Raw genomic sequence first — 143,403 nt, 5'->3', positions numbered from 1 at the left:
CTAGCAGGCCCCTGGCTGCTCGCTGTGCTTGTGAGGTCACAACACTCCTACAGCCTGACAGTCCAGTGGCAGACCCACAGCTGCTGGCTTTGCTTGTCAGGTCACAGCAGCCTCAGTGTCTTATAGGGCAGTGGCAGGCCCCTGGCTGCTGGTTGTGCTTGTGAGGTCACAGCAGTCCTACAGCCTGACAGTCCAGTGGCAGACCCACAGCTGCTGGCTTTGCTTGTGAGGTCACAGCAGCCTCAGTGTCTTATAGGGCAGTGGCAGGCCCCTGGCTGCTGGCTGTGCTTGTAAGGTCAAATCAGCCTCCGTGCCCTTTCTGGCAGTGTCAGCCCCGTGACAGTGCACTCTGCTTGTGAGGTCAGAGACTCATCGGGCAGTGGAAGGCCAATGGCTGCTGGCTGTGCTTGTGAGGTCACAGCAGCCTCCTTTTCCTGTAGGCCAGAGGGAGGCCAATGGCTGCTTGGTGTGCTGGTTAGGTCAAAGCAGCCTCAGTGCCTGTTTGGACAGTGGCAGGCCCATAGCTGCTGGCTGTGCTTGTCAGGTCACAGCAGTCCTATTTCCTGATAGGCCCGTGGCAGGCCTCTGTCTGCTGGCTGCCTTTTGAGGTCACATTTGTCTCTGTACCTTATAGGGCAATGGCAGGCCTCTTGCTCCTCGCTGTATTTGTGAGGTCACTGCAGCCTCAGTGCTTCACAGGCCAATGGCAGGCCCCTGGCTGCTGGCTGTGCTTGTGAGGTCACAGCAGCCTCCGTGCCCTTTATGGCAGTGGCAGGCCCGTGACAGTGTGCTGTGCTTGTGAATAATTTGTAGTACAGAGGATCTGACAATGAAGGATAATCCTCTTTTGAGAATCTGAAGGGCTATAAAGCCCTGCTCTCTCTTGGCATGGCTCAGGCAACAGTTTGTGGTGTTTTAGGGGCGGCACTAATTGCTGCCCGGTGGGGGAGGCAAGGTGATAAAAAGACCATTGAGTCCTTGGGAGAACACATAAGAAACTCCCAGAGTCGAGCCAAAGAGACAATCGAGTTCTTGCAAGACTCCCGGAGTCGAGCCAAAGAGACAGTTGAGTCTTTGCAAGAACAGGTAAGAAACTTGCAAAGTCAACTCACTGCGGAGCGCAACCATACTCAGCGGCTTCACATAATCTTATTGGACTCACTAGACCGAGAGAGAATCCTGCGGTCTGAATTGGAAGAAAACAGGCGGGGGGTTGATGATAGTGAACCGGGATTCTCGAATTTGGCCGAACTAGACGGAAAACAGGCATCTGATCTAAAATCCATATATCCAATTAAAGAATTAGAAGACAGCAGGAACTCCTTTTATCCTGGAGATGGGAATGTAGTAATGAGACCCTTGATTAAAACGGAAACCACTGACAATGGTCAGGGGGGTATTCAACGACGTACCACGCGTATGATCCCCTATTCCCCTCAGGACTTGGCTAAAATACAGGAAAAATACTCCCGGGGCTCCCGGGAAACTGAAACTGAGTATGTGTGGAGAGTCTCCCTCACCGGGGGGGGGATCGCATTCTGCTGAGCGAAGATGAAGCTAGAGGATATTGGGGACCCAGAGTCTTTCTAACCACAAATGATAACAGGGAACCATGGTCCTTGACCCAGAGGGTAGCCTACTGGGCAGGAGGATTAGACCAATGGAAAGAGGAGACCCTTTTTCTATTAAAACACCCACAGCGGGCCACATTCTGGAAAGCGTGCAGAAAACTGCTTGCCTCCAATTGATGCATGACCGTTTGCTGCTTCCGCAGCAGCCCTCCCCCATGCAGTGTGTGGCAGACCCCGAGAGGTCACATCCTCTGATCAGGGGACTTCCTGATGCTTTAAAACTATATGCTGTTCAGCTGCAAGACCGATTACGAACTCCCCGACCGAGACGAAGGGGAGGCCCCCCCAACATGACTTGGGGGGAGGTGGCACAGGAGCTAATTAATTACGGAAGGCGTATGGGATTCACTGGCCAGGGGGAAACAAAGCATAAAGCAGAAATAAGAAGAGTTGAGGAAAGTGGGAGGCAATATAAATCACTGCAACACCCACATCCTGGGAAACCGGTACGGGTGTTGGATAGCAGGAGACAATTATTATGGGCAGAAGGCATTTCAAAGGGAATTCCCAGAGAAGTCATGGATAGGTTACCAACTCCCAACCTGGAAGGTTTGGTAAGAAGTTGGGACAGGATAAGGGGAACCCCATCTTCCTCAAACCCCAAAGTTCCTCCTCCCTTATCCCAAGACCCCGTCTGCACCCCAGGACTCTTAAAACGAAGCCTGAGACCGCACAATCCCGGATGGGCGCGACGAATATCTGATGCAGTAACTAAAGTCAATGGACGATGGGGAGTAAATGGCTGCCCCAGACTCGCTGCTTTTTGCCCTAATCCTCCATCCCTCTTACCTGGGACTGGGGAGAATAAGAAACCGAGGAATCCCTTGTATTACCCGGGACAACCGGTTCTAGTGGACTTACCCACTGTGGGACAAATACCTCTAGTACTAAAAGCTTCAAAAAATCTGTATGCATGGGTAGCTACTGATGCCCATGGGAAAGATCATAGAATCCATGCCAGGTGGATCCTCCCTTCCTTTTAGGTCAACAATGTAAAAGGAAGAGGGCACTGGGGAAGAAGACTTGTCTTATGTTGAGCTTGAGTGTCCTCAACGATACTACCTGTGGTAGTTATAACAGTTATTTTTATCATTTTTTGTAATTGTGTGCTGCGATCATAATTAGCTTTATTGTTGAAAACACAACAGCCAAGAATAGCATTCTTAACCTGTGTTGGAAAGATACTTCTTGTCTTAATGTGCTTACATGTGCTATGGCAAACCTACCACCAGAATACACTTCTGGGGCTTGGTATTGTACCGGCCAAATAGGTGATGGGGCAACCACCTTCTTCAGCCCTCTGGGCAACAGAGATGCAACTTACTTTCAATTCCCACCAGGGATAAACGGGCCATTTGCTCAGGGCATTGGAGCTAAGAAGGGGCATTACTGGATATGCAGGCACACAGCATATACATTTTTACCCACGGGGTGGTTGGGAATTTGTTATATAGGGATTATCAGACCTTTGTTTTTCCTTTTGCCAGAAACAAGTGGACCTCGGTTAGGCATAAAGGTATATGATAACCTTGGAGACAGAAGTGTTGCCTGTAAGACGCGATCCATTAAGGGAAATTTGGGCGGGACGCAAAAATGGGGAAATAATCAGACTACAAGCGGCTCTAGAAATTATTACCAACAAAACCGCTGACACGATAGATCTTCTAACTTGGCAATCCCAACAGATGCGCACGGCAATCCTTCAGCACCACATGGTTTTTAGATTACCTGTTAGCTGAAGAGGGAGAAGTGTGTGGGAAATTAAATATTCCTAACTGTTGTTTGGAAATAGATGATGTAGGCGAAGTAGTTCTCCAGTTAACCAAAGATATCAGAAAAATAGCCCACGTCCTCGTCCAAACCTGGAATGGCTGGAGTGGCGATTTGTAGTCCTGGTTACTGGGGGCACCGTGGGTGAAACAGTTAATATTGTATTTGTTAGGTGCAGTTGCCGCCTTAATGTTCTTGTATAATTCCTTGCTTTGTTCAATTAATCGGACATGTTGTGTCAAATATGCAATTTGTTCCTACCACCTTGCCGGACGGCATAAAGAAAATCCGTGCCATCCATTGGCCGTGGCCAACCACAGTACCCATCATTTCCCAGTTTCTCCTGAAGGAGGAAATTGCATATTGACATCCACAGCGCATTTGCCAGCTGTTTTATGCCTATTGTAACAATCCTACCTCCTTAACTCAGTTTTGATGTCTGTTTTGTAAAGTTAACTGTTGTTGAAGTTGTTAAAGAATAAGCTTGCATTGAGCAAGACCTCTGTTTAATCACTGTTAAGCACTTTATTTTTTACCCAAACCCATGTTGTTCCCACGACTTCCCCCCCGTCCCTAATTCTCTCTCCTTTCCTTCCTTCCTTGCTTGCTTTCTTTCTCTCTCTCTCTCTCCTGCTGCCAAGCTGCAATGTTGAGACACGGGGTGGTGTAGAGGACCGGTACTAAATGCGGTTTTGTCTTGACATTGCTGCTGCTGCTGCAAAGCTGCCGCTGCCAAGGTGTGTCGGGCAATGCCGCGCTGGCGCCCCCGGGAGCCGTCTGCGAAGTAAACAACCTCGTGCACCTGCACGGGGTAAAAAGGGTGCGAAAAGGGCAGAAGGGCGTCTCTAGGGCACGAACCGCACGTACTCATTTGCCATCTGCGCATGAGCAGGAGACCCCCAGATACCCCAGCCCATTTCTGGAAGGTTCCGAGAGGGCGGACTGCGCATGACGGTTAATCTGCATGGGAAGCGAGGAAGCACCTCCCAGAGGCCGGGCAAGAACCTATAAAAACTGCAGACTGTGTGAATGGGGGGGCTTGCTTGCGACGACTGAAGAACTCGAGCAGAGTCAGCGGAACCAGACGGGAGCTTCCCCCCTCTGCCCCCCCGCCCCGCCGCAAGGACTCCCAAAAGAAGAGGACCAACGGGACGCCGCTGGATCCACGGGTGGTGATATCTTTCTCTCTCTCTCTTCCCCTTTTCCTCTCTTTTTCCCTAAACGTGTGACGCGGGACATGTCTCGTTAGTTGATTCCATTTTGCCTTAATAAATCTTAAACTGGTTGGCTGGTGTCGTTTTCACCTTAATTGAGTGCAAGGGCATCACGAACTTGGTCGTTGGTCCTAAGGGGAGGGAGGTCGTCCTGAACGACTCCTTTCGGGCCGCGACACGTGTCTGATAGGTCACTGGCAGGCCCATAGCTGCTGGCTGTGCTTGTGAGGTCACAGCAGTCCTATAGCCTGATAGGCCAGTGGGATGGCTCCTGGCTGTTGGCTGTCCTTGTGAGGTCATAGCAGCATCAGTGCCTCATAGGCCAAAGGGAGTCCCCTGGCTGCTGGCTTTGCTTGTGAGGTCACAGCAGCCTCAGTGTCTCATAGGGCAGTGGCAGGCCCCTGGCTGCTGGTTGTGCTTGTGAGGCCATGTTTGTCTCCGTGCTTCACAGTTCAGTGGCAGGCCCACAGCTGCTGCCTGTGCTTGTGAAGGCACAGGAGTCCTAGTTCCTCATACACCAGGGGCAGGCCCATGGCTGCTGGCTGTGCTTGTGAGGTCACAGCAGTATGAGTGCCTGATAGCCAGTGCGAGGTCCATAGCTGCTGGTTGTGCTTGTGAGGTCAGAGAAGCCTCAGTGCCTGATAGGCCAGTGGCAGGCCCATAGCTGCTGGCTGTGCTTGTGAGGTCACAGCAGTCCTATTTCCTGATAGGCCAGTGGGAGGCCCCGTCTGCTGGCTGCCTTTTGAGGTCACATTTGTCTCTGTACCTTATAGGGCAATGGCAGGCCTCTGGCTCCTCGCTGTGCTTGTGAGGTCACAGCAGCCTCAGTGCCCTATAGGCCAGTGGCAGGCCCATAGCTGCTGGCTGTGCTTGTCAGGTCACAGCAGTCCTATTGCCTGACAGGCCAGTGGCAGACCCACAGCTGCTGGCTTTGCTTGTGACGTCACAGCAGCCTCCATGCCCTTTATGGCAGTGGCAGGCCCGCGACAGTGTGCTGTGCTTGTGAGGTCAGATCAGTGTCAGCGCCTCATCGGGCAGTGGAAGGCCAATGGCTGCTGGCTGTGTTTGTGAGGTCACATCAGCCTCCGTTCCCTATAGGCCAGTGGCAGGCCCTTCACTGCTGGCTGTGCTTGTGAGCTCACAGCAGTGTCAGCGCCTCATCAGGCAGTGGAAGGCCCCTGGCTGCTGGCTGTGCTTGTGAGCTCACAGCAGTGTCAGTGCCTCATCAGGCAGTGGAAGGCCCCTGGCTGCTGGCTGTGCTTGTGAGCTCACAGCAGTCCTATTGCCTGATAGGTCTGTGGCAGGCCAATGGCTGCTGGCTGTGCTTGTGAGGTCACAGCAGTCTGAGTGACTGATAGGCCAGTGGCAGGCCTCTGGGTGCTGGCTGATTTTGTGAGGTCACAGCAGCCTCAGTGCCTCATATGCCAGTGCGATGCCCTGGCTGCTGGCTGCTGGCTGTGCTTGTGAGGTCACAGCAGTCCTGTTGCCTGATAGGCCAGTGGCAGGCCCATGGCTGCTGGCTGCGTTTTGAGGTCACCTTTGTCTTAGTGCCTCATTGGCCAGTGGGATGCCCATGGCTGCTGGCTGTACTTGTGATGTCACGGAAGTACCAGTGCCTGATAGGGCAGTGACAGCTCCATGCCTGCTGGCTGCGTTATGAGGTCACGTTTGTCTCGGGGCCTCATAGGGCAGTTGGATGCCCATGCCTGCTGGCCGTGCTTGTGAGGTCACAGCAGTCCTGTTGCCTGATAGGCCAGTTCAAGGCCAATGACTGCTGGCTGTGCTTGTGAGGTCAGAGAAGCCTCAGTGCCCTATAGGCCAGTGGGAGGCCCATAGCTGCTGGCTGTGCTTGTGAGGTCACAGCAGCCTCAGTGCCCTATAGGGCAGTTTCAGGCCCATACATGCTGGCTGTGCTTGTGAGGTCACAGCAGCCTCAGTGCTTCACAGGCCAATGGCAGGCCCCTGGCTGCTGGCTGTGCTTGTGAGGTCACAGCAGCCTCCGTGCCCTTTATGGCAGTGGCAGGCCCGTGACAGTGTGCTGTGCTTGTGAATAATTTGTAGTACAGAGGATCCGACAATGAAGGATAATCCTCTTTTTGCGAATCTGAAGGGCTATAAAGCCCTGCTCTCTCTTGGCATGGCTCGGGCAACAGTTTGTGGTGTTTTAGGGGCGGCACTAATTGCTGCCCGGTGGGGGAGGCAAGGTGATAAAAAGACCATTGAGTCCTTGGGAGAACACATAAGAAACTCCCAGAGTCGAGCCAAAGAGACAATCGAGTTCTTGCAAGACTCCCGGAGTCGAGCCAAAGAGACAGTTGAGTCTTTGCAAGAACAGGTAAGAAACTTGCAAAGTCAACTCACTGCGGAGCGCAACCATACTCAGCGGCTTCACATAATCTTATCAGACTCACTAGACCGAGAGAGAATCCTGCGGTCTGAATTGGAAGAAAACAGGCGGGGGGTTAATGATAGTGAACCGGGATTCTCGAATTTGGCCGAACTAGACGGAAAACAGGCATCTGATCTAAAATCCATATATCCAATTAAAGAATTAGAAGACAGCAGGAACTGCTTTTATCCTGGAGATGGGAATGTAGTAATGAGACCCTTGATTAAAACGGAAACCACTGATAATGGTCAGGGGGGTATTCAACGACGTACCACGCGTATTATCCCCTATTCCCCTCAGGACTTGGCTAAAATACAGGAAAAATACTCCCGGGGCTCCCGGGAAACTGAAACTGAGTATGTGTGGAGAGTCTCCCTCACCGGGGGGGATCGCATTCTGCTGAGCGAAGATGAAGCTAGAGGATATTGGGGACCCAGAGTCTTTCTAACCACAAATGATAACAGGGAACCATGGTCCTTGACCCAGAGGGTAGCCTACTGGGCAGGAGGATTAGACCCAATGGAAAGAGGAGACCCTTTTTCTATTAAAACACCCACAGCGGGCCACATTCTGGAAAGCGTGCAGAAAACTGCTTGCCTCCAATTGATGCATGACCGTTTGCTGCTTCCGCAGCAGCCCTCCCCCATGCAGTGTGTGGCAGACCCCGAGAGGTTACATCCTCTGATCAGGGGACTTCCTGATGCTGTTCAGCTGCAAGACCGATTACGAACTCCCCGACTGAGACGAAGGGGAGGCCCCCCTGACATGACTTGGGGGGAGGTGGCACAGGAGCTAATTAATTACGGAAGGCGTATGGGATTCACTGGCCAGGGGGAAACAAAGCATAAAGCAGAAATAAGAAGAGTTGAGGAAAGTGGGAGGCAATATAAATCACTGCAACACCCACATCCTGGGAAACCGGTACGGGTGTTGGATAGCAGGAGACAATTATTATGGGCAGAAGGCATTTCAAAGGGAATTCCCAGAGAAGTCATGGATAGGTTACCAACTCCCAACCTGGAAGGTTTGGTAAGAAGTTGGGACAGGATAAGGGGAACCCCATCTTCCTCAAACCCCAAAGTTCCTCCTCCCTTATCCCAAGACCCCGTCTGCACCCCAGGACTCTTAAAACGAACCCTGAGACCGCACAATCCCGGATGGGCGTGACGAATATCTGATGCAGTAACTAAAGTCAATGGACGATGGGGAGTAAATGGCTGCCCCAGACTCGCTGCTTTTTGCCCTAATCCTCCATCCCTCTTACCTGGGACTGGGGAGAATAAGAAACCGAGGAATCCCTTGTATTACCCGGGACAACCGGTTCTAGTGGACTTACCCACTGTGGGACAAATACCTCTAGTACTAAAAGCTTCAAAAAATCTGTATGCATGGGTAGCTACTGATGCCCATGGGAAAGATCATAGAATCCATGCCAGGTGGATCCTCCCTTCCTTTTAGGTCAACAATGTAAAAGGAAGAGGGCACTGGGGAAGAAGACTTGTCTTATGTTGAGCTTGAGTGTCCTCAACGATACTACCTGTGGTAGTTATAACAGTTATTTTTATCATTTTTTGTAATTGTGTGCTGCGATCATAATTAGCTTTATTGTTGAAAACACAACAGCCAAGAATGGCATTCTTAACTTGTGTTGGAAAGATACTTCTTGTCTTAATGTGCTTACATGTGCTATGGCAAACCTACCACCAGAATACACTTCTGGGGCTTGGTATTGTACCGGCCGAATAGGTGATGGGGCAACCACCTTCTTCAGCCCTCTGGGCAACAGAGGTGCAACTTACTTTCAATTCCCACCAGGGATAAACGGGCCATTTGCTCAGGGCATTGGAGCTAAGAAGGGGCATTACTGGATATGCAGGCACACAGCATATACATTTTTACCCACGGGGTGGTTGGGAATTTGTTATATAGGGATTATCAGACCTTTGTTTTTCCTTTTGCCAGAAACAAGTGGACCTCGGTTAGGCATAAAGGTATATGATAACCTTGGAGACAGAAGTGTTGCCTGTAAGACGCGATCCATTAAGGGAAATTTGGGCGGGACGCAAAAATGGGGAAATAATCAGACTACAAGCGGCTCTAGAAATTATTACCAACAAAACCGCTGACACGCTAGATCTTCTAACTTGGCAATCCCAACAGATGCGCACGGCAATCCTTCAGCACCACATGGTTTTTAGATTACCTGTTAGCTGAAGAGGGAGAAGTGTGTGGGAAATTAAATATTCCTAACTGTTGTTTGGAAATAGATGATGTAGGCGAAGTAGTTCTCCAGTTAACCAAAGATATCAGAAAAATAGCCCACGTCCTCGTCCAAACCTGGAATGGCTGGAGTGGCGATTTGTAGTCCTGGTTACTGGGGGCACCGTGGGTGAAACAGTTAATATTGTATTTGTTAGGTGCAGTTGCCGCCTTAATGTTCTTGTATAATTCCTTGCTTTGTTCAATTAATCGGACATGTTGTGTCAAATATGCAATTTGTTCCTACCACCTTGCCGGACGGCATAAAGAAAATCCGTGCCATCCATTGGCCGTGGCCAACCACAGTACCCATCATTTCCCAGTTTCTCCTGAAGGAGGAAATTGCATATTGACATCCACAGCGCATTTGCCAGCTGTTTTATGCCTATTGTAACAATCCTACCTCCTTAACTCAGTTTTGATGTCTGTTTTGTAAAGTTAACTGTTGTTGAAGTTGTTAAAGAATAAGCTTGCATTGAGCAAGACCTCTGTTTAATCACTGTTAAGCACTTTATTTTTTACCCAAACCCATGTTGTTCCCACGACTTCCCCCCCGTCCCTAATTCTCTCTCCTTTCCTTCCTTCCTTGCTTGCTTTCTTTCTCTCTCTCTCTCTCTCCTGCTGCCAAGCTGCAATGTTGAGACACGGGGTGGTGTAGAGGACCGGTACTAAATGCGGTTTTGTCTTGACATTGCTGCTGCTGCTGCAAAGCTGCCGCTGCCAAGGTGTGTCGGGCAATGCCGCGCTGGCGCCCCCGGGAGCCGTCTGCGAAGTAAACAACCTCGTGCACCTGCACGGGGTAAAAAGGGTGCGAAAAGGGCAGAAGGGCGTCTCTAGGGCACGAACCGCACGTACTCATTTGCCATCTGCGCATGAGCAGGAGACCCCCAGATACCCCAGCCCATTTCTGGAAGGTTCCGAGAGGGCGGACTGCGCATGACGGTTAATCTGCATGGGAAGCGAGGAAGCACCTCCCAGAGGCCGGGCAAGAACCTATAAAAACTGCAGACTGTGTGAATGGGGGGGCTTGCTTGCGACGACTGAAGAACTCGAGCAGAGTCAGCGGAACCAGACGGGAGCTTCCCCCCTCTGCCCCCCCGCCCCGCCGCAAGGACTCCCAAAAGAAGAGGACCAACGGGACGCCGCTGGATCCACGGGTGGTGATATCTTTCTCTCTCTCTCTTCCCCTTTTCCTCTCTTTTTCCCTAAACGTGTGACGCGGGACATGTCTCGTTAGTTGATTCCATTTTGCCTTAATAAATCTTAAACTGGTTGGCTGGTGTCGTTTTCACCTTAATTGAGTGCAAGGGCATCACGAACTTGGTCGTTGGTCCTAAGGGGAGGGAGGTCGTCCTGAACGACTCCTTTCGGGCCGCGACACATGTCTGATAGGTCACTGGCAGGCCCATAGCTGCTGGCTGTGCTTGTGAGGTCACAGCAGTCCTATAGCCTGATAGGCCAGTGGGATGGCTCCTGGCTGTTGGCTGTCCTTGTGAGGTCATAGCAGCATCAGTGCCTCATAGGCCAAAGGGAGTCCCCTGGCTGCTGGCTTTGCTTGTGAGGTCACAGCAGCCTCAGTGTCTCATAGGGCAGTGGCAGGCCCCTGGCTGCTGGTTGTGCTTGTGAGGCCATGTTTGTCTCCGTGCTTCACAGTTCAGTGGCAGGCCCACAGCTGCTGCCTGTGCTTGTGAAGGCACAGGAGTCCTAGTTCCTCATACACCAGGGGCAGGCCCATGGCTGCTGGCTGTGCTTGTGAGGTCACAGCAGTATGAGTGCCTGATAGCCAGTGCGAGGTCCATAGCTGCTGGTTGTGCTTGTGAGGTCAGAGAAGCCTCAGTGCCTGATAGGCCAGTGGCAGGCCCATAGCTGCTGGCTGTGCTTGTGAGGTCACAGCAGTCCTATTTCCTGATAGGCCCGTGGGAGGCCCCGTCTGCTGGCTGCCTTTTGAGGTCACATTTGTCTCTGTACCTTATAGGGCAATGGCAGGCCTCTGGCTCCTCGCTGTGCTTGTGAGGTCACAGCAGCCTCAGTGCCCTATAGGCCAGTGGCAGGCCCATAGCTGCTGGCTGTGCTTGTCAGGTCACAGCAGTCCTATTGCCTGACAGGCCAGTGGCAGACCCACAGCTGCTGGCTTTGCTTGTGACGTCACAGCAGCCTCCATGCCCTTTATGGCAGTGGCAGGCCCGCGACAGTGTGCTGTGCTTGTGAGGTCAGATCAGTGTCAGCGCCTCATCGGGCAGTGGAAGGCCAATGGCTGCTGGCTGTGTTTGTGAGGTCACATCAGCCTCCGTTCCCTATAGGCCAGTGGCAGGCCCTTCACTGCTGGCTGTGCTTGTGAGCTCACAGCAGTGTCAGCGCCTCATCAGGCAGTGGAAGGCCCCTGGCTGCTGGCTGTGCTTGTGAGCTCACAGCAGTGTCAGTGCCTCATCAGGCAGTGGAAGGCCCCTGGCTGCTGGCTGTGCTTGTGAGCTCACAGCAGTCCTATTGCCTGATAGGTCTGTGGCAGGCCAATGGCTGCTGGCTGTGCTTGTGAGGTCACAGCAGTCTGAGTGACTGATAGGCCAGTGGCAGGCCTCTGGGTGCTGGCTGATTTTGTGAGGTCACAGCAGCCTCAGTGCCTCATATGCCAGTGCGATGCCCTGGCTGCTGGCTGCTGGCTGTGCTTGTGAGGTCACAGCAGTCCTGTTGCCTGATAGGCCAGTGGCAGGCCCATGGCTGCTGGCTGCGTTTTGAGGTCACCTTTGTCTTAGTGCCTCATTGGCCAGTGGGATGCCCATGGCTGCTGGCTGTACTTGTGATGTCACGGAAGTACCAGTGCCTGATAGGGCAGTGACAGCTCCATGCCTGCTGGCTGCGTTATGAGGTCACGTTTGTCTCGGGGCCTCATAGGGCAGTTGGATGCCCATGCCTGCTGGCCATGCTTGTGAGGTCACAGCAGTCCTGTTGCCTGATAGGCCAGTTCAAGGCCAATGACTGCTGGGTGGGCTTGTGAGGTCAGAGAAGCCTCAGTGCCCTATAGGCCAGTGGGAGGCCCATAGCTGCTGGCTGTGCTTGTGAGGTCACAGCAGCCTCAGTGCCCTATAGGGCAGTTTCAGGCCCATACATGCTGGCTGTGCTTGTGAGGTCACGGCAGCCTGAGTGCTTCACAGGCCAATGGCAGGCCCCTGGCTGCTGGCTGTGCTTGTGAGGTCACAGCAGCCTCCGTGCCCTTTATGGCAGTGGCAGGCCCGTGACAGTGTGCTGTGCTTGTGAATAATTTGTAGTACAGAGGATCCGACAATGAAGGATAATCCTCTTTTTGCGAATCTGAAGGGCTATAAAGCCCTGCTCTCTCTTGGCATGGCTTGGGCAACAGTTTGTGGTGTTTTAGGGGCGGCACTAATTGCTGCCCGGTGGGGGAGGCAAGGTGATAAAAAGACCATTGAGTCCTTGGGAGAACACATAAGAAACTCCCAGAGTCGAGCCAAAGAGACAATCGAGTTCTTGCAAGACTCCCGGAGTCGAGCCAAAGAGACAGTTGAGTCTTTGCAAGAACAGGTAAGAAACTTGCAAAGTCAACTCACTGCGGAGCGCAACCATACTCAGCGGCTTCACATAATCTTATCAGACTCACTAGACCGAGAGAGAATCCTGCGGTCTGAATTGGAAGAAAACAGGCGGGGGGTTAATGATAGTGAACCGGGATTCTCGAATTTGGCCGAACTAGACGGAAAACAGGCATCTGATCTAAAATCCATATATCCAATTAAAGAATTAGAAGACAGCAGGAACTCCTTTTATCCTGGAGATGGGAATGTAGTAATGAGACCCTTGATTAAAACGGAAACCACTGATAATGGTCAGGGGGGTATTCAACGACGTACCACGCGTATTATCCCCTATTCCCCTCAGGACTTGGCTAAAATACAGGAAAAATACTCCCGGGGCTCCCGGGAAACTGAAACTGAGTATGTGTGGAGAGTCTCCCTCACCGGGGGGGATCGCATTCTGCTGAGCGAAGATGAAGCTAGAGGATATTGGGGACCCAGAGTCTTTCTAACCACAAATGATAACAGGGAACCATGGTCCTTGACCCAGAGGGTAGCCTACTGGGCAGGAGGATTAGACCCAATGGAAAGAGGAGACCCTTTTTCTATTAAAACACCCACAGCGGGCCACATTCTGGAAAGCGTGCAGAAAACTGCTTGCCTCCAATTGATGCATGACCGTTTGCTGCTTCCGCAGCAGCCCTCCCCCATGCAGTGTGTGGCAGACCCCGAGAGGTTACATCCTCTGATCAGGGGACTTCCTGATGCTGTTCAGCTGCAAGACCGATTACGAACTCCCCGACTGAGACGAAGGGGAGGCCCCCCCGACATGACTTGGGGGGAGGTGGCACAGGAGCTAATTAATTACGGAAGGCGTATGGGATTCACTGGCCAGGGGGAAACAAAGCATAAAGCAGAAATAAGAAGAGTTGAGGAAAGTGGGAGGCAATATAAATCACTGCAACACCTACATCCTGGGAAACCGGTACGGGTGTTGGATAGCAGGAGACAATTATTATGGGCAGAAGGCATTTCAAAGGGAATTCCCAGAGAAGTCATGGATAGGTTACCAACTCCCAACCTGGAAGGTTTGGTAAGAAGTTGGGACAGGATAAGGGGAACCCCATCTTCCTCAAACCCCAAAGTTCCTCCTCCCTTATCCCAAGACCCCGTCTGCACCCCAGGACTCTTAAAACGAACCCTGAGACCGCACAATCCCGGATGGGCGTGACGAATATCTGATGCAGTAACTAAAGTCAATGGACGATGGGGAGTAAATGGCTGCCCCAGACTCGCTGCTTTTTGCCCTAATCCTCCATCCCTCTTACCTGGGACTGGGGAGAATAAGAAACCGAGGAATCCCTTGTATTACCCGGGACAACCGGTTCTAGTGGACTTACCCACTGTGGGACAAATACCTCTAGTACTAAAAGCTTCAAAAAATCTGTATGCATGGGTAGCTACTGATGCCCATGGGAAAGATCATAGAATCCATGCCAGGTGGATCCTCCCTTCCTTTTAGGTCAACAATGTAAAAGGAAGAGGGCACTGGGGAAGCAGACTTGTCTTATGTTGAGCTTGAGTGTCCTCAACGATACTACCTGTGGTAGTTATAACAGTTATTTTTATCATTTTTTGTAATTGTGTGCTGCGATCATAATTAGCTTTATTGTTGAAAACACAACAGCCAAGAATGGCATTCTTAACTTGTGTTGGAAAGATACTTCTTGTCTTAATGTGCTTACATGTGCTATGGCAAACCTACCACCAGAATACACTTCTGGGGCTTGGTATTGTACCGGCCGAATAGGTGATGGGGCAACCACCTTCTTCAGCCCTCTGGGCAACAGAGGTGCAACTTACTTTCAATTCCCACCAGGGATAAACGGGCCATTTGCTCAGGGCATTGGAGCTAAGAAGGGGCATTACTGGATATGCAGGCACACAGCATATACATTTTTACCCACGGGGTGGTTGGGAATTTGTTATATAGGGATTATCAGACCTTTGTTTTTCCTTTTGCCAGAAACAAGTGGACCTCGGTTAGGCATAAAGGTATATGATAACCTTGGAGACAGAAGTGTTGCCTGTAAGACGCGATCCATTAAGGGAAATTTGGGCGGGACGCAAAAATGGGGAAATAATCAGACTACAAGCGGCTCTAGAAATTATTACCAACAAAACCGCTGACACGATAGATCTTCTAACTTGGCAATCCCAACAGATGCGCACGGCAATCCTTCAGCACCACATGGTTTTTAGATTACCTGTTAGCTGAAGAGGGAGAAGTGTGTGGGAAATTAAATATTCCTAACTGTTGTTTGGAAATAGATGATGTAGGCGAAGTAGTTCTCCAGTTAACCAAAGATATCAGAAAAATAGCCCACGTCCTCGTCCAAACCTGGAATGGCTGGAGTGGCGATTTGTAGTCCTGGTTACTGGGGGCACCGTGGGTGAAACAGTTAATATTGTATTTGTTAGGTGCAGTTGCCGCCTTAATGTTCTTGTATAATTCCTTGCTTTGTTCAATTAATCGGACATGTTGTGTCAAATATGCAATTTGTTCCTACCACCTTGCCGGACGGCATAAAGAAAATCCGTGCCATCCATTGGCCGTGGCCAACCACAGTACCCATCATTTCCCAGTTTCTCCTGAAGGAGGAAATTGCATATTGACATCCACAGCGCATTTGCCAGCTGTTTTATGCCTATTGTAACAATCCCACCTCATTAACTCAGTTTTGATGTCTGTTTTGTAAAGTTAAATGTTGTTGAAGTTGTTAAAGAATAAGCTTGCATTGAGCAAGACCTCTGTTTAATCACTGTTAAGCACTTTATTTTTTACCCAAACCCATGTTGTTCCCACGACTCCCCCCCCGTCCCTAATTCTCTCTCCTTTCCTTCCTTGCTTGCTTGCTTGCTTTCTCTCTCTCTCTCTCCTGCTGCCAAGCTGCAATGTTGAGACACGGGGTGGTGTAGAGGACCGGTACTAAATGCGGTTTTGTCTTGACATTGCTGCTGCTGCTGCAAAGCTGCCGCTGCCAAGGTGTGTCGGGCAATGCCGCGCTGGCGCCCCCGGGAGCCGTCTGCGAAGTAAACAACCTCGTGCACCTGCACGGGGTAAAAAGGGTGCGAAAAGGGCAGAAGGGCGTCTCTAGGGCACGAACCGCACGTACTCATTTGCCATCTGCGCATGAGCAGGAGACCCCCAGATACCCCAGCCCATTTCTGGAAGGTTCCGAGAGGGCGGACTGCGCATGACGGTTAATCTGCATGGGAAGCGAGGAAGCACCTCCCAGAGGCCGGGCAAGAACCTATAAAAACTGCAGACTGTGTGAATGGGGGGGCTTGCTTGCGACGACTGAAGAACTCGAGCAGAGTCAGCGGAACCAGACGGGAGCTTCCCCCCTCTGCCCCCCCGCCCCGCCGCAAGGACTCCCAAAAGAAGAGGACCAACGGGACGCCGCTGGATCCACGGGTGGTGATATCTTTCTCTCTCTCTCTTCCCCTTTTCCTCTCTTTTTCCCTAAACGTGTGACGCGGGACATGTCTCGTTAGTTGATTCCATTTTGCCTTAATAAATCTTAAACTGGTTGGCTGGTGTCGTTTTCACCTTAATTGAGTGCAAGGGCATCACGAACTTGGTCGTTGGTCCTAAGGGGAGGGAGGTCGTCCTGAACGACTCCTTTCGGGCCGCGACACATGTCTGATAGGTCACTGGCAGGCCCATAGCTGCTGGCTGTGCTTGTGAGGTCACAGCAGTCCTATAGCCTGATAGGCCAGTGGGATGGCTCCTGGCTGTTGGCTGTCCTTGTGAGGTCATAGCAGCATCAGTGCCTCATAGGCCAAAGGGAGTCCCCTGGCTGCTGGCTTTGCTTGTGAGGTCACAGCAGCCTCAGTGTCTCATAGGGCAGTGGCAGGCCCCTGGCTGCTGGTTGTGCTTGTGAGGCCATGTTTGTCTCCGTGCTTCACAGTTCAGTGGCAGGCCCACAGCTGCTGCCTGTGCTTGTGAAGGCACAGGAGTCCTAGTTCCTCATACACCAGGGGCAGGCCCATGGCTGCTGGCTGTGCTTGTGAGGTCACAGCAGTATGAGTGCCTGATAGCCAGTGCGAGGTCCATAGCTGCTGGTTGTGCTTGTGAGGTCAGAGAAGCCTCAGTGCCTGATAGGCCAGTGGCAGGCCCATAGCTGCTGGCTGTGCTTGTGAGGTCACAGCAGTCCTATTTCCTGATAGGCCCGTGGGAGGCCCCGTCTGCTGGCTGCCTTTTGAGGTCACATTTGTCTCTGTACCTTATAGGGCAATGGCAGGCCTCTGGCTCCTCGCTGTGCTTGTGAGGTCACAGCAGCCTCAGTGCCCTATAGGCCAGTGGCAGGCCCATAGCTGCTGGCTGTGCTTGTCAGGTCACAGCAGTCCTATTGCCTGACAGGCCAGTGGCAGACCCACAGCTGCTGGCTTTGCTTGTGACGTCACAGCAGCCTCCATGCCCTTTATGGCAGTGGCAGGCCCGCGACAGTGTGCTGTGCTTGTGAGGTCAGATCAGTGTCAGCGCCTCATCGGGCAGTGGAAGGCCAATGGCTGCTGGCTGTGTTTGTGAGGTCACATCAGCCTCCGTTCCCTATAGGCCAGTGGCAGGCCCTTCACTGCTGGCTGTGCTTGTGAGCTCACAGCAGTGTCAGCGCCTCATCAGGCAGTGGAAGGCCCCTGGCTGCTGGCTGTGCTTGTGAGCTCACAGCAGTGTCAGTGCCTCATCAGGCAGTGGAAGGCCCCTGGCTGCTGGCTGTGCTTGTGAGCTCACAGCAGTCCTATTGCCTGATAGGTCTGTGGCAGGCCAATGGCTGCTGGCTGTGCTTGTGAGGTCACAGCAGTCTGAGTGACTGATAGGCCAGTGGCAGGCCTCTGGGTGCTGGCTGATTTTGTGAGGTCACAGCAGCCTCAGTGCCTCATATGCCAGTGCGATGCCCTGGCTGCTGGCTGCTGGCTGTGCTTGTGAGGTCACAGCAGTCCTGTTGCCTGATAGGCCAGTGGCAGGCCCATGGCTGCTGGCTGCGTTTTGAGGTCACCTTTGTCTTAGTGCCTCATTGGCCAGTGGGATGCCCATGGCTGCTGGCTGTACTTGTGATGTCACGGAAGTACCAGTGCCTGATAGGGCAGTGACAGCTCCATGCCTGCTGGCTGCGTTATGAGGTCACGTTTGTCTCGGGGCCTCATAGGGCAGTTGGATGCCCATGCCTGCTGGCCATGCTTGTGAGGTCACAGCAGTCCTGTTGCCTGATAGGCCAGTTCAAGGCCAATGACTGCTGGGTGGGCTTGTGAGGTCAGAGAAGCCTCAGTGCCCTATAGGCCAGTGGGAGGCCCATAGCTGCTGGCTGTGCTTGTGAGGTCACAGCAGCCTCAGTGCCCTATAGGGCAGTTTCAGGCCCATACATGCTGGCTGTGCTTGTGAGGTCACGGCAGCCTGAGTGCTTCACAGGCCAATGGCAGGCCCCTGGCTGCTGGCTGTGCTTGTGAGGTCACAGCAGCCTCCGTGCCCTTTATGGCAGTGGCAGGCCCGTGACAGTGTGCTGTGCTTGTGAATAATTTGTAGTACAGAGGATCCGACAATGAAGGATAATCCTCTTTTTGCGAATCTGAAGGGCTATAAAGCCCTGCTCTCTCTTGGCATGGCTTGGGCAACAGTTTGTGGTGTTTTAGGGGCGGCACTAATTGCTGCCCGGTGGGGGAGGCAAGGTGATAAAAAGACCATTGAGTCCTTGGGAGAACACATAAGAAACTCCCAGAGTCGAGCCAAAGAGACAATCGAGTTCTTGCAAGACTCCCGGAGTCGAGCCAAAGAGACAGTTGAGTCTTTGCAAGAACAGGTAAGAAACTTGCAAAGTCAACTCACTGCGGAGCGCAACCATACTCAGCGGCTTCACATAATCTTATCAGACTCACTAGACCGAGAGAGAATCCTGCGGTCTGAATTGGAAGAAAACAGGCGGGGGGTTAATGATAGTGAACCGGGATTCTCGAATTTGGCCGAACTAGACGGAAAACAGGCATCTGATCTAAAATCCATATATCCAATTAAAGAATTAGAAGACAGCAGGAACTCCTTTTATCCTGGAGATGGGAATGTAGTAATGAGACCCTTGATTAAAACGGAAACCACTGATAATGGTCAGGGGGGTATTCAACGACGTACCACGCGTATTATCCCCTATTCCCCTCAGGACTTGGCTAAAATACAGGAAAAATACTCCCGGGGCTCCCGGGAAACTGAAACTGAGTATGTGTGGAGAGTCTCCCTCACCGGGGGGGATCGCATTCTGCTGAGCGAAGATGAAGCTAGAGGATATTGGGGACCCAGAGTCTTTCTAACCACAAATGATAACAGGGAACCATGGTCCTTGACCCAGAGGGTAGCCTACTGGGCAGGAGGATTAGACCCAATGGAAAGAGGAGACCCTTTTTCTATTAAAACACCCACAGCGGGCCACATTCTGGAAAGCGTGCAGAAAACTGCTTGCCTCCAATTGATGCATGACCGTTTGCTGCTTCCGCAGCAGCCCTCCCCCATGCAGTGTGTGGCAGACCCCGAGAGGTTACATCCTCTGATCAGGGGACTTCCTGATGCTGTTCAGCTGCAAGACCGATTACGAACTCCCCGACTGAGACGAAGGGGAGGCCCCCCCGACATGACTTGGGGGGAGGTGGCACAGGAGCTAATTAATTACGGAAGGCGTATGGGATTCACTGGCCAGGGGGAAACAAAGCATAAAGCAGAAATAAGAAGAGTTGAGGAAAGTGGGAGGCAATATAAATCACTGCAACACCCACATCCTGGGAAACCGGTACGGGTGTTGGATAGCAGGAGACAATTATTATGGGCAGAAGGCATTTCAAAGGGAATTCCCAGAGAAGTCATGGATAGGTTACCAACTCCCAACCTGGAAGGTTTGGTAAGAAGTTGGGACAGGATAAGGGGAACCCCATCTTCCTCAAACCCCAAAGTTCCTCCTCCCTTATCCCAAGACCCCGTCTGCACCCCAGGACTCTTAAAACGAACCCTGAGACCGCACAATCCCGGATGGGCGTGACGAATATCTGATGCAGTAACTAAAGTCAATGGACGATGGGGAGTAAATGGCTGCCCCAGACTCGCTGCTTTTTGCCCTAATCCTCCATCCCTCTTACCTGGGACTGGGGAGAATAAGAAACCGAGGAATCCCTTGTATTACCCGGGACAACCGGTTCTAGTGGACTTACCCACTGTGGGACAAATACCTCTAGTACTAAAAGCTTCAAAAAATCTGTATGCATGGGTAGCTACTGATGCCCATGGGAAAGATCATAGAATCCATGCCAGGTGGATCCTCCCTTCCTTTTAGGTCAACAATGTAAAAGGAAGAGGGCACTGGGGAAGAAGACTTGTCTTATGTTGAGCTTGAGTGTCCTCAACGATACTACCTGTGGTAGTTATAACAGTTATTTTTATCATTTTTTGTAATTGTGTGCTGCGATCATAATTAGCTTTATTGTTGAAAACACAACAGCCAAGAATGGCATTCTTAACTTGTGTTGGAAAGATACTTCTTGTCTTAATGTGCTTACATGTGCTATGGCAAACCTACCACCAGAATACACTTCTGGGGCTTGGTATTGTACCGGCCGAATAGGTGATGGGGCAACCACCTTCTTCAGCCCTCTGGGCAACAGAGGTGCAACTTACTTTCAATTCCCACCAGGGATAAACGGGCCATTTGCTCAGGGCATTGGAGCTAAGAAGGGGCATTACTGGATATGCAGGCACACAGCATATACATTTTTACCCACGGGGTGGTTGGGAATTTGTTATATAGGGATTATCAGACCTTTGTTTTTCCTTTTGCCAGAAACAAGTGGACCTCGGTTAGGCATAAAGGTATATGATAACCTTGGAGACAGAAGTGTTGCCTGTAAGACGCGATCCATTAAGGGAAATTTGGGCGGGACGCAAAAATGGGGAAATAATCAGACTACAAGCGGCTCTAGAAATTATTACCAACAAAACCGCTGACACCATAGATCTTCTAACTTGGCAATCCCAACAGATGCGCACGGCAATCCTTCAGCACCACATGGTTTTTAGATTACCTGTTAGCTGAAGAGGGAGAAGTGTGTGGGAAATTAAATATTCCTAACTGTTGTTTGGAAATAGATGATGTAGGCGAAGTAGTTCTCCAGTTAACCAAAGATATCAGAAAAATAGCCCACGTCCTCGTCCAAACCTGGAATGGCTGGAGTGGCGATTTGTAGTCCTGGTTACTGGGGGCACCGTGGGTGAAACAGTTAATATTGTATTTGTTAGGTGCAGTTGCCGCCTTAATGTTCTTGTATAATTCCTTGCTTTGTTCAATTAATCGGACATGTTGTGTCAAATATGCAATTTGTTCCTACCACCTTGCCGGACGGCATAAAGAAAATCCGTGCCATCCATTGGCCGTGGCCAACCACAGTATCCATCATTTCCCAGTTTCTCCTGAAGGAGGAAATTGCATATTGACATCCACAGCGCATTTGCCAGCTGTTTTATGCCTATTGTAACAATCCCACCTCATTAACTCAGTTTTGATGTCTGTTTTGTAAAGTTAAATGTTGTTGAAGTTGTTAAAGAATAAGCTTGCATTGAGCAAGACCTCTGTTTAATCACTGTTAAGCACTTTATTTTTTACCCAAACCCATGTTGTTCCCACGACTTCCCCCCCGTCCCTAATTCTCTCTCCTTTCCTTCCTTCCTTGCTTGCTTTCTTTCTCTCTCTCTCTCTCCTGCTGCCAAGCTGCAATGTTGAGACACGGGGTGGTGTAGAGGACCGGTACTAAATGCGGTTTTGTCTTGACATTGCTGCTGCTGCTGCAAAGCTGCCGCTGCCAAGGTGTGTCGGGCAATGCCGCGCTGGCGCCCCCGGGAGCCGTCTGCGAAGTAAACAACCTCGTGCACCTGCACGGGGTAAAAAGGGTGCGAAAAGGGCAGAAGGGCGTCTCTAGGGCACGAACCGCACGTACTCATTTGCCATCTGCGCATGAGCAGGAGACCCCCAGATACCCCAGCCCATTTCTGGAAGGTTCCGAGAGGGCGGACTGCGCATGACGGTTAATCTGCATGGGAAGCGAGGAAGCACCTCCCAGAGGCCGGGCAAGAACCTATAAAAACTGCAGACTGTGTGAATGGGGGGGCTTGCTTGCGACGACTGAAGAACTCGAGCAGAGTCAGCGGAACCAGACGGGAGCTTCCCCCCTCTGCCCCCCCCGCCCCGCCGCAAGGACTCCCAAAAGAAGAGGACCAACGGGACGTCGCTGGATCCACGGGTGGTGATATCTTTCTCTCTCTCTCTTCCCCTTTTCCTCTCTTTTTCCCTAAACGTGTGACGCGGGACATGTCTCGTTAGTTGATTCCATTTTGCCTTAATAAATCTTAAACTGGTTGGCTGGTGTCGTTTTCACCTTAATTGAGTGCAAGGGCATCACGAACTTGGTCGTTGGTCCTAAGGGGAGGGAGGTCGTCCTGAACGACTCCTTTCGGGCCGCGACACGTGTCTGATAGGTCACTGGCAGGCCCATAGCTGCTGGCTGTGCTTGTGAGGTCACAGCAGTCCTACAGCCTGATAGGCCAGTGGGATGGCTCCTGGCTGTTGGCTGTCCTTGTGAGGTCATAGCAGCATCAGTGCCTCATAGGCCAAAGGGAGTCCCCTGGCTGCTGGCTTTGCTTGTGAGGTCACAGCAGCCTCAGTGTCTCATAGGGCAGTGGCAGGCCCCTGGCTGCTGGTTGTGCTTGTGAGGCCATGTTTGTCTCCGTGCTTCACAGTTCAGTGGCAGGCCCACAGCTGCTGCCTGTGCTTGTGAAGGCACAGGAGTCCTAGCTCCTCATACACCAGGGGCAGGCCCATGGCTGCTGGCTGTGCTTGTGAGGTCACAGCAGTCCTATTTCCTGATAGGCCCGTGGGAGGCCCCGTCTGCTGGCTGCCTTTTGAGGTCACATTTGTCTCTGTACCTTATAGGGCAATGGCAGGCCTCTGGCTCCTCGCTGTGCTTGTGAGGTCACAGCAGCCTCAGTGCCCTATAGGCCAGTGGCAGGCCCATAGCTGCTGGCTGTGCTTGTCAGGTCACAGCAGTCCTATTGCCTGACAGGCCAGTGGCAGACCCACAGCTGCTGGCTTTGCTTGTGACGTCACAGCAGCCTCCATGCCCTTTATGGCAGTGGCAGGCCCGCGACAGTGTGCTGTGCTTGTGAGGTCAGATCAGTGTCAGCGCCTCATCGGGCAGTGGAAGGCCAATGGCTGCTGGCTGTGTTTGTGAGGTCACATCAGCCTCCGTTCCCTATAGGCCAGTGGCAGGCCCTTCACTGCTGGCTGTGCTTGTGAGCTCACAGCAGTGTCAGCGCCTCATCAGGCAGTGGAAGGCCCCTGGCTGCTGGCTGTGCTTGTGAGCTCACAGCAGTGTCAGTGCCTCATCAGGCAGTGGAAGGCCCCTGGCTGCTGGCTGTGCTTGTGAGCTCACAGCAGTCCTATTGCCTGATAGGTCTGTGGCAGGCCAATGGCTGCTGGCTGTGCTTGTGAGGTCACAGCAGTCTGAGTGACTGATAGGCCAGTGGCAGGCCTCTGGGTGCTGGCTGATTTTGTGAGGTCACAGCAGCCTCAGTGCCTCATATGCCAGTGCGATGCCCTGGCTGCTGGCTGCTGGCTGTGCTTGTGAGGTCACAGCAGTCCTGTTGCCTGATAGGCCAGTGGCAGGCCCATGGCTGCTGGCTGCGTTTTGAGGTCACCTTTGTCTTAGTGCCTCATTGGCCAGTGGGATGCCCATGGCTGCTGGCTGTACTTGTGATGTCACGGAAGTACCAGTGCCTGATAGGGCAGTGACAGCTCCATGCCTGCTGGCTGCGTTATGAGGTCACGTTTGTCTCGGGGCCTCATAGGGCAGTTGGATGCCCATGCCTGCTGGCCGTGCTTGTGAGGTCACAGCAGTCCTGTTGCCTGATAGGCCAGTTCAAGGCCAATGACTGCTGGCTGTGCTTGTGAGGTCACAGCAGCCTCAGTGCCCTATAGGCCAGTGGGAGGCCCATAGCTGCTGGCTGTGCTTGTGAGGTCACAGCAGCCTCAGTGCCCTATAGGGCAGTTTCAGGCCCATACATGCTGGCTGTGCTTGTGAGGTCACGGCAGCCTGAGTGCTTCACAGGCCAATGGCAGGCCCCTGGCTGCTGGCTGTGCTTGTGAGGTCACAGCAGCCTCCGTGCCCTTTATGGCAGTGGCAGGCCCGTGACAGTGTGCTGTGCTTGTGAATAATTTGTAGTACAGAGGATCCGACAATGAAGGATAATCCTCTTTTTGCGAATCTGAAGGGCTATAAAGCCCTGCTCTCTCTTGGCATGGCTCGGGCAACAGTTTGTGGTGTTTTAGGGGCGGCACTAATTGCTGCCCGGTGGGGGAGGCAAGGTGATAAAAAGACCATTGAGTCCTTGGGAGAACACATAAGAAACTCCCAGAGTCGAGCCAAAGAGACAATCGAGTTCTTGCAAGACTCCCGGAGTCGAGCCAAAGAGACAGTTGAGTCTTTGCAAGAACAGGTAAGAAACTTGCAAAGTCAACTCACTGCGGAGCGCAACCATACTCAGCGGCTTCACATAATCTTATCAGACTCACTAGACCGAGAGAGAATCCTGCGGTCTGAATTGGAAGAAAACAGGCGGGGGGTTAATGATAGTGAACCGGGATTCTCGAATTTGGCCGAACTAGACGGAAAACAGGCATCTGATCTAAAATCCATATATCCAATTAAAGAATTAGAAGACAGCAGGAACTCCTTTTATCCTGGAGATGGGAATGTAGTAATGAGACCCTTGATTAAAACGGAAACCACTGATAATGGTCAGGGGGGTATTCAACGACGTACCACGCGTATTATCCCCTATTCCCCTCAGGACTTGGCTAAAATACAGGAAAAATACTCCCGGGGCTCCCGGGAAACTGAAACTGAGTATGTGTGGAGAGTCTCCCTCACCGGGGGGGATCGCATTCTGCTGAGCGAAGATGAAGCTAGAGGATATTGGGGACCCAGAGTCTTTCTAACCACAAATGATAACAGGGAACCATGGTCCTTGACCCAGAGGGTAGCCTACTGGGCAGGAGGATTAGACCCAATGGAAAGAGGAGACCCTTTTTCTATTAAAACACCCACAGCGGGCCACATTCTGGAAAGCGTGCAGAAAACTGCTTGCCTCCAATTGATGCATGACCGTTTGCTGCTTCCGCAGCAGCCCTCCCCCATGCAGTGTGTGGCAGACCCCGAGAGGTCACATCCTCTGATCAGGGGACTTCCTGATGCTGTTCAGCTGCAAGACCGATTACGAACTCCCCGACTGAGACGAAGGGGAGGCCCCCCCGACATGACTTGGGGGGAGGTGGCACAGGAGCTAATTAATTACGGAAGGCGTATGGGATTCACTGGCCAGGGGGAAACAAAGCATAAAGCAGAAATAAGAAGAGTTGAGGAAAGTGGGAGGCAATATAAATCACTGCAACACCCACATCCTGGGAAACCGGTACGGGTGTTGGATAGCAGGAGACAATTATTATGGGCAGAAGGCATTTCAAAGGGAATTCCCAGAGAAGTCATGGATAGGTTACCAACTCCCAACCTGGAAGGTTTGGTAAGAAGTTGGGACAGGAAAAGGGGAACCCCATCTTCCTCAAACCCCAAAGTTCCTCCTCCCTTATCCCAAGACCCCGTCTGCACCCCAGGACTCTTAAAACGAACCCTGAGACCGCACAATCCCGGATGGGCGTGACGAATATCTGATGCAGTAACTAAAGTCAATGGACGATGGGGAGTAAATGGCTGCCCCAGACTCGCTGCTTTTTGCCCTAATCCTCCATCCCTCTTACCTGGGACTGGGGAGAATAAGAAACCGAGGAATCCCTTGTATTACCCGGGACAACCGGTTCTAGTGGACTTACCCACTGTGGGACAAATACCTCTAGTACTAAAAGCTTCAAAAAATCTGTATGCATGGGTAGCTACTGATGCCCATGGGAAAGATCATAGAATCCATGCCAGGTGGATCCTCCCTTCCTTTTAGGTCAACAATGTAAAAGGAAGAGGGCACTGGGGAAGAAGACTTGTCTTATGTTGAGCTTGAGTGTCCTCAACGATACTACCTGTGGTAGTTATAACAGTTATTTTTATCATTTTTTGTAATTGTGTGCTGCGATCATAATTAGCTTTATTGTTGAAAACACAACAGCCAAGAATGGCATTCTTAACCTGTGTTGGAAAGATACTTCTTGTCTTAATGTGCTTATATGTGCTATGGCAAACCTACCACCAGAATACACTTCTGGGGCTTGGTATTGTACCGGCCGAATAGGTGATGGGGCAACCACCTTCTTCAGCCCTCTGGGCAACAGAGGTGCAACTTACTTTCAATTCCCACCAGGGATAAACGGGCCATTTGCTCAGGGCATTGGAGCTAAGAAGGGGCATTACTGGATATGCAGGCACACAGCATATACATTTTTACCCACGGGGTGGTTGGGAATTTGTTATATAGGGATTATCAGACCTTTGTTTTTCCTTTTGCCAGAAACAAGTGGACCTCGGTTAGGCATAAAGGTATATGATAACCTTGGAGACAGAAGTGTTGCCTGTAAGACGCGATCCATTAAGGGAAATTTGGGCGGGACGCAAAAATGGGGAAATAATCAGACTACAAGCGGCTCTAGAAATTATTACCAACAAAACCGCTGACACCATAGATCTTCTAACTTGGCAATCCCAACAGATGCGCACGGCAATCCTTCAGCACCACATGGTTTTTAGATTACCTGTTAGCTGAAGAGGGAGAAGTGTGTGGGAAATTAAATATTCCTAACTGTTGTTTGGAAATAGATGATGTAGGCGAAGTAGTTCTCCAGTTAACCAAAGATATCAGAAAAATAGCCCACGTCCTCGTCCAAACCTGGAATGGCTGGAGTGGCGATTTGTAGTCCTGGTTACTGGGGGCACCGTGGGTGAAACAGTTAATATTGTATTTGTTAGGTGCAGTTGCCGCCTTAATGTTCTTGTATAATTCCTTGCTTTGTTCAATTAATCGGACATGTTGTGTCAAATATGCAACTTGTTCCTACCACCTTGCCGGACGGCATAAAGAAAATCCGTGCCATCCATTGGCCGTGGCCAACCACAGTACCCATCATTTCCCAGTTTCTCCTGAAGGAGGAAATTGCATATTGACATCCACAGCGCATTTGCCAGCTGTTTTATGCCTATTGTAACAATCCTACCTCATTAACTCAGTTTTGATGTCTGTTTTGTAAAGTTAACTGTTGTTGAAGTTGTTAAAGAATAAGCTTGCATTGAGCAAGACCTCTGTTTAATCACTGTTAAGCACTTTATTTTTTACCCAAACCCATGTTGTTCCCACGACTTCCCCCCCGTCCCTAATTCTCTCTCCTTTCCTTCCTTGCTTGCTTGCTTTCTTTCTCTCTCTCTCTCTCCTGCTGCCAAGCTGCAATGTTGAGACACGGGGTGGTGTAGAGGACCGGTACTAAATGCGGTTTTGTCTTGACATTGCTGCTGCTGCTGCAAAGCTGCCGCTGCCAAGGTGTGTCGGGCAATGCCGCGCTGGCGCCCCCGGGAGCCGTCTGCGAAGTAAACAACCTCGTGCACCTGCACGGGGTAAAAAGGGTGCGAAAAGGGCAGAAGGGCGTCTCTAGGGCACGAACCGCACGTACTCATTTGCCATCTGCGCATGAGCAGGAGACCCCCAGATACCCCAGCCCATTTCTGGAAGGTTCCGAGAGGGCGGACTGCGCATGACGGTTAATCTGCATGGGAAGCGAGGAAGCACCTCCCAGAGGCCGGGCAAGAACCTATAAAAACTGCAGACTGTGTGAATGGGGGGGCTTGCTTGCGACGACTGAAGAACTCGAGCAGAGTCAGCGGAACCAGACGGGAGCTTCCCCCCTCTGCCCCCCCGCCCCGCCGCAAGGACTCCCAAAAGAAGAGGACCAACGGGACGCCGCTGGATCCACGGGTGGTGATATCTTTCTCTCTCTCTCTTCCCCTTTTCCTCTCTTTTTCCCTAAACGTGTGACGCGGGACATGTCTCGTTAGTTGATTCCATTTTGCCTTAATAAATCTTAAACTGGTTGGCTGGTGTCGTTTTCACCTTAATTGAGTGCAAGGGCATCACGAACTTGGTCGTTGGTCCTAAGGGGAGGGAGGTCGTCCTGAACGACTCCTTTCGGGCCGCGACACGTGTCTGATAGGTCACTGGCAGGCCCATAGCTGCTGGCTGTGCTTGTGAGGTCACAGCAGTCCTATAGCCTGATAGGCCAGTGGGATGGCTCCTGGCTGTTGGCTGTCCTTGTGAGGTCATAGCAGCATCAGTGCCTCATAGGCCAAAGGGAGTCCCCTGGCTGCTGGCTTTGCTTGTGAGGTCACAGCAGCCTCAGTGTCTCATAGGGCAGTGGCAGGCCCCTGGCTGCTGGTTGTGCTTGTGAGGCCATGTTTGTCTCCGTGCTTCACAGTTCAGTGGCAGGCCCACAGCTGCTGCCTGTGCTTGTGAAGGCACAGGAGTCCTAGTTCCTCATACACCAGGGGCAGGCCCATGGCTGCTGGCTGTGCTTGTGAGGTCACAGCAGTATGAGTGCCTGATAGCCAGTGCGAGGTCCATAGCTGCTGGTTGTGCTTGTGAGGTCAGAGAAGCCTCAGTGCCTGATAGGCCAGTGGCAGGCCCATAGCTGCTGGCTGTGCTTGTGAGGTCACAGCAGTCCTATTTCCTGATAGGCCCGTGGGAGGCCCCGTCTGCTGGCTGCCTTTTGAGGTCACATTTGTCTCTGTACCTTATAGGGCAATGGCAGGCCTCTGGCTCCTCGCTGTGCTTGTGAGGTCACAGCAGCCTCAGTGCCCTATAGGCCAGTGGCAGGCCCATAGCTGCTGGCTGTGCTTGTCAGGTCACAGCAGTCCTATTGCCTGACAGGCCAGTGGCAGACCCACAGCTGCTGGCTTTGCTTGTGACGTCACAGCAGCCTCCATGCCCTTTATGGCAGTGGCAGGCCCGCGACAGTGTGCTGTGCTTGTGAGGTCAGATCAGTGTCAGCGCCTCATCGGGCAGTGGAAGGCCAATGGCTGCTGGCTGTGTTTGTGAGGTCACATCAGCCTCCGTTCCCTATAGGCCAGTGGCAGGCCCTTCACTGCTGGCTGTGCTTGTGAGCTCACAGCAGTGTCAGCGCCTCATCAGGCAGTGGAAGGCCCCTGGCTGCTGGCTGTGCTTGTGAGCTCACAGCAGTGTCAGTGCCTCATCAGGCAGTGGAAGGCCCCTGGCTGCTGGCTGTGCTTGTGAGCTCACAGCAGTCCTATTGCCTGATAGGTCTGTGGCAGGCCAATGGCTGCTGGCTGTGCTTGTGAGGTCACAGCAGTCTGAGTGACTGATAGGCCAGTGGCAGGCCTCTGGGTGCTGGCTGATTTTGTGAGGTCACAGCAGCCTCAGTGCCTCATATGCCAGTGCGATGCCCTGGCTGCTGGCTGCTGGCTGTGCTTGTGAGGTCACAGCAGTCCTGTTGCCTGATAGGCCAGTGGCAGGCCCATGGCTGCTGGCTGCGTTTTGAGGTCACCTTTGTCTTAGTGCCTCATTGGCCAGTGGGATGCCCATGGCTGCTGGCTGTACTTGTGATGTCACGGAAGTACCAGTGCCTGATAGGGCAGTGACAGCTCCATGCCTGCTGGCTGCGTTATGAGGTCACGTTTGTCTCGGGGCCTCATAGGGCAGTTGGATGCCCATGCCTGCTGGCTGTGCTTGTGAGGTCACAGCAGTCCTGTTGCCTGATAGGCCAGTTCAAGGCCAATGACTGCTGGGTGGGCTTGTGAGGTCAGAGAAGCCTCAGTGCCCTATAGGCCAGTGGGAGGCCCATAGCTGCTGGCTGTGCTTGTGAGGTCACAGCAGCCTCAGTGCCCTATAGGGCAGTTTCAGGCCCATACATGCTGGCTGTGCTTGTGAGGTCACGGCAGCCTGAGTGCTTCACAGGCCAATGGCAGGCCCCTGGCTGCTGGCTGTGCTTGTGAGGTCACAGCAGCCTCCGTGCCCTTTATGGCAGTGGCAGGCCCGTGACAGTGTGCTGTGCTTGTGAATAATTTGTAGTACAGAGGATCCGACAATGAAGGATAATCCTCTTTTTGCGAATCTGAAGGGCTATAAAGCCCTGCTCTCTCTTGGCATGGCTCGGGCAACAGTTTGTGGTGTTTTAGGGGCGGCACTAATTGCTGCCCGGTGGGGGAGGCAAGGTGATAAAAAGACCATTGAGTCCTTGGGAGAACACATAAGAAACTCCCAGAGTCGAGCCAAAGAGACAATCGAGTTCTTGCAAGACTCCCGGAGTCGAGCCAAAGAGACAGTTGAGTCTTTGCAAGAACAGGTAAGAAACTTGCAAAGTCAACTCACTGCGGAGCGCAACCATACTCAGCGGCTTCACATAATCTTATCAGACTCACTAGACCGAGAGAGAATCCTGCGGTCTGAATTGGAAGAAAACAGGCGGGGGGTTAATGATAGTGAACCGGGATTCTCGAATTTGGCCGAACTAGACGGAAAACAGGCATCTGATCTAAAATCCATATATCCAATTAAAGAATTAGAAGACAGCAGGAACTGCTTTTATCCTGGAGATGGGAATGTAGTAATGAGACCCTTGATTAAAACGGAAACCACTGATAATGGTCAGGGGGGTATTCAACGACGTACCACGCGTATTATCCCCTATTCCCCTCAGGACTTGGCTAAAATACAGGAAAAATACTCCCGGGGCTCCCGGGAAACTGAAACTGAGTATGTGTGGAGAGTCTCCCTCACCGGGGGGGATCGCATTCTGCTGAGCGAAGATGAAGCTAGAGGATATTGGGGACCCAGAGTCTTTCTAACCACAAATGATAACAGGGAACCATGGTCCTTGACCCAGAGGGTAGCCTACTGGGCAGGAGGATTAGACCCAATGGAAAGAGGAGACCCTTTTTCTATTAAAACACCCACAGCGGGCCACATTCTGGAAAGCGTGCAGAAAACTGCTTGCCTCCAATTGATGCATGACCGTTTGCTGCTTCCGCAGCAGCCCTCCCCCATGCAGTGTGTGGCAGACCCCGAGAGGTTACATCCTCTGATCAGGGGACTTCCTGATGCTGTTCAGCTGCAAGACCGATTACGAACTCCCCGACTGAGACGAAGGGGAGGCCCCCCTGACATGACTTGGGGGGAGGTGGCACAGGAGCTAATTAATTACGGAAGGCGTATGGGATTCACTGGCCAGGGGGAAACAAAGCATAAAGCAGAAATAAGAAGAGTTGAGGAAAGTGGGAGGCAATATAAATCACTGCAACACCCACATCCTGGGAAACCGGTACGGGTGTTGGATAGCAGGAGACAATTATTATGGGCAGAAGGCATTTCAAAGGGAATTCCCAGAGAAGTCATGGATAGGTTACCAACTCCCAACCTGGAAGGTTTGGTAAGAAGTTGGGACAGGATAAGGGGAACCCCATCTTCCTCAAACGCCAAAGTTCCTCCTCCCTTATCCCAAGACCCCGTCTGCACCCCAGGACTCTTAAAACGAACCCTGAGACCGCACAATCCCGGATGGGCGTGACGAATATCTGATGCAGTAACTAAAGTCAATGGACGATGGGGAGTAAATGGCTGCCCCAGACTCGCTGCTTTTTGCCCTAATCCTCCATCCCTCTTACCTGGGACTGGGGAGAATAAGAAACCGAGGAATCCCTTGTATTACCCGGGACAACCGGTTCTAGTGGACTTACCCACTGTGGGACAAATACCTCTAGTACTAAAAGCTTCAAAAAATCTGTATGCATGGGTAGCTACTGATGCCCATGGGAAAGATCATAGAATCCATGCCAGGTGGATCCTCCCTTCCTTTTAGGTCAACAATGTAAAAGGAAGAGGGCACTGGGGAAGAAGACTTGTCTTATGTTGAGCTTGAGTGTCCTCAACGATACTACCTGTGGTAGTTATAACAGTTATTTTTATCATTTTTTGTAATTGTGTGCTGCGATCATAATTAGCTTTATTGTTGAAAACACAACAGCCAAGAATGGCATTCTTAACTTGTGTTGGAAAGATACTTCTTGTCTTAATGTGCTTACATGTGCTATGGCAAACCTACCACCAGAATACACTTCTGGGGCTTGGTATTGTACCGGCCGAATAGGTGATGGGGCAACCACCTTCTTCAGCCCTCTGGGCAACAGAGGTGCAACTTACTTTCAATTCCCACCAGGGATAAACGGGCCATTTGCTCAGGGCATTGGAGCTAAGAAGGGGCATTACTGGATATGCAGGCACACAGCATATACATTTTTACCCACGGGGTGGTTGGGAATTTGTTATATAGGGATTATCAGACCTTTGTTTTTCCTTTTGCCAGAAACAAGTGGACCTCGGTTAGGCATAAAGGTATATGATAACCTTGGAGACAGAAGTGTTGCCTGTAAGACGCGATCCATTAAGGGAAATTTGGGCGGGACGCAAAAATGGGGAAATAATCAGACTACAAGCGGCTCTAGAAATTATTACCAACAAAACCGCTGACACGATAGATCTTCTAACTTGGCAATCCCAACAGATGCGCACGGCAATCCTTCAGCACCACATGGTTTTTAGATTACCTGTTAGCTGAAGAGGGAGAAGTGTGTGGGAAATTAAATATTCCTAACTGTTGTTTGGAAATAGATGATGTAGGCGAAGTAGTTCTCCAGTTAACCAAAGATATCAGAAAAATAGCCCACGTCCTCGTCCAAACCTGGAATGGCTGGAGTGGCGATTTGTAGTCCTGGTTACTGGGGGCACCGTGGGTGAAACAGTTAATATTGTATTTGTTAGGTGCAGTTGCCGCCTTAATGTTCTTGTATAATTCCTTGCTTTGTTCAATTAATCGGACATGTTGTGTCAAATATGCAATTTGTTCCTACCACCTTGCCGGACGGCATAAAGAAAATCCGTGCCATCCATTGGCCGTGGCCAACCACAGTACCCATCATTTCCCAGTTTCTCCTGAAGGAGGAAATTGCATATTGACATCCACAGCGCATTTGCCAGCTGTTTTATGCCTATTGTAACAATCCCACCTCATTAACTCAGTTTTGATGTCTGTTTTGTAAAGTTAAATGTTGTTGAAGTTGTTAAAGAATAAGCTTGCATTGAGCAAGACCTCTGTTTAATCACTGTTAAGCACTTTATTTTTTACCCAAACCCATGTTGTTCCCACGACTCCCCCCCCGTCCCTAATTCTCTCTCCTTTCCTTCCTTGCTTGCTTGCTTTCTTTCTCTCTCTCTCTCTCCTGCTGCCAAGCTGCAATGTTGAGACACGGGGTGGTGTAGAGGACCGGTACTAAATGCGGTTTTGTCTTGACATTGCTGCTGCTGCTGCAAAGCTGCCGCTGCCAAGGTGTGTCGGGCAATGCCGCGCTGGCGCCCCCGGGAGCCGTCTGCGAAGTAAACAACCTCGTGCACCTGCACGGGGTAAAAAGGGTGCGAAAAGGGCAGAAGGGCGTCTCTAGGGCACGAACCGCACGTACTCATTTGCCATCTGCGCATGAGCAGGAGACCCCCAGATACCCCAGCCCATTTCTGGAAGGTTCCGAGAGGGCGGACTGCGCATGACGGTTAATCTGCATGGGAAGCGAGGAAGCACCTCCCAGAGGCCGGGCAAGAACCTATAAAAACTGCAGACTGTGTGAATGGGGGGGCTTGCTTGCGACGACTGAAGAACTCGAGCAGAGTCAGCGGAACCAGACGGGAGCTTCCCCCCTCTGCCCCCCCGCCCCGCCGCAAGGACTCCCAAAAGAAGAGGACCAACGGGACGCCGCTGGATCCACGGGTGGTGATATCTTTCTCTCTCTCTCTTCCCCTTTTCCTCTCTTTTTCCCTAAACGTGTGACGCGGGACATGTCTCGTTAGTTGATTCCATTTTGCCTTAATAAATCTTAAAACTGGTTGGCTGGTGTCGTTTTCACCTTAATTGAGTGCAAGGGCATCACGAACTTGGTCGTTGGTCCTAAGGGGAGGGAGGTCGTCCTGAACGACTCCTTTCGGGCCGCGACACGTGTCTGATAGGTCACTGGCAGGCCCATAGCTGCTGGCTGTGCTTGTGAGGTCACAGCAGTCCTACAGCCTGATAGGCCAGTGGGATGGCTCCTGGCTGTTGGCTGTCCTTGTGAGGTCATAGCAGCATCAGTGCCTCATAGGCCAAAGGGAGTCCCCTGGCTGCTGGCTTTGCTTGTGAGGTCACAGCAGCCTCAGTGTCTCATAGGGCAGTGGCAGGCCCCTGGCTGCTGGTTGTGCTTGTGAGGCCATGTTTGTCTCCGTGCTTCACAGTTCAGTGGCAGGCCCACAGCTGCTGCCTGTGCTTGTGAAGGCACAGGAGTCCTAGTTCCTCATACACCAGGGGCAGGCCCATGGCTGCTGGCTGTGCTTGTGAGGTCACAGCAGTCCTATTTCCTGATAGGCCCGTGGGAGGCCCCGTCTGCTGGCTGCCTTTTGAGGTCACATTTGTCTCTGTACCTTATAGGGCAATGGCAGGCCTCTGGCTCCTCGCTGTGCTTGTGAGGTCACAGCAGCCTCAGTGCCCTATAGGCCAGTGGCAGGCCCATAGCTGCTGGCTGTGCTTGTCAGGTCACAGCAGTCCTATTGCCTGACAGGCCAGTGGCAGACCCACAGCTGCTGGCTTTGCTTGTGACGTCACAGCAGCCTCCATGCCCTTTATGGCAGTGGCAGGCCCGCGACAGTGTGCTGTGCTTGTGAGGTCAGATCAGTGTCAGCGCCTCATCGGGCAGTGGAAGGCCAATGGCTGCTGGCTGTGTTTGTGAGGTCACATCAGCCTCCGTTCCCTATAGGCCAGTGGCAGGCCCTTCACTGCTGGCTGTGCTTGTGAGCTCACAGCAGTGTCAGTGCCTCATCAGGCAGTGGAAGGCCCCTGGCTGCTGGCTGTGCTTGTGAGCTCACAGCAGTCCTATTGCCTGATAGGTCTGTGGCAGGCCAATGGCTGCTGGCTGTGCTTGTGAGGTCACAGCAGTCTGAGTGACTGATAGGCCAGTGGCAGGCCTCTGGGTGCTGGCTGATTTTGTGAGGTCACAGCAGCCTCAGTGCCTCATATGCCAGTGCGATGCCCTGGCTGCTGGCTGCTGGCTGTGCTTGTGAGGTCACAGCAGTCCTGTTGCCTGATAGGCCAGTGGCAGGCCCATGGCTGCTGGCTGCGTTTTGAGGTCACCTTTGTCTTAGTGCCTCATTGGCCAGTGGGATGCCCATGGCTGCTGGCTGTACTTGTGATGTCACGGAAGTACCAGTGCCTGATAGGGCAGTGACAGCTCCATGCCTGCTGGCTGCGTTATGAGGTCACGTTTGTCTCGGGGCCTCATAGGGCAGTTGGATGCCCATGCCTGCTGGCCATGCTTGTGAGGTCACAGCAGTCCTGTTGCCTGATAGGCCAGTTCAAGGCCAATGACTGCTGGGTGGGCTTGTGAGGTCAGAGAAGCCTCAGTGCCCTATAGGCCAGTGGGAGGCCCATAGCTGCTGGCTGTGCTTGTGAGGTCACAGCAGCCTCAGTGCCCTATAGGGCAGTTTCAGGCCCATACATGCTGGCTGTGCTTGTGAGGTCACGGCAGCCTGAGTGCTTCACAGGCCAATGGCAGGCCCCTGGCTGCTGGCTGTGCTTGTGAGGTCACAGCAGCCTCCGTGCCCTTTATGGCAGTGGCAGGCCCGTGACAGTGTGCTGTGCTTGTGAATAATTTGTAGTACAGAGGATCCGACAATGAAGGATAATCCTCTTTTTGCGAATCTGAAGGGCTATAAAGCCCTGCTCTCTCTTGGCATGGCTCGGGCAACAGTTTGTGGTGTTTTAGGGGCGGCACTAATTGCTGCCCGGTGGGGGAGGCAAGGTGATAAAAAGACCATTGAGTCCTTGGGAGAACACATAAGAAACTCCCAGAGTCGAGCCAAAGAGACAATCGAGTTCTTGCAAGACTCCCGGAGTCGAGCCAAAGAGACAGTTGAGTCTTTGCAAGAACAGGTAAGAAACTTGCAAAGTCAACTCACTGCGGAGCGCAACCATACTCAGCGGCTTCACATAATCTTATCAGACTCACTAGACCGAGAGAGAATCCTGCGGTCTGAATTGGAAGAAAACAGGCGGGGGGTTAATGATAGTGAACCGGGATTCTCGAATTTGGCCGAACTAGACGGAAAACAGGCATCTGATCTAAAATCCATATATCCAATTAAAGAATTAGAAGACAGCAGGAACTGCTTTTATCCTGGAGATGGGAATGTAGTAATGAGACCCTTGATTAAAACGGAAACCACTGATAATGGTCAGGGGGGTATTCAACGACGTACCACGCGTATTATCCCCTATTCCCCTCAGGACTTGGCTAAAATACAGGAAAAATACTCCCGGGGCTCCCGGGAAACTGAAACTGAGTATGTGTGGAGAGTCTCCCTCACCGGGGGGGATCGCATTCTGCTGAGCGAAGATGAAGCTAGAGGATATTGGGGACCCAGAGTCTTTCTAACCACAAATGATAACAGGGAACCATGGTCCTTGACCCAGAGGGTAGCCTACTGGGCAGGAGGATTAGACCCAATGGAAAGAGGAGACCCTTTTTCTATTAAAACACCCACAGCGGGCCACATTCTGGAAAGCGTGCAGAAAACTGCTTGCCTCCAATTGATGCATGACCGTTTGCTGCTTCCGCAGCAGCCCTCCCCCATGCAGTGTGTGGCAGACCCCGAGAGGTTACATCCTCTGATCAGGGGACTTCCTGATGCTGTTCAGCTGCAAGACCGATTACGAACTCCCCGACTGAGACGAAGGGGAGGCCCCCCCGACATGACTTGGGGGGAGGTGGCACAGGAGCTAATTAATTACGGAAGGCGTATGGGATTCACTGGCCAGGGGGAAACAAAGCATAAAGCAGAAATAAGAAGAGTTGAGGAAAGTGGGAGGCAATATAAATCACTGCAACACCCACATCCTGGGAAACCGGTACGGGTGTTGGATAGCAGGAGACAATTATTATGGGCAGAAGGCATTTCAAAGGGAATTCCCAGAGAAGTCATGGATAGGTTACCAACTCCCAACCTGGAAGGTTTGGTAAGAAGTTGGGACAGGATAAGGGGAACCCCATCTTCCTCAAACGCCAAAGTTCCTCCTCCCTTATCCCAAGACACCGTCTGCACCCCAGGACTCTTAAAACGAACCCTGAGACCGCACAATCCCGCATGGGCGCGACGAATATCTGATGCAGTAACTAAAGTCAATGGACGATGGGGAGTAAATGGCTGCCCCAGACTCGCTGCTTTTTGCCCTAATCCTCCATCCCTCTTACCTGGGACTGGGGAGAATAAGAAACCGAGGAATCCCTTGTATTACCCAGGACAACCGGTTCTAGTGGACTTACCCACTGTGGGACAAATACCTCTAGTACTAAAAGCTTCAAAAAATCTGTATGCATGGGTAGCTACTGATGCCCATGGGAAAGATCATAGAATCCATGCCAGGTGGATCCTCCCTTCCTTTTAGGTCAACAATGTAAAAGGAAGAGGGCACTGGGGAAGAAGACTTGTCTTATGTTGAGCTTGAGTGTCCTCAACGATACTACCTGTGGTAGTTATAACAGTTATTTTTATCATTTTTTGTAATTGTGTGCTGCGATCATAATTAGCTTTATTGTTGAAAACACAACAGCCAAGAATGGCATTCTTAACTTGTGTTGGAAAGATACTTCTTGTCTTAATGTGCTTACATGTGCTATGGCAAACCTACCACCAGAATACACTTCTGGGGCTTGGTATTGTACCGGCCGAATAGGTGATGGGGCAACCACCTTCTTCAGCCCTCTGGGCAACAGAGGTGCAACTTACTTTCAATTCCCACCAGGGATAAACGGGCCATTTGCTCAGGGCATTGGAGCTAAGAAGGGGCATTACTGGATATGCAGGCACACAGCATATACATTTTTACCCACGGGGTGGTTGGGAATTTGTTATATAGGGATTATCAGACCTTTGTTTTTCCTTTTGCCAGAAACAAGTGGACCTCGGTTAGGCATAAAGGTATATGATAACCTTGGAGACAGAAGTGTTGCCTGTAAGACGCGATCCATTAAGGGAAATTTGGGCGGGACGCAAAAATGGGGAAATAATCAGACTACAAGCGGCTCTAGAAATTATTACCAACAAAACCGCTGACACCATAGATCTTCTAACTTGGCAATCCCAACAGATGCGCACGGCAATCCTTCAGCACCACATGGTTTTTAGATTACCTGTTAGCTGAAGAGGGAGAAGTGTGTGGGAAATTAAATATTCCTAACTGTTGTTTGGAAATAGATGATGTAGGCGAAGTAGTTCTCCAGTTAACCAAAGATATCAGAAAAATAGCCCACGTCCTCGTCCAAACCTGGAATGGCTGGAGTGGCGATTTGTAGTCCTGGTTACTGGGGGCACCGTGGGTGAAACAGTTAATATTGTATTTGTTAGGTGCAGTTGCCGCCTTAATGTTCTTGTATAATTCCTTGCTTTGTTCAATTAATCGGACATGTTGTGTCAAATATGCAATTTGTTCCTACCACCTTGCCGGACGGCATAAAGAAAATCCGTGCCATCCATTGGCCGTGGCCAACCACAGTACCCATCATTTCCCAGTTTCTCCTGAAGGAGGAAATTGCATATTGACATCCACAGCGCATTTGCCAGCTGTTTTATGCCTATTGTAACAATCCTACCTCATTAACTCAGTTTTGATGTCTGTTTTGTAAAGTTAACTGTTGTTGAAGTTGTTAAAGAATAAGCTTGCATTGAGCAAGACCTCTGTTTAATCACTGTTAAGCACTTTATTTTTTACCCAAACCCATGTTGTTCCCACGACTTCCCCCCCGTCCCTAATTCTCTCTCCTTTCCTTCCTTGCTTGCTTGCTTGCTTTCTCTCTCTCTCTCTCCTGCTGCCAAGCTGCAATGTTGAGACACGGGGTGGTGTAGAGGACCGGTACTAAATGCGGTTTTGTCTTGACATTGCTGCTGCTGCTGCAAAGCTGCCGCTGCCAAGGTGTGTCGGGCAATGCCGCGCTGGCGCCCCCGGGAGCCGTCTGCGAAGTAAACAACCTCGTGCACCTGCACGGGGTAAAAAGGGTGCGAAAAGGGCAGAAGGGCGTCTCTAGGGCACGAACCGCACGTACTCATTTGCCATCTGCGCATGAGCAGGAGACCCCCAGATACCCCAGCCCATTTCTGGAAGGTTCCGAGAGGGCGGACTGCGCATGACGGTTAATCTGCATGGGAAGCGAGGAAGCACCTCCCAGAGGCCGGGCAAGAACCTATAAAAACTGCAGACTGTGTGAATGGGGGGGCTTGCTTGCGACGACTGAAGAACTCGAGCAGAGTCAGCGGAACCAGACGGGAGCTTCCCCCCTCTGCCCCCCCGCCCCGCCGCAAGGACTCCCAAAAGAAGAGGACCAACGGGACGCCGCTGGATCCACGGGTGGTGATATCTTTCTCTCTCTCTCTTCCCCTTTTCCTCTCTTTTTCCCTAAACGTGTGACGCGGGACATGTCTCGTTAGTTGATTCCATTTTGCCTTAATAAATCTTAAACTGGTTGGCTGGTGTCGTTTTCACCTTAATTGAGTGCAAGGGCATCACGAACTTGGTCGTTGGTCCTAAGGGGAGGGAGGTCGTCCTGAACGACTCCTTTCGGGCCGCGACACGTGTCTGATAGGTCACTGGCAGGCCCATAGCTGCTGGCTGTGCTTGTGAGGTCACAGCAGTCCTACAGCCTGATAGGCCAGTGGCAGACCCACAGCTGCTGGCTTTGCTTGTGAGGTCACAGCAGCCTCAGTGTCTTATAGGGCAGTGGCAGGCCAAGGGCTGCTGGCTGTGCTTGTGAGGTCACAGCAGCCTCAGTGCTTCACAGGCCAGTGGCAGGCACGTGGCTGCTGGCTGTGCTTTTCAGGTTACAGAAGCTTCAGTGCCAGGTATGCCAGTTCGAGGCCAATGACTGCTGGGTGGGCTTGTGAGGTCAGAGAAGCCTCAGTGCCCTATAGGGCAGTGGCAGGCCCATAGCTGCTCACTGGGCTTCTGAGGTCACAGCAGCCTCCATGCCCTTTAGGGCAGTGGCAGGCCCCTGACTATTTACTGTGCTTCTGAGTTGACAGCAGCGTCAGCGCCTCATCAGGCAGTTGGAGGCCAATGGCTGCTGGCTGTGCTTGTGAGGTCACAGCAGCCTCAGTGCCTGACAGGCCCATGGGAGGCCAATGTCTGCTTGGTGTGCTTTTGAGGTCACAGCAGCCTCCGTGCCTCCTAGGCCAGTGGCAGGCCCGAAGCTGCTGGCTGTGCTTGTAACGTCACAGCAGTCCTATTTCCTGATAGGCTTGTGGCAGGCCTCTGTCTGCTGGCTGCCTTTTGAGGTCACATTTGTCTCTGTACCTTACAGGGCAGTGGGAGGCCTCTGGCTCCTCGCTGTGCTTGTGAGGTCCCATCAGCCTCCTTTTCCTGTAGGCCAGAGGGAGGCCAATGGCTGCTTGGTGTGCTGGTGAGGTCAGAGCAAACTCAGTGCCTGTTTGGACAGTGGCAGGCCAATGGCTGCTGGCTGTGCTTGTGAGGTCACAGCAGCCTCCGTTCCCTATAGGCCAGTGGCAGGCCCATAGCTGCTGGCTGTGCTTGTGAGGTCACAGCAGTCCTAGTTCCTGATAGGGCCGTGGAAGGCCCCTGTGTGCTGGATGCCTTTTGAGGTCACATTTGTCTCTGTACCTTATAGGGCAGTGGGAGGCCCCTGGCTACTCGCTGTGCTTGTGAGGTCACATCAGCCTCCTTTTCTTGTAGGCCAGTGGCAGACCAATTGCTGCTGGCTGTGCTTGTCAGGTCACAACACTCCTACAGCCTGATTGGCCAGCAGCAGGCCCCTGGCTGCTGGCTGTGCTTGTGAGGTCACAGCAGCCTCAGTGCCTCATAGCACAGTGGCAGGCCCATAGCTGCTGGCTGTGCTTGTGAGGTCACAGCAGCCTCAGTGCCCTATAGGGCAGTGGCAGGCCCTTGGCTGCTGCCTGGGCTCGTGAGGTCACAGCAGCCTCCGTTCCCTTTAGGCCAGTGGCAGGCCCCTGGCTACTGGCTGTGCTTGTCAGGTCACAGCAGTCCTATTGCCTGATAGGCAAGTGGCAGACCCACAGCTGCTGGCTTTGCTTGTGAGGTCACAGCAGCCTCAGTGTCTTATAGGGCAGTGGCAGGCCCCTGTCTGCTGTCTGTGCTTGTGAGGTCACAGCAGCCTCAGTGCTTCACAGGCCAGTGGCAGGCCCATAGCTGCTGGCTGTGCTTGTCAGGTCACAGCAGTCCTATTGCCTGATAGGCAAGTGGCAGACCCACAGCTGCTGGCTTTGCTTGTGAGGTCACAGCAGCCTCAGTGTCTTATAGGGCAGTGGCAGGCCCCTGTCTGCTGTCTGTGCTCGTGAGGTCACAGCAGCCTCAGTGCTTCACAGGCCAATGGCAGGCCCCTGTCTGCTGCCTGTGCTTGTGAGGTGACAGCAGCCTCCGTGCCCTTTATGGCAGTGGCAGGCCCGTGACAGTGTGCTGTGCTTGTGAGGTCAGAGCAGTGTCAGCGCCTCATCAGGCAGTGGCAGGCCCCTGGCTGCTGGCTGTGTGTTGTGAGGTCACAGCAGCCTCCATGCCTCCTAGGCCAGTGACAGACCCACAGCTCAGTGCTCCTGAGGCCAGTGGCAGGCTCTTGGCTGCTGGCTGTGCTTGTGAGGTCACAGCACCCTCAGTGCCTCATAGGGCAGTGGCAGGCTCATGGCTGCTGGCTGTGCTTGTGAGGTCACAGCAGCCTCAGTGCCTCCGAGGCCAGCGGCAGGCTCATGGCTGTTGGATGTGCTTGTGAGGTCACAGCAGCCTCATTGCCTCAGAGGCCAGTGGCAGGCTCATGGCTGCTGGCTGTGCTTGTGAGGTCACAGCAGCCTCCGTGCCTCCTAGGCCAGTGGCAGGCTCATGGCTGCTGGCTGTGCTTGTGAGGTCAAATCAGCCTCAGTGCCTCCTAGGCCAGTGGCAGGCCCTTCACTGCTGGCTGTACTTGTGATGTCACGGAAGTACCAGTGCCTGATAGGTCAGTGACAGCTCCATGCCTGCTGGCTGCGTTATGAGGTCACGTTTGTCTCGGGGCCTCATAGGGCAGTTGGATGCCCATGCCTGCTGGCCGTGCTTGTCAGGTCACAGCAGTCCTATTCCTGATAGGCCAGTTCAAGGCCAATGACTGCTGTGAGGTCAGAGAAGCCTCAGTGCCCTATAGGCCAGTGGCAGGCCCATAGCTGCTGGCTGTGCTTGTGAGGTCACAGCAGCCTCAGTGCCCTATAGGGCAGTTTCAGGCCCATACATGCTGGCTGTGCTTGTGAGGTCACAGCAGCCTCAGTGCTTCACAGGCCAATGGCAGGCCCCTGGCTGCTGGCTGTGCTTGTGAGGTCACAGCAGCCTCCGTGCCCTTTATGGCAGTGGCAGGCCCGTGACAGTGTGCTGTGCTTGTGAATAATTTGTAGTACAGAGGATCCGACAATGAAGGATAATCCTCTTTTTGCGAATCTGAAGGGCTATAAAGCCCTGCTCTCTCTTGGCATGGCTCGGGCAACAGTTTGTGGTGTTTTAGGGGCGGCACTAATTGCTGCCCGGTGGGGGAGGCAAGGTGATAAAAAGACCATTGAGTCCTTGGGAGAACACATAAGAAACTCCCAGAGTCGAGCCAAAGAGACAATCGAGTTCTTGCAAGACTCCCGGAGTCGAGCCAAAGAGACAGTTGAGTCTTTGCAAGAACAGGTAAGAAACCTGCAAAGTCAACTCACTGCGGAGCGCAACCATACTCAGCGGCTTCACATAATCTTATCAGACTCACTAGACCGAGAGAGAATCCTGCGGTCTGAATTGGAAGAAAACAGGCGGGGGGTTAATGATAGTGAACCGGGATTCTCGAATTTGGCCGAACTAGACGGAAAACAGGCATCTGATCTAAAATCCATATATCCAATTAAAGAATTAGAAGACAGCAGGAACTCCTTTTATCCTGGAGATGGGAATGTAGTAATGAGACCCTTGATTAAAACGGAAACCACTGATAATGGTCAGGGGGGTATTCAACGACGTACCACGCGTATTATCCCCTATTCCCCTCAGGACTTGGCTAAAATACAGGAAAAATACTCCCGGGGCTCCCGGGAAACTGAAACTGAGTATGTGTGGAGAGTCTCCCTCACCGGGGGGGATCGCATTCTGCTGAGCGAAGATGAAGCTAGAGGATATTGGGGACCCAGAGTCTTTCTAACCACAAATGATAACAGGGAACCATGGTCCTTGACCCAGAGGGTAGCCTACTGGGCAGGAGGATTAGACCCAATGGAAAGAGGAGACCCTTTTTCTATTAAAACACCCACAGCGGGCCACATTCTGGAAAGCGTGCAGAAAACTGCTTGCCTCCAATTGATGCATGACCGTTTGCTGCTTCCGCAGCAGCCCTCCCCCATGCAGTGTGTGGCAGACCCCGAGAGGTTACATCCTCTGATCAGGGGACTTCCTGATGCTGTTCAGCTGCAAGACCGATTACGAACTCCCCGACTGAGACGAAGGGGAGGCCCCCCCGACATGACTTGGGGGGAGGTGGCACAGGAGCTAATTAATTACGGAAGGCGTATGGGATTCACTGGCCAGGGGGAAACAAAGCATAAAGCAGAAATAAGAAGAGTTGAGGAAAGTGGGAGGCAATATAAATCCCTGCAACACCCACATCCTGGGAAACCGGTACGGGTGTTGGATAGCAGGAGACAATTATTATGGGCAGAAGGCATTTCAAAGGGAATTCCCAGAGAAGTCATGGATAGGTTACCAACTCCCAACCTGGAAGGTTTGGTAAGAAGTTGGGACAGGATAAGGGGAACCCCATCTTCCTCAAACCCCAAAGTTCCTCCTCCCTTATCCCAAGACCCCGTCTGCACCCCAGGACTCTTAAAACGAACCCTGAGACCGCACAATCCCGGATGGGCGCGACGAATATCTGATGCAGTAACTAAAGTCAATGGACGATGGGGAGTAAATGGCTGCCCCAGACTCGCTGCTTTTTGCCCTAATCCTCCATCCCTCTTACCTGGGACTGGGGAGAATAAGAAACCGAGGAATCCCTTGTATTACCCGGGACAACCGGTTCTAGTGGACTTACCCACTGTGGGACAAATACCTCTAGTACTAAAAGCTTCAAAAAATCTGTATGCATGGGTAGCTACTGATGCCCATGGGAAAGATCATAGAATCCATGCCAGGTGGATCCTCCCTTCCTTTTAGGTCAACAATGTAAAAGGAAGAGGGCACTGGGGAAGAAGACTTGTCTTATGTTGAGCTTGAGTGTCCTCAACGATGCTACCTGTGGTAGTTATAACAGTTATTTTTATCATTTTTTGTAATTGTGTGCTGCGATCATAATTAGCTTTATTGTTGAAAACACAACAGCCAAGAATGGCATTCTTAACCTGTGTTGGAAAGATACTTCTTGTCTTAATGTGCTTACATGTGCTATGGCAAACCTACCACCAGAATACACTTCTGGGGCTTGGTATTGTACCGGCCGAATAGGTGATGGGGCAACCACCTTCTTCAGCCCTCTGGGCAACAGAGGTGCAACTTACTTTCAATTCCCACCAGGGATAAACGGGCCATTTGCTCAGGGCATTGGAGCTAAGAAGGGGCATTACTGGATATGCAGGCACACAGCATATACATTTTTACCCACGGGGTGGTTGGGAATTTGTTATATAGGGATTATCAGACCTTTGTTTTTCCTTTTGCCAGAAACAAGTGGACCTCGGTTAGGCATAAAGGTATATGATAACCTTGGAGACAGAAGTGTTGCCTGTAAGACGCGATCCATTAAGGGAAATTTGGGCGGGACGCAAAAATGGGGAAATAATCAGACTACAAGCGGCTCTAGAAATTATTACCAACAAAACCGCTGACACCATAGATCTTCTAACTTGGCAATCCCAACAGATGCGCACGGCAATCCTTCAGCACCACATGGTTTTTAGATTACCTGTTAGCTGAAGAGGGAGAAGTGTGTGGGAAATTAAATATTCCTAACTGTTGTTTGGAAATAGATGATGTAGGCGAAGTAGTTCTCCAGTTAACCAAAGATATCAGAAAAATAGCCCACGTCCTCGTCCAAACCTGGAATGGCTGGAGTGGCGATTTGTAGTCCTGGTTACTGGGGGCACCGTGGGTGAAACAGTTAATATTGTATTTGTTAGGTGCAGTTGCCGCCTTAATGTTCTTGTATAATTCCTTGCTTTGTTCAATTAATCGGACATGTTGTGTCAAATATGCAACTTGTTCCTACCACCTTGCCGGACGGCATAAAGAAAATCCGTGCCATCCATTGGCCGTGGCCAACCACAGTACCCATCATTTCCCAGTTTCTCCTGAAGGAGGAAATTGCATATTGACATCCACAGCGCATTTGCCAGCTGTTTTATGCCTATTGTAACAATCCTACCTCATTAACTCAGTTTTGATGTCTGTTTTGTAAAGTTAACTGTTGTTGAAGTTGTTAAAGAATAAGCTTGCATTGAGCAAGACCTCTGTTTAATCACTGTTAAGCACTTTATTTTTTACCCAAACCCATGTTGTTCCCACGACTTCCCCCCCGTCCCTAATTCTCTCTCCTTTCCTTCCTTGCTTGCTTGCTTTCTTTCTCTCTCTCTCTCTCCTGCTGCCAAGCTGCAATGTTGAGACACGGGGTGGTGTAGAGGACCGGTACTAAATGCGGTTTTGTCTTGACATTGCTGCTGCTGCTGCAAAGCTGCCGCTGCCAAGGTGTGTCGGGCAATGCCGCGCTGGCGCCCCCGGGAGCCGTCTGCGAAGTAAACAACCTCGTGCACCTGCACGGGGTAAAAAGGGTGCGAAAAGGGCAGAAGGGCGTCTCTAGGGCACGAACCGCACGTACTCATTTGCCATCTGCGCATGAGCAGGAGACCCCCAGATACCCCAGCCCATTTCTGGAAGGTTCCGAGAGGGCGGACTGCGCATGACGGTTAATCTGCATGGGAAGCGAGGAAGCACCTCCCAGAGGCCGGGCAAGAACCTATAAAAACTGCAGACTGTGTGAATGGGGGGGCTTGCTTGCGACGACTGAAGAACTCGAGCAGAGTCAGCGGAACCAGACGGGAGCTTCCCCCCTCTGCCCCCCCGCCCCGCCGCAAGGACTCCCAAAAGAAGAGGACCAACGGGACGCCGCTGGATCCACGGGTGGTGATATCTTTCTCTCTCTCTCTTCCCCTTTTCCTCTCTTTTTCCCTAAACGTGTGACGTGGGACATGTCTCGTTAGTTGATTCCATTTTGCCTTAATAAATCTTAAACTGGTTGGCTGGTGTCGTTTTCACCTTAATTGAGTGCAAGGGCATCACGAACTTGGTCGTTGGTCCTAAGGGGAGGGAGGTCGTCCTGAACGACTCCTTTCGGGCCGCGACACGTGTCTGATAGGTCACTGGCAGGCCCATAGCTGCTGGCTGTGCTTGTGAGGTCACAGCAGTCCTACAGCCTGATAGGCCAGTGGCAGACCCACAGCTGCTGGCTTTGCTTGTGAGGTCACAGCAGCCTCAGTGTCTTATAGGGCAGTGGCAGGCCCCTGTCTGCTGGCTGTGCTTGTGAGGTCACAGCAGCCTCAGTGCTTCACAGGCCAGTGGCAGGCACGTGGCTGCTGGCTGTGCTTTTCAGGTTACAGAAGCTTCAGTGCCAGGTATGCCAGTTCGAGGCCAATGACTGCTGGGTGGGCTTGTGAGGTCAGAGAAGCCTCAGTGCCCTATAGGGCAGTGGCAGGCCCATAGCTGCTCACTGGGCTTCTGAGGTCACAGCAGCCTCCATGCCCTTTAGGGCAGTGGCAGGCCCCTGACTATTTACTGTGCTTCTGAGTTGACAGCAGCGTCAGCGCCTCATCAGGCAGTTGGAGGCCAATGGCTGCTGGCTGTGCTTGTGAGGTCACAGCAGCCTCAGTGCCTGACAGGCCCATGGGAGGCCAATGTCTGCTTGGTGTGCTTTTGAGGTCACAGCAGCCTCCGTGCCTCCTAGGCCAGTGGCAGGCCCGAAGCTGCTGGCTGTGCTTGTAACGTCACAGCAGTCCTATTTCCTGATAGGCTTGTGGCAGGCCTCTGTCTGCTGGCTGCCTTTTGAGGTCACATTTGTCTCTGTACCTTACAGGGCAGTGGGAGGCCTCTGGCTCCTCGCTGTGCTTGTGAGGTCCCATCAGCCTCCTTTTCCTGTAGGCCAGAGGGAGGCCAATGGCTGCTTGGTGTGCTGGTGAGGTCAGAGCAAACTCAGTGCCTGTTTGGACAGTGGCAGGCCAATGGCTGCTGGCTGTGCTTGTGAGGTCACAGCAGCCTCCGTTCCCTATAGGCCAGTGGCAGGCCCATAGCTGCTGGCTGTGCTTGTGAGGTCACAGCAGTCCTAGTTCCTGATAGGGCCGTGGAAGGCCCCTGTGTGCTGGATGCCTTTTGAGGTCACATTTGTCTCTGTACCTTATAGGGCAGTGGGAGGCCCCTGGCTACTCGCTGTGCTTGTGAGGTCACATCAGCCTCCTTTTCTTGTAGGCCAGTGGCAGACCAATTGCTGCTGGCTGTGCTTGTCAGGTCACAACACTCCTACAGCCTGATTGGCCAGCAGCAGGCCCCTGGCTGCTGGCTGTGCTTGTGAGGTCACAGCAGCCTCAGTGCCTCATAGCACAGTGGCAGGCCCATAGCTGCTGGCTGTGCTTGTGAGGTCACAGCAGCCTCAGTGCCCTATAGGGCAGTGGCAGGCCCTTGGCTGCTGCCTGGGCTCGTGAGGTCACAGCAGCCTCCGTTCCCTTTAGGCCAGTGGCAGGCCCCTGGCTACTGGCTGTGCTTGTCAGGTCACAGCAGTCCTATTGCCTGATAGGCAAGTGGCAGACCCACAGCTGCTGGCTTTGCTTGTGAGGTCACAGCAGCCTCAGTGTCTTATAGGGCAGTGGCAGGCCCCTGTCTGCTGTCTGTGCTTGTGAGGTCACAGCAGCCTCAGTGCTTCACAGGCCAGTGGCAGGCCCATAGCTGCTGGCTGTGCTTGTCAGGTCACAGCAGTCCTATTGCCTGATAGGCAAGTGGCAGACCCACAGCTGCTGGCTTTGCTTGTGAGGTCACAGCAGCCTCAGTGTCTTATAGGGCAGTGGCAGGCCCCTGTCTGCTGTCTGTGCTCGTGAGGTCACAGCAGCCTCAGTGCTTCACAGGCCAATGGCAGGCCCCTGTCTGCTGCCTGTGCTTGTGAGGTGACAGCAGCCTCCGTGCCCTTTATGGCAGTGGCAGGCCCGTGACAGTGTGCTGTGCTTGTGAGGTCAGAGCAGTGTCAGCGCCTCATCAGGCAGTGGCAGGCCCCTGGCTGCTGGCTGTGTGTTGTGAGGTCACAGCAGCCTCCATGCCTCCTAGGCCAGTGACAGACCCACAGCTCAGTGCTCCTGAGGCCAGTTGTAGGCTCTTGGCTGCTGGCTGTGCTGGTGAGGTCACAGCAGCCTCAGTGCCTCATAGGCCAGTGTCAGGCTCATGACTGCTTTCTGTGCTTGTGAGGTCACAGCAGCCTCCGTGCCTCAAAGGCCAGTGGCAGGCTCATGGCTGCTTTCTGTGCTTGTGAGGTCACAGCAGCCTCAGTGCTTCTCAGGGCAGTGGCAGGCTCCTGGCTGCTGGCTGTGCTTGTCAGGTGACAGCAGCCTGAGTGCCTCCTAGGCCAGTGGCATGCTCCTGGCTGCTCCTGTGCTTGTGAGGTCATAGCAGCCTCCATGCCTCCTTGGCCACTGGCTAGCTCATGGCTGCTGGCGGTGCTTGTGAGGTCACAGCAGCCTCAGGGCCTCATAGGTTAGGGGCAGGCGCCCCCTTCTGTTTGTGCTTGTGAGGTCACAGCAGCCTCCGTGCCTCCTAGGCCAGTGACAGACCCACAGCTGCTGGCTGTGCTTGTGACGTCACAGCAGTCCTATTGCCTGATAGGTCAGTGGCAGGCCAATGGCTGCTGGCTGTCCTGTTGACGTCACAGCAGTCTGAGTGACTGATAGGCCAGTGGCAGGCCTCTGGGTGCTGGCTGTTTTTGTGACGTCACAGCAGCCTCAGTGCCTCATAGGCCAGTGGTATGCCCTGGCTGCTGGCTGCTGGCTGTGCTTGTGAGGTCATAGCAGGTCTGTTGCCTGATAGGCCACTGGCACGCCTCTGTCTGCTAGCTGCATTTTGAGGTCACCTTTGTCATAGTGCCTCACTGGGCAGTGAGAGCTCCATGCCTGCTGGCTGCGTTATGAGGTCACGTTTGTCTTGGGGCCTCATAGGGCAGTTGGATGCCCATGCCTGCTGGCTGTGCTTGTGAGGTACAGCAGACTTATTGCCTGATAGGTTAGTGGCAGGCCCTTGGCTGCTTGGTGTGCTTGTGAGGTCACAGCAGCCTCAGTGCCTGATAGGCCGGTGGGAGGCCAATGGCTGCTTGGTGTGCTTTTGAGGTCACAGCAGCCTCCGTGCCTCCTAGGCCAGTGGAGGCCCGTAGCTGCTGGCTGTGCTTGTAAGGTCACAGCAGTCCTATTTCCTGATAGGCCTGTGGCAGGCCTCTGTCTGCTGGCTGCCTTTTGAGGTCATATTTGTCTCTGTATCTTATAGGGCAGTGGCAGGATCCTGGCTGCTGGCTGTGCTTGTGAGGTCACAGCAGCCTCAGTGCCTCCGAGGCCAGTGGCAGGCTCATGGTTGCTGGCTGTGCTGGTGAGGTCACAGCAGCCTCAGTGCCTCCTAGGCCAGTGGCAGGCTCCTGGCTGCTGGCTGTGTTTGTGAGGTCACAGCAGCCTCCATGTCTCATAGGGCAGTGTCAGGCTCATGGTTGCTGGCTGTGCTTGTGAGGTCACAGCAGCCTGAGTGCCTCCTAGGTCACTGGCTAGCTCATGGCTGCTGGCGGTGCTTGTGAGGTCACAGCAGCCTCAGTGCCCCTGAGGCCAGTTGTAGGCTCCTAGCTGCTGGCTGTGCTTGTGAGGTCACAGCAGCCTCAGTGCCTCCTAGGCCAGTGTCAGGCTCATGACTGCTTTCTGTGCTTGTGAGGTCACAGCAGCCTCCGTGCCTCAAAGGCCAGTGGCAGGCTCCTGGCTGGTGGCTGTGCTTGTCAGGTGACAGCAGCCTGAGTGCCTCCTAGGCCAGTGGCATGCTCCTGGCTGCTCCTGTGCTTGTGAGGTCACAGCAGCCTCCATGCCTCCTTGGCCACTGGCTAGCTCATGGCTGCTGGCGGTGCTTGTGAGGTCACAGCAACCTCAGTGCCTCCTAAGCCAGTGGCAGGCCCCTGACTGCTGGCTGTGCTGGTGAGGTCACAGCAGCCTCAGCGCCTCCAAGGCCAGTGGCAGGCTCTTGGCTGCTGGCTGTGCTTGTGAGGTCACAGCACCATCAGTGCCCCATAGGGCAGTGGCAGGCTCATGGCTGCTGGCTGGGCTTGTGAGGTCACAGCAGCCTCAGGGCCTCATAGGTTAGGGGCAAGCGCCCCCTTCTGTTTGTGTTTGTGAGGTCACAGCAGCCTCCGTGCCTCGTAGGCCAGTGGCAGTCCCCTGGCTGCTGGTTGTGCTTTTGAGGTCACAGCAGCCTCAGTGCCTCCTATGGCAGTGGCAGGCTCATGGCTGCTGGCTGTGCTGGTGAGGTCACAGCAGCCTCAGTGCCTCATAAGTTAGTCTACAGCGCCTCCTGCTGGCTGTGCTTGTGAGGTCACAGCAGCCTCAGTGCCTCCGAGGCCAGTGTCAGGCTCATGGCTGCTGGCTGAGCTTGGGAGGTCACAGCAGTCTGAGTGCCTCCTAGGCCAGTAGCAGGCTCCTGGCTGCTGGCTGTGCTTGTGAGGTCACAGCAGCCTCAGTGCCTCCCAGGCCAGTGTCAGGCTCATGGCTGCTGGCTGAGCTTGGGAGGTCACAGCAGTCTGAGTGCCTGCTAGGCCAGTGGCAGGCTCATGGATGTTGGATGTGCTTGTGAGCTCACAGCAGCCTCAGTACCTCCTAGGCCAGTCGCAGGCTCCTGGCTGCTGGCTGTGCTTGTGAGGTCACAGCAGCCTCAGTGCCTCCTATGGCAGTGGCAGGCTCATGGCTGCTGGTTGTGCTGGTGAGGTCACAGCAGCCTCAGTGCCTCATAAGTTAGTCTACAGCGCCTCCTGCTGGCTGTGCTTGTGAGGTCACAGCAGCCTCAGTGCCTCTGAGGCCAGTGGCAGGCTCATGGCTGCTGGCTGAGCTTGTGAGGTCACAGCAACCTCAGTGCCTCATAAGCCGCTGGCAGTCCCCTGACTGCTGGCTGTGCTTGTGAGGTCACAGCAGCCTCAGTGCTTCCTAGGCCAGTAGCAGGCTCCTGGCTGCTGGCTGTGCTTGTGAGGTCACAGCAGCCTGAGTGCCTCCTAGGCCAGTAGAAGGCTCCTGGCTGCTGGCTGTGCTTGTGAGGTGACAGCAGCCTCAGTGCCTCCTAGGCCAGTGGCAGGCTCCTGGCTGCTGGCTGTGCTTGTGAGGTCACAGCAGCCTCAGTGCCTCCTAGGCCAGTGGCAGGCTCATGGATGTTGGATGTGCTTGTGAGGTCACAGCAGCCTCAGTGCCTCCTAGGCCAGTAGCAGGCTCATGGCTGCTGGCTGATTTTGTGAGGTCACAGCAGCCTCATTGCCTCCAAGGCCAGCGGCAGGCTCATGGCTGTTGGATGTGCTTGTGAGGTCACAGCAGCCTCATTGCCTCCGAGGCCAGCGGCAGGCTCCTGGCTGCTGGCTGTGCTTGTGAGGTCACAGCAGCCTCAGTGCCTCCTAGGCCAGTGGCAGGCTCATGGCTGCTGGCTGTGCTTGTGAGGTCACAGTAGCCTGAGTGCCTCCTAGGCCGGTAGCAGGCTCACAGCTGCTGGCTGTGCTTGTGAGGTCACAGCAGCCTCAGTGCCTCCTAGGCCAGTGGCAGGCTCCTGACTGCTGGCTGTGCTTGTGACGTCACAGCAGCCTGAGTGCCTCCTAGGCCAGTGGCAGGCTCCTGGCTGCTGGCTGTGACTGTGAGGTCACAGCAGCCTCACTGCCTCCTAGGCCAGTGGCAGGCTCCTGGCTACTGGCTGTGCTTGTGAGGTCACAGCAGCCTCAGTGCCTCCTAGGCCAGTAGCAGGCTCATGGCTGCTGGCTGTGCTTGGGAGGTCACAGCAGCCTCAGTGCCTCCTAGGCCAGCGGCAGGCTCATGGCTGCTGGCTGTGCTTGTGAGGTCACAGCAGCCTCATTGCCTCCGAGGCCAGTGGCAGGCTCATGGCTGCTGGCTGTGCTTGTGAGGTCACAGCAGCCTCCGTGCCTCCTAGGCCAGTGGCAGGCTCATGGCTGCTGGCTGTGCTTGTGAGGTCACAGCAGCCTCAGTGCCTCCTAGGCCAGTGGCAGGCTCCTGGCTGCTGGCTGTGCTTGTGAGGTCACAGCAGCCTCAGTGCCTCCTAGGCCAGTGGCAGGCCCTTCACTGCTGGCTGTGCTTGTGAGCTCACAGCAGTGTCAGCGCCTCATCAGGCAGTGGAAGGCCCCTGGCTGCTGGCTGTGCTTGTGAGCTCACAGCAGTCCTATTGCCTGATAGGTCTGTGGCAGGCCAATGGCTGCTGGCTGTGCTTGTGAGGTCACAGCAGTCTGAGTGACTGATAGGCCAGTGGCAGGCCTCTGGGTGCTGGCTGATTTTGTGAGGTCACAGCAGCCTCAGTGCCTCATATGCCAGTGCGATGCCCTGGCTGCTGGCTGCTGGCTGTGCTTGTGAGGTCACAGCAGTCCTGTTGCCTGATAGGCCAGTGGCAGGCCCATGGCTGCTGGCTGCGTTTTGAGGTCACCTTTGTCTTAGTGCCTCATTGGCCAGTGGGATGCCCATGGCTGCTGGCTGTACTTGTGATGTCACGGAAGTACCAGTGCCTGATAGGGCAGTGACAGCTCCATGCCTGCTGGCTGCGTTATGAGGTCACGTTTGTCTCGGGGCCTCATAGGGCAGTTGGATGCCCATGCCTGCTGGCCGTGCTTGTCAGGTCACAGCAGTCCTATTCCTGATAGGCCAGTTCAAGGCCAATGACTGCTGTGAGGTCACAGCAGCCTCAGTGCCCTATAGGCCAGTGGCAGGCCCATAGCTGCTGGCTGTGCTTGTGAGGTCACAGCAGCCTCAGTGCCCTTTATGGCAGTGGCAGGCCCATGACAGTGTGCTGTGCTTGTGAATAATTTGTAGTACAGAGGATCCGACAATGAAGGATAATCCTCTTTTTGCGAATCTGAAGGGCTATAAAGCCCTGCTCTCTCTTGGCATGGCTCAGGCAACAGTTTGTGGTGTTTTAGGGGCGGCACTAATTGCTGCCCGGTGGGGGAGGCAAGGTGATAAAAAGACCATTGAGTCCTTGGGAGAACACATAAGAAACTCCCAGAGTCGAGCCAAAGAGACAATCGAGTTCTTGCAAGACTCCCGGAGTCGAGCCAAAGAGACAGTTGAGTCTTTGCAAGAACAGGTAAGAAACTTGCAAAGTCAACTCACTGCGGAGCGCAACCATACTCAGCGGCTTCACATAATCTTATCAGACTCACTAGACCGAGAGAGAATCCTGCGGTCTGAATTGGAAGAAAACAGGCGGGGGGTTAATGATAGTGAACCGGGATTCTCGAATTTGGCCGAACTAGACGGAAAACAGGCATCTGATCTAAAATCCATATATCCAATTAAAGAATTAGAAGACAGCAGGAACTCCTTTTATCCTGGAGATGGGAATGTAGTAATGAGACCCTTGATTAAAACGGAAACCACTGATAATGGTCAGGGGGGTATTCAACGACGTACCACGCGTATTATCCCCTATTCCCCTCAGGACTTGGCTAAAATACAGGAAAAATACTCCCGGGGCTCCCGGGAAACTGAAACTGAGTATGTGTGGAGAGTCTCCCTCACCGGGGGGGATCGCATTCTGCTGAGCGAAGATGAAGCTAGAGGATATTGGGGACCCAGAGTCTTTCTAACCACAAATGATAACAGGGAACCATGGTCCTTGACCCAGAGGGTAGCCTACTGGGCAGGAGGATTAGACCCAATGGAAAGAGGAGACCCTTTTTCTATTAAAACACCCACAGCGGGCCACATTCTGGAAAGCGTGCAGAAAACTGCTTGCCTCCAATTGATGCATGACCGTTTGCTGCTTCCGCAGCAGCCCTCCCCCATGCAGTGTGTGGCAGACCCCGAGAGGTTACATCCTCTGATCAGGGGACTTCCTGATGCTGTTCAGCTGCAAGACCGATTACGAACTCCCCGACCGAGACGAAGGGGAGGCCCCCCCGACATGACTTGGGGGGAGGTGGCACAGGAGCTAATTAATTACGGAAGGCGTATGGGATTCACTGGCCAGGGGGAAACAAAGCATAAAGCAGAAATAAGAAGAGTTGAGGAAAGTGGGAGGCAATATAAATCCCTGCAACACCCACATCCTGGGAAACCGGTACGGGTGTTGGATAGCAGGAGACAATTATTATGGGCAGAAGGCATTTCAAAGGGAATTCCCAGAGAAGTCATGGATAGGTTACCAACTCCCAACCTGGAAGGTTTGGTAAGAAGTTGGGACAGGATAAGGGGAACCCCATCTTCCTCAAACCCCAAAGTTCCTCCTCCCTTATCCCAAGACACCGTCTGCACCCCAGGACTCTTAAAACGAACCCTGAGACCGCACAATCCCGGATGGGCGCGACGAATATCTGATGCAGTAACTAAAGTCAATGGACGATGGGGAGTAAATGGCTGCCCCAGACTCGCTGCTTTTTGCCCTAATCCTCCATCCCTCTTACCTGGGACTGGGGAGAATAAGAAACCGAGGAATCCCTTGTATTACCCGGGACAACCGGTTCTAGTGGACTTACCCACTGTGGGACAAATACCTCTAGTACTAAAAGCTTCAAAAAATCTGTATGCATGGGTAGCTACTGATGCCCATGGGAAAGATCATAGAATCCATGCCAGGTGGATCCTCCCTTCCTTTTAGGTCAACAATGTAAAAGGAAGAGGGCACTGGGGAAGAAGACTTGTCTTATGTTGAGCTTGAGTGTCCTCAACGATACTACCTGTGGTAGTTATAACAGTTATTTTTATCATTTTTTGTAATTGTGTGCTGCGATCATAATTAGCTTTATTGTTGAAAACACAACAGCCAAGAATGGCATTCTTAACCTGTGTTGGAAAGATACTTCTTGTCTTAATGTGCTTATATGTGCTATGGCAAACCTACCACCAGAATACACTTCTGGGGCTTGGTATTGTACCGGCCGAATAGGTGATGGGGCAACCACCTTCTTCAGCCCTCTGGGCAACAGAGATGCAACTTACTTTCAATTCCCACCAGGGATAAACGGGCCATTTGCTCAGGGCATTGGAGCTAAGAAGGGGCATTACTGGATATGCAGGCACACAGCATATACATTTTTACCCACGGGGTGGTTGGGAATTTGTTATATAGGGATTATCAGACCTTTGTTTTTCCTTTTGCCAGAAACAAGTGGACCTCGGTTAGGCATAAAGGTATATGATAACCTTGGAGACAGAAGTGTTGCCTGTAAGACGCGATCCATTAAGGGAAATTTGGGCGGGACGCAAAAATGGGGAAATAATCAGACTACAAGCGGCTCTAGAAATTATTACCAACAAAACCGCTGACACCATAGATCTTCTAACTTGGCAATCCCAACAGATGCGCACGGCAATCCTTCAGCACCACATGGTTTTTAGATTACCTGTTAGCTGAAGAGGGAGAAGTGTGTGGGAAATTAAATATTCCTAACTGTTGTTTGGAAATAGATGATGTAGGCGAAGTAGTTCTCCAGTTAACCAAAGATATCAGAAAAATAGCCCACGTCCTCGTCCAAACCTGGAATGGCTGGAGTGGCGATTTGTAGTCCTGGTTACTGGGGGCACCGTGGGTGAAACAGTTAATATTGTATTTGTTAGGTGCAGTTGCCGCCTTAATGTTCTTGTATAATTCCTTGCTTTGTTCAATTAATCGGACATGTTGTGTCAAATATGCAATTTGTTCCTACCACCTTGCCGGACGGCATAAAGAAAATCCGTGCCATCCATTGGCCGTGGCCAACCACAGTACCCATCATTTCCCAGTTTCTCCTGAAGGAGGAAATTGCATATTGACATCCACAGCGCATTTGCCAGCTGTTTTATGCCTATTGTAACAATCCTACCTCATTAACTCAGTTTTGATGTCTGTTTTGTAAAGTTAACTGTTGTTGAAGTTGTTAAAGAATAAGCTTGCATTGAGCAAGACCTCTGTTTAATCACTGTTAAGCACTTTATTTTTTACCCAAACCCATGTTGTTCCCACGACTTCCCCCCCGTCCCTAATTCTCTCTCCTTTCCTTCCTTCCTTGCTTGCTTTCTTTCTCTCTCTCTCTCTCCTGCTGCCAAGCTGCAATGTTGAGACACGGGGTGGTGTAGAGGACCGGTACTAAATGCGGTTTTGTCTTGACATTGCTGCTGCTGCTGCAAAGCTGCCGCTGCCAAGGTGTGTCGGGCAATGCCGCGCTGGCGCCCCCGGGAGCCGTCTGCGAAGTAAACAACCTCGTGCACCTGCACGGGGTAAAAAGGGTGCGAAAAGGGCAGAAGGGCGTCTCTAGGGCACGAACCGCACGTACTCATTTGCCATCTGCGCATGAGCAGGAGACCCCCAGATACCCCAGCCCATTTCTGGAAGGTTCCGAGAGGGCGGACTGCGCATGACGGTTAATCTGCATGGGAAGCGAGGAAGCACCTCCCAGAGGCCGGGCAAGAACCTATAAAAACTGCAGACTGTGTGAATGGGGGGGGCTTGCTTGCGACGACTGAAGAACTCGAGCAGAGTCAGCGGAACCAGACGGGAGCTTCCCCCCTCTGCCCCCCCGCCCCGCCGCAAGGACTCCCAAAAGAAGAGGACCAACGGGACGCCGCTGGATCCACGGGTGGTGATATCTTTCTCTCTCTCTCTTCCCTTTTTCCTCTCTTTTTCCCTAAACGTGTGACGCGGGACATGTCTCGTTAGTTGATTCCATTTTGCCTTAATAAATCTTAAACTGGTTGGCTGGTGTCGTTTTCACCTTAATTGAGTGCAAGGGCATCACGAACTTGGTCGTTGGTCCTAAGGGGAGGGAGGTCGTCCTGAACGACTCCTTTCGGGCCGCGACACGTGTCTGATAGGTCACTGGCAGGCCCATAGCTGCTGGCTGTGCTTGTGAGGTCACAGCAGTCCTACAGCCTGATAGGCCAGTGGCAGACCCACAGCTGCTGGCTTTGCTTGTGAGGTCACAGCAGCCTCAGTGTCTTATAGGGCAGTGGCAGGCCCCTGTCTGCTGGCTGTGCTTGTGAGGTCACAGCAGCCTCAGTGCTTCACAGGCCAGTGGCAGGGACGTGGCTGCTGGCTGTGCTTTTCAGGTTACAGAAGCTTCAGTGCCAGGTATGCCAGTTCGAGGCCAATGACTGCTGGGTGGGCTTGTGAGGTCAGAGAAGCCTCAGTGCCCTATAGGGCAGTGGCAGGCCCATAGCTGCTCACTGGGCTTCTGAGGTCACAGCAGCCTCCATGCCCTTTAGGGCAGTGGCAGGCCCCTGACTATTTACTGTGCTTCTGAGTTGACAGCAGCGTCAGCGCCTCATCAGGCAGTTGGAGGCCAATGGCTGCTGGCTGTGCTTGTGAGGTCACAGCAGCCTCAGTGCCTGACAGGCCCATGGGAGGCCAATGTCTGCTTGGTGTGCTTTTGAGGTCACAGCAGCCTCCGTGCCTCATAGGCCAGTGGCAGGCCCGAAGCTGCTGGCTGTGCTTGTAACGTCACAGCAGTCCTATTTCCTGATAGGCTTGTGGCAGGCCTCTGTCTGCTGGCTGCCTTTTGAGGTCACATTTGTCTCTGTACCTTACAGGGCAGTGGGAGGCCTCTGGCTCCTCGCTGTGCTTGTGAGGTCCCATCAGCCTCCTTTTCCTGTAGGCCAGAGGGAGGCCAATGGCTGCTTGGTGTGCTGGTGAGGTCAGAGCAAACTCAGTGCCTGTTTGGACAGTGGCAGGCCAATGGCTGCTGGCTGTGCTTGTGAGGTCACAGCAGCCTCCGTTCCCTATAGGCCAGTGGCAGGCCCATAGCTGCTGGCTGTGCTTGTGAGGTCACAGCAGTCCTAGTTCCTGATAGGGCCGTGGAAGGCCCCTGTGTGCTGGATGCCTTTTGAGGTCACATTTGTCTCTGTACCTTATAGGGCAGTGGGAGGCCCCTGGCTACTCGCTGTGCTTGTGAGGTCACATCAGCCTCCTTTTCTTGTAGGCCAGTGGCAGACCAATTGCTGCTGGCTGTGCTTGTCAGGTCACAACACTCCTACAGCCTGATTGGCCAGCAGCAGGCCCCTGGCTGCTGGCTGTGCTTGTGAGGTCACAGCAGCCTCAGTGCCTCATAGCACAGTGGCAGGCCCATAGCTGCTGGCTGTGCTTGTGAGGTCACAGCAGCCTCAGTGCCCTATAGGGCAGTGGCAGGCCCTTGGCTGCTGCCTGGGCTCGTGAGGTCACAGCAGCCTCCGTTCCCTTTAGGCCAGTGGCAGGCCCCTGGCTACTGGCTGTGCTTGTCAGGTCACAGCAGTCCTATTGCCTGATAGGCAAGTGGCAGACCCACAGCTGCTGGCTTTGCTTGTGAGGTCACAGCAGCCTCAGTGTCTTATAGGGCAGTGGCAGGCCCCTGTCTGCTGTCTGTGCTTGTGAGGTCACAGCAGCCTCAGTGCTTCACAGGCCAGTGGCAGGCCCATAGCTGCTGGCTGTGCTTGTCAGGTCACAGCAGTCCTATTGCCTGATAGGCAAGTGGCAGACCCACAGCTGCTGGCTTTGCTTGTGAGGTCACAGCAGCCTCAGTGTCTTATAGGGCAGTGGCAGGCCCCTGTCTGCTGGCTGTGCTTGTGAGGTCACAGCAGCCTCAGTGCTTCACAGGCCAATGGCAGGCCCCTGTCTGCTGCCTGTGCTTGTGAGGTGACAGCAGCCTCCGTGCCCTTTATGGCAGTGGCAGGCCCGTGACAGTGTGCTGTGCTTGTGAGGTCAGAGCAGTGTCAGCGCCTCATCAGGCAGTGGCAGGCCCCTGGCTGCTGGCTGTGTGTTGTGAGGTCACAGCAGCCTCCATGCCTCCTAGGCCAGTGACAGACCCACAGCTCAGTGCTCCTGAGGCCAGTGGCAGGCTCTTGGCTGCTGGCTGTGCTTGTGAGGTCACAGCACCCTCAGTGCCTCATAGGGCAGTGGCAGGCTCATGGCTGCTGGCTGTGCTTGTGAGGTCACAGCAGCCTCAGTGCCTCCCAGGCGACTGGCAAGCTCATGGCTGCTGGCTGTGCTTGGGAGGTCACAGCAGCCTCAGGGCCTCATAAGCCACTGGTAGGCTGATGGTTGCTAGGTGTGCTTGTGAGGTCACAGCAGCCTCAGTACCTCCTAGGGCAGTGTCAAGCCCCTGTCTGCTGGCTGTGCTTGTGAGGTCACAGCAGCCTCAGTGCCTCCTAGGCCAGTGGCAGGCTCATGGCTGCTGGCTGTGCTTGTCAGGTCACAGCAGCCTCAGGGCCTCATAGGTTAGGGGCAGGCGCCCCCTTCTGTTTGTGCTTGTCAGGTCACAGCAGCCTGAATGCCTCCTAGGCCAGTGACAGACCCACAGCTGCTGGCTGTGCTTGTGACGTCACAGCAGTCCTATTGCCTGATAGGTCAGTGGCAGGCCAATGGCTGCTGGCTGTCCTGTTGACGTCACAGCAGTCTGAGTGACTGATAGGCCAGTGGCAGGCCTCTGGGTGCTGGCTGTTTTTGTGACGTCACAGCAGCCTCAGTGCCTCATAGGCCAGTGGTATGCCCTGGCTGCTGGCTGCTGGCTGTGCTTGTGAGGTCATAGCAGGTCTGTTGCCTGATAGGCCACTGGCACGCCTCTGTCTGCTAGCTGCATTTTGAGGTCACCTTTGTCATAGTGCCTCACTGGGCAGTGAGAGCTCCATGCCTGCTGGCTGCGTTATGAGGTCACGTTTGTCTTGGGGCCTCATAGGGCAGTTGGATGCCCATGCCTGCTGGCTGTGCTTGTGAGGTACAGCAGCCTCAGTGCCTGATAGGCCCATGGGAGGCCAATGGCTGCTTGGTGTGCTTTTGAGGTCACAGCAGCCTCCGTGCCTCCTAGGCCAGTGGAGGCCCGTAGCTGCTGGCTGTGCTTGTAAGGTCACAGCAGTCCTATTTCCTGATAGGCCTGTGGCAGGCCTCTGTCTGCTGGCTGCCTTTTGAGGTCATATTTGTCTCTGTATCTTATAGGGCAGTGGCAGGATCCTGGCTGCTGGCTGTGTTTGTGAGGTCACAGCAGCCTCCGTGTCTCATAGGGCAGTGTCAGGCTCATGGTTGCTGGCTGTGCTTGTGAGGTCACAGCAGCCTGAGTGCCTCCTAGGTCACTGACTAGCTCATGGCTGCTGGCGGTGCTTGTGAGGTCACAGCAACCTCAGTGCCTTATAAGCCAGTGGCAGGCCCCTGACTGCTGGCTGTGCTTGTGAGGTCACAGCAGCCTCAGTGCCCCTGAGGCCAGTTGTAGGCTCCTAGCTGCTGGCTGTGCTTGTGAGGTCACAGCAGCCTCAGTGCCTCCTAGGCCAGTGTCAGGCTCATGACTGCTGGCTGGGCTTCTGAGGTCACAGCAGCCTCCGTGCCTCAAAGGCCAGTGGCAGGCTCATGGCTGCTTTCTGTGCTTGTGAGGTCACAGCAGCCTCAGTGCTTCTCAGGGCAGTGGCAGGCTCCTGGCTGGTGGCTGTGCTTGTCAGGTGACAGCAGCCTGAGTGCCTCCTAGGCCAGTGGCATGCTCCTGGCTGCTCCTGTGCTTGTGAGGTCACAGCAGCCTCCATGCCTCCTTGGCCACTGGCTAGCTCATGGCTGCTGGCGGTGCTTGTGAGGTCACAGCAACCTCAGTGCCTCCTTGGCCACTGGCAGGCCCCTGACTGCTGGCTGTGCTTGTGAGGTCACAGCAACCTCAGTGCCTCCTAAGCCAGTGGCAGGCCCCTGACTGCTGGCTGTGCTTGTGAGGTCACAGCAGCCTCCGTGCCCTTTATGGCAGTGGCAGGCCCGTGACAGTGTGCTGTGCTTGTGAATAATTTGTAGTACAGAGGATCCGACAATGAAGGATAATCCTCTTTTTGCGAATCTGAAGGGCTATAAAGCCCTGCTCTCTCTTGGCATGGCTCGGGCAACAGTTTGTGGTGTTTTAGGGGCGGCACTAATTGCTGCCCGGTGGGGGAGGCAAGGTGATAAAAAGACCATTGAGTCCTTGGGAGAACACATAAGAAACTCCCAGAGTCGAGCCAAAGAGACAATCGAGTTCTTGCAAGACTCCCGGAGTCGAGCCAAAGAGACAGTTGAGTCTTTGCAAGAACAGGTAAGAAACTTGCAAAGTCAACTCACTGTGGAGCGCAACCATACTCAGCGGCTTCACATAATCTTATCAGACTCACTAGACCGAGAGAGAATCCTGCGGTCTGAATTGGAAGAAAACAGGCGGGGGGTTAATGATAGTGAACCGGGATTCTCGAATTTGGCCGAACTAGACGGAAAACAGGCATCTGATCTAAAATCCATATATCCAATTAAAGAATTAGAAGACAGCAGGAACTGCTTTTATCCTGGAGATGGGAATGTAGTAATGAGACCCTTGATTAAAACGGAAACCACTGATAATGGTCAGGGGGGTATTCAACGACGTACCACGCGTATTATCCCCTATTCCCCTCAGGACTTGGCTAAAATACAGGAAAAATACTCCCGGGGCTCCCGGGAAACTGAAACTGAGTATGTGTGGAGAGTCTCCCTCACCGGGGGGGATCGCATTCTGCTGAGCGAAGATGAAGCTAGAGGATATTGGGGACCCAGAGTTTTTCTAACCACAAATGATAACAGGGAACCATGGTCCTTGACCCAGAGGGTAGCCTACTGGGCAGGAGGATTAGACCCAATGGAAAGAGGAGACCCTTTTTCTATTAAAACACCCACAGCGGGCCACATTCTGGAAAGCGTGCAGAAAACTGCTTGCCTCCAATTGATGCATGACCGTTTGCTGCTTCCGCAGCAGCCCTCCCCCATGCAGTGTGTGGCAGACCCCGAGAGGTTACATCCTCTGATCAGGGGACTTCCTGATGCTGTTCAGCTGCAAGACCGATTACGAACTCCCCGACTGAGACGAAGGGGAGGCCCCCCCGACATGACTTGGGGGGAGGTGGCACAGGAGCTAATTAATTACGGAAGGCGTATGGGATTCACTGGCCAGGGGGAAACAAAGCATAAAGCAGAAATAAGAAGAGTTGAGGAAAGTGGGAGGCAATATAAATCCCTGCAACACCCACATCCTGGGAAACCGGTACGGGTGTTGGATAGCAGGAGACAATTATTATGGGCAGAAGGCATTTCAAAGGGAATTCCCAGAGAAGTCATGGATAGGTTACCAACTCCCAACCTGGAAGGTTTGGTAAGAAGTTGGGACAGGATAAGGGGAACCCCATCTTCCTCAAACCCCAAAGTTCCTCCTCCCTTATCCCAAGACCCCGTCTGCACCCCAGGACTCTTAAAACGAACCCTGAGACCGCACAATCCCGGATGGGCGTGACGAATATCTGATGCAGTAACTAAAGTCAATGGACGATGGGGAGTAAATGGCTGCCCCAGACTCGCTGCTTTTTGCCCTAATCCTCCATCCCTCTTACCTGGGACTGGGGAGAATAAGAAACCGAGGAATCCCTTGTATTACCCGGGACAACCGGTTCTAGTGGACTTACCCACTGTGGGACAAATACCTCTAGTACTAAAAGCTTCAAAAAATCTGTATGCATGGGTAGCTACTGATGCCCATGGGAAAGATCATAGAATCCATGCCAGGTGGATCCTCCCTTCCTTTTAGGTCAACAATGTAAAAGGAAGAGGGCACTGGGGAAGAAGACTTGTCTTATGTTGAGCTTGAGTGTCCTCAACGATACTACCTGTGGTAGTTATAACAGTTATTTTTATCATTTTTTGTAATTGTGTGCTGCGATCATAATTAGCTTTATTGTTGAAAACACAACAGCCAAGAATGGCATTCTTAACTTGTGTTGGAAAGATACTTCTTGTCTTAATGTGCTTATATGTGCTATGGCAAACCTACCACCAGAATACACTTCTGGGGCTTGGTATTGTACCGGCCAAATAGGTGATGGGGCAACCACCTTCTTCAGCCCTCTGGGCAACAGAGATGCAACTTACTTTCAATTCCCACCAGGGATAAACGGGCCATTTGCTCAGGGCATTGGAGCTAAGAAGGGGCATTACTGGATATGCAGGCACACAGCATATACATTTTTACCCACGGGGTGGTTGGGAATTTGTTATATAGGGATTATCAGACCTTTGTTTTTCCTTTTGCCAGAAACAAGTGGACCTCGGTTAGGCATAAAGGTATATGATAACCTTGGAGACAGAAGTGTTGCCTGTAAGACGCGATCCATTAAGGGAAATTTGGGCGGGACGCAAAAATGGGGAAATAATCAGACTACAAGCGGCTCTAGAAATTATTACCAACAAAACCGCTGACACCATAGATCTTCTAACTTGGCAATCCCAACAGATGCGCACGGCAATCCTTCAGCACCACATGGTTTTTAGATTACCTGTTAGCTGAAGAGGGAGAAGTGTGGGGGAAATTAAATATTCCTAACTGTTGTTTGGAAATAGATGATGTAGGCGAAGTAGTTCTCCAGTTAACCAAAGATATCAGAAAAATAGCCCACGTCCTCGTCCAAACCTGGAATGGCTGGAGTGGCGATTTGTAGTCCTGGTTACTGGGGGCACCGTGGGTGAAACAGTTAATATTGTATTTGTTAGGTGCAGTTGCCGCCTTAATGTTCTTGTATAATTCCTTGCTTTGTTCAATTAATCGGACATGTTGTGTCAAATATGCAATTTGTTCCTACCACCTTGCCGGACGGCATAAAGAAAATCCGTGCCATCCATTGGCCGTGGCCAACCACAGTACCCATCATTTCCCAGTTTCTCCTGAAGGAGGAAATTGCATATTGACATCCACAGCGCATTTGCCAGCTGTTTTATGCCTATTGTAACAATCCTACCTCATTAACTCAGTTTTGATGTCTGTTTTGTAAAGTTAACTGTTGTTGAAGTTGTTAAAGAATAAGCTTGCATTGAGCAAGACCTCTGTTTAATCACTGTTAAGCACTTTATTTTTTACCCAAACCCATGTTGTTCCCACGACTTCCCCCCCGTCCCTAATTCTCTCTCCTTTCCTTCCTTCCTTGCTTGCTTTCTTTCTCTCTCTCTCTCTCCTGCTGCCAAGCTGCAATGTTGAGACACGGGGTGGTGTAGAGGACCGGTACTAAATGCGGTTTTGTCTTGACATTGCTGCTGCTGCTGCAAAGCTGCCGCTGCCAAGGTGTGTCGGGCAATGCCGCGCTGGCGCCCCCGGGAGCCGTCTGCGAAGTAAACAACCTCGTGCACCTGCACGGGGTAAAAAGGGTGCGAAAAGGGCAGAAGGGCGTCTCTAGGGCACGAACCGCACGTACTCATTTGCCATCTGCGCATGAGCAGGAGACCCCCAGATACCCCAGCCCATTTCTGGAAGGTTCCGAGAGGGCGGACTGCGCATGACGGTTAATCTGCATGGGAAGCGAGGAAGCACCTCCCAGAGGCCGGGCAAGAACCTATAAAAACTGCAGACTGTGTGAATGGGGGGGCTTGCTTGCGACGACTGAAGAACTCGAGCAGAGTCAGCGGAACCAGACGGGAGCTTCCCCCCTCTGCCCCCCCGCCCCGCCGCAAGGACTCCCAAAAGAAGAGGACCAACGGGACGCCGCTGGATCCACGGGTGGTGATATCTTTCTCTCTCTCTCTTCCCTTTTTCCTCTCTTTTTCCCTAAACGTGTGACGCGGGACATGTCTCGTTAGTTGATTCCATTTTGCCTTAATAAATCTTAAACTGGTTGGCTGGTGTCGTTTTCACCTTAATTGAGTGCAAGGGCATCACGAACTTGGTCGTTGGTCCTAAGGGGAGGGAGGTCGTCCTGAACGACTCCTTTCGGGCCGCGACACGTGTCTGATAGGTCACTGGCAGGCCCATAGCTGCTGGCTGTGCTTGTGAGGTCACAGCAGTCCTATAGCCTGATAGGCCAGTGGGATGGCTCCTGGCTGTTGGCTGTCCTTGTGAGGTCATAGCAGCATCAGTGCCTCATAGGCCAAAGGGAGTCCCCTGGCTGCTGGCTTTGCTTGTGAGGTCACAGCAGCCTCAGTGTCTCATAGGGCAGTGGCAGGCCCCTGGCTGCTGGTTGTGCTTGTGAGGCCATGTTTGTCTCCGTGCTTCACAGTTCAGTGGCAGGCCCACAGCTGCTGCCTGTGCTTGTGAAGGCACAGGAGTCCTAGTTCCTCATACACCAGGGGCAGGCCCATGGCTGCTGGCTGTGCTTGTGAGGTCACAGCAGTATGAGTGCCTGATAGCCAGTGCGAGGTCCATAGCTGCTGGTTGTGCTTGTGAGGTCAGAGAAGCCTCAGTGCCTGATAGGCCAGTGGCAGGCCCATAGCTGCTGGCTGTGCTTGTCAGGTCACAGCAGTCCTATTGCCTGATAGGCCCGTGGGAGGCCCCGTCTGCTGGCTGCCTTTTGAGGTCACATTTGTCTCTGTACCTTATAGGGCAATGGCAGGCCTCTGGCTCCTCGCTGTGCTTGTGAGGTCACAGCAGCCTCAGTGCCCTATAGGCCAGTGGCAGGCCCATAGCTGCTGGCTGTGCTTGTCAGGTCACAGCAGTCCTATTGCCTGACAGGCCAGTGGCAGACCCACAGCTGCTGGCTTTGCTTGTGATGTCACAGCAGCCTCAGTGTCTTATAGGGCAGTTGGATGCCCATGCCTGCTGGCCGTGCTTGTGAGGTCACAGCAGCCTCAGTGCCTGATAGGCCAGTTTGAGGCCAATGACTGCTGGGTGGGCTTGTGAGGTCACAGCAGCCTCAGTGCCTCATAGGCGAGAGAGAGGCCCCTGGCTGCTGGCTGTGTTTGTGAGTGTTAAAGAATAGTGAATTGAAACTGTCTAGAAATAGCTGCTTAGCACATCTTACATAAAACTTGCTTAGCATGAGTGGCTAGATTTGCTGAAGCCTTAGGCTGCATGTGGGAAAAGTAACGAATCTTTACCTAGTTTAATAAAAAATAGTGCCTCAGAGCTCATTCAGGCTGGGAAAATAAGGAAGCCACACGCAGTCTGCGCTCCTGTGTCACCGACTCCGAGAGGGAAGACGCCAAAACAATTGGGAAAATAAGACCTTGGGAAACAGCCGCCAGACCCAACAAAAACAGAGGTACAACCATCATCAGAGACTGCAAAAAAACAAAAAAAAGGAGAAAACCAGCTTGCCTCAGAAAGATGATGAGACCCAATCAGGAGCAGGAGACCCCAGACCAAAAAATTACTATTGGGCTAACTACCGCGTGAGGGGTGGGAAATGGAAGTTGAAAAGACTATAATTACCCAGGATTTGTTTATGTTAGGGTCCCTCTTCGGAGGCACCCAGCTCGAGCTGTAATTACGGTACGCGCGTGATTAAAATTATCTGATTTGTTTTGATTTGGCTCTGAACTTTACTTGGGGGAACCTAGGGTCGAGCCCTGTTATGGTGGCCGACAGGCCTAATTTCCATAACAGTTTGGCACCCCAGATGGGACCCTAGGCGACCACCGTTGGGGCCTCTCATCTCCAAACAATCATCTGGCGCCATCGGGTGAGTTCACCTGGGATCTTTGGCAACGAGAGGCACCGAGAAGGTGAGTCTTAAACTCCCGCCTAAATTCTAAATTCTGGTCTGGTAACAGTGCACTGAAAGGGTACGCGGACTGATCACCGTAAGGCGTACCAGGTGTGTGGGGGGGGTACGCGGGCTGGCCACTGTAAGGCATACCAGGGGGACAGGTAGGAGTCCCATCCCCAGGGTTAGAGTGGGTTTTAAGTCCCAGCTCGGTCCGGCCGGAGGAGGGTTGTGCAGCCTGATCAGCATAAGGCGCACTGCAAAACTGTAAGACCGAAATCTAGAGTCACCGTGACTGGTGTGAGTGTAAACAGCACTGTGTGTTTGTGTGTGTGTGTGTGTGTGTGTGTGTGAGTGCGTGTAGCCTGGGAACCGATTGGGGCACCCGTCGGCTGAGAAGCCGCCTGCTGCGAAGGGACAGCAGTCCTAGCAGTTAAAGACGCGGGTGGTGTGAGTGCAGTTCCCAGAGAGCGAGAGAAAGAGAGGGAGAGAAATAGTGTGTGTGATCACACCAGCTACAGGGACTGGTGTTACCGGGAAGGAAGTGCACTGCCTGATTTGCTTAAGACGCACTTTTCAGGAACTCAATATGGGAAATAATTTCGGCATAGAAAAGGGGACGCCCTTAGCCGAAATTTTGGTAAACTGGAGTAAGATTGATGGTACCAAAAATTTAGGGAGAAAAAGGTTAGTCCAACTATGTCAGGAGGATTGGCCGTTCCTGACTAAGGAAGGTAATCTGGCAGAGCGATGGCCACCCCAGGGGTCCTTCAGTTACCAGGAACTAACTTTCCTGCGTCATCATTTGCAGAATAGGTTCCCCAGACAAATGGATTACTGGTATGTATGGGACAACTGGGCATTTGCTAGATGAAAAGAGGCGCCTAGGAAAGAGAGACTCTTTCCTCAGAATGCTGTAAGTACCGCAGCTGCTGAAACGCTTGTGGAAACTATTCCACCCTATGCGCTACCCTCTGCTTCAGCTTCCCTACACCCCCGCTTGCCTTCCGCCCCCGCCTTTCAAGCTCCTCTGGAAGGCCTTCCTGTGCCAGGAGTGCCCCCACCCGGTCTGGAAGGGGTACCTCGGGTCGCCACTACACGAGTTTACCGACCCTGGAGACCCCAAGATTTAATTATATGGAGTCAACGGCTCCCCAGACTTAGGGATGATCCAGAAAGAGTGTTACAAATCATAAGGGGAATTATGCGGGCGTATGACCCTACCTGGGGAGATGTACAAATGCTCCTTGAATCTGTGTTCACTCCAGATGAAAGGTGCTCAATTTTGGATGCAAACCACCGTTGGGCAGCAGAGAGGGGTGTGTTGGGGCTGCTCAAACAGCCTGGCCAGCTGTGGACCCCGGATGGAATCATAATGTAGATGCAGATTACAGGCAGTTGCAATTAGCCAGAGAGGGCTTAGAAGAAGCTATACGTTTGGCAGGACAAAAGACTGCAAGTAAGGGAGTGTCAGCAACAGGCAGAGGAACACCCCTCGGCTTTCTTTGCTAGGCTAATTAAGCAAGTCAGAATGTATGGGGGAGGACTAGACCCAGAAGCCGAGGCTAACAGGCCGCTAATGATTTCCACATTTGTAGACCAAGCAGCCCCGGACATTAGAAAGTAGTTTTCCAAACATGTTCCTGACTGGCCAGGAAAGCGAATGGATGAAATAATACGTTTAGCCACATTTGTGTATAATAGTCGAGAGGAGGAGAGGGCAAAAGAAAAGAGACAGCAAAAAAAAGAGGAAGTTAGTGTGTTAGCAGCTGTGTTAAGAGATGGATTTAGAGGACCCAGGGGGAGGGGAGGTGAAAGAGCCAGGAGAGATAGATGGAACCAAAGTGAACGTGCTGTACAGTCAGGAGTTAATGATTGTTATTATTGTGGGGAACAAGGACACTGGCAGCAGGAGTGCCCAGTGAGGCCCCGTGTAGTTAGGAACAGAGGAACCGGCATGAGACAATCAAACACTAAGGAGGAGACCAGGCGATTCCCAGTCAATCCACAATGAGAGGAAACAGGAGACTCAGAAAATACTGTGGAAATTGGAGTAAATTTATGGGATGTAGTTTTGGATTTTGAGGGTCACGTAATGGCAATACTGAAGGTTTAGAAGTTCCCTTTCTAGTGGATACTGGAGCCACCCTTTCCCTTTTAAATTTTGAGCCTAAAGGATGCAAATCATCAGATAAAATAGCGATGCAAGGAGTGATGGGAAAGGGCGAATGAATGTTATCTAAGCCCTTATTACTCACTATTGAGGGTAAAACAGTGTGGGGACATTTTATAATTTCCACAGACGCACCTATATGCCTTTTGGGGAGAGATCTCCTGCAAGCCTTGGATACTCAGATCTGCTTACAGCCGGAAGGGATAAAGCTAATAATTATGGGTTCATGTGTTCTGGCTAAGACACCAGAACCAGAGTCAACTAATCTGCAAATTCCAACAGGTTTAGAATCAGTTTCTAAAAAATTATGGAGCTCTTCAGGAATGGATGTGGGACTACTGAAATCAGCCAGTCCAGTCTCGATAAAAACAAAGGGGGGATTGCCTCCTGCAGTTAAACAATATCCTATCCCAAAGGAAGCAGAGAAGAGTATCCAAAAACAAACTGATCGTTATCTGAAAATGGGTATCCTTAGAGTCTGTGAATCCCCATATAACACCCCAATTCTGCCAGTTAAAAAGAACAGGCAAGATGCTGATGGTGATCCAGAGTATCGCTTTGTACAAGACTTCAGGGCTATAAACCAACATGTAGTTGCTCCACATCCAGTAGTCCCCGACCCATCAACCATTTTACTACAGATACCCCACTGGGCAACTTATTTTACTGTGATTGACCTAACAGCAGCCTTTTTTAGTATACCGATAGCTGAAGATAGCCAAGATCTCTTTGCTTTCACTTGGAAGGGACAACAATTAACTTGGACAAGGCTGCCACAGGGATTTACTGGGTCTCCGACTATTTTTTCGCGTATACTTAAAAATGACCTCTCAGATATCGAACTTCCAGGACATTCTGTATTAATACAATATGTAGATGATTTGTTATTAGCAAGTAAAGATTATGAGACATGTTTGAAAGATACTGTTTCTCTATGTAACGCTCTTGCAGAAAAAGGGCATCGAGCATCTCTGTCTAAACTCCAGCTGTGTCAAAGAGAGGTAAAATATTTGGGTTTTATCTTAAGAGAAGGACACAGGTTAGTTGATCCAGAACGAGTAAAGACAATTCTTGATATGCCTCGTCCTGTAACAAAAAAACAGCTTAGGGGATTTTTAGGAGCTGTAGGATTCTGCCGACCGTGGATTCCGGGGTTAGCAGAACTTACTAAGCCTCTGGTACAGGCAACAAAAAAGGAGGAGATAGAGCCTTTGGCCTGGGGCCCAGAAAGGGAGAAAGCTTTTACATCTGTGAAAAAAGCGTTGGTTTCAGCCCCTGCTCTCGGGTTACCAGATTATAGCAAACTATTTGAATTATTTGTCCATGAGCGACAGGGAGTAGCAAGTGGGGTACTCACCCAAAAACTAGGCCCTCACCGTAGACCAGTGGCCTATTACTCCACGCAACTAGATGAGGTAGCTAAAGGCACTCCAGGATGCATCAGAGCAACAGCAGCTACTGCAGCTCTTATTGAAAAAAACACGACCTGTGGTTTTGGGTCATTCATTAACTGTGTATGTGCCACATGAAGTAGAACTGTTAATGAAGCAATATGCGACTCAAGCACTATCCCCACAGAGAGCTGACCGCTATGAACTGATAATACTGCATGCAGATAATGTGACTTTCAAAAGATGCAATATTTTGAATCCAGCAACGCTATTGCCTCAACCGGAGGACGGAGAGCCACATCATTCCTGTGAGCAGGTGGTCGTCAGCTCGAGCAAGCCCCGGGAGGACCTTAAAGATGAACCTTTGGAGAACCCGGACTTAGTTCTGTTTACAGATGGGTCATCCTATTATTTGGACGGAAGACGTCACTCCGGCTATGCTGTCACTAACGTCTTTGAGGTGCTCGAGGCCAATCCTTTGTCTCCATCAGTAAGTGCTCAAGGAGCAGAATTAATAGCATTGACCCAAGCAGCAAAAAATAGGTAAGAGCTTGCAGGTAAATATCTATACCGACTCTAAATATGCATTTGGAGTGTGTCATGCAACAGGGATGTTATGGAAAGAACGAGGATTCTTGCCGTCATCAGGAAAGAAATTAGCTAATGGAGAAGAAATACGTAATTTGCTGGAAGCAGTTCAACTGCCCAAAGAAATTGCGGTAATACACTGCCCAGCCCATACTAAAGACACTACAGAAATTAGCAGAGGAAATGCTCTAGCCAACGCTGCTGCGAGGGCTGCAGCTCGACAACCTCTGAGAGAATGTATGGGGGCAGTTCCAAGGATGGACCAGAGTGAGTGGCCAAACTTAATAGACCCCAAAACTATGTATGAAAAAGACTGCTCAGTGGAAGAGAAAAAACAATGGGAACAGTGGGAAGCAAAACAAAATGGTGACGGAATATGGACAATTGGGGAAAAACCAATTCTACCAAAAAAATATTTAATTACTATAGCTAGGTGGTTTCACGATAAAGCTCATGGGGGAGCCGAGGGAATAGCTAAACAGGTACAGAAAGTATGGGCTGCTCCAGGAATCTATGCAGCTGCTAGAAGAATAACAAATAGCTGCCCGACCTGCCAGAAGTTTTCAAATAACAAGCCAAGCTCAGATTTGGGGGGGGACGACCATGGGCTTACTTCCCTTTCCAGAAGCTGCAAATAGCTTATGCAGATATGCCATCTGTCTATGGATACAAACACTTGTTAGTGATAGTAGATCAGTTATCAGGCTGGGTAGAAGCTTTTCCAACAAGAAAGGCTGACACAGGGGGAATGGTAAAAGCCTTACTGAAGGAAATCATACCCAGGTATGGGGTCCCAGAAGCCATTGATTCAGACAGGGGTGCCCATTTTACAGCAAGCATAATCAATCAGTTATGTAAATCGTTAGGAATAAAAAGAAACCTACATGCTCCTTATCACCCACAATCTTCAGGACAAGTAGAAAGAATGAATAGAACATTAAAAGAGAAAATAGCAAGAATATGCACACATGCTAGCCTAAAATGGCCAGAGGCATTAAACTTAGCTCTGTGGGATGTTCGAAATTCTCCACGGCAACCCATAGGACTACCACCAGCAGAAATTCTTTTTGGGAGACATTTAGCGATACCAGGGACTTATATCCCTGCTAAGACCAGCCTATTAGACGGAGATGAACGAGTAACACAATAGGTACTAGCCTTACAAGAACGGTTTAAGGCCTTGCAAAATCAGGCTCAGTGGTTTCAGCCAGTGCCATCAGACATTCAGGCACATGCTATACAGCCTGGAGATAAAGTGTTGATAAAGGTATTCTCGCGAAAAACAAAACTAGAACCAAAATGGGAAGGACCCTATACTGTATTGTTAAGTTCTTACTGCGCTGTTAAAATTCTAGGAAAAGAGAATTGGATTCACCACTCTCACATGAAACGAGTGACAGTCCAAGAAGCAAACACAGCAGAGGTTGCAGCAGAACAGTGAAAACAACCACGTAAAGCTCGATGGGATACACGACTTCCCCAGGGTAATCTGTTCGGACTCGCCTCACTAACACAAATCTCTTTCCCTTTACTGCACCCTGCTGTTTCAAACCCTGGCAATGCTACTTTCCCTAAGCTGTGGTCAAAGAACCTTAGAGTGGCCATGGTCCCAGGCCCGTGTTAAGTATACCGGAAGTATGGGATTAAGTTCTGATAAAAACTTAAACCTCTCAACCCTGCTCATGCATGGAACTGAAGTATACTCAGAAAATGAATGGAGCTGGGATAATACTAACCAACTTCCCCAACTCCTGGGAAGGACAGGAAAGGAAATAAAGATAGGGTGTCGAGTGATCAACGGGTCCACCCATGAGAAGGCAACTCAAATCTCTCTCACTAAAATCAAATCAAATGAAAAAGAAAGGAAAATTTGTGCCACTGAAAAACTGGATTGTTGGTACAATTTTACCTTAGAACAACCTGTTGTTATAGTTTGCATGTGGGCTCACCACAATGTGGGACTATCATTTGAATTTAAAATAGACATTATTGAGCCCAGTACAGCAATACCTACCCTGACTACAATTATTTCCACCAATATAAATAACTCTGTTACCATGAAGAGTAAGAAAACCTTATCCCCACAAATCTTTGAAATTGGACCATATGTGATTAGAAATACAGGCCAACAACGAGTGTTATTTAATCCATCATGGTCTCTCAAACGAGTAGAGCTATTAATGCAAATTATATCTCTACAATCAAACTGACCTGTTCACCATTCTTAGGTACGTCCTATGTGGGATGGACGGCGTGGTTACATAGGCGAACCCTCACCTCTCCAAAATGAACAAGGAGAGATGTGACCGGTATCATAGGAACAGGATTGGGAGTCCTAAACAGTATAGATGCTGAAGTACTCGTAAATAAACTGAGCACAACAACAAGTGACTTATACAGATTAAAACATCCATTGAGGTCTTCTCTATTAGCATTAGGAACTAACCAATGGCTTTCATCCGAGATATTACCTCAATGGGAAAAAATGAATGAAAAAGATCACCACTTGATAGTGGATGCACTTGGGGAAGCCCAAATTAATATTTCCCTGGCCCTCAGTTGCATCCAAGCTCAACTGTGGATGCAATCTATGGCAGCAGCGATTATAAGGGAGGGGAAGAAGGCACTTTACCCACTGAAATTCGAAAGGTAATTTGGGATAATGTGACCGAATTTGAAAAGGAATTCCAATCCTGGTGGTATCTGGTCAATTTTACTTATGATCCTATCAACACTAAGGCCACAGCCTTTGTTTCAACAATACGTAATGCTCCAACATATACAATATATCCAATCATTGCATTAGGATTAAATCACAATGGAGCTATACTCTATCCATTGGAACACAGAGTATGGGCCCAACGAAATGGAAATAAATGGCAAACTGTGGACGTTAGCGCATGTATTGTACAGGAACAGCAAGGGTTTATTTGTGAAAGTAATACCATCAAAGCCCAAGACATTTGTCTTGACACTGAGCAAAATGTTTGTCACTTTGAAATACACCCTGATGAAACACCTGCAACTATACTTGTATATATTGGGAGAGGGTGTGTATGTATGAGAACCTTTTGTAGTCTTATAGTTATAGATGGCATTGTAGTAGATATGAGTAATCATTGAAATATTTGTATTTGTAGCTTTACCAAAATCATGGGATGTGATTTCAATTATTCAGCTCCTATCACGTCTTATCAATTGTTACAATCTAATTATACATTAATTCAAAATTTACTACCTACTCCCATTGGGATGAATCTCACCCTGGTAAGGAAACTACTGCAACATGATGATTTGCATCGACTGCTAGAGCGCATCCGGAACAGTGGACAGAAAACTCTAATCACTGTTCACCATGATGCAAAAGAGATACATCATATCTTAGAAAGGGTAAAAAGGGACGGAGAACATCATGGCTGGGAAACTCTTCTAGGGTGGTCACCAACCACAACAGGGATTTATAATCATGTATTGCACCCGGTAGTAGTTGTGTTCAGTTTAACTGTGTTATGCCTATTGCTTACGATCATATTATATATAAGAGTATGGAAAGTGATAGTATGCCTCGAAAGACTTCGAGAACTCTGTTTAAAATATTAGCAGGGATGCTTCATAAAAACAAAGGGGGGAAACTGTTAAAGAATAGTGAATTGAAACTGTCTAGAAATGGCTGCTTAGCACAACTTACATAAAACTTGCTTAGCATGAGTGGCTAGATTTGCTGAAGCCTTAGGCCGTGCGTGGGAAAAGTAACGAATCTTTACTTAGTTTAATAAAAAATAGTGCCTCAGAGCTCGTTCAGGCTGGGAAGATAAGGGAGCCACACGCAGTCGGCGCACCTGTGTCACCGACTCCGAGAGGGAAGACGCCAAAACAATGGGGGAAAATAAGACCTTGGGAGGCAACCGCCAGACCCAACAAAAACAGAAGTACAACCGTCATCAGAGACTGCAAAAAAACAAGAATAAGGAGAAAACCAGCTTGCCTCAGAAAGACGATGAGACCCAATGAGGAGCAGGAGACCCCAGACCAAAAAATTACTATTGGTCTAACTATCGCGTGAGGGGTGGGAAATGGAAGTCGAAAAGACTATAATTACCCAGGATTTGTTTATGTTAGGGTCCCTCTTCGGAGGCACCCAGCTCGAGCTGTAATTATGGCACACGTGTGATTAAAATTTAATTTGTTTTGATTTGGCTCTGAACTTTACTTGGGGGAACCTAGGGTCGAACTCTGTTATGGTGGCCGACAAGCCTAATTTCCATAACAGGCCGATGGGGCTGCAAAAAGGGCAGCATTATCCATGTCAGTGGCAGCATTAGTTCCAGAGAGAATGTTAAAAATGGAAATTCCAGTATACACTGAAAAAGAAAATAAATTAGCAGAAATACTGAAATGCATAAAAACTCCTGAAGGATGGTGGGTGACATCTACTGGACAGTGTGTGGTAACTTTGCCGATAATGAAGAAGTTGATGAAGCACATACATGGTAGTACCCACATGGGAGCTGAGGCATTGGTTGAAACAGTTAAAAGATTTGCTGTGGGAGTTAGTATGTTAATAATTGCAAAGGGTATTACACAAAAATGTGAAATCTGTCTTAGAAATAATCCCAGGATTCAGAAGAAGCCCCCCCAGGGGAAGTAAAAAGGGGCTTCATGCCTGGGGATTACTGGCAAATTGATTTTTTCTGAATTACCAAGATGTAATGGATATAAACATTTGTTGGTAATTGTTGACACCTTTTCAGGATGGCCTGAGGCTTTCCCGTGTCGTACCACTAAAGCAAGGGAGGTAGTGAAAATGTTATTAAAAGAAATCATACCAAGATTTAGGGTACCAGAAGGGTTTTCTTCAGATAGGGGACCTCATTTTATAGCAGAAATAGTACACCAAATCTCAAAAATACTACAAATTAAATGGGACTTACATACCCCCTGGAGGCCACAATCCAGTGGAAAAGTGGAAAGAATGAATCAAACAATTAAGAGACAGGTAGGAAAATTGTGTCAGGAGACTCAGATGAAATGGACTGATGTTTTACCTCTGGCATTATTAAGAACCAGAATAACCCCAAGGGTTAGGGAGAAAGTTAGTCCATTTGAGATTCTGTATGGCAAACCTTACACTGTAAATTTAACTGGAAATGAAATTCAAATGCACGTTAAGGGTGATCAAATTTTAAGTGATTATCTCTTGTCTATGGCAAAGGTTCTTCTCTCCGTAGGTACATCCAGTTATACTTTTAGATTACACCCGAGTGAAAGCAGTACCTTGAGAGACGTGGAAAGCTGAACAAGTTCAACCTCTAAAGTTAAAAATATATAAAGATATATGAGATGTATTAGAAGCGAATCGGTTTTAAATTTAGATTGTATTCAGGGAAAAAATGCTTTAATCTGTTTGTTAGGAATAGGGTTAATATTGTTGTTACGGTATCTGTGTAAAAATGATGTTCTCCTTAACAACCAGGGGAGAAATGTGGTGGTTAGTTTTTCTAGGTTACCTGAGCCAAACAATTAAAGGGAATCAGGAAGGATTTTGGAGTCACAATCTCCATTTGGAAGTAATTACGAAATCTATGAAGATAGTTAACCAGAGGGATTGCTGGGTGTGTACCCACTTCCCTGAACTTTCCAACAAGGGCTTCCCACTAATTGGAGTGCCTATGAAACAACCAAACAGGAATGGGAAGTCCAGAGGGTGACAGGAGATTATTATCAATGTATCCAAAGGTGTAATAATAGTAATAAATGGTGGGAGAAAACTATACTTTATGGAAAGCAACCGATCAACTGTACTGGAGCCATTAAGGTAGGAGGTTATAAAGATTGCTCTCGGATACCTGAATAGGTTATAAGTGGCCAAGTAAGGAACTAAATGGGTGGCGTGTTCCAAAAGGTAGTGGATGGTATTGGTTGTGTGGAAACAAGGCACGAAAAGTGCTACCTCCTAATTGGTCAGGGACATGTACTTTAGGGGCAATAATCCCTAATGTTACCATAAGAAAAGAATTGAGTAATAAATACCAAAAATCCTGGCTAAGAACATTCATAAGGAGACAAAAGAGGGTCAATAATCCTTTAATAGCTCGACCTACTAGGTTGCAGTCATTCGTAAGGTGGCTGTTTCCACAACTGGGAGTGAGTGAACTTGAAAAAGCAATAGTAAATATTTCAGCAGTTATTGAAAAAAATAGGGAATAAAACCTCTGATGCCACTGCAGCTTTACAAGAGGAGGTTTCAGAAATTGCGAAAATAACTACCCAAAACAGGATGGCTCTAGATATGTTATTGGCATCTCAGGGAGGAGTATGTACAGTAATAAATACTAGTTGCTGTGTATATGTGGATCAAAGCGGGAGAATTTCTACCGATCTAAATGAAATCTGGAAGCAGACTGAAATCTTACATGGGGTTCAGAAAGAGGATACCTCTTTTGGATTTGAAGAAACATGGAAATGGTTGACTTCCTGGTTCCCTGACGTGAGCTCATGGGTTAAAAAGTGTTTAACAATTTTGGGAATGGTGTTAGTAGTTTTTGTATGCGTTTATGTAGTGATTCAATGCATTTGTAGATGTTGTACAAAATTAATATGGGAAAGATTTTAAAGAGTGAGACTAATATGAAAATGATCATATAAGTCTCAAAGGGGGGAATTGTTACAAGACAACCCTGGGAAGCTCAGAAGCAATGTTTGAACTAGGTAGATTAAGATAACTTCTAACATTAAGTCTGAAGTGGTCTAGAGGTAGCCACTTAGATAAAACTTGCTTCATGAGTAGCTAAATTTGCTGAAGCCTTAGGCCGCACTCCTAGTTCAGTAAGAAAGGGCCCCAGAGCTGGTGCAGGCTGGAAAGATAAGGGAGTTACAAGCAGGCTGCATTCCTGTGCCCCACACTCCGAAAGGGAGGATGTCAAGGCTTTGAAATAAGGCCTGCTTGGGCACCAGGACCTTGGGAAGCAAAACCTCCTCTCACTGCTGAAACAATGTTAATTAAGGGGTCTGGACTATCTCCCCCTTGTCAGGACTTTGGGAGATAACACCTACTGTCCCTGCTGGGGCAGTGTTAATTGATCTCCCCTCATCAGGACCTTGGGAGACAGGGGTGGGACCCGGGGAATGAAGAAATCACTAACCAATCAGTGTAAAAGGGAAAATTGCAAATCTGGCAATTTGTTTGTATAAATGCTACTTGAAAAGTTGGGGGGGGGGTGTGTGTGCTTGATTTGTGGGAAACGACCGAGCACCCAGGCTTGTGCAACTCTGAAATAAATAAGCAAATGTCTCTCCTGAGTGTGTAATTATTGGCTTATTGCACACCGGGCAACGAATCCGCTTTTCGGACAACAGCAGCAGCCTCAGTGCCTGATATACAAGGGGCAGGCCAGTGCCTGCTGGCTGTGCTTGTGAGGTCACAGCAGCCTCAGTGCCTCCGAGGCCAGTGTCAGGCTCATGGCTGCTGGCTGTGCTGCTGAGGTCACAGCAGCCTGACTGCCTCCTAGGCCAGTGGCAGGCTCCTGGCTGCTGGCTGTGCTTGTGAGGTCACAGCAGCCTCAGTGCCTCCGAGGCCAGTGGCAGGCTCCTGGCTGCTGGCTGTGCTTGTGAGGTCACATCAGCCTGAGTGGCTCCTAGGCCAGTGGCAGGCTCATGGTTGTTGGCTGTGCTTGTGAGGTCACAGCAGCCTCAGTGCCTCATAGGTTAGTGTCCAGCGCCCCCTGCTGGCTGTGCTTGTGACGTCACAGCAGCCTCAGTTCCTCATAAGTTAGTCTACAGGGCCCCCTGCTGGCTGTGCTTCTGAGTTGACAGCAGCGTCAGCGCCTCCTAGGGCAGTGGGAGGCTAATGGCGGCTGGCTGTGCTTGTGAGGTCACAGCAGCCTCCGTGCTGTATAGGCCAGTGTCAGGCCCATAGCTGCTGGCTGTGCTTGTGAGGTCACAACACTCCTACAGCCTGATAGGCCCGTGGGAGGCCCCATCTGCTGGCTGCCTTTTGAGGTCACATTTGTCTCTGTACCTTATAGGGCAATGGCAGGCCTCTGGCTCCTTGCTGTGCTTGTGAGGTCACAGCAGCCTCAGTGCCCTATAGGCCAGTGGCAGGCCCATAGCTGCTGGCTGTGCTTGTCAGGTCACAGCAGTCTTATTGCCTGACAGGTCAGTGGCAGACCCACTGCTGCTGGCTTTGCTTGTGATGTCACAGCAGCCTCAGTGTCTTATAGGGCAGTTGGATGCCCATGCCTGCTGGCCATGCTTGTGAGGTCACAGCAGCCTCAGTGCCCTATAGGCCAGTGGCAGGCCCATAGCTGCTGGCTGTGCTTGTGAGGTCACAGCAGTCCTATTGCCTGACAGGCCGGGGGCAGACCCACAGCTGCTGGCTTTGCTTGTGACGTCACAGCAGCCTCAGTGTCTTATAGGGCAGTTGGATGCCCATGCCTGCTGGCCGTGCTTGTGAGGTCACAGCAGCCTCAGTGCCTGATAGGCCAGTTTGAGGCCAATGACTGCTGGGTGGGCTTGTGAGGTCAGAGAAGCCTCAGTGCCCTACAGGGCAATGGCAGGCCCCTGACTGTTTACTGTGCTTCTGAGTTGACAGCAGTGTCAGCGCCTCATCGGGCAGTGGGAGGCCCCTGGCTGCTGCCTGTGCTTGTGAGGTGACATCAGCCTCCGTGCCTCATAGGCCAGTGGCAGGCCCAAAGCTGCTGTCTGTGCTTGTGAGGTCACAGCAGTCCCATGGCCCGATAGGCCAGTGGCAGGCCCATAGCTGCTGGCTGTGCTTGTCAGGTCACAGCAGCCTCCGTTCCCGATAGGCCAGCAGCAGGCCACTGGCTGCTGACTGTGCTTGTGAGGTCACAGCAGCCTCAGTGCCTCCTAGGCCAGTGGCAGGCCCATGGCTGCTGGCTGTGCTTGTCAGGTCACAGCAGTCCTATTCCTGATAGGCCCGTGGGAGGCCTCTGTCTGCTGGCTGTGCTTGTGAGGTAACATTTGTCTCTGTACCTTGTAGTGCAATGGGAGGCCCCTGGCTGCTGGCTGTGCTCGTGAGGTCACAGCAGCCTCTGTGCCCTATAGGGCAGTGGCAGGCTCATGGCTGTTTGCTGTGCTTGTGAGCTCACAGCAGTCCCATTGCCTGATAGGCCAGTGCGAGGCCATTGGCTGCTGGCTGTCCTTTTGAGCTCACAGCAGTCTGAGTGCCTGATAGCCAGTGGCAGACCCACAGCTGCTGGCTGTGCTCGTGAGGTCACAGCAGTCCCATTGCCTGATAGGCCAGTGCGAGGCCATTGGCTGCTGGCTGTCCTTTTGAGCTCACAGCAGTCTGAGTGACTGATAGGCCAGTGGCAGGCCTCTGCGTGCTGGCTGCATTTTGAGGTCACCTTGGTCTCAGTGCCTCATCAGGCAGTGGGATGCCCATGGCTGCTGACTCTGCTTGTGAGCTCACAGAATTACCAGTGCCTGATAGGCCACTGGCAGGCCCCAGGCGGCTTCCTGTCCTTGTCAGGTCACATCAGCCTCTGTGTCTGATAGGGAAGTGGAAGGTGTTGTAGAGGCCTCTGAGTGCCTTTTTTTGTGGTGCAGGGGCCTCCAAGTGCCTTTTTTGTGGTGCAGGGGCCTCCAAGTGCCTTGTTTCACATTGTAGCAGCCCCGAAGTGCCTTTTCTTGTGGTGTAGGGGCCTCCGAGTGCTGTTATTTTGGGGTGTGTGGTCCTCCATGTATCTTTTTTTTGTGGTGTAGTGGCCCCGAGTGCCTTTTCTTCTGGTGCAGGGCACGCCGAGTGCCTTTGTTTGTGCTGCAGGGGCCTCCGAGTGCCTTTTTTTGCATTGTAGCAGCCCCCAAGTGCCTTTTTTTGTGCTGTAGGGGCCTCCGAGTGCCTTTTTTTGTGCTGTAGGGGCCTCCGAGTGCCTTTTTTTTCCAGTGTAGGGGCAGCCGAGTGCCTTTTTTTGCATTGTAGCAGCCCCCAAATGCCTTTTTTTGTGCTGTACGGGCCTCCGAGTGCCTTTTTTTCCAGTGTAGGGGCAGCCGAGTGCTTTTTCTTGTGGTGTAGGGGCCTCTGAGTGCATTTTTTTTCTGTTGCAGGTGCCTCCGAGTGCGTTTCTCTGTGGTGTAGCGGCCTCTGAGTGCCATTTTTTCTGGTGTACAGGCCTGCAAGTGCCTCTTTTTGCAGTGCAGGAGCCTCCGAGTGCCTTTTTTGGTGGTGCTGGGCCCTCCGAGTGCCTTGTTTCACATTGTAGTAGCCCCCGAGTGCCTTTTTTTGCAGTGTAGGGGCCACCGAGTGCCTTTTTCTGGGGTGTAGAGGCCTCCAAGTGCCTGTTTTTCCACTGTAAGGGCAGCTGAGTGCCTTTTTTTGTGCTGCAGGGCCCTCTGAGTGCCTTTCTTTCCAGTGTAGGGGCACCGGAGTGCCTTTTTTTGAGGTGCTGGGGCCTCAGGGTGCATTTTTTGCAGTGTAGTAGCCTCCAAGTGCCTTTTTTTGCAATGTGGGGGCCTCTGAGTGCCTTTTTTTGTGGTGCAGGGGCCTCCGAGTGCCTTTTTTGGTGGTGCAGGGCCCTCCAAGTGCTTTTTTTCACATTGTAGCAGCCCCCGAGTGCCTTTGTTTGTGCTGTCGGGGCCACCCAGTACCTTTTTTTGTGGTGTGGTCCTCCGAGTGCCTTTTTTTTGCATTGTAGCAGCCTCTGAGTGCCTTTTTTTGCTGTGCAGGGGCCTGTGATTGACTTTTTTGGCAGTGCAGGGGCCACCGAGTGCCTTTTCTTGTGGTGCACTGGCCTCTGAGTACCTTTTATTCCAGTGTAGGGGCCTCTGAGTACCTTTTTTTGCATTGTAGCGGCCCCCGAGTGCCTTTTTCTGTGGTGTAGGGGCCACCAAATGCCTTTTTTTTCCAGTGTAGGGGCAGCCAAGTGCCTTTTTTTGTGCTGCAGGGCCCTCCGAGCGCCTTTCTTTCCAGCGTAGGGGCCATCGAGTGCCTTTTTTTGCGGTGCAGGGGCCTCAGGGTGCGTTTATTTGCAGTGTAGTAGCCTCCAAGTGCCTTTTTTTGCAATGTGGGGGCCACCGAGTGCCTTTCTTGGTGGTGTAGGGGCCTCTGAGTGCCTTCTTTTGTGGTGCAGGAGCCTCCGAGTGCCTTTTTTTGCAGTGTGGAGGCCTCTGAGTGCCTTTTCTTGTGGTTCAGAGGCCACCAAGTGCCTATTCTTGTGGTGCACGGGCCTCCGAGTGCCTTTTGTTCCAGTGTAGTGGCCTCCGAGTGCCTTCTTTTGCAGTGTAGATGCCCCCTAGTGCCTTTTTTGCCAGCGTAAGGCCCTCCTAATGCCTTTTCATTGTGGTGTAGAGGCCTCCGAGTGCCTTTTTTTGCATTGTAGCAGCCTCCAAGTGCCTTTTTTGGGGTGCACTGGCCTCCGAGTGCCTTTTTTTTCCAGTGCAGGGGCCTCCGAGTGCCTTTCTCTACGGTGTAGCAGCCTCCGAGTACCTTTTTTTGTGGTGCAGGGCCCTCCGCGTGCCTTATTTTTCCGGTGTAGCAGGATCCGAGTGCCTTTTTTTCGCATTGTAGCAGCCTCCGAGTGCCTTTTTTGTGCTGTAGGAGCCACAGGGTGCATTTTTTTGCAGTGTACTAGCCTCCAAGTGCGTTTTTTGGTGGTGTAGGGGCTTCCGAGTGCCTTTTTTGGTGGTGCAGGGCCCTCCGAGTGCCTTGTTTCACATTGTAGCAGCCCCCGAGTGCCTTTTTTTGTGCTGTAGGAGCCACCGAGTGCCTTTTCTTGTGGTGTAGGGGCCTCCGAGTGCTGTTATTTTGGGGTGTGTGGTCCTCCATGTACCTTTTTTTGTGGTGTAGTGGCCCCAAGTGCCTTTTCTTGTGGTTCAGGGGCCTCCGAGTGCCTTGTTTCACATTGTAGCAGCCCCCGAGTGCCTTCTTTTGTGCTGTAGGGGCCACCGAGTGCCTTTTTTTGCCGTGCATGGTCCTCCGAGTGCCTTTTTTTTTTGCAGTGTACTAGCCTCCAAGTGCCTTTTTTTGTGATGTAGGGGCTTCCGAGTGCCTTTTCTTGTGATTCACTGTTGTCCGGGTGCCTTTTTTTGTGGTGCAGGGGCCTCCGAGTGCCTCCTTTTGAGGTGCACTGCTGTCTGAGTGCCTTTTTTTGCAGTGAAGGGGCATCTAAGTGCCTTTTTTTCCAGTCTAGCAGCCTCCAAGTGCCTATTTTTGCGATGCAGGCTCCCAAAGTGCCTTTTTTTCCAGTATAGTGTCCTCCATGTGCATATTTTTTGCAGTGCATGTCCTCCTAGTGCCCTTTTTTCCAGTGCTCAGGCCTCCAAGTGCCTTTTTTCTGTTATGGTCCTTCAACGTTCTGTGTTAGCACTTTACCTGTATTTACCTGTACTGCCTGAAATGATATTGTCAGGCCCACCACTGCTGGATGAGATAGTCATGTCACTTCTGCCTCACGGCCTGGTAGGCCAGTCAGGCCCATCAGTCCTCGCTCTGCTTGTGAGGTTGCTTCTGCCTCTGTGCTTGATAGGCCAGTGGCAGGGCCATGCCTCCTGGCTTTGCTTGTGAGGATACTTGTGTCTCCATGCCAAAAAGGGCAGTGGCAGGCCCATGGTTGCTGGTTGTGTCTTATGATGTCACTTTGACCTGCATGCCATTGCATGCATGGGCATGCACTGCCACGCCCATGGCTGCTGGCCTGCTTGGGTGTTCCCTTCTTTCTCCGTGCTTGATGCGCCATGGCAGGCCCAGAGCTGCTGGCTGTGCTTGTGAGGTCCCTTTGACCTAAGTGCCTGATGAGGCACTCAGAGCGCCATGAGTCCTGCCTGTGCTTCTGAGCTCACTTCTGCCTCAGTGCCTGATTGGCAAGTGGCAGGCCAATAGCTGCTTGCTGAGGTAGTGAGGTCATTTTTACCAGCAGCCCTAAACTTAGCACTATGGGATGTTCAGAATCCTCCGTGACAGCCTCTAAGACTATTGCCAGTGGAAATTCTTTTGGGGAGACCTTTAGCCACAGTGGGCAACTCAGGCTAAAAGCAACCGCTTGGGTGGAGATGAGCGAATTACACTTACAAAAGGCAGGGGAAAAGCTCAGTGGGCCCACTCAGTACCAGGTGGCGTGCAAGCACACGCTATCCAGCCTGGACATAAGGGGTTGGTACAGATAGTCACCTGAAAGTCCGAAGTGCAACCAAATCTCGGGAGGCCCCTACACTGTATTGTTGAGTTCTTATTTCACTGTTAAACTTCCAGGTAAAGAAAATTGGCTCTAGTCAGATGTAAAGCGGCTGAGTGGACCGGAAGCTCTTGGAAGCACCACATGAGCTAAGCCGTACTGGACATTAAATGTTACAAAGTGTGGCGTGTAACACTTGCTTGTGTTGTTAGTTGTTGTCATGACATTTGTGCTTGCACTGGAGTATTGTTTAACCGCCCTAGCAAAAAACCAACCTGCGAGTAAAATGTGTTGTAGCCAAAATCGAGGAGAAGCAATTTGGGAAGCAAATGAGGAACGCTATTGTTCCTACTTGTATCAAATAGCGCATCCACAGAGTTGACAGCATGTTGCAGTGCCTACCACGTTGAAGGTGAGGCAAAAGCCCTGGAGGAGCATCCCATACGGATAGAAATGGGACCAAGACATTACCCAAACTGAGAAGTCCAGTGTGTCACTAACTACAAATTGTAGTGACTCTCGCCTGGTGCCGGAGAGACGATTGCACTGAAAACTTCCGCCTTCCATTGCCCGGGTCCCGGCAGACCCCAGTGATGTGTTCTAACGAACGCTCTTGTAATGGGAGTGTAACTTGTAAGTCTACGCCATTAGTTCTACCCTGCACTCTCAGGAGCAGGCTTTCAACACTCTCTCCTGCTTTAACCACTTCCCCAATGCTCTCCATTTTAACTTTCCCTGCGGTCACTGCAGGAACAGCCCGACCATCTCCGCAGAGCTCCCACGCAGTTAAATCAACCGGAACACAAAAGTTACTGTTGAACCCTTTGTGGTCTCTAAAACCTGTAGCGTTACTCAGGCAAGAGAACATGTCTATGATTAAGCCATCCTGTCTGCCATTTTTAAATATAGCTTACACCACATGGATGGAATGGTTACGCAAGCGGACCTGAAGCGCCAAATGGCGAGAAAGAATGTCAGTGGTGTTACAGGGCCAGGATTAGGAGTTCTAAATAGCATCGATGCTGAGGCATTAGTGAATAAGTAAGTGCCACAAACAGAGATGTGTCTAGATTAGACAAAGCAAAGCCATTACGATCATCTCTGTTACCTCTTGGACGTAATCAACGGTGCTCCTCTCAGATTTCTACCTCAGTGGGAGCTCAAAGAAGGCAAGCTCATCAGCTTCCTTAGTTGCAGCAGGAGGAGCTCAAACTAATGTTTCTTTGGCGGTCCATTGTATCCAAGCCAAATGGACACAATCCGGACCAGTTGCAACAACTCGGGCAGGTGAGAAAGGGCTCCTACCCAGTGAAATTCGCAAAGCAGGACTCCTTCCAAAGGAGTTCAGTGTTAAGGAATCTTGGACTGCCACCATCTAGAGTTAATCAGAGTCAGGCTAGGGCAGCCCCATGACATTGCCTCCCGCGCCCCTAGTCGACAATAACACCAGGCCTGTTCCCACCTTTCTCCTAAGAGTGTGAAACTGCTCAAACTCTCCCACCTATCAGTTCACATGGATCAGAGGTCTGGGCACACCAGGCTTGCCTCGGGCAATCCCACAAGACATGCCCAATCTCGCCATCCTCCCCTGTGGACACTTACACCACGTCCACTCACAGCTGCCTCCTAAGAATGCCCGCCTGCTCAGCTGCCTGTTTGAACAGCCGACGCTGACAGGCAAGAGCTGTTGCCAAGCAAGCTTGACCTGCATGCGCAGGGCAGCCCCATAGCACTTTCACAGCTGCCTTCCTTTCCTGTCGACATTAACAGCACCGCTACTCCCGCCTTCCTCCTAGCAATGCCACGTTGCTCAAATGCCTGTCCAACGAGCAAGGGCTGCTGGGCAAGAGCGCGGGTATGCGAAACTAGCCTTGGGCAGCCCCACAAGGTGTACCCATCTCGCCTTCCTCCCCCGTCAACAATTACAGCAGGCGTACTCACAGCTGCCTCCTAAGAATGCCCAACTGCTCAGACGCCTGTCCGAACAGCAAGGGCAGCTAGGCAAGAGCTCTGGGCATGCCAAGCTTCCCTTTGGCAGCCCACAAAATATTCCCTTGCCCTCTTCCTAGGTGCGCGCCTTTTGGCCCTTTACACCACGGCTGCTCACAAGCCTTATTCCTGAGAATGCCGGCCGGCTCCGACACCCGTCGTGGCAGAAGTGGATTCAGAGGGGAGAGCTCTGGGCACCACAGGCTTGCCTTGGGCAGCCTGACCAAAAACGTCCAGGTCTCGCTTTCCTTCCCTGTGGACACTTACAGCAGGATCTTCCCATCTCATTCCTGGGATAGGCACAGGTAGCACATGTCTCTCCCACTTGTCGGCACTCACAGGCAAGAGCTCTGGGCACCCCAAACTGGCTTCCGACAGCCTCGCAAAAAGTCCCCTCTCGCCATCCTCCTCCATCGATAAGAAGACCAGGCCAACTCAAAGCTTCCTCCTAAGAATGCTAGAAGACTCAGACACCTGTCCGAACAGAGAGGGCTCACACGCAAGTGCTCTTCCCAAGCAAGCTTGATCTTCATCCCCAAGGCCGCTGCACAGCATGTTCACGAGGTGGGCCTTCCTCTCCTGGCGCCACTTACAGCGGCCTTTGCTTGCTCTAATTGTGGCGAGGAGAGGCAGGCAAACAGCAAAATTCTGGTAGGGCTGCCTTAGCTATGCTGATCGAACCTATGAGCTCTGGCTGTTCGGATGGGCCACTGAACAGTCTGTCGTGTTTAGGAAGAAGTTGTGAATACGCCTGGTGTAATTGTCGACGAGGGAGGATGGCGAGACGGGCTCGTCTTGTGGCACTGCCAGAGACAAGCTTGTCGTGCCCAGCGCTCTTGCCCGTGAGTGCTCGCTCTCTGGAGCAGGTTCTGATTAGGCGACATTTCTAAAGAGTTAGTCTGGTGTAATTGTTCATGGGGAGGATGGCGAAAGGCGGACGTCCTGTGGGGATGCCAGAGACAGGCTTGTCCTGTGCCCAGAACGCTCGCCTGTGAATACTGATGGAGAGAAAAGCGTTTGAACAGTGTGGCATTCCTAGCAGTAGGTTGGAACAGGCAGGCTGTGTCAGCAGGCGAAGACGGCAAACTGTGATCGTGTTGTGGAACTGCCATAAGCATGAAAAGCAAGCTTGGTGGGGGCAGCTTCCTGGCCTGTGAACCCTGGCTGGTCGGAGCGCCAGCTGAGCAATCTGGAAGCGTGAGTACGTCTTGTGGAAACAGGGGAAGATGGCAAGATGGGCTGATTTTGTTGTGCTTCCAGAGACAAGCTTGTCGTGCCCAGTGTTCTTGCCTGTGCTTGCCCACTGTCCGGACAGGCTCCAATTCGGCGAGCTTTCTAAGGCGTAAAACTGATGTAATTGTCAGCAGGGCTCACAGGCAAGAGATACGCCAACCAAGCGTGTTTTCATGCTTACGGCAGCCCACAATGCGTCCACGTCTCGCCTTCTTTGCCTGTCAACACTTACAGCAGGCCTACTCCCACCTTACTGCTCGGAGTGCCACACTGCTCCAATGCTTCTCTCCGCGTCAGTACGCACAAGCAAGAATTCTGGACACCAGCTGGAAAAGAGCTTCTGGCAGCTCCAGAAGACATACCAGCGCACCATCCTCCCCAGTCGACAATTACACAAGGCTTGCTCCTAAGAATGCCAGCCTGCTCAGACGCCTGTCCAAAGAGCAGAAATGGGTTCAGAGGGGAGAGCTCTGGGCACCACAGGCTTGCCTCAGACAGCCTGACCAAAAATCCAGGTCTCGCTTTCCGTCCCTGTGGACACTTATAGCAGGCCTCTTCCCACCTCACTCCTCGGCGTGCCACAGGTATCACCCGCCTCTCCCACTTGTCAGCACTCACAGGCAAGAGCTCTGGGCACACCAAACTGGCTTTCGACAGCCTCGCAAAAAGCCCCCCTCTCATCATCCTCCCCCTCGATAAGACCAGGCCAACTCAAAGCTTCCGCCTAAGAATGCCAGAAGACTCAGATGCCTGTACGAGCAGGCAGGGCTCACAGGCAAGTGCTCTTCCCAAGCAAGCTGGCCCTTCATCCCTAAGGCCACTGCACAGCATGTTGGCGGGGGGGCGGGCCTTCCTATCCCGGCGACACATAGATCGGGGCTTGCTGGCTCTGTGGCGAGGAGAGAAGAGGGTAGGCAAAGTGCGAAGCTGTTGTAGAGCCGCCTTAGATATGCATATCAAGTCTGTGAGCTCTGGCTATTCGGAAAGGTGTCAGAGCAGTCTGGCACTCTCAGGAGGAAGTTGTGAGTACGCCTGGTGCAATTGTCAAGGGGGAGGATGGTGAGACGGGCTCATCTGATGGGGCTGCGCAAGACAAGCTTGGCGTGCCCAGATCTCCTGTCTGTGCATTCTGACAGGTGGGAGAGGCGTTTAAGCAGTGTAGAACAAATAGGCGTAAGGTGGAAAAGGCCTTGTGTTATCGTCGACAGGCGAATAAGGCGAGACTGGGAATTTTGGCGAAACTGCCCGAAGAAAGCTGTCCTGGCCCAGAGCGCTTGCCTGTAAGCCTTTGCTTTTCGGACAGGTGTCAATAAGGTGCGAGCAGAAGTGGTGTTTCGACCAGGTCGATGTGGGGTGGTAGTCAAGGGCACGTTCTGCGGGGCTGCCTGAGGAAAGCGTGGCATGCCCAGAGCTCTTTCCTATGAAAGCTTGCTGGTCTCAGACCCCTGTCCCAGCAGCCAGGGCTCCAAGGCAAGAGCTTTTCCCAAGCACGCTTGACTTCCATCCCTAAGGCAGCCGCACGACACAATCAGGAGTGGCCGTCCTCTCCTGGCGGGATTACAGAGGAACTTGCTTGCTCTGTGTTGGGAAACGAGGTAGGCAGACTGCGAAACTGTTGGAGAGCTGGCTTAGATATGCAGCTCGGGTCTGTGAGCGCTGGCTGTTCGCACAGGCAGATGAGCAGTCTGGCATTCTAAGGAGGAAGCTATGAGGACACCTGGTGTAATTGTCGATGGGGAGGATGGCGAGACGGGTTCGTCTTGTGGAGCGGCCAGAGACAAGCTTGTCAGTTCCAGAGCGCTCGCCTGTGAGTACTGGCGAGGAGAGACGCGTTTGAGCAGTGTGGCACGGCGAGCAGTAAGGTGGGAATAGGCCTGCTGTATGTGCCGACGGGCAAAGAACGCGAGCCGGGAACGTGTTGTTGGGCTGCCCTGAGCATGCGGAGCAAGCTTGGTGGGGCAGCTCTCTTGCCTGTGAGCGCAGTCGACAGTTACACCAGGCTGACTCCTAAGAAAGTAAGCTTGCTCGGATGCCTGTCCGGAGAGCGGGCACTCATGGGCAAGAGCTCTGGATACACCAAGCTTGTCTCGGGACGGCCCATGGGCAAGGCTGAGTCTCCATCCTCCCGCGTCGACAATTGCACCAGGGGTTCTCACGCCTTCCTCCTAACAATGCCAGCCTGCTCAGCTGCCTGTCTGAAGAGCCAGAGCTCACAGGCTTGAGCTGCATATCGAAGGCGGCTCTACAACACGTTTGCACTTTGCCTACCTCCACACAGCGTAAGCAAGCCCCGCTGTAAGTGTCGCCAGGAGAGGGAAGGCCCCCCCTCGTGAACGGCATGTGCGGCTGCCTTAGGGATGAAGGTCTAGCGTGCTTGGGGAAGAGCTCTTGCCTGTGAACGCTGGCTGTTCGGGCAGGCGTCTGAGCATTTTGGCATTCATAAGAGGAAGATTTGAATCTGCCTGGTTTTATAATCGAGGGGGAGGATGGCGAGAAAGGGGCGTTTCGCGAGGCTGCCGGAAGCACATTTGGAGTGCCCAGAGTTCTTGCCTCTGAACCCCTTTCTATTCGGAGAGTTGTCTGAGCAGGCTGGCATTCTCAGCAGTAAGGCTTGTATACCTGTCAAACAAGGGTAATATGGGAATTTGGCTCTTCTTCTGGGCTTCCAGATGGAAGCTTGTCCTGCCCAGAGGTCTTGCCTGTGAGCGCTGGCTGTTCGTACAGGCAGCAGAGCAGGCGGGCATTCTTTGGAGGAAGCTGTGAGTGGATGTGGTGTAAATGGCCACGGGGAGGATGGCGAGATGGGGAGAGCTTCGAGAGACAAGCTTGTCGTGCCCAGAGCGCTTGACTGTGAGTACTGACAGGGGCGAGAGACACGTTTGAGCAGAGTTGCACGCCTAGCAGTGCCATGCAACTGCAGTGTCGACAGCGTCTGCGAGGCCTGGGTGTTCGGCCAGTTGTCTGAGAAGTCGGGCATTCTTAGAAGGAGGCATTGAGTACGCCTGCTGTAAGTGTCGACGGAGAGCCGGGTTGTCTCGCAGGGCTGCCAGAGACAAGCTTGGCGTGCCCAGACCTCTTGCCCATGAGTGCCGGCTCTCTGGACAGGCGTCCGAGAGGATGGTTTTCTTAGGAGTCGGCCTGGTGTAACTGTCGACTGCACTCACAGGCAAGAGAGCTGCCCCACCAAGCTTGCTCCGCATGCTTAGCCCAGTCCCACAACACGTTCCCGGCTCGCGTTCTTTGCCCGTCGACACATACAGCAGGCCGATTCCACTTTACTGCTCGGAGTGCCACACTGCTCAAACACCTCTCTCCTCGCCAGCACACACAGGCAAGCGCTGTAGGCACGACAAGCGTGTCTCTCGAAGCCCCTCCATCTCGCCCGTCGACAATTGCAACAGTACACGCACAGCTTCTTCCTAAGAATGCCAGGCTGCTCTGATGCCTCTTGGACCAGCAGGCGTTCACAGGCAAGAGCTCTGGGCAGGCCAGCTTGCTTCGAGCAGTCTCGCAAAAAGTTCCCCGTCTCGCCTTTCTCCTGTGTTGACAATTACACAGGGCTATGCCCACCTTATTTCTAGGAGTGCCACACTGTTTAAACGTCTCTCCCTTGTCTTTTCCCACAGCCATGAGCTCTGGTCATGCCAAGCTTGTCTCGGGCAGCCCTACAAGACGAGTCCGTCTCGCCATCCTCCCCATCGAGAATAAGACCAGGCATACTCAAAGCTTCCGCCTAGGAGTGCCAGACTGCTCGGACGGCTGGCCGAACAACCAGAGCTCACAACGTTGATCTGCGGCTCTCCAACAGGTTCGCAGTTTGCCTACCTCTTCTCTCCACACTTAGAACAAGCAAGCCCCGCTTTACGTGCTGCCAGCAGAGAACGGCCACTCGGGAACGTGCTGTGCGGTGGCCAGAGCCCAGGCTGTTCGGACAGGTGTCTGAGCAGTCTGGCATTCTTAGGAGGCAGCTCTGAGTATGCCTGGTGTAATTGCCGACGGGGAGGAAGGCGAGATGTGGACTTCTTGTGGAGCTGCCAGAAAGAAGCTTGTTGTGTCCAGAGCGCTCGCCTGTGACTGCCGCCAGTCCAGAGAGGCTTCTGAGCAGGCTTGCTTTCTTAAGATTCAGCCTGCTGTAACTGTCGACTGCGCTCACAAGGAAGAGCACTGCCCCAGCAAGCTTGCTCCGCATGCTCAGGGCAGCCCAATTAATACGTTCCCGGGTCCCTTTCTTTGCCTGTCGGCACGTATAGCAGGCCTATTCCACCTTACTGCTAGGAGTGCCACACTGCTCAAACGGCTCTCTCCTCGTCAGTACGCACGGGCAAGCGCTCCGGACATGACAAGCTTGTCTCTCGAAGCTCACAAGAAACCTCCACCTCACCCTCCTCCCCTTCGACAATTGCAACAGGCGTACTCAAAACTTCCTCCTAAGAATGCCAGACTGCTCTGACACCTTTCCGAATAACCAGAACTCACAGACCTGAGCTGCATATCTAAGGCGGCTCTACAACAGATGTGCACTTTGCCTGCCTCTCCTCGCCACACTTAGAGCAAGCAAAGGCCGCTGTAAGTGGCGCCAGGAGAGGAAGGCCACTTGCGAACGTGCTGTGCGGTGGCCTTAGGGATGAAGGGCCTGCTTGCTTGGGAAGAGCTCTTGCCTGTGAGCCTTGGCTGTATCTGAGTCTTCTGGCATTCATAGGAGGAAGCTTTGAGTTGGCCTGGTCTTCTTATCGAGGGGAAGGATGGCGAGAGGGGGACTTTTTGCGAGGCTGTCGGAAGCCAGTTTGGGGTGCCCAGAGCTCTTGCCTGTGAGTGCTGACAAGTGGGAGAGACATGTGCTACCTGTGCCTATCCCAGGAGTGAGCTGGGAAGAGTCCTGCTGTAAGTGTCCACAGGGAAGGAAAGCGAGACCCGGACGTTTTTGGTCAGGCTGCCCGAGGCAAGCCTGTGGTGCCCAGAGCTCTCCCCTCTGAATCCACTTCTGCCACGACGGGTGTCGGAGCCGGCCGGCATTCTCAGGAATAAGGCTTGTGAGCAGCCGTGGTGTAAAGGGCCAAAAGGCGCGCACCTAGGAAGAGGGCAAGGGAATATTTTGTGGGCTGCCAAAGGGAAGCTTGGCATGCCCAGAGCTATTACCTCTCTGCACTTGTCGTTCGCTCAGGCGTCTGAGCACTCTGGCATTCTTAGGAGGAAGCTGTGAGTATTCATGCTGTATTTGTCGGCGGCGGAGGAAGGTGAGATGGGTACCTCTTGTGGGGCTGCTCGAGGCAAGCCCAGCAGCCCTTGCTCGTTGGACAGGCATTTGAGCAATGTGGCATTGCTAGGAGGAAGGTGGATGCTGACGTGCTTTTAATGTCGACAGGAGAAGAAAGGAAGCTGTTATCCTGTTGTGGGACTGCCTTAGGCATGCAGGGGAAGCTTGGCTTGGACTAGCTCCCGCCTGTGAGCCCTGATTGTCGGTGGAGGCGCTTGAGCAGTGTGGCACTCCTAGGCGTCTGGAGGGAATAGCCCTGCTGTAAGTGTCGACCGGCGAGGAAGGCAGCTGTGAATGTGTTGCGGTGCTGCCCTAAGCATGAAAAGGAAGCTTGGTTGGATAGCGCTCCTGCCTGTGCCCCCTGCCGACAATTATACCATGCTTACTCTTAAGAAAGCTCGTAAGTGTCGACCGTCAAAGAAGGCGAGCCGTGAATGTGCTGTTGGGCTGCCCTAAGCATGCAGAACAATTCTGGGTGGGGGGGGGTCCAGCTCTCTTGCCTGTGAGACCTGTCGACAATTACACCAGGCTTACGCTTTAGAAAGCTCGCCTGCTCAGACACCTGTCTGGCAGCCGGCACTCACGGGCAAGAGCGCTGGCCACGACAAGCTTGTCTCTGGGAGCACAACAAAATGAGCCCGTCTCGCCATCCTTCCGCCATCGACATTTGCTTGCCTTCTTCGCCTGCTGACAGTTACAGCGCGCCAATTCCCAACCTACTGCTAGGAGTGGCACACTGCTCAGATGCCTTTCTCCCCTGTCATTACTCACAGGCGAGCGTTCTTGGCATAACAAGCTTGTCTCTGGAAGCCCCACAGGTAGTCACATTTTGCCATCCTCCCCCATGAACAACTACACCATGCTTACTCTTAAGAGGGTGCTCAGAGGCTTCTCCGGAGAGCCGGCACTCATAAGCAAGAGATCTGGGCAGGAGAAGATTGTCTCTGGCAGGGCCACAAAACGAGCCGGGCTCACCATCCTCCCCTGTCGACAGTTACAGCAGGCGTACTCACAGCTTCTTCCTAAGCACGACAGACTGCTCCGACGGCTGTCCGAACAGCCAGCGCTCACAGGCTTGAGCTGCATATCTGAGGCAGCTCTACAACAGGTTCGCATTTTGCCCGCCTCTTCCCTCCACACTTAGAGCGAGCAAGCCCCTCTGTTTTGCCAGGAGAGGATGGCCACTCGGGAACATATTGTGCGGTGGCGTTAGGGATGAAGGCTCTTGCCTGTGAGCCCTGGCTGCTCGGACGCGCCACTGACTATTCTGGCATTCATTGAGGAAGCGCTGAGTACGCCTGGTGTGATCGGCGACACAAGTGAACGGTGAGCTGCGCATATCCTGTGCGGCTGCCAGAAGCTCTTTTCCAGCTCGTGTCCAGAATTCTTGCCTGTGAGGACTGACAGGTGAGAGAGGCGTTTGCGCAATATGGCACTCCTCGGAGTAAGGCGTGAGTACGCAGCCTTTAAGTGTGGACAGGAGAGGAAGGCAACCGTGAACGTGTTGTGCGCCTGCTGTGGCTTAGCAGGTTTTGTGTGGTGGGGATGAGCCCTGCTTGCTCGCAAAGGCGTCTGAGCATTTTGGCATTCTTAGGACTAAGTTGGGAGTAGCCGTGATGTAAAGGCCAAAAGGCCCTCACCTAGAAGAGAGCAGGGAATATGTTGTGGGCTGGCAAAGGGAAGCTTGGCATGCCCAGAGCTCTTGCCTAGCGGCCCTTGCTGTTCGGACAGGCGTCTGAGCAGTTGGGCATTCTTAGGAGGAAGCTGTGAGTACGCCTGCTGTAATTGTTGACGGGGGAGGAAGGGGTACATCTTGTGGGGCTGCCCAAGGCTAGTTTCGCATACCCGCGCTCTTGCCCAGCAGCCCTTGCTCGTTGGACAGGCATTTGAGCAACGTGGCATTGCTAGGAGGAAGACGGGAGTAGCGGTGCTATTAATGTCGACAGGAAAGGAAGGCAAGCCGTTATCCTGTTGTGGGACTGCCTTAGGCATGCAGGGGAAGCTTGGCTGGGACTAGCTCCTGCCTGTGAGCCCTGACTGTCAGTGGAGGCATTGGAGCAGTGTGGCACTCCTAGGCGTTCGGAGGGAATAGCCCTGCTGTAAGTGTCAACCGGCGAGGAAGGCAGCTGTGAAAGTGCTATGGGGCTGCCCTGCGCATGCAGGTCAAGCTTGCTTGGCAACAGCTCTTGCCTGTCAGCGTCAGCTGTTCAAACAGGCAGCTGAGCAGGCGGGCATTCTTAGGAGGCAGCTGTGAGTGGACGTGGTGTAAGTGTCCACAGGGGAGGATGGTGAGATGGGCGTGTCTTGTGGGGCTGCCGGAGGCAAGCTTGGCGGGCCCAGACCTCTGATCCATGTGAACTGATAGGTGGGAGAGTTTGAGCAGTTTCACACTCTTAGGAGAAAGGTGGGAACAGGCCTGGTGTTATTGTCGACCGGGGGTGCGGGAGGCAATGTCATGGGGCTGCCCTAGCCTGACTCTGATTAACTCTAGATGGTGGCAGTCCAAGAGTCCTTAACACTGAACTCCTTTGGAAGGAGTCCTGCTTTGCGAATTTCACTGGGTAGGAGCCCTTTCTCACCTGCCCGAGTTGTTGCAACTGGTCCGGATTGTGTCCATTTGGCTTGGATACAATGGACCGCCAAAGAAACATTAGTTTGAGCTCCTCCTGCTGCAACTAAGGAAGCTGATGAGCTTGCCTTCTTTGAGCTCCCACTGAGGTAGAAATCTGAGAGGAGCACCGTTGATTACGTCCAAGAGGTAACAGAGATGATCGTAATGGCTTTGCTTTGTCTAATCTAGACACATCTCTGTTTGTGGCACTTACTTATTCACTAATGCCTCAGCATCGATGCTATTTAGAACTCCTAATCCTGGCCCTGTAACACCACTGACATCCTTTCTTTCTCGCCATTTGGCGCTTCAGGTCCGCTTGCGTAACCATTCCATCCATGTGGTGTAAGCTATATTTAAAAATGGCAGACAGGATGGCTTAATCATAGACATGTTCTCTTGCCTGAGTAACGCTACAGGTTTTAGAGACCACAAAGGGTTCAACAGTAACTTTTGTGTTCCGGTTGATTTAACTGCGTGGGAGCTCTGCGGAGATGGTCGGGCTGTTCCTGCAGTGACCGCAGGGAAAGTTAAAATGGAGAGCATTGGGGAAGTGGTTAAAGCAGGAGAGAGTGTTGAAAGCCTGCTCCTGAGAGTGCAGGGTAGAACTAATGGCGTAGACTTACAAGTTACACTCCCATTACAAGAGCGTTCGTTAGGACGCATCACCGGGGTCTGCCGGGACCCGGGCAATGGAAGGCGGAAGTTTTCAGTGCAATCGTCTCTCCGGCACCAGGCGAGAGTCACTACAATTTGTAGTTAGTGACACACTGGACTTCTCAGTTTGGGTAATGTCTTGGTCCCATTTCTACTGGCAATAGTCTTAGAGGCTGTCACGGAGGATTCTGAACATCCCGTAGCGCTAAGTTTAGGGCTGCTGGTAAAAATGACCTCACTACCTCAGCAAGCAGCTATTGGCCTGCCACTTGCCAATCAGGCACTGAGGCAGAAGTGAGCTCAGAAGCGCAGGCAGGACTCATGGCGCTCTGAGTGCCTCATCAGGCACTGAGGTCAAAGGGACCTCACAAGCACAGCCAGCAGCTCTGGGCCTGCCATGGCGCATCAAGCACGGAGAAAGAAGGGAACACCCAAGCAGACCAGCAGCCATGGGCGTGGCAGTGCATGCCCATGCATGCCATGCATGCAATGGCATGCAGGTCAAAGTGACATCGTAAGACACAACCAGCAACCATGGGCCTGCCACTGCCCTTTTCGGCATGCAGACACAAGTATCCTCACAAGCAAAGCCAGGTGGCATGACCCTGCCACTGGCCTATCAAGCACAGAGGCAGAAGCAACCTCACAAGCAGAGCGAGGACCTGCACCACAAAAAAAGGCACGTGGAGACCACTGCACAGCAAAAAAGGCACTCAGAAGGACCTGCACCGCAAAAAAAGGGCTCTCGGAGGCCCCACTGCAAAGAAAAAGCACTTGGAAACCACTGCACCATGAAAAAAAGCACTCAGAGGGCCCTGCACCGCCAGAAAAGGGCCCTCGGATGCCCCTACATATGAAAAAAAGTCACTCGGAGGCCCCTGCACCGCAGAAATAGGCACTTGCAGGCCGCTGCATCACAAAAAAAGGCAATTGGAGGGCGCTACACCACAGACAAAGGCACTCGGAGGCCCCTGCAGAGGAAAAAAAAAGCCCTCGGAGGCCACTACACTGTAAAAAAAGGCACTCGGTGGCCACTACAGCACAAAAAAAGGCACTCAGAGGACCACACCACAAAAAAAGGTACTGGGTGGCCCCGACAGCACAAAGGCACTCGGGGGCTGCTACAATGCGAAACAAGGCACTCGGAGTGCCCGGCACCACCAAAAGAGGCACTCGGAGGCTCCTGCACTGGAAAAAGAGGCACTTGCAGGCCTGTACACCGGAAAAAAAGGCACTCGGAGGCCGCTACACCGCAGAGAAAGGCACTTGGAGGCACCTGCAATGGAAAAAAATGCCCCCTGAGGCCCCAGCACCGCAAAAAAAGGCACTTGGCTGCCCCTACACTGGAAAAAAAGGCACTCGGAGGCCCCTACAGCACAAAAAAGGCACTTGGGGCCTGCTACAATGTGAAACAAGGCACTCGGAGGCCCCTGAACCACAAGAAAAGGCACTCGGTGGCTCCTACAGCACAAGAAAAGGCACTCGGGGGCTGCTACAATGTGAAACAAGGCACTCGGAGGGCCCAGCACCACCAAAAGAGGCACTCGGAGGCTCCTGCACTGCAAAAAGAGGCACTTGCAGGCCTGTTCACCAGAAAAAATGGCACTCGGAGGCCCCTACACCACAGAGAAAGGCACTCGGAGGCCCCTACAGCACAAAAAAAGGCACTTGGGGGCTGCTACAATGCAAAAAAAAGGCACTCGGAGGCCCCTACACTGGAAATAAAGGCACTCGGAGGCTCCCGCACCTCAAAAAAAGGCACTCAGAGGCCTCCACACTGCAAAAAAGGGCACTCGGAGGCCAGTGCACTGAAAAAAAGGCACTTGGAGGCTACTACACTGCAAAAAAAATGCACCCTGAGGCCCCTGCACCGGAAAAAAAGGCACTCGCAGGGCCCTGCACCACAAAAAAAGGCACTCGGAGGCTGCTACACTGTAGAGAAAGGCACTCGGAGGCCCCTGTACTGGAAAAAAAGGCACTCGGAGGCCAGTGCACCACAAAAAAGGCACTTGGAGGCTGCTACAATGCAAAAAAAGGCACTCGGAGGGCGCTACACCACAAAAAAAGGCACTCAGTGGCCCCTACAGCACAAACAAAGGCTCTTGGGGGCTGCTACAATGTGAAACAAGGCACTCGGGGGGCCCAGCACCACCAAGAAAGGCACTCGGAGGCTCCTGCACTGGAAAAAGAGGCACTCGGAGGCCTGTACACTGGAAATAAAGGCACTTGGAGGTCCCTGCACCACAAAAAAGGCACTCGGAAGCCCCTACATTGCAAAAAAAGGCACTTGGAGGCTACTACACTGCAAAAAAAAGCACCCTGAGGACCCTGCACTGCAAAAAAAGGCACTCAGAGGCCTCTACAACACCTTCCACTTCCCTATCAGACACAGAGGCTGATGTGACCTGACAAGGACAGGAAGCCGCCTGGGGCCTGCCAGTGGCCTATCAGGCACTGGTACTTCTGTGAGCTCACAAGCAGAGTCAGCAGCCATGGGCATCCCACTGCCTGATGAGGCACTGAGACCAAGGTGACCTCAAAATGCAGCCAGCACGCAGAGGCCTGCCACTGGCCTATCAGTCACTCAGACTGCTGTGAGCTCAAAAGGACAGCCAGCAGCCAATGGCCTCGCACTGGCCTATCAGGCAATGGGACTGCTGTGACCTCACGAGCACAGCCAGCAGCTGTGGGTCTGCCACTGGCTATCAGGCACTCAGACTGCTGTGAGCTCAAAAGGACAGCCAGCAGCCAATGGCGTCACACTGGCCTATCAGGCAATGGGACTGCTGTGAGCTCACAAGCACAGCAAACAGCCATGAGCCTGCCACTGCCCTATAGGGCACAGAGGCTGCTGTGACCTGACAAGCACAGCCAGCAGCTATGGGCCTGCCACTGGCCTATCGGGCCATGGGACTGCTGTGACCTCACAAGCACAGACAGCAGCTTTGGGCCTGCCACTGGCCTATGAGGCACGGAGGCTGCTGTGACCTCACAAGCACAGGCAGCAGCCAGGAGCCTCCCACTGCCCAATGAGGCGCTGACGCTGCTGTCAACTCAGAAGCACAGTAAACAGTCAGGGGCCTGCCACTGCCCTATAGGGCACTGAGGCTTCTCTGACCTCACAAGACCACCCAGCAGTCATTGGCCTCGAACTGGTCTATCAGGCACTGAGGCTGCTGTGACCTCACAAGCAAAGCCAGCAGCTGTGGGTCTGCCACTGGCCTGTCAGGCAATAGGACTGCTGTGACCTGACAAGCACAGCCAGCAGCTATGGGCCTGCCACTGGCCTATAGGGCACTGAGGCTGCTGTGACCTCACAAGCACAGCGAGGAGCCAGAGGCCTGCCATTGCCCTATAAGGTACAGAGACAAATGTGACCTCAAAAGGCAGCCAGCAGATGGGGCCTCCCACGGGCCTATCAGGCTGTAGGAGTGTTGTGACCTGACAAGCACAGCCAGCAGCTATGGGCCTGCCTCTAGCTTACAGGAAAAGGAGGCTGCTGTGACCTCACAAGCACAGCCAGCAGCCAAGGGCCTGCCACAAGCCTATCAGGCAATAGGACTGCTGTGACCTCACAAGCACAGCCAGCAGCTATGGGCCTGCCACCGGCCTATACAGCACGGAGGCTGCTGTGACCTCACAAGCACAGGCAGCCGCCATTAGCCTCCCACTGCCCTAGGAGGCGCTGACGCTGCTGTCAACTCAGAAGCACAGCCAGCAGGGGGCCGTGTAGACTAACCTATGAGGCACTGAGGCTACTGTGACATCACAAGCACAGCCAGCAGCCAGGAGCCTGACACTTGCCTAGCAGGCACAGAGGCTGCTGTGACCTCACAAGCACAGCCAGCAGCCAGGAGCCTGACACTGGCCTTAGAGGCACTCAGGCTGCTGTGACATCACAAGCACAGCCAGCAGGGGGCGCAGGACACTAACCTATGAGGCACTGAGGGTGCTGTGACCTCCCAAGCACAGCCAGCAGCCAGGAGCATGCCCCTGGCCTAGTACGCACTCAGGCTGCTGTGACCAAAAAGCACAGCCATCATCCAGGAGCCTGCTACTCGCCTCGGAGGCACTGAGGCTGCTGTGACCTCACAAGCACAGCCAGCAGCAATGAGCCTGCCACTGGCCTCGGAGGCACTGAGGCTGCTGTGACCTCACAAGTACAGCCAGCAGCCTGCTACTGGCCTCGGAGGCACTCAGGCTGCTGTGACATCCCAAGCACAGCCAGCAACCATGAGCCTGCCACTGGCCTAGGAGCCACTCAGGCTGCTGTGACCTCACAAGCACAGCCAGCAGCGGACCCTGTAGACTAACCTAGGAGGCACTGAGGCTACTGTGACATCACAAGCACAGCCAGCAGTTATGAGCATGCCACTGGCCTAGGAGGCACTGAGGCTGCTGTGACCTCAGCAGCACAGCCAGCAGCCATGAGCCTGCCACTGGCCTCAGAGGCACTCAGGCTGCTGTGACCTCACCAGCACAGCCAGCAGTCAGGGGCCTGCCAGTGGCTTATGAGGCACTGAGGGTGCTGTGACCTCACAAGCACAGCCAGCAGCTATGCGCCTGACACTGGCCTAGGAGGCACTGAGGGTGCTGTGACCTCACAAACACAGCCAGCAGGGTACGCTGTAGACTAACCTATGAGGCACTGAGGCTGCTGTGACCTCACAAGCACAGCCAGCAACCATGAGCCTGCCACTGGCCTAGGAGGCACTGAGGCTGCTGTGACCTCACAAGCACAGCCAGCAGCCAGGAGCCTGCCACTGGCCTCGGAGGCACTGAGGCTGCTGTGACGTCACAAGCACAGCCAGCCGCCAGGGGCCTGCCATTGGCCTGTGAAGCACTGAGGGTGCTGTGACCTCAGCAGCACAGCCAGCAGCCATGAGCCTGACACTGGCCTAGGAGGCACTGAGGGTGCTGTGACCTCACAAACACAGCCAGCAGGAGGCGCTGTAGACTAACCTATGAGTCACTGAGGCTGCTGTGACGTCACAAGCACATCCAGCAGCCAGGAGCCTGCCACTGGCCTAGGAGGCAGTCAGGCTGCTGTGACCTCACAAGAACAGCCAGCAACCATGAGCCTGCCACTGGCCTAGGAGGCAGTCAGGCTGCTGTGACCTCACAAGCACAGCCAGCAGCCATGAGCCTGCCACTGGCCTCGGAGGCACTGAGGCTGCTGTGACCTCACAAACGCAGCCAGCAGCCTGCCACTGTCCTAGGAGGCACTGAGGCTGCTGTGACGTCACAAGCACAGCCAGCAGGCAGGAGCCTGCCACTGGCCTAGGAAGCACTGAGGCTGCTGTGACCTCACAAGCACAGCCAGCAGCCAGGAGCCTGCCACTGGCCTAGGAAGCACTGAGGCTGCTGTGACATCACCAGCACAGCCAGCAGCCAGGAGCCTGCTACTGGCTTATGAGGCACTGAGGCTGCTGTGACCTCACAAGCACAGCCAGCAGTCAGGGGACTGCCAGCGGCTTATGAGGCATTGAGGTTGCTGTGACCTCACAAGCTCAGCCAGCAGCTATGGGCCTGCCACTGGCCTTTGAGGCACGGAGGCTGCTGTGACCTCACAAGCACAGAAAGCAGCCATGAGCCTGACACTGGCCTAGGAGGCACTGAGGCTGCTGTGACCTCACAAGCACCGCCAGCAGCCAGGAGCCTGCCACTGGCCTAGGAAGCACTGAGGCTGCTGTGACATCACCAGCACAGCCAGCAGCCATGAGCCTGCTACTGGCTTATGATGCACTGGGACTGCTTTGACTTCACAAGCACAGCCAGCACCCAGGAAGCTGACACTGGCCTATCAGTCCCTGAGGTTATTGTGACCTTACAAGCACAGCCATCATCCATTGGCCTGCCACTGGCGTATAGGGCATGGAGGCTGCTGTGACCTCACAAGCACAGCCGGGGGACTGCCACTGCCCTGTGAAGCACTGAGATAAATGTGACCTCACAAGCACAGAATGCAGCCAGGGCCCTGCCCCTGGTGTATCAGGCACTGGGACTGCTTTGACTTCACAAGCACAGCCAGCAAACAGGGGTCTGCCACTGGCCTATGAGGCAATGAGAGTGCTCTAACCTCACAAAAAAAGCTGGCTTACAGGATCCTGCCACTCGCCTATTAAGCACTGTGGCTGTGAGGCTGCTGTGAGCTCACAAGCAGAGTCAGCAGCCATGGGCCTCCCACTGCCCTATAAGGTACAGAGACAAATGTGACCTCAAAAGGCAGCCAGCAGACAGAGGCCTGCCACAGGCCTATCAGGCAATAGGACTGCTGTGACGTTACAAGCACAGCCAGCAGCTGTGGGTCTGCCACTGGCTATCAGGCACTCAGACTGCTGTGAGCTCACAAGCACAGCAAACAGCCATGAGCCTGCCACTGCCCTATAGGGCACAGAGGCTGCTGTGACCTCACGAGCACAGCCAGCAGCCAGGAGCCTGCCACTGGCCTGTGAAGCACTGAGACAAATGTGACCTCACAAGCACAGCAAACAGCCTTGGGCATCCCACTGGCATATCAGTCAATGGGACTGCTGTGACCTCACGAGCACAGCCAGCAGCTATGGGCCTGCCACTGGCCTATAGGGCACGGAGGCTGCTGTGACCTCACAAGCACAGCCAGCAGGCACTGGCCTGCCCCTCGTATATCAGGCACTGAGGCTGCTGCTGTTGTCCGAAAAGCGGATTCGTTGCCCGGTGTGCAATAAGCCAATAATTACACACTCAGGAGAGACATTTGCTTATTTATTTCAGAGTTGCACAAGCCTGGGTGCTCGGTCGTTTCCCACAAATCAAGCACACACACCCCCCCCCCAACTTTTCAAGTAGCATTTATACAAACAAATTGCCAGATTTGCAATTTTCCCTTTTACACTGATTGGTTAGTGATTTCTTCATTCCCCGGGTCCCACCCCTGTCTCCCAAGGTCCTGATGAGGGGAGATCAATTAACACTGCCCCAGCAGGGACAGTAGGTGTTATCTCCCAAAGTCCTGACAAGGGGGAGATAGTCCAGACCCCTTAATTAACATTGTTTCAGCAGTGAGAGGAGGTTTTGCTTCCCAAGGTCCTGGTGCCCAAGCAGGCCTTATTTCAAAGCCTTGACATCCTCCCTTTCGGAGTGTGGGGCACAGGAATGCAGACTGCTTGTAACTCCCTTATCTTTCCAGCCTGCACCAGCTCTGGGGCCCTTTCTTACTGAACTAGGAGTGCGGCCTAAGGCTTCAGCAAATTTAGCTACTCATGAAGCAAGTTTTATCTAAGTGGCTACCTCTAGACCACTTCAGACTTAATGTTAGAAGTTATCCTAATCTACCTAGTTCACGCATTCCTTCTGAGCTTCCCAGGGTTGTCTTGTAACAATTCCCCCCTTTGAGACTTATATGATCATTTTCATATTAGTCTCACTCTTTTAAAATCTTTCCCATATTAATTTTGTACAACATCTACAAATGCATTGAATCACTACATAAACGCATACAAAAACTACTAACACCATTCCCAAAATTGTTAAACACTTTTTAACCCATGAGCTCACGTCAGGGAACCAGGAAGTCAACCATTTCCATGTTTCTTCAAATCCAAAAGAGGTATCCTCTTTCTGAACCCCATGTAAGATTTCAGTCTGCTTCCAGATTTCATTTAGATCGGTAGAAATTCTCCCGCTTTGATCCACATATACACAGCAACTAGTATTTATTACTGTACATACTCCTCCCTGAGATGCCAATAACATCTCTAGAGCCATCCTGTTTTGGGTAGTTATTTTCGCAATTTCTGAAACCTCCTCTTGTAAAGCTGCAGTGGCATCAGAGGTTTTATTCCCTATTTTTTTCAATAACTGCTGAAATATTTACTATTGCTTTTTCAAGTTCACTCACTCCCAGTTGTGGAAACAGCCACCTTACGAATGACTGCAACCTAGTAGGTCGATCTATTAAAGGATTATTGACCCTCTTTTGTCTCCTTATGAATGTTCTTAGCCAGGATTTTTGGTATTTATTACTCAATTCTTTTCTTATAGTAACATTAGGGATTATTGCCCCTAAAGTACATGACCCTGACCAATTAGGAGGTAGCACTTTTCGTGCCTTGTTTCCACACAACCAATACCATCCACTACCTTTTGGAACACGCCACCCATTTAGTTCCTTACTTGGCCACTTATAACCTATTCAGGTATCCGAGAGCAATCTTTATAACCTCCTACCTTAATGGCTCCAGTACAGTTGATCGGTTGCTTTCCATAAAGTATAGTTTTCTCCCACCATTTATTACTATTATTACAATCTTTGGATACATTGATAATAATCTCCTGTCACCCTCTGGACTTCCCATTCCTGTTTGGTTATTTCATAGGCACTCCAATTAGTGGGAAGCCCTTGTTGGAAAGTTCAGGGAAGTGGGTACACACCCAGCAATCCCTCTGGTTAACTATCTTCATAGATTTCGTAATTACTTCCAAATGGAGATTGTGACTCCAAAATCCTTCCTGATTCCCTTTAATTGTTTGGCTCAGGTAACCTAGAAAAACTAACCACCACATTTCTCCCCTGGTTGTTAAGGAGAACATCATTTTTACACAGATACCGTAACAACAATATTAACCCTATTCCTAACAAACAGATTAAAGTATTTTTTCCCTGAATACAATCTAAATTTAAAACCGATTCGCTTCTAATACATCTCATATATCTTTATATATTTTTAACTTTAGAGGTTGAACTTGTTCAGCTTTCCACGTCTCTCGAGGTACTGCTTTCACTCGGGTGTAATCTAAAAGTATAACTGGATGTACCTACGGAGAGAAGAACCTTTGCCATAGACAAGAGATAATCACTTAAAATTTGATCACCCTTAACGTGCATTTGAATTTCATTTCCAGTTAAATTTACAGTGTAAGGTTTGCCATACAGAATCTCAAATGGACTAACTTTCTCCCTAACCCTTGGGGTTATTCTGGTTCTTAATAATGCCAGAGGTAAAACATCAGTCCATTTCATCTGAGTCTCCTGACACAATTTTCCTACCTGTCTCTTAATTGTTTGATTCATTCTTTCCACTTTTCCACTGGATTGTGGCCTCCAGGGGGTATGTAAGTCCCATTTAATTTGTAGTATTTTTGAGATTTGTTGTACTATTTCTGCTATAAAATGAGGTCCCCTATCTGAAGAAAACCCTTCTGGTACCCTAAATCTTGGTATGATTTCTTTTAATAACATTTTCACTACCTCCCCTGCTTTAGTGGTACGACACGGGAAAGCCTCAGGCCATCCTGAAAAGGTGTCAACAATTACCAACAAATGTTTATATCCATTACATCTTGGTAATTCAGAAAAATCAATTTGCCAGTAATCCCCAGGCATGAAGCCCCTTTTTACTTCCCCTGGGGGGGGCTTCTTCTGAATCCTGGGATTATTTCTAAGACAGATTTCACATTTTTGTGTAATACCCTTTGCAATTATTAACATACTAACTCCCACAGCAAATCTTTTAACTGTTTCAACCAATGCCTCAGCTCCCATGTGGGTACTACCATGTATTTGCTTCATCAGCTTCTTCATTATCGGCAAAGTTACCACACACTGTCCAGTAGATGTCACCCACCATCCTTCAGGAGTTTTTATGCATTTCAGTATTTCTGCTAATTTATTTTCTTTTTCAGTGTATACTGGAATTTCCATTTTTAACATTCTCTCTGGAACTAATGCTGCCACTGACATGGATAATGCTGCCCTTTTTGCAGCCTCATCGGCCTGTTACGGAAATTAGGCTTGTCGGCCACCATAACAGGGCTCGACCCTAGGTTCCCCCAAGTAAAGTTCAGAGCCAAATCAAAACAAAGTAAATTTTAATCACATGCGTGCCGTAATTACAGCTCGAGCTGGGTGCCTCCGAAGAGGGACCCTAACATAAACAAATCCTGGGTAATTATAGTCTTTTCGACTTCCATTTCCCACCCCTCACGCGATAGTTAGACCAATAGTAATTTTTTGGTCTGGGGTCTCCTGCTCCTCATTGGGTCTCATCGTCTTTCTGAGGCAAGCTGGTTTTCTCCTTATTCTTGTTTTTTTGCAGTCTCTGATGACGGTTGTACTTCTGTTTTTGTTGGGTCTGGCGGTTGCCTCCCAAGGTCTTATTTTCCCCCATTGTTTTGGCGTCTTCCCTCTCGGAGTCGGTGACACAGGTGCGCAGACTGCGTGTGGCTCCCTTATCTTCCCAGCCTGAACGAGCTCTGAGGCACTATTTTTTATTAAACTAAGTAAAGATTCATTACTTTTCCCACGCACGGCCTAAGGCTTCAGCAAATCTAGCCACTCATGCTAAGCAAGTTTTATGTAAGTTGTGCTAAGCAGCCATTTCTAGACAGTTTCAATTCACTATTCTTTAACAGTTTCCCCCCTTTGTTTTTATGAAGCATCCCTGCTAATATTTTAAACAGAGTTCTCGAAGTCTTTCGAGGCGTACTATCACTTTCCATACTCTTATATATAATATGATCGTAAGCAATAGGCATAACACAGTTAAACTGAACACAACTACTACCGGGTGCAATACATGATTATAAATCCCTGTTGTGGTTGGTGACCACCCTAGAAGAGTTTCCCAGCCATGATGTTCTCCGTCCCTTTTTACCCTTTCTAAGATATGATGCATCTCTTTTGCATCATGGTGAACAGTGATTAGAGTTTTCTGTCCACTGTTCCGGATGCGCTCTAGCAGTCGATGCAAATCATCATGTTGCAGTAGTTTCCTTACCAGGGTGAGATTCATCCCAATGGGAGTAGGTAGTAAATTTTGAATTAATGTATAATTAGATTGTAACAATTGATAAGACGTGATAGGAGCTGAATAATTGAAATCACATCCCATGATTTTGGTAAAGCTACAAATACAAATATTTCAATGATTACTCATATCTACTACAATGCCATCTATAACTATAAGACTACAAAAGGTTCTCATACATACACACCCTCTCCCAATATATACAAGTATAGTTGCAGGTGTTTCATCAGGGTGTATTTCAAAGTGACAAACATTTTGCTCAGTGTCAAGACAAATGTCTTGGGCTTTGATGGTATTACTTTCACAAATAAACCCTTGCTGTTCCTGTACAATACATGCGCTAACGTCCACAGTTTGCCATTTATTTCCATTTCGTTGGGCCCATACTCTGTGTTCCAATGGATAGAGTATAGCTCCATTGTGATTTAATCCTAACGCAATGATTGGATATATTGTATATGTTGGAGCATTACGTATTGTTGAAACAAAGGCTGTGGCCTTAGTGTTGATAGGATCATAAGTAAAATTGACCAGATACCACCAGGATTGGAATTCCTTTTCAAATTCGGTCACATTATCCCAAATTACCTTTCGAATTTCAGTGGGTAAAGTGCCTTCTTCCCCTCCCTTATAATCGCTGCTGCCATAGATTGCATCCACAGTTGAGCTTGGATGCAACTGAGGGCCAGGGAAATATTAATTTGGGCTTCCCCAAGTGCATCCACTATCAAGTGGTGATCTTTTTCATTCATTTTTTCCCATTGAGGTAATATCTCGGATGAAAGCCATTGGTTAGTTCCTAATGCTAATAGAGAAGACCTCAATGGATGTTTTAATCTGTATAAGTCACTTGTTGTTGTGCTCAGTTTATTTACGAGTACTTCAGCATCTATACTGTTTAGGACTCCCAATCCTGTTCCTATGATACCGGTCACATCTCTCCTTGTTCATTTTGGAGAGGTGAGGGTTCGCCTATGTAACCACGCCGTCCATCCCACATAGGACGTACCTAAGAATGGTGAACAGGTCGGTTTGATTGTAGAGATATAATTTGCATTAATAGCTCTACTCGTTTGAGAGACCATGATGGATTAAATAACACTCGTTGTTGGCCTGTATTTCTAATCACATACGGTCCAATTTCAAAGATTTGTGGGGATAAGGTTTTCTTACTCTTCATGGTAACAGAGTTATTTATATTGGTGGAAATAATTGTAGTCAGGGTAGGTATTGCTGTACTGGGCTCAATAATGTCTATTTTAAATTTAAATGATAGTCCCACATTGTGGTGAGCCCACAGGCAAACTATAAAAACAGGTTGTTCTAAGGTAAAATTGTACCAACAATCCAGTTTTTCAGTGGCACAAATTTTCCTTTCTTTTTCATTTGATTTGATTTTAGTGAGAGAGATTTGAGTTGCCTTCTCATGGGTGGACCCGTTGATCACTCGACACCCTATCTTTATTTCCTTTCCTGTCCTTCCCAGGAGTTGGGGAAGTTGGTTAGTATTATCCCAGCTCCATTCATTTTCTGAGTATACTTCAGTTCCATGCATGACCAGGGCTGAGAGGTTTAAGTTTTTATCAGAATTTAATCCCATACTTCTGGTATACTTAACACGGGCCTGGGACCATGGCCACTCTAAGGTTCTTTGACCACAGCTTAGGGAAAGTAGCATTGCCAGGGTTTGAAACAGCAGGGTGCAGTAAAGGGAAAGAGATTTGTGTTAGTGAGGCGAGTCCGAACAGACTACCCTGGGGAAGTCGTGTATCCCATCGAGCTTTACGTGGTTGTTTTCACTGTTCTGCTGCAACCTCTGCTGTGTTTGCTTCTTGGACTGTCACTCGTTTCATGTGAGAGTGGTGAATCCAATTCTCTTTTCCTAGAATTTTAACAGCGCAGTAAGAACTTAACAATACAGTATAGGGTCCTTCCCATTTTGGTTCTAGTTTTGTTTTTCGCGAGAATACCTTTATCAACACTTTATCTCCAGGCTGTATAGCATGTGCCTGAATGTCTGATGGCACCGGCTGAAACCACTGAGCCTGATTTTGCAAGGCCTTAAACCGTTCTTGTAAGGCTAGTACATATTGTGTTACTCGTTCATCTCCGTCTAATAGGCTGGTCTTAGCAGGGATATAAGTCCCTGGTATCGCTAAATGTCTCCCAAAAAGAATTTCTGCTGGTGGTAGTCCTATGGGTTGCCGTGGAGAATTTCGAACATCCCACAGAGCTAAGTTTAATGCCTCTGGCCATTTTAGGCTAGCATGTGTGCATATTCTTGCTATTTTCTCTTTTAATGTTCTATTCATTCTTTCTACTTGTCCTGAAGATTGTGGGTGATAAGGAGCATGTAGGTTTCTTTTTATTCCTAACGATTTACATAACTGATTGATTATGCTTGCTGTAAAATGGGCACCCCTGTCTGAATCAATGGCTTCTGGGACCCCATACCTGGGTATGATTTCCTTCAGTAAGGCTTTTACCATTCCCCCTGTGTCAGCCTTTCTTGTTGGAAAAGCTTCTACCCAGCCTGATAACTGATCTATTATCACTAACAAGTGTTTGTATCCATAGACAGATGGCATATCTGCATAAGCTATTTGCAGCTTCTGGAAAGGGAAGTAAGCCCATGGTCGTCCCCCCCAAATCTGAGCTTGGCTTGTTATTTGAAAACTTCTGGCAGGTCGGGCAGCTATTTGTTATTCTTCTAGCAGCTGCATAGATTCCTGGAGCAGCCCATACTTTCTGTACCTGTTTAGCTATTCCCTCGGCTCCCCCATAAGCTTTATCGTGAAACCACCTAGCTATAGTAATTCAATATTTTTTTGGTAGAATTGGTTTTTCCCCAATTGTCCATATTCCGTCACCATTTTGTTTTGCTTCCCACTGTTCCCATTGTTTTTTCTCTTCCACTGAGCAGTCTTTTTCATACATAGTTTTGGGGTCTATTAAGTTTGGCCACTCACTCTGGTCCATCCTTGGAACTGCCCCCATACATTCTCTCAGAGGTTGTTGAGCTGCAGCCCTCGCAGCAGCGTTGGCTAGAGCATTTCCTCTGCTAATTTCTGTAGTGTCTTTAGTATGGGCTGGGCAGTGTATTACCGCAATTTCTTTGGGCAGTTGAACTGCTTCCAGCAAATTACGTATTTCTTCTCCATTAGCTAATTTCTTTCCTGATGACGGCAAGAATCCTCGTTCTTTCCATAACATCCCTGTTGCATGACACACTCCAAATGCATATTTAGAGTCGGTATAGATATTTACCCGCAAGCTCTTACCTATTTTTTGCTGCTTGGGTCAATGCTATTAATTCTGCTCCTTGAGCACTTACTGATGGAGACAAAGGATTGGCCTCGAGCACCTCAAAGACGTTAGTGACAGCATAGCCGGAGTGACGTCTTCCGTCCAAATAATAGGATGACCCATCTGTAAACAGAACTAAGTCCGGGTTCTCCAAAGGTTCATCTTTAAGGTCCTCCCGGGGCTTGCTCGAGCTGACGACCACCTGCTCACAGGAATGATGTGGCTCTCCGTCCTCCGGTTGAGGCAATAGCGTTGCTGGATTCAAAATATTGCATCTTTTGAAAGTCACATTATCTGCATGCAGTATTATCAGTTCATAGCGGTCAGCTCTCTGTGGGGATAGTGCTTGAGTCGCATATTGCTTCATTAACAGTTCTACTTCATGTGGCACATACACAGTTAATGAATGACCCAAAACCACAGGTCGTGTTTTTTTCAGTAAGAGCTGCAGTAGCTGCTATTGCTCTGATGCGTCCTGGAGTGCCTTTAGCTACCTCATCTAGTTGCGTGGAGTAATAGGCCACTGGTCTACGGTGAGGGCCTAGTTTTTGGGTGAGTACCCCACTTGCTACTCCCTGTCGCTCATGGACAAATAATTCAAATAGTTTGCTATAATCTGGTAACCCGAGAGCAGGGGCTGAAACCAACGCTTTTTTCACAGATGTAAAAGCTTTCTCCCTTTCTGGGCCCCAGGCCAAAGGCTCTATCTCCTCCTTTTTTGTTGCCTGTACCAGAGGCTTAGTAAGTTCTGCTAACCCCGGAATCCACGGTCGGCAGAATCCTACAGCTCCTAAAAATCCCCTAAGCTGTTTTTTTGTTACAGGACGAGGCATATCAAGAATTGTCTTTACTCGTTCTGGATCAACTAACCTGTGTCCTTCTCTTAAGATAAAACCCAAATATTTTACCTCTCTTTGACACAGCTGGAGTTTAGACAGAGATGCTCGATGCCCTTTTTCTGCAAGAGCGTTACACAGAGAAACAGTATCTTTCAAACATGTCTCATAATCTTTACTTGCTAATAACAAATCATCTACATATTGTATTAATGCAGAATGTCCTGGAAGTTCGATATCTGAGAGGTCATTTTTAAGTATACGCGAAAAAACAGTCGGAGACCCAGTAAATCCCTGTGGCAGCCTTGTCCAAGTTAATTGTTGTCCCTTCCAAGTGAAAGCAAAGAGATCTTGGCTATCTTCAGCTATCGGTATACTAAAAAAGGCTGCTGTTAGGTCAGTCACAGTAAAATAAGTTGCCCAGTGGGGTATCTGTAGTAAAATGGTTGATGGGTCGGGGACTACTGGATGTGGAGCAACTACATGTTGGTTTATAGCCCTTAAGTCTTGTACAAAGCGATACTCTGGATCACCATCAGCATCTTGCCTGTTCTTTTTAACTGGCAGAATTGGGGTGTTATATGGGGATTCACAGACTCTAAGGATACCCATTTTCAGATAATGATCAGTTTGTTTTTGGATACTCTTCTCTCTTCCTTTGGGATAGGATATTGTTTAACTGCAGGAGGCAATCCCCCCTTTGTTTTTATCGAGACTGGACTGGCTGATTTCAGTAGTCCCACATCCATTCCTGAAGAGCTCCATAATTTTTTAGAAACTGATTCTAAACCTGTTGGAATTTGCAGATTAGTTGACTCTGGTTCTGGTGTCTTAGCCAGAACACATGAACCCATAATTATTAGCTTTATCCCTTCCGGCTGTAAGCAGATCTGAGTATCCAAGGCTTGCAGGAGATCTCTCCCCAAAAGGCATATAGGTGCGTCTGTGGAAATTATAAAACGTCCCCACACTGTTTTACCCCCAATAGTGAGTAATAAGGGCTTAGATAACATTCATTCGCCCTTTCCCATCACTCCTTGCATCACTATTTTATCTGATGATTTGCATCCTTTAGGCTCAACATTTAAAAGGGAAAGGGTGGCTCCAGTATCCACTAGAAAGGGAACTTCTAAACCTTCAGTATTGCCATTACGTGACCCTCAAAATCCAAAACTACATCCCATAAATTTACTCCAATTTCCACAGTATTTTCTGAGTCTCCTGTTTCCTCTCATTGTGGATTGACTGGGAATCGCCTGGTCTCCTCCTTAGTGTTTGATTGTCTCATGCCGGTTCCTCTGTTCCTAACTACACGGGGCCTCACTGGGCACTCCTGCTGCCAGTGTCCTTGTTCCCCACAATAATAACAAACATCATTAACTCCTGACTGTACAGCACGTTCACTTTGGTTCCATCTATCTCTCCTGGCTCTTTCACCTCCCCTCCCCCTGGGTCCTCTAAATCCATCTCTTAACACAGCTGCTAACACACTAACTTCCTCTTTTTTTTGCTGTCTCTTTTCTTTTGCCCTCTCCTCCTCTCGACTATTATACACAAATGTGGCTAAACGTATTATTTCATCCATTCGCTTTCCTGGCCGGTCAGGAACATGTTTGGAAAACTACTTTCTAATGTCCGGGGCTGCTTGGTCTACAAATGTGGAAATCATTAGCGGCCTGTTAGCCTCGGCTTCTGGGTCTAGTCCTCCCCCATACATTCTGACTTGCTTAATTAGCCTAGCAAAGAAAGCCGAGGGGTGTTCCTCTGCCTGTTGCTGACACTCCCTTACTTTAGACCAATTTGCAGTCTTTTGTCCTGCCAAACGTATAGCTTCTTCTAAGCCCTCTCTGGCTAATTGCAACTGCCTGTAATCTGCATCTACATTATGATTCCATCCGGGGTCCACAGCTGGCCAGGCTGTTTGAGCAGCCCCAACACACCCCTCTGCTGCCCAACGGCGGTTTGCATCCAAACTTGAGCACCTTTCATCTGGAGCGAACACAGATTCAAGGAGCATTTGTACATCTCCCCAGGTAGGGTCATACGCCCGCATAATTCCCCTTATGATTTGTAACACTCTTTCTGGATCATCCCTAAGTCTGGGGAGCCATTGACTCCATATAATTAAATCTTGGGGTCTCCAGGGTCGGTAAACTCGTGTAGTGGCGACCCGAGGTACCCCTTCCAGACCGGGTGGGGGCACTCCTGGCACAGGAAGGCCTTCCAGAGGAGCTTGAAAGGCGGGGGCGGAAGGCAAGCGGGGGTGTAGGGAAGCTGAAGCAGAGGGTAGCGCATAGGGTGGAATAGTTTCCACAAGCGTTTCAGCAGCTGCGGTACTTACAGCATTCTGAGGAAAGAGTCTCTCTTTCCTAGGCGCCTCTTTTCATCTAGCAAATGCCCAGTTGTCCCATACATACCAGTAATCCATTTGTCTGGGGAACCTATTCTGCAAATGATGACGCAGGAAAGTTAGTTCCTGGTAACTGAAGGACCCCTGGGGTGGCCATCGCTCTGCCAGATTACCTTCCTTAGTCAGGAACGGCCAATCCTCCTGACATAGTTGGACTAACCTTTTTCTCCCTAAATTTTTGGTACCATCAATCTTACTCCAGTTTACCAAAATTTCGGCTAAGGGCGTCCCCTTTTCTATGCCGAAATTATTTCCCATATTGAGTTCCTGAAAAGTGCGTCTTAAGCAAATCAGGCAGTGCACTTCCTTCCCGGTAACACCAGTCCCTGTAGCTGGTGTGATCACACACACTATTTCTCTCCCTCTCTTTCTCTCGCTCTCTGGGAACTGCACTCACACCACCCGCGTCTTTAACTGCTAGGACTGCTGTCCCTTCGCAGCAGGCGGCTTCTCAGCCGACGGGTGCCCCAATCGGTTCCCAGGCTACACGCACTCACACACACACACACACACACACACAAACACACAGTGCTGTTTACACTCACACCAGTCACGGTGACTCTAGATTTCGGTCTTACAGTTTTGCAGTGCGCCTTATGCTGATCAGGCTGCACAACCCTCCTCCGGCCGGACCGAGCTGGGACTTAAAACCCACTCTAACCCTGGGGATGGGACTCCTACCTGTCCCCCTGGTATGCCTTACAGTGGCCAGCCCGCGTACCCCCCCCACACACCTGGTACGCCTTACGGTGATCAGTCCGCGTACCCTTTCAGTGCACTGTTACCAGACCAGAATTTAGAATTTAGGCGGGAGTTTAAGACTCACCTTCTCGGTGCCTCTCGTTGCCAAAGATCCCAGGTGAACTCACCCGATGGCGCCAGATGATTGTTTGGAGATGAGAGGCCCCAACAGTGGTCGCCTAGGGTCCCATCTGGGGTGCCAAACTGTTATGGAAATTAGGCCTGTCGGCCACAATAACAGGGCTCGACCCTAGGTTCCCGCAGAAAAGTTCAGAGCCAAATCAAAACAAATCAGATAATTTTAATCACGCGCGTACCGTAATTACAGCTCGAGCTGGGTGCCTCCGAAGAGGGACCCTAACATAAACAAATCCTGGGTAATTATAGTCTTTTCGACTTCCATTTCCCACCCCTCACGCGGTAGTTAGCCCAATAGTAATTTTTTGGTCTGGGGTCTCCTGCTCCTGATTGGGTCTCATCATCTTTCTGAGGCAAGCTGGTTTTCTCCTTTTTTTTGTTTTTTTGCAGTCTCTGATGATGGTTGTACCTCTGTTTTTGTTGGGTCTGGCGGCTGTTTCCCAAGGTCTTATTTTCCCAATTGTTTTGGCGTCTTCCCTCTCGGAGTCGGTGACACAGGTGCGCAGACTGCGTGTGGCTTCCTTATTTTCCCAGCCTGAATGAGCTCTGAGGCACTATTTTTTATTAAACTAGGTAAAGATTCGTTACTTTTCCCACATGCAGCCTAAGGCTTCAGCAAAACTAGCCACTCATGCTAAGCAAGTTTTATGTAAGTTGTGCTAAGCAGCTATTTCTAGACAGTTTCAATTCACTATTCTTTAACACTCACAAACACAGCCAGCAGCCAGGGGCCTCTCTCTCGCCTATGAGGCACTGAGGCTGCTGTGACCTCACAAGCAAAGCCAGCAGCCAGGGGACTCCCTTTGGCCTATGAGGCACTGATGCTGCTATGACCTCACAAGGACAGCCAACAGCCAGGAGCCATCCCACTGGCCTATCAGGCTATAGGACTGCTGTGACCTCACAAGCACAGCCAGCAGCTATGGGCCTGCCAGTGACCTATCAGACACGTGTCGCGGCCCGAAAGGAGTCGTTCAGGACGACCTCCCTCCCCTTAGGACCAACGACCAAGTTCGTGATGCCCTTGCACTCAATTAAGGTGAAAACGACACCAGCCAACCAGTTTAAGATTTATTAAGGCAAAATGGAATCAACTAACGAGACATGTCCCGCGTCACACGTTTAGGGAAAAAGAGAGGAAAAGGGGAAGAGAGAGAGAGAAAGATATCACCACCCGTGGATCCAGCGGCGTCCCGTTGGTCCTCTTCTTTTGGGAGTCCTTGCGGCGGGGCGGGGGGGCAGAGGGGGGAAGTTCCCGTCTGGTTCCGCTGACTCTGCTCGAGTTCTTCAGTCGTCGCAAGCAAGCCCCCCCATTCACACAGTCTGCAGTTTTTATAGGTTCTTGCCCGGCCTCTGGGAGGTGCTTCCTCGCTTCCCATGCAGATTAACCGTCATGCGCAGTCCGCCCTCTCGGAACCTTCCAGAAATGGGCTGGGGTATCTGGGGGTCTCCTGCTCATGCGCAGATGGCAAATGAGTACGTGCGGTTCGTGCCCTAGAGACGCCCTTCTGCCCTTTTTGCACCCTTTTTACCCCGTGCAGGTGCACGAGGTTGTTTACTTCGCAGACGGCTCCCGGGGGCGCCAGCGCGGCATTGCCCGACACACCTTGGCAGCGGCAGCTTTGCAGCAGCAGCAGCAATGTCAAGACAAAACCGCATTTAGTACCGGTCCTCTACACCACCCCGTGTCTCAACATTGCAGCTTGGCAGCAGGAGAGAGAGAGAGAGAAAGCAAGCAAGCAAGCAAGCAAGGAAAGGAGAGAGAATTAGGGACGGGGAGGAAGTCGTGGGAACAACATGGGTTTGGGTAAAAAATAAAGTGCTTAACAGTGATTAAACAGAGGTCTTGCTCAATGCAAGCTTATTCTTTAACAACTTCAACAACATTTAACTTTACAAAACAGACATCAAAACTGAGTTAATGAGGTAGGATTGTTACAATAGGCATAAAACAGCTGGCAAATGCGCTGTGGATGTCAATATGCAATTTCCTCCTTCAGGAGAAACTGGGAAATGATGGGTACTGTGGTTGGCCACGGCCAATGGATGGCACGGATTTTCTTTATGCCGTCCGGCAAGGTGGTAGGAACAAATTGCATATTTGACACAACATGTCCGATTAATTGAACAAAGCAAGGAATTATACAAGAACATTAAGGCGGCAACTGCACCTAACAAATACAATATTAACTGTTTCACCCACGGTGCCCCCAGTAACCAGGACTACAAATCACCACTCCAGCCATTCCAGGTTTGGACGGGGACGTGGGCTATTTTTCTGATATCTTTGGTTAACTGGAGAACTACTTCGCCTACATCATCTATTTCCAAACAACAGTTAGGAATATTTAATTTCCCCCACACTTCTCCCTCTTCAGCTAACAGGTAATCTAAAAACCATGTGGTGCTGAAGGATTGCCATGCGCATCTGTTGGGATTGCCAAGTTAGAAGATCTATCGTGTCAGCGGTTTTGTTGGTAATAATTTCTAGAGCCGCTTGTAGTCTGATTATTTCCCCATTTTTGCGTCCCGCCCAAATTTCCCTTAATGGATCGCGTCTTACAGGCAACACTTCTGTCTCCAAGGTTATCATATACCTTTATGCCTAACTGAGGTCCACTTGTTTCTGGCAAAAGGAAAAACAAAGGTCTGATAATCCCTATATAACAAATTCCCAACCACCCCGTGGGTAAAAATGTATATGCTGTGTGCCTGCATATCCAGTAATGCCCCTTCTTAGCTCCAATGCCCTGAGCAAATGGCCCGTTTATCCCTGGTGGGAATTGAAAGTAAGTTGCACCTCTGTTGCCCAGAGGGCTGAAGAAGGTGGTTGCCCCATCACCTATTCGGCCGGTACAATACCAAGCCCCAGAAGTGTATTCTGGTGGTAGGTTTGCCATAGCACATGTAAGCACATTAAGACAAGAAGTATCTTTCCAACACAGGTTAAGAATGCCATTCTTGGCTGTTGTGTTTTCAACAATAAAGCTAATTATGATCGCAGCACACAATTACAAAAAATGATAAAAATAACTGTTATAACTACCACAGGTAGTATCGTTGAGGACACTCAAGCTCAACATAAGACAAGTCTTCTTCCCCAGTGTCCTCTTCCTTTTACACTGTTGACCTAAAAGGAAGGGAGGATCCACCTGGCATGGATTCTATGATCTTTCCCATGGGCATCAGTAGCTACCCATGCATACAGATTTTTTGAAGCTTTTAGTACTAGAGGTATTTGTCCCACAGTGGGTAAGTCCACTAGAACCGGTTGTCCCGGGTAATACAAGGGATTCCTCGGTTTCTTATTCTCCCCAGTCCCAGGTAAGAGGGATGGAGGATTAGGGCAAAAAGCAGCGAGTCTGGGGCAGCCATTTACTCCCCATCATCCATTGACTTTAGTTACTGCATCAGATATTCGTCGCGCCCATCCAGGAATGTGCGGTCTCAGGGTTCGTTTTAAGAGTCCTGGGGTGCAGACGGGGTCTTGGGATAAGGGAGGAGGAACTTTGGGGTTTGAGGAAGATGGGGTTCCCCTTATCCTGTCCCAACTTCTTACCAAACCTTCCAGGTTGGGAGTTGGTAACCTATCCATGACTTCTCTGGGAATTCCCTTTGAAATGCCTTCTGCCCATAATAATTGTCTCCTGCTATCCAACACCCGTACCGGTTTCCCAGGATGTGGGTGTTGCAGTGATTTATATTGCCTCCCACTTTCCTCAACTCTTCTTATTTCTGCTTTATGCTTTGTTTCCCCCTGGCCAGTGAATCCCATACGCCTTCCGTAATTAATTAGCTCCTGTGCCACCTCCCCCCAAGTCATGTCGGGGGGGCCTCCCCTTCGTCTCGGTCGGGGAGTTCGTAATCGGTCTTGCAGCTGAACAGCATATAGTTTTAAAGCATCAGGAAGTCCCCTGATCAGAGGATGTGACCTCTCGGGGTCTGCCACACACTGCATGGGGGAGGGCTGCTGCAGAAGCAGCAAACGGTCATGCATCAATTGGAGGCAAGCAGTTTTCTGCACGCTTTCCAGAATGTGGCCCGCTGTGGGTGTTTTAATAGAAAAAGGGTCTCCTCTTTCCATTGGGTCTAATCCTCCTGCCCAGTAGGCTACCCTCTGGGTCAAGGACCATGGTTCCCTGTTATCATTTGTGGTTAGAAAGACTCTGGGTCCCCAATATCCTCTAGCTTCATCTTCGCTCAGCAGAATGCGATCCCCCCCCCGGTGAGGGAGACTCTCCACACATACTCAGTTTCAGTTTCCCGGGAGCCCCGGGAGTATTTTTCCGAAGTCCTGAGGGGAATAGGGGATCATACGCGTGGTACGTCGTTGAATACCCCCCTGACCATTGTCAGTGGTTTCCGTTTTAATCAAGGGTCTCATTACTACGTTCCCATCTCCAGGATAAAAGGAGTTCCTGCTGTCTTCTAATTCTTTAATTGGATATATGGATTTTAGATCAGATGCCTGTTTTCCGTCTAGTTCGGCCAAATTCGAGAATCCCGGTTCACTATCATCAACCCCCCGCCTGTTTTCTTCCAATTCAGACCGCAGGATTCTCTCTCGGTCTAGTGAGTCCGATAAGATTATGTGAAGCCGCTGAGTATGGTTGCGCTCCGCAGTGAGTTGACTTTGCAAGTTTCTTACCTGTTCTTGCAAAGACTCAGCTGTCTCTTTGGCTCGACTCCGGGAGTCTTGCAAGAACTCGATTGTCTCTTTGGCTTGACTCTGGGAGTTTCTTATGTGTTCTCCCAAGGACTCAATGGTCTTTTTATCACCTTGTCTCCCCCACCGGGCAGCAATTAGTGCCGCCCCTAAAACACCACAAACTGTTGCCTGAGCCATGCCAAGAGAGAGCAGGGCTTTATAGCCCTTCAGATTCTCAAAAGAGGATTATCCTTCATTGTCAGATCCTCTGTACTACAAATTATTCACAAGCACAGCACACTGTCACGGGCCTGCCACTGCCATAAAGGGCACGGAGGCTGCTGTGACCTCACAAGCACAGCCAGCAGCCAGGGGCCTGCCATTGGCCTGTGAAGCACTGAGGCTGCAGTGACCTCACAAATACAGCGAGGAGCAAGAGGCCTGCCATTGCCCTATAAGGTACAGAGACAAATGTGACCTCAAAAGGCAGCCAGCAGACAGAGGCCTGCCACGGGCCTATCAGGAAATAGGACTGCTGTGACCTTACAAGCACAGCCAGCAGCTATGGGCCTGCCACTGGCCTATGAGGCACTGAGGCTGCTATGACCTCAACAAGCACAGTCAGCAGCCAGGGGCCTGCTGCTGGCCTCTCAGGCTGTAGGAGTGTTGTGACCTGACAAGCACAGCCAGCAGCTATGGGCCTGCCACTGTCCAAACAGGCACTGAGGCTGCTTTGACCTAACCAGCACACCAAGCAGCCATTGGCCTCCCTCTGGCCTACAGGAAAAGGAGGCTGCTGTGACCTCACAAGCACAGCCAGCAGCCATTGGCCTTCCACTGCCCGATGAGGTTCTGACCTCACAAGCAGAGTGCACTGTCACGGGGCTGACACTGCCAGAAAGGGCACGGAGGCTGATTTGACCTCACAAGCACAGCCAGCAGCCAGGGGCCTGCCACTGCCCTATAAGACACTGAGGCTGCTGTGACCTCACAAGCAAAGCCAGCAGCTGTGGGTCTGCCACTGGACTGTCAGGCTGTAGGACTGCTGTGACCTCACAAGCACAGCCAGCAGCCAGGGGCCTGCCACTGCCCTATAAGACACTGAGGCTGCTGTGACCTCACAAGCAAAGCCAGCAGCTGTGGGTCTGCCACTGGACTGTCAGGCTGTAGGAGTGTTGTGACCTCACAAGCACAGCGAGTAGCCAGGGGCCTGCTAGTGGCCTGTGAAGCCCTGCGGCTGCTGTGACCTCCCAAGCACAGCCAGCAGCTAGGGGCCTGCCACTGCCCTATAGGGCACTGAGGCTGCTGTGACCTCAAAAGCACAGCCAACAGCCAAGGGCCTGCCACTAGCCTATACAGCCCGGAGGCTGATTTGACCTCACAAGCACAGGCAGCAGCCATTGGCCTCCAACTGCCCAGTCAGGTGCTGGCGCTGCTGTCAACTCAGAAGCACAATAAACAGTCAGGGGCCTGCCACTGCCCTCAAGGGCATGGAGGCTGCTGTGACCTCACAAGCAAAGCCAGCAGCTATGGGCCTGCCACTGCCCTATAGGGCACTGAGGCTTCTCTGACCTCATAAGCCCACCCAGCAGTCATTGGCCTCGAACTGGCCTATCAGGCAACAGGACTGCTGTGACCTCACAAGCACAGCCAGCAGGCATGGGCTTCCAACTGCCCTATGAGGCCCCGAGACAAACGTGACCTCATAACGCAGCCAGCAGGCGTGGAGCTGTCACTGGCCTATCAGGCACTGGTACTTCCGTGACATCACAAGTACAGCCAGCAGCCAAACAAGAATAAGGAGAAAACCAGCTTGCCTCAGAAAGACGATGAGACCCAATGAGGAGCAGGAGACCCCAGACCAAAACATTACTATTGGTCTAACTATCACGTGAGGGTGGGAAATGGAAGTCGAAAAGACTATAATTACCCAGAATTTGTTTATGTTGGGGTCCCTCTTCGGAGGCACCCAGCTCGAGCTGTAATTACGGCATGCGCATTATTAAAATTATCTAATTTGTTTTGATTTGACTCTGAACTTTTCTGCGGGAACCTAGGGTCGAGCCCTGTTATGGTGGCCGACAAGCCTATTTTCCATAACAGTTTGGCACCCCAGATGGGACCCTAGGCGACGACTGTCGGGCTTCTCATCTCCAAACGATCATCTGGCACCATCGGGTGAGTTCACCTGGGATCTTTGGCAACGAGAGGCACCGAGAAGGTGAGTCTTAAACTCCCGCCTAAATTCTAAATTCTGGTCTGGTAACAGTGCACTGAAGGGGGTACGAGGACTGGCCACCATAAGGCGTACCAGGGGGACGGGCGTGAGTCCCATCCCCAGGGTTAGAGTGGGTCTAAGTCCCAGCTCGGTCTGGCTGGAGGAGGGGTGCGCAGCCTGATCAGCATAAGGCGCACTGCAAAACTGTAAGACCGAAATCTAGAGTCACCGTGACTGGTGTGAGTGTAAACAGCACTGTGTGTTTGTGTGTGTGTGTGTGTGTGAGTGCGTGTAGCCTGGGAACCGATTGGGGCACCCATCGGCTGAAAAGCTGCCCGCTGCGAAGGGACAGTAGTCCTAGCAGTTAAAGACTCGGGTGGTGTGACTGCGGTTCCCAGGGAGCGAGAGAAAAGTGCCCAATTAAGGGGAATTGTGGGGGCGTATGACCCTACCTGGGGAGATGTACGAACGCTCCTTGAATCTGTGTTCACTCCAGATGAAAGGTGCTCAAGTTTGGATGCAAACCGCCGTTGGGCAGCAGAGGGGTGTGTTGGGGCTGCTCAAACAGCCTGGCCAGCTGTGGACCCCGGATGGAATCATAATGTAGATGCAGATTACAGGCAGTTGCAATTAGCCAGAGAGGGCTTAGAAGAAGCTATACGTTTGGCAGGACAAAAGACTGCAAATTGGTCTAAAGTAAGGGAGTGTCAGCAACAGGCAGAGGAACACCCCTCGGCTTTCTTTGCTAGGCTAATTAAGCAAGTCAGAATGTATGGGGGAGGACTAGACCCAGAAGCCGAGGCTAACAGGCCGCTAATGATTTCCACATTTGTAGACCAAGCAGCCCCGGACATTAGAAAGTAGTTTTCCAAACATGTTCCTGACCGGCCAGGAAAGCGAATGGATGAAATAATACGTTTAGCCACATTTGTGTATAATAGTCGAGAGGAGGAGAGGGCAAAAGAAAAGAGACAGCAAAAAAAAGAGGAAGTTAGTGTGTTAGCAGCTGTGTTAAGAGATGGATTTAGAGGACCCAGGGGGAGGGGAGGTGAAAGAGCCAGGAGAGATAGATGGAACCAAAGTGAACGTGCTGTACAGTCAGGAGTTAATGATGTTTGTTATTATTGTGGGGAACAAGGACACTGGCAGCAGGAGTGCCCAGTGAGGCCCCGTGTAGTTAGGAACAGAGGAACCGGCATGAGACAATCAAACACTAAGGAGGAGACCAGGCGATTCCCAGTCAATCCACAATGAGAGGAAACAGGAGACTCAGAAAATACTGTGGAAATTGGAGTAAATTTATGGGATGTAGTTTTGGATTTTGAGGGTCACGTAATGGCAATACTGAAGGTTTAGAAGTTCCCTTTCTAGTGGATACTGGAGCCACCCTTTCCCTTTTAAATGTTGAGCCTAAAGGATGCAAATCATCAGATAAAATAGTGATGCAAGGAGTGATGGGAAAGGGCGAATGAATGTTATCTAAGCCCTTATTACTCACTATTGGGGGTAAAACAGTGTGGGGACGTTTTATAATTTCCACAGACGCACCTATATGCCTTTTGGGGAGAGATCTCCTGCAAGCCTTGGATACTCAGATCTGCTTACAGCCGGAAGGGATAAAGCTAATAATTATGGGTTCATGTGTTCTGGCTAAGACACCAGAACCAGAGTCAACTAATCTGCAAATTCCAACAGGTTTAGAATCAGTTTCTAAAAAATTATGGAGCTCTTCAGGAATGGATGTGGGACTACTGAAATCAGCCAGTCCAGTCTCGATAAAAACAAAGGGGGGATTGCCTCCTGCAGTTAAACAATATCCTATCCCAAAGGAAGAGAGAAGAGTATCCAAAAACAAACTGATCATTATCTGAAAATGGGTATCCTTAGAGTCTGTGAATCCCCATATAACACCCCAATTCTGCCAGTTAAAAAGAACAGGCAAGATGCTGATGGTGATCCAGAGTATCGCTTTGTACAAGACTTAAGGGCTATAAACCAACATGTAGTTGCTCCACATCCAGTAGTCCCCGACCCATCAACCATTTTACTACAGATACCCCACTGGGCAACTTATTTTACTGTGATTGACCTAACAGCAGCCTTTTTTAGTATACCGATAGCTGAAGATAGCCAAGATCTCTTTGCTTTCACTTGGAAGGGACAACAATTAACTTGGACAAGGCTGCCACAGGGATTTACTGGGTCTCCGACTGTTTTTTCGCGTATACTTAAAAATGACCTCTCAGATATCGAACTTCCAGGACATTCTGCATTAATACAATATGTAGATGATTTGTTATTAGCAAGTAAAGATTATGAGACATGTTTGAAAGATACTGTTTCTCTGTGTAACGCTCTTGCAGAAAAAGGGCATCGAGCATCTCTGTCTAAACTCCAGCTGTGTCAAAGAGAGGTAAAATATTTGGGTTTTATCTTAAGAGAAGGACACAGGTTAGTTGATCCAGAACGAGTAAAGACAATTCTTGATATGCCTCATCCTGTAACAAAAAAACAGCTTAGGGGATTTTTAGGAGCTGTAGGATTCTGCCGACCGTGGATTCCGGGGTTAGCAGAACTTACTAAGCCTCTGGTACAGGCAACAAAAAAGGAGGAGATAGAGCCTTTGGCCTGGGGCCCAGAAAGGGAGAAAGCTTTTACATCTGTGAAAAAAGCGTTGGTTTCAGCCCCTGCTCTCGGGTTACCAGATTATAGCAAACTATTTGAATTATTTGTCCATGAGCGACAGGGAGTAGCAAGTGGGGTACTCACCCAAAAACTAGGCCCTCACCGTAGACCAGTGGCCTATTACTCCACGCAACTAGATGAGGTAGCTAAAGGCACTCCAGGACGCATCAGAGCAATAGCAGCTACTGCAGCTCTTACTGAAAAAAACACGACCTGTGGTTTTGGGTCATTCATTAACTGTGTATGTGCCACATGAAGTAGAACTGTTAATGAAGCAATATGCGACTCAAGCACTATCCCCACAGAGAGCTGACCGCTATGAACTGATAATACTGCATGCAGATAATGTGACTTTCAAAAGATGCAATATTTTGAATCCAGCAACGCTATTGCCTCAACCGGAGGACGGAGAGCCACATCATTCCTGTGAGCAGGTGGTCGTCAGCTCGAGCAAGCCCCGGGAGGACCTTAAAGATGAACCTTTGGAGAACCCGGACTTAGTTCTGTTTACAGATGGGTCATCCTATTATTTGGACGGAAGACGTCACTCCGGCTATGCTGTCACTAACGTCTTTGAGGTGCTCGAGGCCAATCCTTTGTCTCCATCAGTAAGTGCTCAAGGAGCAGAATTAATAGCATTGACCCAAGCAGCAAAAAATAGGTAAGAGCTTGCGGGTAAATATCTATACCGACTCTAAATATGCATTTGGAGTGTGTCATGCAACAGGGATGTTATGGAAAGAACGAGGATTCTTGCCGTCATCAGGAAAGAAATTAGCTAATGGAGAAGAAATACGTAATTTGCTGGAAGCAGTTCAACTGCCCAAAGAAATTGCGGTAATACACTGCCCAGCCCATACTAAAGACACTACAGAAATTAGCAGAGGAAATGCTCTAGCCAACGCTGCTGCGAGGGCTGCAGCTCAACAACCTCTGAGAGAATGTATGGGGGCAGTTCCAAGGATGGACCAGAGTGAGTGGCCAAACTTAATAGACCCCAAAACTATGTATGAAAAAGACTGCTCAGTGGAAGAGAAAAAACAATGGGAACAGTGGGAAGCAAAACAAAATGGTGACGGAATATGGACAATTGGGGAAAAACCAATTCTACCAAAAAAATATTGAATTACTATAGCTAGGTGGTTTCACGATAAAGCTTATGGGGGAGCCGAGGGAATAGCTAAACAGGTACAGAAAGTATGGGCTGCTCCAGGAATCTATGCAGCTGCTAGAAGAATAACAAATAGCTGCCCGACCTGCCAGAAGTTTTCAAATAACAAGCCAAGCTCAGATTTGGGGGGGACGACCATGGGCTTACTTCCCTTTCCAGAAGCTGCAAATAGCTTATGCAGATATGCCATCTGTCTATGGATACAAACACTTGTTAGTGATAATAGATCAGTTATCAGGCTGGGTAGAAGCTTTTCCAACAAGAAAGGCTGACACAGGGGGAATGGTAAAAGCCTTACTGAAGGAAATCATACCCAGGTATGGGGTCCCAGAAGCCATTGATTCAGACAGGGGTGCCCATTTTACAGCAAGCATAATCAATCAGTTATGTAAATCGTTAGGAATAAAAAGAAACCTACATGCTCCTTATCACCCACAATCTTCAGGACAAGTAGAAAGAATGAATAGAACATTAAAAGAGAAAATAGCAAGAATATGCACACATGCTAGCCTAAAATGGCCAGAGGCATTAAACTTAGCTCTGTGGGATGTTCGAAATTCTCCACGGCAACCCATAGGACTACCACCAGCAGAAATTCTTTTTGGGAGACATTTAGCGATACCAGGGACTTATATCCCTGCTAAGACCAGCCTATTAGACGGAGATGAACGAGTAACACAATATGTACTAGCCTTACAAGAACGGTTTAAGGCCTTGCAAAATCAGGCTCAGTGGTTTCAGCCGGTGCCATCAGACATTCAGGCACATGCTATACAGCCTGGAGATAAAGTGTTGATAAAGGTATTCTCGCGAAAAACAAAACTAGAACCAAAATGGGAAGGACCCTATACTGTATTGTTAAGTTCTTACTGCGCTGTTAAAATTCTAGGAAAAGAGAATTGGATTCACCACTCTCACATGAAACGAGTGACAGTCCAAGAAGCAAACACAGCAGAGGTTGCAGCAGAACAGTGAAAACAACCACGTAAAGCTCGATGGGATACACGACTTCCCCAGGGTAGTCTGTTCGGACTCGCCTCACTAACACAAATCTCTTTCCCTTTACTGCACCCTGCTGTTTCAAACCCTGGCAATGCTACTTTCCCTAAGCTGTGGTCAAAGAACCTTAGAGTGGCCATGGTCCCAGGCCCGTGTTAAGTATACCAGAAGTATGGGATTAAGTTCTGATAAAAACTTAAACCTCTCAACCCTGCTCATGCATGGAACTGAAGTATACTCAGAAAATGAATGGAGCTGGGATAATACTAACCAACTTCCCCAACTCCTGGGAAGGACAGGAAAGGAAATAAAGATAGGGTGTCGAGTGATCAACGGGTCCACCCATGAGAAGGCAACTCAAATCTCTCTCACTAAAATCAAATCAAATGAAAAAGAAAGGAAAATTTGTGCCACTGAAAAACTGGATTGTTGGTACAATTTTACCTTAGAACAACCTGTTTTTTATAGTTTGCCTGTGGGCTCACCACAATGTGGGACTATCATTTGAATTTAAAATAGACATTATTGAGCCCAGTACAGCAATACCTACCCTGACTACAATTATTTCCACCAATATAAATAACTCTGTTACCATGAAGAGTAAGAAAACCTTATCCCCACAAATCTTTGAAATTGGACCGTATGTGATTAGAAATACAGGCCAACAACGAGTGTTATTTAATCCATCATGGTCTCTCAAACGAGTAGAGCTATTAATGCAAATTATATCTCTACAATCAAACCGACCTGTTCACCATTCTTAGGTACGTCCTATGTGGGATGGACGGCGTGGTTACATAGGCGAACCCTCACCTCTCCAAAATGAACAAGGAGAGATGTGACCGGTATCATAGGAACAGGATTGGGAGTCCTAAACAGTATAGATGCTGAAGTACTCGTAAATAAACTGAGCACAACAACAAGTGACTTATACAGATTAAAACATCCATTGAGGTCTTCTCTATTAGCATTAGGAACTAACCAATGGCTTTCATCCGAGATATTACCTCAATGGGAAAAAATGAATGAAAAAGATCACCACTTGATAGTGGATGCACTTGGGGAAGCCCAAATTAATATTTCCCTGGCCCTCAGTTGCATCCAAGCTCAACTGTGGATGCAATCTATGGCAGCAGCGATTATAAGGGAGGGGAAGAAGGCACTTTACCCACTGAAATTCGAAAGGTAATTTGGGATAATGTGACCGAATTTGAAAAGGAATTCCAATCCTGGTGGTATCTGGTCAATTTTACTTATGATCCTATCAACACTGAGGCCACAGCCTTTGTTTCAACAATACGTAATGCTCCAACATATACAATATATCCAATCATTGCGTTAGGATTAAATCACAATGGAGCTATACTCTATCCATTGGAACACAGAGTATGGGCCCAACGAAATGGAAATAAATGGCAAACTGTGGACGTTAGCGCATGTATTGTACAGGAACAGCAAGGGTTTATTTGTGAAAGTAATACCATCAAAGCCCAAGACATTTGTCTTGACACTGAGCAAAATGTTTGTCACTTTGAAATACACCCTGATGAAACACCTGCAACTATACTTGTATATATTGGGAGAGGGTGTGTATGTATGAGAACCTTTTGTAGTCTTATAGTTATAGATGGCATTGTAGTAGATATGAGTAATCATTGAAATATTTGTATTTGTAGCTTTACCAAAATCATGGGATGTGATTTCAATTATTCAGCTCCTATCACGTCTTATCAATTGTTACAATCTAATTATACATTAATTCAAAATTTACTACCTACTCCCATTGGGATGAATCTCACCCTGGTAAGGAAACTACTGCAACATGATGATTTGCATCGACTGCTAGAGCGCATCCGGAACAGTGGACAGAAAACTCTAATCACTGTTCACCATGATGCAAAAGAGATGCATCATATCTTAGAAAGGGTAAAAAGGGACGGAGAACATCATGGCTGGGAAACTCTTCTAGGGTGGTCACCAACCACAACAGGGATTTATAATCATGTATTGCACCCGGTAGTAGTTGTGTTCAGTTTAACTGTGTTATGCCTATTGCTTACGATCATATTATATATAAGAGTATGGAAAGTGATAGTATGCCTCGAAAGACTTCGAGAACTCTGTTTAAAATATTAGCAGGGATGCTTCATAAAAACAAAGGGGGGAAACTGTTAAAGAATAGTGAATTGAAACTGTCTAGAAATGGCTGCTTAGCACAACTTACATAAAACTTGCTTAGCATGAGTGGCTAGATTTGCTGAAGCCTTAGGCCGTGCGTGGGAAAAGTAACGAATCTTTACTTAGTTTAATAAAAAATAGTGCCTCAGAGCTCGTTCAGGCTGGGAAGATAAGGGAGCCACACGCAGTCTGCGCACCTGTGTCACCGACTCCGAGAGGGAAGACGCCAAAACAATGGGGGAAAATAAGACCTTGGGAGGCAACCGCCAGACCCAACAAAAACAGAAGTACAACCGTCATCAGAGACTGCAAAAAAACAAGAATAAGGAGAAAACCAGCTTGCCTCAGAAAGACGATGAGACCCAATGAGGAGCAGGAGACCCCAGACCAAAAAATTACTATTGGTCTAACTATCGCGTGAGGGGTGGGAAATGGAAGTTGAAAAGACTATAATTACCCAGGATTTGTTTATGTTAGGGTCCCTCTTCGGAGGCACCCAGCTCGAGCTGTAATTACGGCACGCGTGTGATTAAAATTTACTTTGTTTTGATTTGGCTCTGAACTTTACTTGGGGGAACCTAGGGTCGAGCCCTGTTATGGTGGCCGACAAGCCTAATTTCCGTAACAGGCCGATGAGGCTGCAAAAAGGGCAGCATTATCCATGTCAGTGGCAGCATTAGTTCCAGAGAGAATGTTAAAAATGGAAATTCCAGTATACACTGAAAAAGAAAATAAATTAGCAGAAATACTGAAATGCATAAAAACTCCTGAAGGATGGTGGGTGACCTCTACTGGACAGTGTGTGGTAACTTTGCCGATAATGAAGAAGCTGATGAAGCAAATACATGGTAGTACCCACATGGGAGCTGAGGCATTGGTTGAAACAGTTAAAAGATTTGCTGTGGGAGTTAGTATGTTAATAATTGCAAAGGGTATTACACAAAAATGTGAAATCTGTCTTAGAAATAATCCCAGGATTCAGAAGAAGCCCCCCCCAGGGGAAGTAAAAAGGGGCTTCATGCCTGGGGATTACTGGCAAATTGATTTTTTCTGAATTACCAAGATGTAATGGATATAAATATTTGTTGGTAATTGTTGACACCTTTTCAGGATGGCCTGAGGCTTTCCCGTGTCGTACCACTAAAGCAGGGGAGGTAGTGAAAATGTTATTAAAAGAAATCATACCAAGATTTAGGGTACCAGAAGGGTTTTCTTCAGATAGGGGACCTCATTTTATAGCAGAAATAGTACAACAAATCTCAAAAATACTACAAATTAAATGGGACTTACATACCCCCTGGAGGCCACAATCCAGTGGAAAAGTGGAAAGAATGAATCAAACAATTAAGAGACAGGTAGGAAAATTGTGTCAGGAGACTCAGATGAAATGGACTGATGTTTTACCTCTGGCATTATTAAGAACCAGAATAACCCCAAGGGTTAGGGAGAAAGTTAGTCCATTTGAGATTCTGTATGGCAAACCTTACACTGTAAATTTAACTGGAAATGAAATTCAAATGCACGTTAAGGGTGATCAAATTTTAAGTGATTATCTCTTGTCTATGGCAAAGGTTCTTCTCTCCGTAGGTACATCCAGTTATACTTTTAGATTACACCCGAGTGAAAGCAGTACCTCGAGAGACGTGGAAAGCTGAACAAGTTCAACCTCTAAAGTTAAAAATATATAAAGATATATGAGATGTATTAGAAGCGAATCGGTTTTAAATTTAGATTGTATTCAGGGAAAAAATGCTTTAATCTGATTGTTAGGAATAGGGTTAATATTGTTGTTACGGTATCTGTGTAAAAATGATGTTCTCCTTAACAACCAGGGGAGAAATGTGGTGGTTAGTTTTTCTAGGTTACCTGAGCCAAACAATTAAAGGGAATCAGGAAGGATTTTGGAGTCACAATCTCCATTTGGAAGTAATTACGAAATCTATGAAGATAGTTAACCAGAGGGATTGCTGGGTGTGTACCCACTTCCCTGAACTTTCCAACAAGGGCTTCCCACTAATTGGAGTGCCTATGAAACAACCAAACAGGAATGGGAAGTCCAGAGGGTGACAGGAGATTATTATCAATGTATCCAAAGATGTAATAATAGTAATAAATGGTGGGAGAAAACTATACTTTATGGAAAGCAACCGATCAACTGTACTGGAGCCATTAAGGTAGGAGGTTATAAAGATTGCTCTCGGATACCTGAATAGGTTATAAGTGGCCAAGTAAGGAACTAAATGGGTGGCGTGTTCCAAAAGGTAGTGGATGGTATTGGTTGTGTGGAAACAAGGCACGAAAAGTGCTACCTCCTAATTGGTCAGGGACATGTACTTTAGGGGCAATAATCCCTAATGTTACTATAAGAAAAGAATTGAGTAATAAATACCAAAAATCCTGGCTAAGAACATTCATAAGGAGACAAAAGAGGGTCAATAATCCTTTAATAGATCGACCTACTAGGTTGCAGTCATTCGTAAGGTGGCTGTTTCCACAACTGGGAGTGAGTGAACTTGAAAAAGCAATAGTAAATATTTCAGCAGTTATTGAAAAAAATAGGGAATAAAACCTCTGATGCCACTGCAGCTTTACAAGAGGAGGTTTCAGAAATTGCGAAAATAACTACCCAAAACAGGATGGCTCTAGATATGTTATTGGCATCTCAGGGAGGAGTATGTACAGTAATAAATACTAGTTGCTGTGTATATGTGGATCAAAGCGGGAGAATTTCTACCGATCTAAATGAAATCTGGAAGCAGACTGAAATCTTACATGGGGTTCAGAAAGAGGATACCTCTTTTGGATTTGAAGAAACATGGAAATGGTTGACTTCCTGGTTCCCTGACGTGAGCTCATGGGTTAAAAAGTGCTTAACAATTTTGGGAATGGTGTTAGTAGTTTTTGTATGCGTTTATGTAGTGATTCAATGCATTTGTAGATGTTGTACAAAATTAATATGGGAAAGATTTTAAAAGAGTGAGACTAATATGAAAATGATCATATAAGTCTCAAAGGGGGGAATTATTACAAGACAACCCTGGGAAGCTCAGAAGGAATGCGTGAACTAGGTAGATTAGGATAACTTCTAACATTAAGTCTGAAGTGGTCTAGAGGTAGCCACTTAGATAAAACTTGCTTCATGAGTAGCTAAATTTGCTGAAGCCTTAGGCCGCACTCCTAGTTCAGTAAGAAAGGGCCCCAGAGCTGGTGCAGGCTGGAAAGATAAGGGAGTTACAAGCAGTCTGCATTCCTGTGCCCCACACTCCGAAAGGGAGGATGTCAAGGCTTTGAAATAAGGCCTGCTTGGGCACCAGGACCTTGGGAAGCAAAACCTCCTCTCACTGCTGAAACAATGTTAATTAAGGGGTCTGGACTATCTCCCCCTTGTCAGGACTTTGGGAGATAACACCTACTGTCCCTGCTGGGGCAGTGTTAATTGATCTCCCCTCATCAGGACCTTGGGAGACAGGGGTGGGACCCGGGGAATGAAGAAATCACTAACCAATCAGTGTAAAAGGGAAAATTGCAAATCTGGCAATTTGTTTGTATAAATGCTACTTGAAAAGTTGGGGGGTGGGGGTGTGTGCTTGATTTGTGGGAAACGACCGAGCACCCAGGCTTGTGCAACTCTGAAATAAATAAGCAAATGTCTCTCCTGAGTGTGTAATTATTGGCTTATTGCACACCGGGCAACGAATCCGCTTTTCGGACAACAGCAGCAGCCTCAGTGCCTGATATACGAGGGGCAGGCCAGTGCCTGCTGGCTGTGCTTGTGAGGTCACAGCAGCCTCCGTGCCCTATAGGCCAGTGGCAGGCCCATAGCTGCTGGCTGTGCTCGTGAGGTCACAGCAGTCCCATTGACTGATATGCCAGTGGGATGCCCAAGGCTGTTTGCTGTGCTTGTGAGGTCACATTTGTCTCAGTGCTTCACAGGCCAGTGGCAGGCTCCTGGCTGCTGGCTGTGCTCGTGAGGTCACAGCAGCCTCTGTGCCCTATAGGGCAGTGGCAGGCGCATGGCTGTTTGCTGTGCTTGTGAGCTCACAGCAGTCTGAGTGCCTGATAGCCAGTGGCAGACCCACAGCTGCTGGCTGTGCTTGTAACATCACAGCAGTCCTATTTCCTGATAGGCCTGTGGCAGGCCTCTGTCTGCTGGCTGCCTTTTGAGGTCACATTTGTCTCTGTACCTTATAGGGCAGTGGGAGGCCCCTGGCTACTCGCTGTGCTTGTGAGGTCACAGCAGCCTCCTTTTCCTGTAGGCCAGAGGCAGGCCCATAGCTGCTGGCTGTGCTTGTCAGGTCACAACACTCCTACAGCCTGAGAGGCCAGCAGCAGGCCCCTGGCTGCTGACTGTGGTTGTGAGGTCACAGCAGCCTCAGTGCTTCACAGGCCAGTGGCAGGCCCATAGCTGCTGGCTGTGCTTGTGAGGTCACAGCAGCCTCAGTGCCTGACAGGCCCATGGGCGGCCAATGGCTGCTTGGTGTGCTTTTGAGGTCACAGCAGCCTCCATGCATCATAAGCCAGTGGCAGGCCCATAGCTGCTGGCTGTGCTTGTAAGGTCACAGCAGTCCTATTTCCTGATAGGCCTGTGGCAGGCCTCTGTCTGCTGGCTGCCTTTTGAGGTCACATTTGTCTCTGTACCTTATAGTGCAGTGGGAGGCCCCTGGCTGCTGGCTGTGCTTGTGAGGTCACAGCAGCCTCCTTTTCCTGTAGGCCAGAGGGAGGCCAATGGCTGCTTGGTGTGCTGGTTAGGTCAAAGCAGCCTCAGTGCCTGTTTGGACAGTGGCAGGCCAATGGCTGCTGGCTGTGCTTGTGAGGTCACATCAGCCTCTGTACCCTATAGGCCAGTGGCAGGCCCATAGCTGCTGGCTGTGCTTGTCAGGTCACAACACTCCTACAGCCTGAGAGGCCAGCAGCAGGCCCCTGGCTGCTGACTGTGCTTGTTGAGGTCATAGCAGCCTCAGTGCCTCATAGGCCAGTGGCAGGCCCATAGCTGCTGGCTGTGCTTGTAAGGTCACAGCAGTCCTATTTCCTGATAGGCCCATGGCAGGCCTCTGTCTGCTGGCTGCCTTTTGAGGTCACATTTGTCTCTGTACCTTATAGGGCAATGGCAGGCCTCTTGCTCCTCGCTGTATTTGTGAGGTCACTGCAGCCTCAGTGCTTCACAGGCCAATGGCAGGCCCCTGGCTGCTGGCTGTGCTTGTGAGGTCACAGCAGCCTCCGTGCCCTTTATGGCAGTGGCAGGCCCGTGACAGTGTGCTGTGCTTGTGAATAATTTGTAGTACAGAGGATCTGACAATGAAGGATAATCCTCTTTTGAGAATCTGAAGGGCTATAAAGCCCTGCTCTCTCTTGGCATGGCTCAGGCAACAGTTTGTGGTGTTTTAGGGGCGGCACTAATTGCTGCCCGGTGGGGGAGGCAAGGTGATAAAAAGACCATTGAGTCCTTGGGAGAACACATAAGAAACTCCCAGAGTCAAGCCAAAGAGACAATCGAGTTCTTGCAAGACTCCCGGAGTCGAGCCAAAGAGACAGTTGAGTCTTTGCAAGAACAGGTAAGAAACTTGCAAAGTCAACTCACTGCGGAGCGCAACCATACTCAGCGGCTTCACATAATCTTATCAGACTCACTAGACCGAGAGAGAATCCTGCGGTCTGAATTGGAAGAAAACAGGCGGGGGGTTGATGATAGTGAACCGGGATTCTCGAATGTGGCCAAACTAGACGGAAAACAGGCATCTGATCTAAAATCCATATATCCAATTAAAGAATTAGAAGACAGCAGGAACTCCTTTTATCCTGGAGATGGGAACGTAGTAATGAGACCCTTGATTAAAACGGAAACCACTGACAATGGTCAGGGGGGTATTCAACGACGTACCACGCGTATGATCCCCTATTCCCCTCAGGACTTCGGAAAAATACTCCCGGGGCTCCCGGGAAACTGAAACTGAGTATGTGTGGAGAGTCTCCCTCACCGGGGGGGATCGCATTCTGCTGAGCGAAGATGAAGCTAGAGGATATTGGGGACCCAGAGTCTTTCTAACCACAAATGATAACAGGGAACCATGGTCCTTGACCCAGAGGGTAGCCTACTGGGCAGGAGGATTAGACCCAATGGAAAGAGGAGACCCTTTTTCTATTAAAACACCCACAGCGGGCCACATTCTGGAAAGCGTGCAGAAAACTGCTTGCCTCCAATTGATGCATGACCGTTTGCTGCTTCTGCAGCAGCCCTCCCCCATGCAGTGTGTGGCAGACCCCGAGAGGTCACATCCTCTGATCAGGGGACTTCCTGATGCTTTAAAACTATATGCTGTTCAGCTGCAAGACCGATTACGAACTCCCCGACCGAGACGAAGGGGAGGCCCCCCCGACATGACTTGGGGGGAGGTGGCACAGGAGCTAATTAATTACGGAAGGCGTATGGGATTCACTGGCCAGGGGGAAACAAAGCATAAAGCAGAAATAAGAAGAGTTGAGGAAAGTGGGAGGCAATATAAATCCCTGCAACACCCACATCCTGGGAAACCGGTACGGGTGTTGGATAGCAGGAGACAATTATTATGGGCAGAAGGCATTTCAAAGGGAATTCCCAGAGAAGTCATGGATAGGTTACCAACTCCCAACCTGGAAGGTTTGGTAAGAAGTTGGGACAGGATAAGGGGAACCCCATCTTCCTCAAACCCCAAAGTTCCTCCTCCCTTATCCCAAGACCCCGTCTGCACCCCAGGACTCTTAAAACGAACCCTGAGACCGCACATTCCTGGATGGGCGCGACGAATATCTGATGCAGTAACTAAAGTCAATGGACGATGGGGAGTAAATGGCTGCCCCAGACTCGCTGCTTTTTGCCCTAATCCTCCATCCCTCTTACCTGGGACTGGGGAGAATAAGAAACCGAGGAATCCCTTGTATTACCCGGGACAACCGGTTCTAGTGGACTTACCCACTGTGGGACAAATACCTCTAGTACTAAAAGCTTCAAAAAATCTGTATGCATGGGTAGCTACTGATGCCCATGGGAAAGATCATAGAATCCATGCCAGGTGGATCCTCCCTTCCTTTTAGGTCAACAATGTAAAAGGAAGAGGGCACTGGGGAAGAAGACTTGTCTTATGTTGAGCTTGAGTGTCCTCAACGATACTACCTGTGGTAGTTATAACAGTTATTTTTATCATTTTTTGTAATTGTGTGCTGCGATCATAATTAGCTTTATTGTTGAAAACACAACAGCCAAGAATGGCATTCTTAACCTGTGTTGGAAAGATACTTCTTGTCTTAATGTGCTTATATGTGCTATGGCAAACCTACCACCAGAATACACTTCTGGGGCTTGGTATTGTACCGGCCGAATAGGTGATGGGGCAACCACCTTCTTCAGCCCTCTGGGCAACAGAGGTGCAACTTACTTTCAATTCCCACCAGGGATAAACGGGCCATTTGCTCAGGGCATTGGAGCTAAGAAGGGGCATTACTGGATATGCAGGCACACAGCATATACATTTTTACCCACGGGGTGGTTGGGAATTTGTTATATAGGGATTATCAGACCTTTGTTTTTCCTTTTGCCAGAAACAAGTGGACCTCGGTTAGGCATAAAGGTATATGATAACCTTGGAGACAGAAGTGTTGCCTGTAAGACGCGATCCATTAAGGGAAATTTGGGCGGGACGCAAAAATGGGGAAATAATCAGACTACAAGCGGCTCTAGAAATTATTACCAACAAAACCGCTGACACGATAGATCTTCTAACTTGGCAATCCCAACAGATGCGCACGGCAATCCTTCAGCACCACATGGTTTTTAGATTACCTGTTAGCTGAAGAGGGAGAAGTGTGTGGGAAATTAAATATTCCTAACTGTTGTTTGGAAATAGATGATGTAGGCGAAGTAGTTCTCCAGTTAACCAAAGATATCAGAAAAATAGCCCACGTCCTCGTCCAAACCTGGAATGGCTGGAGTGGCGATTTGTAGTCCTGGTTACTGGGGGCACCGTGGGTGAAACAGTTAATATTGTATTTGTTAGGTGCAGTTGCCGCCTTAATGTTCTTGTATAATTCCTTGCTTTGTTCAATTAATCGGACATGTTGTGTCAAATATGCAATTTGTTCCTACCACCTTGCCGGACGGCATAAAGAAAATCCGTGCCATCCATTGGCCGTGGCCAACCACAGTACCCATCATTTCCCAGTTTCTCCTGAAGGAGGAAATTGCATATTGACATCCACAGCGCATTTGCCAGCTGTTTTATGCCTATTGTAACAATCCTACCTCATTAACTCAGTTTTGATGTCTGTTTTGTAAAGTTAAATGTTGTTGAAGTTGTTAAAGAATAAGCTTGCATTGAGCAAGACCTCTGTTTAATCACTGTTAAGCACTTTATTTTTTACCCAAACCCATGTTGTTCCCACGACTTCCTCCCCGTCCCTAATTCTCTCTCCTTTCCTTCCTTGCTTGCTTGCTTTCTTTCTCTCTCTCTCTCTCCTGCTGCCAAGCTGCAATGTTGAGACACGGGGTGGTGTAGAGGACCGGTACTAAATGCGGTTTTGTCTTGACATTGCTGCTGCTGCTGCAAAGCTGCCGCTGCCAAGGTGTGTCGGGCAATGCCGCGCTGGCGCCCCCGGGAGCCGTCTGCGAAGTAAACAACCTCGTGCACCTGCACAGGGTAAAAAGGGTGCGAAAAGGGCAGAAGGTCGTCTCTAGGGCACGAACCGCACGTACTCATTTGCCATCTGCGCATGAGCAGGAGACCCCCAGATACCCCAGCCCATTTCTGGAAGGTTCCGAGAGGGCGGACTGCGCATGACGGTTAATCTGCATGGGAAGCGAGGAAGCACCTCCCAGAGGCCGGGCAAGAACCTATAAAAACTGCAGACTGTGTGAATGGGGGGGCTTGCTTGCGACGACTGAAGAACTCGAGCAGAGTCAGCGGAACCAGACGGGAACTTCCCCCCTCTGCCCCCCCGCCCCGCCGCAAGGACTCCCAAAAGAAGAGGACCAACGGGACGCCGCTGGATCCACGGGTGGTGATATCTTTCTCTCTCTCTCTTCCCCTTTTCCTCTCTTTTTCCCTAAACGTGTGACGCGGGACATGTCTCGTTAGTTGATTCCATTTTGCCTTAATAAATCTTAAACTGGTTGGCTGGTGTCGTTTTCACCTTAATTGAGTGCAAGGGCATCACGAACTTGGTCGTTGGTCCTAAGGGGAGGGAGGTCGTCCTGAACGACTCCTTTCGGGCCGCGACACGTGTCTGATAGGTCACTGGCAGGCCCATAGCTGCTGGCTGTGCTTGTGAGGTCACAGCAGTCCTATAGCCTGATAGGCCAGTGGGATGGCTCCTGGCTGTTGGCTGTCCTTGTGAGGTCATAGCAGCATCAGTGCCTCATAGGCCAAAGGGAGTCCCCTGGCTGCTGGCTTTGCTTGTGAGGTCACAGCAGCCTCAGTGTCTCATAGGGCAGTGGCAGGCCCCTGGCTGCTGGTTGTGCTTGTGAGGCCATGTTTGTCTCCGTGCTTCACAGTTCAGTGGCAGGCCCACAGCTGCTGCCTGTGCTTGTGAAGGCACAGGAGTCCTAGTTCCTCATACACCAGGGGCAGGCCCATGGCTGCTGGCTGTGCTTGTGAGGTCACAGCAGTATGAGTGCCTGATAGCCAGTGCGAGGTCCATAGCTGCTGGTTGTGCTTGTGAGGTCAGAGAAGCCTCAGTGCTGTATAGGCCAGTGGCAGGCCCATAGCTGCTGGCTGTGCTTGTGAGGTCACAGCAGTCCTATTTCCTGATAGGCCCGTGGGAGGCCCCGTCTGCTGGCTGCCTTTTGAGGTCACATTTGTCTCTGTACCTTATAGGGCAATGGCAGGCCTCTGGCTCCTCGCTGTGCTTGTGAGGTCACAGCAGCCTCAGTGTCCTATAGGCCAGTGGCAGGCCCATAGCTGCTGGCTGTGCTTGTCAGGTCAGAGAAGCCTCAGTGCCTCATAGGCCAGTTGCAGGCCCATAGCTGCTGTCTGTGCTTGTGAGGTCACAGCAGCCTCAGTGCTTCACAGGCCAGTGGCAGGCCCATAGCTGCTGGCTGTGCTTGTGAGGTCACAGCAGTCCTACAGCCTGATAGGCCAGTGGCAGACCCACAGCTGCTGGCTTTGCTTGTGAGGTCACAGCAGCCTCAGTGTCTTATAGGGCAGTGGCAGGCCCCTGTCTGCTGGCTGTGCTTGTGAGGTCACAGCAGCCTCAGTGCTTCACAGGCCAGTGGCAGGCACGTGGCTGCTGGCTGTGCTTTTCAGGTTACAGAAGCTTCAGTGCCAGGTATGCCAGTTCGAGGCCAATGACTGCTGGGTGGGCTTGTGAGGTCAGAGAAGCCTCAGTGCCCTATAGGGCAGTGGCAGGCCCATAGCTGCTGGCTGTGCTTGTAAGGTCACAGCAGTCCTATTTCCTGATAGGCCTGTGGCAGGCCTCTGTCTGCTGGCTGCCTTTTGAGGTCACATTTGTCTCTGTACCTTATAGTGCAGTGGGAGGCCCCTGGCTGCTGGCTGTGCTTGTGAGGTCACAGCAGCCTCCTTTTCCTGTAGGCCAGAGGGAGGCCAATGGCTGCTTGGTGTGCTGGTTAGGTCAAAGCAGCCTCAGTGCCTGTTTGGACAGTGGCAGGCCAATGGCTGCTGGCTGTGCTTGTGAGGTCACATCAGCCTCTGTACCCTATAGGCCAGTGGCAGGCCCATAGCTGCTGGCTGTGCTTGTCAGGTCACAACACTCCTACAGCCTGAGAGGCCAGCAGCAGGCCCCTGGCTGCTGACTGTGCTTGTTGAGGTCATAGCAGCCTCAGTGCCTCATAGGCCAGTGGCAGGCCCATAGCTGCTGGCTGTGCTTGTAAGGTCACAGCAGTCCTATTTCCTGATAGGCCCATGGCAGGCCTCTGTCTGCTGGCTGCCTTTTGAGGTCACATTTGTCTCTGTACCTTATAGGGCAATGGCAGGCCTCTTGCTCCTCGCTGTATTTGTGAGGTCACTGCAGCCTCAGTGCTTCACAGGCCAATGGCAGGCCCCTGGCTGCTGGCTGTGCTTGTGAGGTCACAGCAGCCTCCGTGCCCTTTATGGCAGTGGCAGGCCCGTGACAGTGTGCTGTGCTTGTGAATAATTTGTAGTACAGAGGATCTGACAATGAAGGATAATCCTCTTTTGAGAATCTGAAGGGCTATAAAGCCCTGCTCTCTCTTGGCATGGCTCAGGCAACAGTTTGTGGTGTTTTAGGGGCGGCACTAATTGCTGCCCGGTGGGGGAGGCAAGGTGATAAAAAGACCATTGAGTCCTTGGGAGAACACATAAGAAACTCCCAGAGTCAAGCCAAAGAGACAATCGAGTTCTTGCAAGACTCCCGGAGTCGAGCCAAAGAGACAGTTGAGTCTTTGCAAGAACAGGTAAGAAACTTGCAAAGTCAACTCACTGCGGAGCGCAACCATACTCAGCGGCTTCACATAATCTTATCAGACTCACTAGACCGAGAGAGAATCCTGCGGTCTGAATTGGAAGAAAACAGGCGGGGGGTTGATGATAGTGAACCGGGATTCTCGAATGTGGCCGAACTAGACGGAAAACAGGCATCTGATCTAAAATCCATATATCCAATTAAAGAATTAGAAGACAGCAGGAACTCCTTTTATCCTGGAGATGGGAACGTAGTAATGAGACCCTTGATTAAAACGGAAACCACTGACAATGGTCAGGGGGGTATTCAACGACGTACCACGCGTATGATCCCCTATTCCCCTCAGGACTTCGGAAAAATACTCCCGGGGCTCCCGGGAAACTGAAACTGAGTATGTGTGGAGAGTCTCCCTCACCGGGGGGGATCGCATTCTGCTGAGCGAAGATGAAGCTAGAGGATATTGGGGACCCAGAGTCTTTCTAACCACAAATGATAACAGGGAACCATGGTCCTTGACCCAGAGGGTAGCCTACTGGGCAGGAGGATTAGACCCAATGGAAAGAGGAGACCCTTTTTCTATTAAAACACCCACAGCGGGCCACATTCTGGAAAGCATGCAGAAAACTGCTTGCCTCCAATTGATGCATGACCGTTTGCTGCTTCTGCAGCAGCCCTCCCCCATGCAGTGTGTGGCAGACCCCGAGAGGTCACATCCTCTGATCAGGGGACTTCCTGATGCTTTAAAACTATATGCTGTTCAGCTGCAAGACCGATTACGAACTCCCCGACCGAGACGAAGGGGAGGCCCCCCCGACATGACTTGGGGGGAGGTGGCACAGGAGCTAATTAATTACGGAAGGCGTATGGGATTCACTGGCCAGGGGGAAACAAAGCATAAAGCAGAAATAAGAAGAGTTGAGGAAAGTGGGAGGCAATATAAATCCCTGCAACACCCACATCCTGGGAAACCGGTACGGGTGTTGGATAGCAGGAGACAATTATTATGGGCAGAAGGCATTTCAAAGGGAATTCCCAGAGAAGTCATGGATAGGTTACCAACTCCCAACCTGGAAGGTTTGGTAAGAAGTTGGGACAGGATAAGGGGAACCCCATCTTCCTCAAACCCCAAAGTTCCTCCTCCCTTATCCCAAGACCCCGTCTGCACCCCAGGACTCTTAAAACGAACCCTGAGACCGCACATTCCTGGATGGGCGCGACGAATATCTGATGCAGTAACTAAAGTCAATGGACGATGGGGAGTAAATGGCTGCCCCAGACTCGCTGCTTTTTGCCCTAATCCTCCATCCCTCTTACCTGGGACTGGGGAGAATAAGAAACCGAGGAATCCCTTGTATTACCCGGGACAACCGGTTCTAGTGGACTTACCCACTGTGGGACAAATACCTCTAGTACTAAAAGCTTCAAAAAATCTGTATGCATGGGTAGCTACTGATGCCCATGGGAAAGATCATAGAATCCATGCCAGGTGGATCCTCCCTTCCTTTTAGGTCAACAATGTAAAAGGAAGAGGGCACTGGGGAAGAAGACTTGTCTTATGTTGAGCTTGAGTGTCCTCAACGATACTACCTGTGGTAGTTATAACAGTTATTTTTATCATTTTTTGTAATTGTGTGCTGCGATCATAATTAGCTTTATTGTTGAAAACACAACAGCCAAGAATGGCATTCTTAACCTGTGTTGGAAAGATACTTCTTGTCTTAATGTGCTTATATGTGCTATGGCAAACCTACCACCAGAATACACTTCTGGGGCTTGGTATTGTACCGGCCGAATAGGTGATGGGGCAACCACCTTCTTCAGCCCTCTGGGCAACAGAGGTGCAACTTACTTTCAATTCCCACCAGGGATAAACGGGCCATTTGCTCAGGGCATTGGAGCTAAGAAGGGGCATTACTGGATATGCAGGCACACAGCATATACATTTTTACCCACGGGGTGGTTGGGAATTTGTTATATAGGGATTATCAGACCTTTGTTTTTCCTTTTGCCAGAAACAAGTGGACCTCGGTTAGGCATAAAGGTATATGATAACCTTGGAGACAGAAGTGTTGCCTGTAAGACGCGATCCATTAAGGGAAATTTGGGCGGGACGCAAAAATGGGGAAATAATCAGACTACAAGCGGCTCTAGAAATTATTACCAACAAAACCACTGACACGATAGATCTTCTAACTTGGCAATCCCAACAGATGCGCACGGCAATCCTTCAGCACCACATGGTTTTTAGATTACCTGTTAGCTGAAGAGGGAGAAGTGTGGGGGAAATTAAATATTCCTAACTGTTGTTTGGAAATAGATGATGTAGGCGAAGTAGTTCTCCAGTTAACCAAAGATATCAGAAAAATAGCCCACGTCCTCGTCCAAACCTGGAATGGCTGGAGTGGCAATTTGTAGTCCTGGTTACTGGGGGCACCGTGGGTGAAACAGTTAATATTGTATTTGTTAGGTGCAGTTGCCGCCTTAATGTTCTTGTATAATTCCTTGCTTTGTTCAATTAATCGGACATGTTGTGTCAAATATGCAATTTGTTCCTACCACCTTGCCGGACGGCATAAAGAAAATCCGTGCCATCCATTGGCCGTGGCCAACCACAGTACCCATCATTTCCCAGTTTCTCCTGAAGGAGGAAATTGCATATTGACATCCACAGCGCATTTGCCAGCTGTTTTATGCCTATTGTAACAATCCTACCTCATTAACTCAGTTTTGATGTCTGTTTTGTAAAGTTAAATGTTGTTGAAGTTGTTAAAGAATAAGCTTGCATTGAGCAAGACCTCTGTTTAATCACTGTTAAGCACTTTATTTTTTACCCAAACCCATGTTGTTCCCACGACTTCCTCCCCGTCCCTAATTCTCTCTCCTTTCCTTCCTTGCTTGCTTGCTTTCTTTCTCTCTCTCTCTCTCCTGCTGCCAAGCTGCAATGTTGAGACACGGGGTGGTGTAGAGGACCGGTACTAAATGCGGTTTTGTCTTGACATTGCTGCTGCTGCTGCAAAGCTGCCGCTGCCAAGGTGTGTCGGGCAATGCCGCGCTGGCGCCCCCGGGAGCCGTCTGCGAAGTAAACAACCTCGTGCACCTGCACAGGGTAAAAAGGGTGCGAAAAGGGCAGAAGGTCGTCTCTAGGGCACGAACCGCACGTACTCATTTGCCATCTGCGCATGAGCAGGAGACCCCCAGATACCCCAGCCCATTTCTGGAAGGTTCCGAGAGGGCGGACTGCGCATGACGGTTAATCTGCATGGGAAGCGAGGAAGCACCTCCCAGAGGCCGGGCAAGAACCTATAAAAACTGCAGACTGTGTGAATGGGGGGGCTTGCTTGCGACGACTGAAGAACTCGAGCAGAGTCAGCGGAACCAGACGGGAACTTCCCCCCTCTGCCCCCCCGCCCCGCCGCAAGGACTCCCAAAAGAAGAGGACCAACGGGACGCCGCTGGATCCACGGGTGGTGATATCTTTCTCTCTCTCTCTTCCCCTTTTCCTCTCTTTTTCCCTAAACGTGTGACGCGGGACATGTCTCGTTAGTTGATTCCATTTTGCCTTAATAAATCTTAAACTGGTTGGCTGGTGTCGTTTTCACCTTAATTGAGTGCAAGGGCATCACGAACTTGGTCGTTGGTCCTAAGGGGAGGGAGGTCGTCCTGAACGACTCCTTTCGGGCCGCGACACGTGTCTGATAGGTCACTGGCAGGCCCATAGCTGCTGGCTGTGCTTGTGAGGTCACAGCAGTCCTATAGCCTGATAGGCCAGTGGGATGGCTCCTGGCTGTTGGCTGTCCTTGTGAGGTCATAGCAGCATCAGTGCCTCATAGGCCAAAGGGAGTCCCCTGGCTGCTGGCTTTGCTTGTGAGGTCACAGCAGCCTCAGTGTCTCATAGGGCAGTGGCAGGCCCCTGGCTGCTGGTTGTGCTTGTGAGGCCATGTTTGTCTCCGTGCTTCACAGTTCAGTGGCAGGCCCACAGCTGCTGCCTGTGCTTGTGAAGGCACAGGAGTCCTAGTTCCTCATACACCAGGGGCAGGCCCATGGCTGCTGGCTGTGCTTGTGAGGTCACAGCAGTATGAGTGCCTGATAGCCAGTGCGAGGTCCATAGCTGCTGGTTGTGCTTGTGAGGTCAGAGAAGCCTCAGTGCTGTATAGGCCAGTGGCAGGCCCATAGCTGCTGGCTGTGCTTGTGAGGTCACAGCAGTCCTATTTCCTGATGGGCCCGTGGGAGGCCCCGTCTGCTGGCTGCC

Source organism: Dromaius novaehollandiae, unplaced genomic scaffold, assembly GCF_036370855.1.
Source record: "Dromaius novaehollandiae isolate bDroNov1 unplaced genomic scaffold, bDroNov1.hap1 HAP1_SCAFFOLD_57, whole genome shotgun sequence".
NCBI classification, from domain to species: domain Eukaryota; kingdom Metazoa; phylum Chordata; class Aves; order Casuariiformes; family Dromaiidae; genus Dromaius; species Dromaius novaehollandiae.
This window is presented reverse-complemented; position numbering follows the sequence as displayed.